This window comes from Podarcis cretensis (assembly GCF_951804945.1).
Source record: "Podarcis cretensis genome assembly, chromosome: 18".
Lineage (NCBI taxonomy): Eukaryota > Metazoa > Chordata > Lepidosauria > Squamata > Lacertidae > Podarcis > Podarcis cretensis.
This window is the reverse complement of record NC_137188.1, coordinates 6,315,751-6,419,785: the sequence shown is the minus strand read 5'-3', so window position 1 is coordinate 6,419,785 and position 104,035 is coordinate 6,315,751. Positions and strand designations below refer to the sequence as shown.

General features: G+C 48.6%; 4 protein-coding genes and 1 long non-coding RNA gene across 11 annotated transcripts; 2 read left to right on the top strand and 3 right to left on the bottom strand.

Moving 5' to 3' along the window:
- Window positions 1-3,428: 3,428 nt before the first annotated feature.
- On the bottom strand, window positions 3,429-11,227 carry NDUFA7 (NADH:ubiquinone oxidoreductase subunit A7). The gene is made up of 4 exons (XM_079961019.1): window positions 11,083-11,227; window positions 8,864-8,913; window positions 5,927-6,076; window positions 3,429-3,661 (listed from the first exon to the last, which is right to left on the bottom strand). The coding sequence occupies exons 1-4, from the start codon at window positions 11,131-11,133 to the stop codon at window positions 3,565-3,567; spliced, it is 348 nt and encodes a 115-aa protein (XP_079817145.1). The 5' UTR covers window positions 11,134-11,227; the 3' UTR covers window positions 3,429-3,564.
- Window positions 11,228-11,822: 595 nt separating this feature from the next.
- RPS28 (ribosomal protein S28) lies at window positions 11,823-19,765 on the top strand. The gene is made up of 3 exons (XM_079961074.1): window positions 11,823-11,979; window positions 17,312-17,445; window positions 19,662-19,765. The coding sequence occupies exons 1-2, from the start codon at window positions 11,893-11,895 to the stop codon at window positions 17,432-17,434; spliced, it is 210 nt and encodes a 69-aa protein (XP_079817200.1). The 5' UTR covers window positions 11,823-11,892; the 3' UTR covers window positions 17,435-17,445; window positions 19,662-19,765.
- LOC307207297 lies at window positions 12,353-17,305 on the bottom strand. Its single transcript, XR_013834618.1, has 3 exons — window positions 15,935-17,305; window positions 13,512-13,665; window positions 12,353-12,825 (listed from the first exon to the last, which is right to left on the bottom strand). It is a non-coding gene; the product is annotated as an uncharacterized lncRNA (long non-coding RNA).
- A 3,620-nt stretch (window positions 19,766-23,385) lies between the features above and the next one.
- KANK3 (KN motif and ankyrin repeat domains 3) lies at window positions 23,386-60,557 on the bottom strand. Of its 3 annotated transcripts, none has more exons than XM_079960485.1 (11): window positions 60,430-60,557; window positions 46,836-46,919; window positions 42,906-44,711; window positions 41,337-41,436; window positions 39,080-39,340; window positions 37,119-37,209; window positions 35,759-35,978; window positions 31,836-31,978; window positions 30,310-30,510; window positions 26,327-26,426; window positions 23,386-25,340 (listed from the first exon to the last, which is right to left on the bottom strand). In XM_079960485.1, the coding sequence occupies exons 2-11, from the start codon at window positions 46,870-46,872 to the stop codon at window positions 25,312-25,314; spliced, it is 2,988 nt and encodes a 995-aa protein (XP_079816611.1). In that variant the 5' UTR covers window positions 46,873-46,919; window positions 60,430-60,557; the 3' UTR covers window positions 23,386-25,311. The 3 variants fall into 3 exon arrangements, with proteins under 3 accessions (XP_079816611.1, XP_079816610.1, XP_079816612.1); XM_079960484.1 differs by lacking the exon at window positions 60,430-60,557 and adding an exon at window positions 47,652-47,691; XM_079960486.1 differs by lacking the exon at window positions 60,430-60,557 and adding an exon at window positions 47,548-47,572.
- A 10,267-nt stretch (window positions 60,558-70,824) lies between these two features.
- On the top strand, window positions 70,825-100,830 carry NCLN (nicalin). Of its 5 annotated transcripts, none has more exons than XM_079960700.1 (15): window positions 70,825-71,093; window positions 79,731-79,921; window positions 80,146-80,290; window positions 81,261-81,355; window positions 84,180-84,260; window positions 84,850-84,953; window positions 85,045-85,133; window positions 85,836-85,975; window positions 88,131-88,309; window positions 93,947-94,034; window positions 95,433-95,471; window positions 95,601-95,761; window positions 98,291-98,344; window positions 99,210-99,288; window positions 100,221-100,830. In XM_079960700.1, the coding sequence occupies exons 1-15, from the start codon at window positions 70,907-70,909 to the stop codon at window positions 100,278-100,280; spliced, it is 1,692 nt and encodes a 563-aa protein (XP_079816826.1). In that variant the 5' UTR covers window positions 70,825-70,906; the 3' UTR covers window positions 100,281-100,830. The 5 variants fall into 5 exon arrangements, with proteins under 5 accessions (XP_079816826.1, XP_079816824.1, XP_079816825.1 ...); XM_079960698.1 differs by having other exon boundaries at window positions 88,131-88,321; XM_079960699.1 differs by having other exon boundaries at window positions 70,827-71,093; window positions 95,598-95,761.
- Window positions 100,831-104,035: the final 3,205 nt, after the last annotated feature.

Genomic DNA, 104,035 nt, shown 5'->3' with positions numbered 1-104,035 from the left:
ATCCCCCCAGGGGCCCCTCTCTCTCCTGGGCTCACCTGGGGGCCCTGCCCCTGCCAGCCTCTCCGGCCTCTGAGGGCGTGCAGAGTGCATACCCCCCCAGGGGCCCCTCTCTCTCCTGGGCTCACCTGGGGGCCCTGCCCCTGCCAGCCTCTCCGGCCTCTGAGGGCGTGCAGAGTGCAGATCCCCCCAGGGGCCCCTCTCTCTCCTGGGCTCACCTGGGGTCCCCGTCCCTGCCAGCCTCTCCGGCCTCTGAGGGCGTGCAGAGTGCAGATCCCCCCAGGGGCCCCTCTCTCTCCTGGGCTCACCTGGGGGCCCTGCCCCTGCCAGCCTCTCCGGCCTCTGAGGGCGTGCAGAGTGCAGATCCCCCCAGGGGCCCCTCTCTCTCCTGGGCTCACCTGGGGACCCCGTCCCTGCCAGCCTCTCCGGCCTCTGAGGGCGTGCAGAGTGCAAATCCCCCAGGGGCCCCTCTCTCTCCCGGGCTCACCTGAGGGCCCCGTCCCTGCCAGCCTCCCCGGCCTCTGAGGGCGTGCAGAGTGCAGATCCCCGGTGCCCCTCTCTCTCCCGGGCTCACCTGGGGGCCGTGTCCCTGCCAGCCTCTCCGGCCTCTGAGGGCGTGCAGAGTGCAGATCCCCCCAGGGGCCCCTCTCTCTCTCTCCCGGGCTCACCTGGGGGCCCCGTCCCTGCCAGCCTCCCCGGCCTCTGAGGGCGTGCAGAGTGCAGATCCCCCAGGGGCCCCTCTCTCTCTCTCCCGGGCTCACCTGGGGGCCGTGTCCCTGCCAGCCTCTCCGGCCTCTGAGGGCGTGCAGAGTGCAGATCCCCCAGGGGCCCCTCTCTCTCTCTCCCGGGCTCACCTGGGGGCCCCGTCCCTGCCAGCCTCTCCGGCCTCTGAGGGCGTGCAGAGTGCAGATCCCCCCAGGGGCCCCTCTCTCTCCTGGGCTCACCTGGGGCCCTGCCCCTGCCAGCCTCTCCGGCCTCTGAGGGCGTGCAGAGTGCATATCCCCCCAGGGGCCCCTCTCTCTCCTGGGCTCACCTGGGGGCCCTGCCCCTGCCAGCCTCTCCGGCCTCTGAGGGCGTGCAGAGTGCAGATCCCCCCAGGGGCCCCTCTCTCTCCTGGGCTCACCTGGGGTCCCCGTCCCTGCCAGCCTCTCCGGCCTCTGAGGGCGTGCAGAGTGCAGATCCCCCCAGGGGCCCCTCTCTCTCCTGGGCTCACCTGGGGGCCCTGCCCCTGCCAGCCTCTCCGGCCTCTGAGGGCGTGCAGAGTGCAGATCCCCCAGGGGACCCTCTCTCTCTCTCCCGGGCTCACCTGGGGGCCCCGTCCCTGCCAGCCTCTCCGGCCTCTGAGGGCGTGCAGAGTGCAGATCCCCCCAGGGGCCCCTCTCTCTCTCTCCCGGGCTCACCTGGGGGCCCCGTCCCTGCCAGCCTCTCCGGCCTCTGAGGGCGTGCAGAGTGCAGATCCCCCCAGAGGCCCCTCTCTCTCTCTCCCGGGCCCACCTGGGGGCCCTGTCCCTGCCAGCCTCTCCGGCCTCTGAGGGCGTGCAGAGTGCAGATCCCCCCAGGGGCCCCTCTCTCTCCCGGGCTCACCTGGGGGCCCCGTCCCTGCCAGCCTCTCCGGCCTCTGAGGGCGTGCAGAGTGCAGCTGGCCGGGCTGGCTGCAGGCACTGGTGTCCCTGGCGGAGGAGGAGGGGAAGGGGCCACGTTCAGAAGGCCCTGCGACTCCTGCCAGCCTCCGCCGTGGGCGCCGTCCAGGCTGCTGAGCGGTGGCAGTTGCAGTCGAGTTCCCAGCATGCACTGCCAGCTCCCTCAGGCCAACGGTCGATTCCCAGCATGCCTCAAACTGTGGTTTTGGATTAATTTAAAATTTAACCGTTTTTTCCAGTGTATAACCCAATAAATCAATCCCAAGGTGTCTTTTGTTCGGTTTCACATATTAGCTTTATTGATGCTACCCCTTCTTCTCACAATCAAGGATCCCGTTTCCTATAATTGAAATTTACCCGTTTTCCAATGTATAACTGAATAAATAAATCTGAAGGTGTCTTTCGTTAGGTTTCACTTATTGGCTTTATTGATAAATTATCCTTTGTTAGATTTGATTTCATTTCCCTCACGTCCTTCCCAGCATGCTTTGCTGCCCATTCTTCCCACAAACAAGGACCCTGTTTCCTGTAATTTAAATTTACTTGTTTTCCAATGTATAACGAAACAAATTAATCCCAAATTGTCCTTTGTTAGGTTTCACTTATTAGCTTTATGGATAAATTATCCTTTATTAGTTCCATTTCATTTCCATCACATCCAGCATGCTTTGCTACCCCATCTTCTCACAAGTATCCTGTTTCCTATTTTATTTTTCACTAGACATATTTGGATTCTTCCATTTAGACTTGAAGGAGGGGCAGCATTTGGAAATCCCTGTGAATGATTATAACAACAAGAGATTCAGATTATGTTTATATGTCAAATCCTTCATAGGGGTGGCAGGTCCCGGTGAAACATAGCTTCATTTGGTGGTATTCACAACCGTTTTTTTGTATTCTCTTTGTATCAGGTCAGTTCTGTTGGAACATCCAATTCATTGTGTAGTCTCTTGAGAATGTATTTTATGCTATGAACCCCTTAAACTAGACGACTTGGTGCATTTTTTTTCTTTTTGGTTATTTTATATTTCTTACTGGAATGTTACTTTAACTTTAAAATTTATATATATAAAGCTCAACATCAAATAAAACAAAGATCATGGCCACTGGTCCCATCACCTCCTGGCAAATAGAAGGGGAAGAAATGAGGGCAGTGAGAGATTTTACTTTCTTGGGCTCCATGATCACAGCAGATGGTGACAGCAGTCATGAAATTAAAAGACGCCTGCTTCTTGGGAGAAAAGCAATGACAAACATCTTAAAAAGTAAGATGACAGCATCTTAAAAAGTAGATACATCACCTTGCCGACAAAGGTCCGTATAGTTAAAGCTATGGTTTTCCCAGTAGTGATGTATGGAAGTGAGAGCTGGACCATAAAGAAGGCTAATCGCCAAAGAATGGATGCTTTTAAATTCTGGTGCTGGAGGAGACTCTTGAGAGTCCCATGGACTGCAAGAAGATCAAACCTCTCCATTCGGAAGGAAATCAGCCCTGAGTGCTCACTGGAAGGACAGATCCTGAAGCTGAGGCTCCAAGACTTTGGCCACCTCATGAGAAGAGAAGACTCCCTGGAAAAGACCCTGATGCTGGGAAAGATGGAGGGCACAAGGAGAAGGGGGCGGCAGAGGACGAGATGGTGGGACAGTGTTCTCGAAGCTACCAGCATGAGTTTGACCAAACTGCGGGAGGCAGTGGAAGACAGGAGTGCCTGGCGTGCTCTGGTCCAGGGGGTCACGAAGAGTCGGACACGACTAAACAACAACAACAAAACCAATAGCAAGAGATTCAGATGACGTTAGGGATTGAGTTTAATCAGTCAGATACCAATCAGACCAATGTGAATGGTCAGAAATAACGTCCACACATGAAAATATTTCCACGGAGTTTTGCACCATTTCCTGCTCTCCTCCCCATCTGCCTGGCAGCTCACAAATAAGGCTCATCTTTCGACAGTTCCCATTTCTGTGGCGCAGCGCCAGGTTTCACTGGCTTTCTCTCCATTGGTGCAATAGAAGATTCTGAGCTGGAGGGGAAGAGAAACAGGAGATAGTTACCATTTCCAAATCCTCAAAGAATACAAGAATGTAGGGGGCACCCCTGAAAAATAAAACTATTTTTAAATTGATTTCATATTAGTTTTGAATACAGAATGTTAAATTTAATCAATAAGGCTGCAAGCTTTGGTGGAAAGAATAACAACAACAACAACAACAACAACAACAACAACAACAACAACAACAACAAATTTTATTTATACCCCGCCCTCCCTAATCAGAGCTGGGCTCAGGGCGGCTAACACCAGTAAAAATACAATAAAAACATAATAGGGAAAAAACCCGCATTTAAAATACAAGTTAAAATGCAATTTAAGCAGAGCAAATATTAGCACTCCTCGATCAAAGGAATACTGAGGCATTTGAGCCAAGTCCACTCAGAGGGCAGATACTGTATGGTGTAAAGATCTGAAGAAAAATATTAAAGGTTAGAGCTCTTTCCATTTGGAGTTTTCCAGTATGGGAGAGAGCAGGAAAACAAAGGGATGAGGATGACTAGAGATTCACCAAGTTATACATGAAGTGGAAAAAGACACATTTCTCTCTCTGTCATACTTACAGGTTCAGGGTGTTCGTATTAATTTAAAAGCCTCGGAATAATTTGGGTGCCAGATCCCTCAAGGAGCAAATCCCTTATACCCCCTGCCTGGTCACAGGTTGTCAGAGGAGTCACTCTGAATGGTTCCCCATGGCTCAGATCCACCAGGAGCTGTATGTTTAGTATTGTGGGTACAGTTTTATGGAATTTACTTCCAGTTGACAGGCCCTCCTAAATATCTGGTGCTTGCTACACACCTTTCCTTTATTACCACAGGCATTTTAGTTGATATTTTATTGTATAGTTTTAACTGGTTGTTTTTTTGTTTTGTTTTTGTATTAAAACCATACAGTAGAATCACAGAATTGTACGGTTGGAAGGATCCCCCAAAGGTCGTCCAATCTAACCCCCTGTAATGCAGGAATCGCACGTAAACAATTCCAAACCTCTGCTTAAAAAACTCCAAGGAAGGAGAGTCCCAAAATTAGTAACGCCCATTAATTTAAATGTTTCTCCTCTGTTACTAGGGATGCGGGTGGCGCTGTGGGTTAAACCACAGAGCCTAGGATTTGCCGATCAGAAGGTCGGCGGTTCGAATCCTCACGGCGGGGTGAGCTCCCGTTGCTGTCCCTGCTCCTGCCAACCTAGCAGTTCAAAAGCATGTCAAAGTGCAAGTAGATAAATAGGTACCGCTCCGGCGGGAAGGTAAACGGCGTTTCCATGCTCTGCTCTGGTTCGCCAGAAGCGGCTTAGTCCTGCTGGCCACATGACCCGGAAGTTGTACACCGGCTCCCTCGGCCAATAAAGCGAGATGAGCGCCACAACCCCAGAGTCGGTCACGACTGGACCTAATGGCCAGGGGTCCCTTTACCTTCACTTACTCTGTTACTGAATGTGGGAAAATTAAAACGTGGTCAAAAACCAACAATTCATGTCTTGCTAGACAGGCACATGATAGGAGCTGAAGTTTGCAGAGTTTTCAACCAAAATACTTCATTAAATTTGATATATCCCAAGCTGACCAGCCATTAAGATGAAGCTGTGCCAGTTGTCTACAGTTTTACCTTGGCTGCTCCAGTCCAGTAGGGCTCTTAAATAACAGCTGGACTTGGCCCCATATACCGTATTTTTCGCCCTATAGGACGCACTTTTCCCCCTCCAAAAATGAAGGGGAAATGTGTGTGCGTCCAATGGGGCGAATGCAGGCATTCGCTGAACCCTGGAGAGCGAGAGGGGTCGGTGCACACCGACCCCTCTCGCTCTCCAGGCTTCAGGAAGCTATCCGCAAGTCTTGCAATCCCAAAAGCTCGGGGGACAGCGGGGAGGCGCAGTGCCGCCACCCCGCTATTCCCGGACCTGGTCTGGAGGCTGGCGGGGGGGAGCGGGAGCAAGCTTGCTTCTCCCCCCCCGCCAGCCCCACAAACTCGGGGGACAGCATGGCAAGCCGCTGCCCCACGGAGGTTAGAGAGGCTGTCCCTGAAGGCAGAAGAGGGAGACGGAGCGCTCCGTCTCCCTCTTCTAGCTTGGGGATGGCTGCGCAAACCTGGGGGGGGAATAATTTTTTTCCCCTTTATTTCCCCCCAAAAAAAACTAGGTGTGTCCTATGGGCCGGTGCATCCTATAGGGCGAAAAATACAGTAGCTTCCAAGATTGCTAGGCTGAAGTGGGTGTAGACCAAAAGGAACACAAAACCTACCTGGCATGCTGCTGCCCTGGAGCCAACCTTTTCTGAGCTGATACAATGACAATGGGAGGGAAAGTCTCTCGGCGTCCGTCACGGGTGCAGTAGTAATTGTTTGCAAATTTATGGCTGGGGCCGACAGGGAGGCGTGGAGGTGGCTGAGTCCTAAAGAACAAGACGTTTAAGAAGGTCAAACAATGGGCAGATGCAGCTGATGGACTATATGCAACTGGCCGAGATGACTGGTAGAATTCGAGACCTGGGAGAAGAGAGGGTTGAAGAAGACTGGAAGAAATTCAAGATTTATTTACAAAAGTATTGTAATTTGGTCGAATGCTAAGAAGGATGCTAGATCATAAATAATTGCCTACCATTGAATTAGATTTGAATTTGACGATAAGTGAGACTGAGGAAAATATAAAACTTTTGGAGATTAGATTAAACTAATTGAATAAGATTTAAGAATATAAATAAGATGATAAATTGCTGGAAAAAAATTATAATGATGTAAGTGGGAGCGGGAGACGTGAGGGAGTCCAAAGAAGTTTTGAAAAATGTGTTATGATACATGTTATATTGTTTATTATTTTTGCATTTTGTATTTAAAAAAAATCTCAATAAATATTTATAAAAAAAAAAAAGAAGGTCAAACAATGGAAGGGGGAAATCTAAGAGGTTTGGTTCAGTTATCTGATCAGTCATTAGCAAACAACAGGATTGATCTCCCATAAATTGAAAGTTTCTAAAGGGCTGAGCTCAAATGACATTTTCCCCCGTAATATGGCATGATTTTATTTCTTAGACAGATATTGAGGCACATGACCACTCAACCGCCATCGGCATATGCAAATGTCTGGCTTGTTTTAAGACAATATAGAGCCTTTATTCACAGTAATAATGGAACTCACAGGTGGAGGGTGAGAATCCTCCCACCCAGCCTGGAAGCTCATTGGGTTGTTCACTCACTCTCTGCCTGGCCTACTTCACAGGGTTGCTGTGAGGATAGAATGAGGAGGAAAACTACCTACATGACTGTCAGGGAACTGCCATCGGAGCCAGAGGAGGAGAGAGGGCTCCAGAGGGATGCCGGAGAGGGTCCCTCGAGGGAGAGAGGCAGCCCATCTGCTGGGGAAGGAAATCAGCGTAACACCAGTGGAGAAGGGGGGCAGATGGGGGAATAGGGGAGGGGGCTCCAGGACTCCTCGCCGGAGACCAGCGGGGAGAGCACGGGTCCTCCGCTGCCCACACCCTCCCTGCGCAGAAGACTTCCACGCAGGGAGAGTAGGCAGAGACTTGGCGTCAAAGAACTTCTTTGCTGGAAGAAGTTCAAGAAACGCCCACTGACGGATTCTGCCAGGGATTGAGACAGCCACGGGCTAGTGGCTGTCCGGACAGAAAGGGTTCACCCAGGTACCCGATCCAAGCGTGGCGCTGACTTACGCACGAGCAACCACTTAGAACCCTTACAATGACCTTGAGCTCCTTGCAGGAAAGGTGGGATATAATGTACTAAATATTTTTTATCAATAAATTTACTCAGTATTCTAAATTTCTTCTCCATTATTTGATTTATATCCCACCCTTCCAAATGAAGTAGCCCTGGACAGCAGTAATAAAACATGTTAGTTAAAAAAAACAAAAAACAAGAAACCATTATCTAAGGGTTATTGGGAACAGTGTCTTTCAGCCTCAAATGTCCGGGCAAACAGAAGCGTTTTAGGATTTCATAAAATTGTAGAGTTGGAAAGGGACCACAAAGGTCATCTCGCTGTCCAGTCCTCTGCAATGGAAGAATCTTTTTTGCCCGCCGTTGGGCTCGAACCCATGACTTTGAGATGGAAAGTCTCGCGCTCTGCTGACTGAGCTGTCCCAGCTCCGACTTTCCCCTGAAAGTCAATCATGTGTGCAGTTCAAAACTTGTTTCATTGGGGGAGAGAGGCCTGAGCCTGAGATCTGAACCCAGGGCTTTCATAGAATCATAGAGTTGGAAGAGACCACAAGGGCCATCGAGTCCAAGTCCCTGCCAAGCAGGAAACACCATCAGAGCACTCCTGACATATGGTTGTCAAGCCTCTGCTTAAAGACCTCCAAAGAAGGAGACTCCACCACACTCCTTGGCAGCAAATTCCACTGTCGAACAGCTCTTACTGTCAGGAAGTTCTTCCTAATGTTTAGGTGGAATCTTCTTTCTTGTAGTTTGGATCCATTGCTCCGTGTCCGCTTCTCTGGAGCAGCAGAAAACAACCTTTCTCCCTCCTCTGTGACATCCTTTTATATATTTGAACATGGCTATCATATCACCCCTTCACCTCCTCTTCTCCAGGCTAAACATGTCCAGCTCCCTTAGCCGTTCCTCATAAGGCATCGTTTCCAGGCCTTTGACCATTTTGGTTGCCCTCCTCTGGACACGTTCCAGTTTGTCAGTGTCCTTCTTGAACTGTGGTGCCCAGAACTGGACACAGTACTCCAAGTGAGGTCTGACCAGAGCAGAATACAGTGGCACTATTACTTCCCTTGATCTAGATGCTATACTCCTATTGATGCAGCCCAGAATTGCATTGGCTTTTTTAGCTGCCGCGTCACACTGTTGGCTCATGTCAAGTTTGTGGTCAACCAAGATTCCTAGATCCTTTTCACATGTACTGCTCTCAAGCCAGGTGTCACCCATCTTGTATTTGTGCCTCTCATTTTTTTTGCCCAAGTGCAATACATTTCTCCCTGTTAAAATTCATCTTGTTTGTTTTTGCCCAGTTCTCTAATCTGTCAAGGTCATTTTGAAGTGTGATCCTGTCCTCTGGGGTGTTAGCCACCCCTCCCAGTTTGGTGTCATCTGCAAATTTGATCAGGATGCCCTTGAGTCCATCATCCAAGTCGTTGATAAAGATGTTGAATAAGACCACGGGAAAAGCAGCGAAGGAACCCCTCCCACACTTGACAACCCCCCCCCCTTACCTCTTGGCAATCTCTGTGTAACGAAGCTGAAGTTTTGCTTGGAGATCTCGCTGTTAAAAAGAGAGAGAGAAAGGCAAAAGAGGGGCAAGGCTCAAGTCAAGTGTGCCAGCTGGAGGGCAGGAAGCCTGTGTTTTCTTAAAAGCTAAACTGCAAGAAGAAGTGGCAAGAAGAATACCTGTCGCTTAGCATCAATCTGAAACCAGGTTAATACAGTGGTACCTCAGTTTTCAAACGTAATCCGTTCCGGAGGACCGTCTGACTTCCGAAAAGTGTTCAAAAATGGGAGCAATTACTTCTGGGTATTTGACTTTTGAAAACCGAAACATTTGGTTTCTGAGATGCTCACTGTAATGAGCAGAAATTATATTACTTGCCCCCAAAATGGAAAGAAGCATAAGTCCCAGTAAAGGAAGAATGGATATAAAAATTTACGAAATATGCAGAACTGGCGAAACTTACCGGAAGTATAAGAAATCAAGATAACAATTTTTGTAAATAAAAGAATGGAAATGGTTTATTGAATATTTACAGATGAATTATAAATACAGTAGATAAAAACATTGTCAGGATTATTGTAATAACCTGCAGTTTTATAAGAGTATATATTTAAAGAAGATGAATAAATGAGCAAAGTAAGTTAATTTGGATATGCAGGAGATATTAAAAACAAATTTAAGGAATGGCAGAAAGAGGGGGAAGGAAGTTGAGTTTTGAAATGTCAAAATGATTGTAAAATTAGCGAAATATATAAAATTAGTGAAATGTATAAACTTGAAAACTTGAAATGTATAAACTTGAAAATGATGAATGAATGAATGAATGAATGAATGTATTTCAATGGGCCTGCTTTAGGTTTCATTGCAAGCAAGGGGATGAATGAAAAGTCACAGCCACAACATGCATCTAAAGCATATTTAGAGTATGTGGCTTTGAATTGCAGTTAAAACAACTAAACTTAGTCCCATCTAAAGCACGTGATTCTCCCCCACCCATCCACTCCTGGGAACTGTAGTTTTGAGGGTGTTGGGAATTCTAGTTTTGTGGGGGATCCTATTGTTTTGCAGAAGAAGCCATATGCTTTAAATGGAACTAAGTTTGATGAATTGATTAGATTGGTATTTAACTGCCTTTTTAAAAAAAATGTAGGGGGGTCTCTTCATTTTAATCCAAGAGCAGGACTACAATGCCCATGAAAGAGGACGGGGCTAGGCTATCGGATAGGAATACGTGCAGTGGGGGAAACCTAAATCCACCTGGCAGAATTTCCTGCCACCGCTGCCACGGGGATCCTTTAGAGCATAGAATCATAGAATCCTAGAGTTGGAAGAGACCACAAGGGCCATCGAGTCCAACCCCCTGCCAAGCAGGAAACACCATCAGAGCATTCCTGACATATGGTTGTCAAGCCTCTGCTTAAAGACCTCCAAAGAAGGAGACTCCACCACACTCCTTGGCAGCAAATTCCACTGTCAAACAGCTCTTACTGTCAGGAAGTTCTTCCTAATGTTTAGGTGGAATCTTCTTTCTTGTAGTTTGGATCCATTGCTCCGTGTCCGCTTCTCTGGAGCAGCAGAAAACAACCTTTCTCCCTCCTCTATGTGACATCCTTTTATATATTTGAACATGGCTATCATATCACCCCTTAACCTCCTCTTCTCCAGGCTAAACATGCCCAGCTCCCTTAGCCGTTCCTCATAAGGCATCGTTTCCAGGCCTTTGACCATTTTGGTTGCCCTCCTCTGGACAGAGCAGTGTTTCCCAACCTTGTGCCTCCAGCTGTTTTTGGACTACAATTCCCATCATCCCTTGCCACTGGTCTTGCTAGTCAGGGATGATGGGAGTTGTAGTCCAAAAACAGCTGGAGGCTCAAGGTTGGGGAACACTGCTTTAGAGCAGGAGTTCTCAACTCGTGGGTCCCCAGATGTTGTTGGACTACAACTCCCATCATCCCTGACTAGCAAGACCAGTGGCAAGGGATGATGGGAGTTGGAGTTCAAGAACATCTGGGGACCCACAGGTTGAGAAAGGCTGCTTTAGAGCAGGCTTCCTCAAACTCGGCCCTCCAGATGTTTTGGGACTACAACTCCCATGATCCCTAGCTAGCAGGACCAGTGGTCAGGGATGATGGGAATTGTAGTCCCAAACATCTGGAGGGCCGGGGGTTGCCTACGCCTGCGTTAGAGTTTGCCTGCCGGTTCCCAGCCCGGTTCGGTTCTTACCCCGGCCGCAAAGTTGCGGATCTTCTGGATGAGGCGGGTGGCCGACGCCATTTTGGCCTGTGTTGTCAAGGGCACGGGAGCCGCGGGGCACGTCGGGAAAACGAGGATTCGGAAAGTCTCTTCGGGGCTACCGTAGTTATGTGTAGTGCCGCGTGGCACGCCGGGAGGAAGGGAGTCCTGTGCGGCAGGAAGAAGGTCGCGCAGTGCACCCTGGGAATGGTGAGGGAAATGCTGTGAGGAGAGGCCTGCTCTCTTTCTCCCTCCCTCTCTCTCCATTAAGTCTAAATGGAAGATTCCAAATCCGTCTAGAGAAAAATAAAGTTATAGGAAACAGGATACTATACTTTTTTGTGAGAAGGGTGTAGCAAAGCATGCTGGGAAGAAGGACGTGAGGGACTCGTGTGTGTGTGTGTGTGTTTGTGGAAATAAATGAAACGCAATAGAGCATAATTTATTAATAAAGCTAAGAAGTGAACTCTAACCAAAGACAACGTGTGATTTATTTATTGATAGATTGAGAAACGAGTAAATTTCACATTCAACAGAAACCCCTCAGCGCGGGGCATGCCGGGAATCGTCCGTTGACCAAACGGACCTCGCTGTGCATTCTGGGAAGCAGCCCCCCTTTTGGACTACAACTCCCGCCATAGCCGAACGCTGACTGCGCCGGCGGAGGCTGACGGGAGTTGAAGTTTTTACGTCACACCCTCTTCCCGGAGCTGGTAGGCGTGGCCTCTCCCCCCTCCGAGGGTATATAAAGGCCCGTCCCCGGCCACGTGACCTTTTCCGCCTGCCGCCTTCGCCTCCGCCATGGACACGAGCCGCGTGCAGCCCATCAAGCTGGCCCGAGTCACCAAAGTGCTGGGCCGGACAGGCTCGCAGGGGCAGTGCACCCAGGTAAGCCCGGGAGAGAGGTGGGGGGGGGGACAAGGCCTCCTCCCATCCTGCTCCTCCACTTCGGGGGGGGGATTTGCACTCTGCACGCCCTCAGAGGCTAACCACCCCCTTCCTCCTCATCTCGTCTTAGTGCCTGAGTCGGGGCCTCGGCGACCCCACCAGAGGGTTAGACTAGATGATCCTCGGGGGGCGGTTTGCACTCTGCACGCCCTCAGAGGCTAACCACCCCCTTCCTCCTCATCTCGGTGCCTGAGTCTGGGCTGCCTCAAGGCGAAGGAGGGGCCTCGGCGACGCCACAAGAGGGTTGGACTAGATGATCCTTCGGGGGGAGGGATTTGCACTCTGCACGCCCTCAGAGGCTAACCACCCCCTTCCTCCTCATCTCGGTGCCTGAGTCTGGGCTGCCTCAAGGCGAAGGAGGGGCCTCGGCGACGCCACAAGAGGGTTGGACTAGATGATCCTCGGGGGGAGGGATTTGCACTCTGCACGCCCTCAGAGGCTAACCACCCCCTTCCTCCTCCTCTCGTCTCGGTGCCTGAGTCTGGGCCTCTTCAAGGCCAAGGAGGGGCCTCGGCGACGCCACAAGAGGGTTGGACTAGATGATCCTCGGGGGGAGGGATTTGCACTCTGCACGCCCTCAGAGGCTAACCACCCCCTTCCTCCTCATCTCGGTGTCTGAATCTGGGCCTCTTCAAGGCGAAGGAGGGGCCTCGGCGACCCCACAAGAGGGTTGGACTAGATGATCCTCGGGGGGGATTTGCACTCTGCACGCCCTCAGAGGCTAACCACCCCCTTCCTCCTCGTCTCGGTGCCTGAGTCTGGGCCTCTTCAAGGCAAAGGAGGGGCCTGGGCGACCCCACAAGAGGGTTGGACTAGATGATCCTCAGGGGGGGGGGATTTGCACTCTGCACGCCCTCAGAGGCTAACCACCCCCTTCCTCCTCATCTCGTCTTAGTGCCTGAGTCGGGGCCTCGGCGACCCCACAAGAGGGTTGGACTAGATGATCCTCGGGGGGGGGTTGCACTCTGCACGCCCTCAGAGGCTAACCACCTCCTGCCTCCTCCTCACCATCAAATTTCGTGGGTCAGGGCATCAGAAAAGTTTGGTGGTTCGAGCTCACTCAGGGTTGGACTAGATGATCCTCGGGGGGAGGGATTTGCACTCTGCACGCCCTCAGAGGCTAACCACCCCCTTCCTCCTCATCTCGGTGCCCGAGTCTGGGCTGCCTCAAGGCCAAGGAGGGGCCTCGGCGACCCCACAAGAGGGTTGGACTAGATGATCCTCTGGGGGAGGGATTTGCACTCTGCATGCCCTCAGAGGCTAACCACCCCCTTCCTCCTCCTCGCCATCAAATTTCGTGGGTCAGGGCATCAGAAAAGTTTGGTGGTTCGAGCTCACTCAGGGTTGGACTAGATGATCCTCGGGGGGAGGGATTTGCACTCTGCACGCCCTCAGAGGCTAACCACCCCCTTCCTCCTCCTCTCGGTGCCTGAGTCTGGGCTGCCTCAAGGCCAAGGAGGGGCCTCGGCGACGCCACAAGAGGGTTGGACTAGATGATCCTGGGGGGGGATTTGCACTCTGCACGCCCTCAGAGGCTAACCACCCCCTTCTTCCTCCTCTCGTCTCGGTGCCTGACCCCGGGCCTCTTCAAGGTGTCGCCACCAGACACACAAACACACACACTACCTTGCCATCAAATTTCATGGGTCAGGGCATCAAAAAGTTTGGCGGTTAACCAGAAAAGTTTGGTGGTTTGAGCTCACTCAGGGGGTTGGACTAGATGATCCTTGGGGGGGGGGATTTGACTCTGCACGCCCTCAGAGGCTAACCACCCCCTTCTTCCTCCTCTCATCCCTGTGCCTGAGTCTGGGCCTCTTCAAGGCGAAGGAGGGGCCTCGGCGACTCCACAAGAGGGTTGGACTAGATGATCCTCGCGGGGGGGGGGATTTGCACTCTGCACGCCCTCAGAGGCTAACCACCCCCTTCCTCCTCCTCTCGGTGCCTGAGTCTGGGCCGCCTCAAGGCCAAGGAGGGGCCTCGGCGACCCCACAAGAGGGTTGGACTAGATGATCCTCGGGGGGAGGGATTTGCACTCTGCACGCCCTCAGAGGCTAACCACCCCCTTCCTCCTCCTCTCGTCTTAGTGCCTGAGTCGGGGCCTCGGCGACGCCACAAGAGGGTTGGACTAGATGATCCTTGGGGGGGGATTTGCACTCTGCACGCCCTCAGAGGCTAACCACCCCCTGCCTCCTCCTCACCATCAAATTTCGTGGGTCAGGGCATCAGAAAAGTTTGGTGGTTCGAGCTCACTCAGGGTTGGACTAGATGATCCTCGCGGGGGGGGGATTTGCACTCTGCACGCCCTCAGAGGCTAACCACCCCCTTCCTCCTCCTTGCCATCAAATTTCGTGGGTCAGGGCATCAGAAAAGTTTTGTGGTTCAAGCTCACTCAGGGGATTAGATTAGATGATCCTGGGGGGGGATTTGCACTCTGCACGCCCTCAGAGGCTAATCACCCCCTTCCTCCTCATCTCGTCTTAGTGCCTGAGTCGGGGCCTCGGCGACCCCACCAGAGGGTTAGACTAGATGATCCTTGGGGGGGATTTGCACTCTGCACGCCCTCAGAGGCTAACCACCCCCTTATTCCTCCTCTCGTCTCGGTGCCTGAATCTGGGCTTCTTCAAGGCGAAGGAGGGGCCTCGGCGACCCCACCAGAGGGTTGGACTAGATGATCCTCTGGGGGGGATTTGCACTCTGCACGCCCTCAGAGGCTAACCACCCCCTTCCTCGTCTTGGTGCCTGAGTCTGGGCCTCTTCAAGGCGAAGGAGGGGCCTCGGCGACGCCACAAGAGGGTTGGACTAGATGATCCTGGGGGGGGGAGGGATTTGCACTCTGCACGCCCTCAGAGGCTAACTACCCCCTTCCTCCTCCTCGCCATCAAATTTCGTGGGTCAGTGCATCAGAAAAGTTTGGTGGTTGGAGCTCACTCGGGGTTGAATTAGATGATCCTCGGGGGGGGGATTTGCACTCTGCACGCCCTCAGAGGCTAACCACCCCCTTCCTCCTCCTCTCGGTGCCTGAGTCTGGGCTGCCTCAAGGCCAAGGAGGGGCCTCGGCGACCCCACAAGAGGGTTGGACTAGATGATCCTCGGTGGGGGGGGTTGCACTCTGCACGCCCTCAGAGGCTAACCACCCCCTTCCTCCTCCTCTCGTCTCGGTGCCTGAATCTGGGCCTCTTCAAGGCAAAGGAGGGGCCTCGGCGACCCCACAAGAGGGTTGGACTAGATGATCCTCGGGGGGAGGGATTTGCACTCTGCACGCCCTCAGAGGCTAACCACCCCCTTCCTCCTCATCTCGTCTTAGTGCCTGAGTCGGGGCCTCGGCGACCCCACAAGAGGGTTGGACTAGATGATCCTCGGGGGGGTTGCACTCTGCACGCCCTCAGAGGCTAACCACCCCCTTCCTCCTCATCTCGTCTTAGTGCCTGAGTCGGGGCCTCGGCGACCCCACAAGAGGGTTGGACTAGATGATCCTCGGGGGGGGGTTGCACTCTGCACGCCCTCAGAGGCTAACCACCTCCTGCCTCCTCCTCACCATCAAATTTCGTGGGTCAGGGCATCAGAAAAGTTTGGCGGTTCGAGCTCACTCAGTGGATTAGATTAGATGATCCGGGGGGGGGGGGATTTGCACTCTGCACGCCCTCAGAGGCTAACCACCTCCTCCTCCTCTCGTCTCGGTGCCCGAGTCTGGACTTCTTCAAGGCGAAGGAGGGGCCTCGCGACCCCACAAGAGGGTTGGACTAGATGATCCTCGGCGGGGGATTTGCACTCTGCACGCCCTCAGAGGCTAACCACCCCCTTCCTCCTCCTCTCATCTCGGTGTCTGAGTTTGAGCTTCATCAAGGCGAAGGAGGGGCCTCGGCGACGCCACCAGACACACATACACAAACACTACCTCGCCATCAAATTTCGTGGGTCAGGGCATCAGAAAAGTTTGGTGGTTCGAACTCACTCAGGGGGTTGGACTAGATGATCCTCGGGGGGGATTTGCACTCTGCACGCCCTCAGAGGCTAACCACCCCCTTCTTCCTCCTCTCGTCTCGGTGCCTGACCCCGGGCCTCTTCAAGGTGTCGCCACCAGACACACAAACACACACACTACCTTGCCATCAAATTTCATGGGTCAGGGCATCAGAAAAGTTTGGCGGTTAACCAGAAAAGTTTGGTGGTTTGAGCTCACTCAGGGGGTTGGACTAGATGATCCTCGAGGGGGGGGATTTGACTCTGCACGCCCTCAGAGGCTAACCACCCCCTTCTTCCTCCTCTCATCTCTGTGCCTGAGTCTGGGCCTCTTCAAGGTGAAGGAGGGGCCTCGGCGACTCCACAAGAGGGTTGGACTAGATCCTCGGGGGTTCCCCTCCCACTCTGCAACTCTTGGGGTAGAAGTATTTTCATAAAAAAGTTTCCAGGAACGAAACCCTTGGAAGAGCCTTACTTGTTTTGCAAAGTTTAAATGCGGTTGCCGGGGGGGGGGCGCAGACCTCAAAGCACTCCCCTGTAAAGTCCAATCGAGAAAAAAGTTTGCAGCCCTACTCAAAATGCTAATAATAAAAAATTATTATTTCTACCCCGTCCATCTGGCTGGGTTTCCCCAGACACTCTGGAGGGCTCCCAACAGAGTATTAAAAACACGGTAAGACATCAAACATTAAAAACTTCCCTAAACCGATTAATGCCACCTTTACTTTTCTAGAAGTATCTGAGTAGGTTTGTAAACCTCCCTGTGACTACTTATTGTTATTATTATTATTTATTAAATGTGTGTATACTGCCCTGAGATCTTCATTTGTAGATCTCAGGGCAGTTCACAACCTAAAAATTCATTTAAAAATGAACAAAAGAAAGCCAATAACAACCCCCCCCTTCAAATGTGAGGAGTTGTTACTAAAATAGGTTGCCCTCACTTGCAGAATGGTTAGTGTGGTGCCCGCAATTACTAAACAGCTCCTAATACCTTGCTCCTTAGATGAAGTGCAGTGTATAAATTAAAATAAATAATGACAACTGAGCGGTGTAAAAATGCAATAAACTTAGCAACACTAGGATCTTTTTCAGGTGACATTCACGGCAGAGCTGGGTAGCTCTGTAATGAGGATGATGTCCTGCAATAGAAAGGAAAATGTATTCTGTGCATCCTCGGGGGAACTCTGCCATAAATATTTGAAGCCTTGCTTTCAAAACAGGTTCAGGTTTTGGTTGCCTGTTGTTGCAACCCAGCTCCTCTGCCTTGGTTCCATTTCATCTTGCTAATGCCTCACTGTCTCCTTCGTAGGTCCGTGTGGAATTCATGGATGACACCAGCCGTTCGATTATCCGCAACGTGAAAGGCCCAGTCCGGGAAGGGGATGTGCTCACGCTGTTGGAGTCTGAACGCGAGGCCCGGCGGTTGCGCTGAGCTGTAGCCAAGTGAGTCTTCTTCTAATTACCCATCCCCTCTCGAGCAGTGCGCAGTTCAGCCTTGCTCAACCCTGACATCTTCCAGGTTATTGTTTAATCTCCTTCCCCAGGTGTTTGAAAAAAGCAGCGCACGAAATACAATAAAAGCAGCTGAAGGCAATACTGGTGGGAGCGAAAGCAGCAGATACATATAAAATCCACGGGGAGGACAGGAGGAGAATGTTCTGTTGTGCAAGGAGAAATATATTATCTAATAATAATTTTTTATTTCTACCCCACCCATTTGGCTGGGTTTCCCCAGCCACTCTGAGTGACTTTCAACAGAACATTAAAAACAGAATAAAACTTCAAACATTAAAAACTTCCCTAAACAGGGCTGCCTTCAGATGTCTTCTAAAAGTCAGGTAGTTGTTTATTCCCTTGACATCTGGGCGGGCACCACCACCAAGAATGCCCTCTGCCTGGTTCCCTGTAACCTCACTTCTCGCAGTGAGGGAACTGCCAGAAGGCCCTCAGAGCTGGACCTCAGTGTTTGTGTTGATGCTTCTTTGACTACAACCCAGTGGTTGCATCCATCTGAGTTGCACTGGAATTAGACCCACTGAAATTAAGGAGTCTCTGAATAGGAGTAACATTGGATAGAATCCACTACAACACTCATGGCAGAGACCTATTCACCCAGCTGGGAAAAGCCCTTGGGAGCAAAAATGTCTTCAGTTGTTCTCCAGAGAACATAGAAGAAGAGTTTGGATTTGATATCCCGCCTTTCACTCCCTTTAAGGAGTCTCAAAGCGGCTAACAATCTCCTTTTCCTTCTTCCCCCACAACAAACACTCTGTGAGGTGAGTGGGGCTGAGAGACTTCAGAGAAGTGTGACTGGCCCAAGGTCACCCAGCAGCTGCAGGTGGAGGAGCGGGGAAGCGAACCTGGTTCACCAGATTACGAGGCTACCGCTCTTAACCACTACACCACACTGGCTCAACAGGAATGCTATTTCATAGAATGGGCCGCCAAATTAAAAGCCTTGCTCCGAGTTAACGTGGAGTGGGCCTCAGATCTTTGGAACTTGCAGGAAAAGGATGCTTTTTAAATCCCAACTCCCATACTTCGGTCCATTGAACCCATCACCAATTACAGGTGCTAACATTCTAGTTTCAGTCTGCTTTCCTGGCCAGGATTTTGGCAGGCCTCCCCTTTCTATCCACCTAGCCTTAATCAAAGCCTTTTTAAGAATCCTCCTGGGGCAACCTCATGCCTGCAGTTGTCTGATCAATATTTGGTGGTCCATGCTGAATGATTGAAACTGGGGTGTTGGTTCTCTTCACTTAGGATGAGTTTAAACAACCTAGCAACTGGCTTTGAATTACTGCAGTTCGCTAGAAAATATTCCCTGGGCGTAAGGAAAAACCTTTGCATTCAAACATGCTCAGAACCTCAGTTGCCCCCCAAATGGAAAACCTTGCAGGATACGCAACTTTTGCTTTGGAGTAAAAATATGAGGTGTTCAGTGTTTGTTGAAGAAATAACTTGGAAATTGTATCTTGTCAAGGGCTTGGAGGTCCCAATGCTGTTTGGTGGGATTTTATCTTATCTGCAGCAGATACAGACACAGGACTCCCTCTTCACAATACAGTGTGAAATTTGGTTTTCCTAATGGATTTGAAGGAATTCAGCAACATAATAATATACTGCCCATCACTGGAACATCACTGGATGGTTCACAATATAAAAATACAAAATGGGAACACAAAATACATAATAAAACAAGAACCGAAACAAACCAATAACACTCCCCCCCACAAGCACATTTAATAGGACGTAGAAGGTTCCTATTCTGTTGGATATACTGCTCTGCTTTTGTAATTCATTATTTTTATTACATTGTTTTGTTTGACTTTATATTTTATTGTCGATAAATTATTTCATTTTGCAATGCACACAACACTAAAAAAGGGAGGGGAACTTAAACAGAAAGTACAAAAACAAATAATGAACTTCTAACCACCTTTCAGAAAAAGGAAAAAAATGACTGACTTGACTTTAAATGTGCTCGGAATTCCAATTCCTGTTCACCCCTGCCACCAGTTGGGGGAGTCCAGCCCCACTTGCAGGTCCAGATTGTGCAGTGCTGATCATTCCCCTAAACTCTGTGGCACTCTGAAATTCAGCTGCCTGTCGATAGGGTTGAGGCATGCAACTAAATCCCAGTTTGTTTTCTTTTCTAGGTTGGTCAAAACTCCCATGTGATGTGTTCGTACAAGCCTGGTCGAAGAGTGATTAGCTACCCTCAGTCCTTCCAATAAACTTCCTTTGCCCTCCACCACTTAAACTTGTGTGCAGTGTTTTTAAATTACCATAGCAAAATATTTCATAATGGTCGAAATAGTTGTATGGTGTTATGGGTACATACGCAGCTCTTTCTCCCTGCCTGCCCCATTTAAGCCCAATCTCTATTCATTAGGTAAAGGTAAAAGGACCCCTGGCCATTAGGTCCAGTCATGACCGACTCTGGGGTTGCGGCGCTCATCTCGCTTTATTGGCCTAGGGAGCATTTGTCCCCAGACAGTTTCCAGGTCATGTTATTTAGTTAGGTAAAGGTAAAGGGACTCCTGACCCTTAAGTCGAGTCGCGGACAACTCTGGGGTTGCGGCGCTCATCTCGCTTTACTGGCCAAGGGAGCTGGCATACAGCTTCCGGGTCATGTGGCCAGCATGACTAAGCCGCTTCTGGCGAACCAGAGCAGTACACGGAAACGCCATTTACCTTCCCGCCGGAGCGGTACCTATTTATCTGCTTACACTTTGACGTGCTTTTGAACTGCTAGGTTGGCAGGAGCAGGGACCGAGCAACGGGAGCTCACCCCGTCGCGGGGATTCGAACCGCCGGCCTTCTGATCGGCAAGTCCTAGGTTCTGTGGTTTAACTCACAGCACCACCCGCATCCCTTATCCTTGTTCATTACTGCAGTTATATCTGAGGGGCAGGTGGGGCTTGTCCACTGGCAAGGTAGCCCATCTAGGAGAAGGAAAACTGATCCTAAATTGGCTGCCTTGTGGGATACTTTTTCGGGAGAAGAAAAGGCAGTGCACCCTATACTGGAGACGAGCGAGTCCCACAGATGGTTGGGTGGCCCCTTCTGGCAACTCCTGCATCGAAGCCAGCACCAAATGTCTTATCAGCAAGGCCACGAGGCGGGTCTTGTTGTCTTGGGACCTCCAGACATGCTGCCAAGGCTTGGGGGGGGGGTCACATCGGTTCTGCTCATACAGTGGTTTCACCCCCGGAAGCACACTCCATTATCTCAAGGTGGCGTAGGAGCTTGCAAGCTTTCTTCAGCCCTCCCCATTTTCTTTGCACCCCCCTCCCAGCTCTTAGGTCACCTCCACGCCATACATTTAAAGCATGCGGCTTCCCACAAAGAACCCTGAAAACTAGCGCCTCTTTGCAGAGCTACAATTCCCAGCACCCTTACAACACCACAGTTCCCAAAGTTTCTTGTGGGATGGATCAAATCTGTGCTTCTAGGTGCCATAAGAAAGCTGTAGAGATAGCACAGGACAGTGCGCACCCCGGAAATGATTTCTTTCAGCTTCTGCCTTCTGGAAGAAGGTACAGGATTATAAAGACTAGGACCAGCCGCCTGAGAAACAGTTTCTATCCAAATGCGGTTTTGGTTTTAAACGCAGTGTAAGGAGTCTCTATGGGAGTATATTATATTTAAAAATGGGGTATCAGAGTTTTTAGGGGCTAACCAGGTTGGGATAGCAGGCTTGTTGGTTTCTGAATGAATTATGTGGATTTTTTTCAATTTCATTCTGTATGGGACAATGACTAAGATTATTGTATCGTATTGATGGGACACTGATTATGGTGTGGCTGTGCCTGTATCCTCTGATTTATTCATGTATCTGCTGGTTACTGCAGCAGCTTGAATCCTCTTGGTGCCTGATGTATTATTCAAAGGTCCCAGTTTCAGGACTGGGGCAGACCTGTGTCTGAAGCCCTGCACAGCTATTCCCAATTGGTGTTTACACATAGAGGCATGGCTGAAGCTCTCCAGGCCAGTCTTATCTTTCCAAGGTCATGCTCCATTCCTAACCACTTTTGCCTGTCTAGAATGTACCATTGGAAACCTCTGCCCACCAAGGGACTTGTGGCCTCTGGAAGGTTGCCCATGAGGAAATGCAGTCCTCGGGATCAACAAGTTTCTCTGCCTCGTAGATGACATGGATATAGATTGGACAGTGGCCTGACTCTGTGCGGACACCACACATCTGAAGCCCATGTTTCCCCCACCCACCCCCCAAGAGTAATAATATTGGGAACTGTAGTTCCTATAAAAAGGTAAAGGTATCCCTGCCCGTACGGGCCAGTCTTGACAGACTCTGGGGTTGTGCGCCCATCTCACTTAAGAGGCCAGGGGCCAGCGCTGTCCGGAGACACTTCCAGGTCACGTGGCCAGCGTGACATCGCTGCTCTGGCGAGCCAGAGCCGCACACGGAAACACCGTTTACCTTCCCGCTGGTAAGCGGTCCCTATTTATCTACTTGCACCCGGAGGTGCTTTCGAACTGCTAGGTTGGCAGGCGCTGGGACCGAGCAGCGGGAGCGCACCCCGCTGCAGGGATTCGAACCGCCGACCTTTCGATCGGCAAGCCCTAGGCGCTGAGGCTTTAACCCACAGCGCCACCTGCGTCCTGTTCCTATACAGCATCTTAAAAAGCAGAGACATCACCTTGCCAACAAAGGTCCATATAGTTAAAGCTATGGTTTTCCCAGTAGTGATGTATGGAAGTGAGAGCTGGACCATAAAGAAGGCTGATCGCCAAAGAATTGATGCTTTTGAATTATGGTGCTGGAGGAGACTCTGGAGAGTCCCATGGACTGCAAGAAGATCAAACCTCTCCATTCTGAAGGAAATCAGCCCTGAGTGCTCACTGGGAAGAGAGATCCCGAAGCTGAGGCTCCAAGACTTTGGCCACCTCATGAGAAGAGAAGACTGCCTGGAAAAGACCCTGATGTTGGAAAAGATGGAGGGCACAAGGAGAAGGGGACGACAGAGGACGAGATGGTGGGACAGTGTTCTCGAAGCTACCAGCATGAGTTTGACCCAATTGCGGGAGGCAGTGGAAGACAGGAGTGCCTGGCGTGCTCTGGTCCAGCCAGTCACAAAGAGTCGGACACGACTAAACAACAACAAGTTCCTATAATTCCCAGCCCTACAGTTCACAGGAGTCTTTGGTAGAAGTCATCTGCATTAAATCGATGGGGTGTGTGCACAGATTCTCTGTACAACAGTTTTTGTGTGTGTTCTTAGACTGATGTCAAAGCATCGGGGCCTGGGAAGATTTTCCCAAGCTGCTCTGTTACTCAAATGCTGTAAAGTTCTGTTACTGATCCATTTTACTTCCCCAACGGGGAATGGGGCGGGAAGGGGTGCTTAGCTAGGAACTTCGTAAAGAGAGGCCAGTGCGCTTTTCGTATAAAGTCAGGCTGCATATTTGAAACCAGCGTTGCGGCATGTAATGGCGTTTCTGGGTTGAACGGCTATAGCTCAGATGTAAGAGCATCTGTTTTGCATGCAGAAGGCTTCAGGGTCCATCCCTGGCATCTCAGAGAGTTGGAAGGGGCTCCTAAGGGTCATCCAGTCCAACTCCCTGGAATGAAGGAATCTCAACTACATCATACATTACTCATGACTCTCCAACCTAAACATACTCAGTTCCCTCAATTGTTCCCCATAAGGCTTGGTTTCCAGACCCTTGATCGTGTTGATGGGGAAACAACTGGGGAGGCTGGTTGGTGCAATTCCCAGGGTGAAAAGCTTTAATAAAGACTTTATTAAACAGTAAAAGGGCTTAACTATTCCTGCACCATGCCATCAAAATTCTACAACTTTCCCCTCTTTTTTTTTTTTAACCCTGCCTGCTGGAATTTCAAAAGACAAGTGCTGTGGGTTAGTGGCTCTTTATTCTGGTGAATAACATTTGAAGGCATTAAAAAAAAAGGAGCTTTACATATGAAATGATGTGCTGGATCTTTGGAGTGGCTCTTTAAAAAGAAAAACCAGCAGTCTGGAGCATAAAAAGATTAGAGCCACCACTTCTGATTCAGAGAACCTCCATCCTTCACAGTGGAAACACGTCTGTTGCTAAAAGCAGGAAGGTATGCTGGATAAGAAAAGTGCCTTTGGGCAATGGATGTTTCGACCGCTCTAAAAATCCGTTGCTTTTGAGAAACAGGCATGATGGCAAGAAGGGTTCTTAAGCTAGCTTGGCCTTCGAAAGCTGGGTGTTCTTCCAATATTTTGCTCTGCAACTCGCATCATCCATAATCATGGGCCAGGCTGACGGAGTCAGAATAACAGCCAGAGGACACCGGGTTGGGGAATTGAAGTTGAATCTTCTATATATTTTGGAAAGTAGGTTGCCTGTCAGTCCTCTGTAGGGTTCCCTGCCTCTTGAGATACAGTGGTGCCCCGCAAGACGAACGCCTCGCAAGAAGGAAAACCCACTAGACGAAAGGGTTTTCCGTTTTGGAGGCGCTTCGCAAAACGAATTTCCCTATGGGCTTGCTTCGCAAGACGAAAATGTCTTGCGAGTTCCTGCAGGGTTTTTTTCCTTTCCCCCCCTTTTTCTAAGCCGCTTATCAGCTGATCCGCTAAGCCGCTAAAAGCCGATAAGCCGCTAAAAGCCGATAAGCCGCTAATAGCGCTAATCCACTAAGCCGTCAATGGGCTTGCTTCGCAAGACGAAGAAACTGCTAGACGAAGAGACTCGCGGAACGGATTAATTTCGTCTTGCGAGGCACCACTGTACTGTCACAAGCCTTAGCATGACAGATCCTGAGGTTTGAGCAGCAGCCGTCAAATGTTTGAATGCTGGGTGCCATTTTGATTCTAGGTGGCGGACTGAAATCTGACTTCAGCGCCACTTCAGCTAGTTCTTCTTTGTTTTTGCATAGCTTTGGCCACCTCATGAGCTGGGGACAGCAGCCTTTGTCAATGTTTGGACACCAGGCGCCATTTTAAACCAAGGTGGCGGACCAAAACGTGGCTTTGGTGTAACAGGTTCAAACTCACAAATGACACTAAAAAACACTATATTCTGGGGGTTCTTCACATTCCCAGGCAATGCCAGGTCCCATATATATCAATTATTTTGCAGGAAGCGGCATATAAACCCCCTTCCTCATAGAAAACGGGCAACAACAAAAAGTATGGATCGAACTGCCCCCCCTCCCACAGTCTAAAGTAATGAATGGTGAAACAGGTTGACCTTCTTCTTTGGCGATCCCTCGTAGCTGAGTAAGATTATCTTCCATAAACACAGTTTTAACAATGAATCCGTAAGTGACTGGGGAGGCCAATTCTGGATCCACACGTCCTTCCACAGTGGGGACATAGGTTTCCGGGCGGGAGTTGATCCCGGTGAGGGTTTGCCAAGCGTGCCTTCCTCTTAGAACGTTTCTCCTTTGCGTCCTGAGTTCGAGTGTCTCCAAAGCCCATGACACCTTTGGTAAAGGCTGCTCTCCAACTGGAGCGCTCGCAGGCCACTGTTTCCCAGTTGCCGGTGTTTATACTACATTTTTAAAGATTGCCTTGAGAAAGTCTTTGAACCTCTTTTGTTGACCACCAGCATTACGCTTTCCATTTTTAAGTTCCGGAGGACTAGGGTCCCACCCAGGGGAAGGACTGGCAGATTCTTCCTGGCAGTCATAGCGTTGTACAGCTTTGGATTCTTAACTCCTGCGGCCCCTTCCATGTGGAAAACCAAGGCTAGACAGCCTCAAAGCAAGACTGTTTAAAAAAAAAGTGATGGGAAGGGCAGTGTTTCTTTGGTTTTTTTGGGTCAGTGAATTACGCCAGAGGTAGCATGTCACTGCTGGGAATGTTCCTGTCCCTGTCCTGTTGAAATATAATCAAATCAGAAAAGGGGGGGACGGACGCACAGCAGTTAATGAAACAGTAATTAAAGGTAAAGGGACCCCTGACCATTAGGTCTAGTTGTGACTGACTCTGGGGTTGCAGCGCTCATCTCGCAGGAAATTGAAATATCAGACCCGGCGTGTGAAAAGGGCAGCATTCCAATAAACTCCGGCTCATAAAGGGAAGAGGAGAAATGGGAAAGGAGCTTACATGCTATTAGTCCCTCTAGAATTGGGGATCCTTAATCTGCCTTAAATTGGAAAGGAGATGGGAGGGTTCGTGGTTTCTCTGTCTGCTTGCAAGTAAAGGGAGGAGGGGGAAAGCGGGAGCCCAGGGGGGTTGTCAGGAGGGACAGAATTGCGGGGGAATGGGTGTCTGTGTTTACTCATTAATCAGACTATGATTAATCAGACTTATTTCAAGGCCTAATGGAGCTCAATCATTCGGACATAGCTACACAGTGGAGTTAGGTAAAGGTAAAGGGACCCCTGACCATTAGGTCCAGTCGTGGCCGACTCTGGGGTTGCGGCGCTCATCTCGCTTTATTGGCCGAGGGAGCCGGCGTACAGCTTCCGGGTTATGTGGCCAGCATGATTAAGCCGCTTCTGGCGAAGCAGAGCAGCGCACGGAAACGCCGTTTACCTTCCCGCTGGAGCAGTACCTATTTATCTACTTGCACTTTGACGTGCTTTCGAACTGCTAGGTTGGCAGGAGCAAGGACCGAGCGACGGGAGCTCACCCCGTCGTGGGGATTCAAACTGCCGACCTTCTGATCGGCAAGTCCTAGGCTCTGTGGTTTAACCAGCGTCCCTTGAAACAATAATTATTACTTACTAATTTACTTACTTACATGCCGCCCATCTGACTGGGTTGCAGTCAAAATCACAAGCTTTTAATTGTAAAACAGAAAATTTAATGAAATTATGAAGTCGGAGGGGGGGGGGAGGAGAACAGGGCTTACTCACCAGGTGAGCACGCTGCTGACTGGGCGAGACGGGTAGATATCAACGCCGCTATGTCACGATGGCCAGCCTCTAGAGCGATGGAAACAGCGTCGTTGCCTTCCTACAGACGGGAGGGGAGGCAAAACACACATAAAACAAGGGCTGGAAGATGCCCTGTTTAGCTACACAGAAACAGAGAACCACCTACAGGGCAATATGTGGCAGGTCTATTCTCCCCGCAACTGCCACTTGAGATGGCCGTCTCAGAGATAGGAAGCAGCCTGACTGGCAGAATCCGAGACCAAGGAGAAGAGTCGGTGGAAGAAGATTGGAAAAAATTTAAAGGTTATCTTCAAAAATATTGTAAAATTAAGGATTGCTAGAAAGATGTTGGCAAAAGAAAATTATGTGTGTTTTGGCAGAAATGACATAAAGGATTAAGTGAAAATGAATTGGTGAAAGAGAGAACGTAAAATTATAGTATATTAAGATAAATTATTAAGATAAAAACAAGGTTGGAAGGATTTGCTGAAATAATAATTTGAACTAGAATACAAAAATGGGAGGTGTGAGGAGGTCAAGGAAATAAGTAAAGGAAAGAAAGCTAGGTAAAGGTTCGATTTGTTCTTTTTTAATTGATTGTATTTTTTCTGGTTTTTTTATTTTTCTTTTTTCTCTTTTTTCTTTTTGTAACCTTTAAAATTTGAATAAATATTATTTTTTTAAAAAAAAACAGAGATAGGAAGCAGCAGAACCTCATTGCTTCAGATTCAGGGGTTGCCCAGCTCCACCAGGAATCCCCAGCCCCTGAACTGGGCCAGCTGGTCATGATGGGAACAACTCTTTAAGAAACGGGTGCCTGAGTTTTCCTCTTCCCTCCTTGGCCCTTTCCCCTTGCGTGCTGTGTGTGGGTTTTTTTTTTTCCTGAGGCGTCATTTTTAATTTGTTGCACGTAAACCTCTTTGGGCAGCATTTTGGGAGGCACAAAGGCTCCAAGCGTTTTTGCTAGGGATTTTAGGACGAGCCCCGCCAAGAAAAACAAAGAATTTATTTACGTGTGCAACAACGGCGGCAAGAGCCTTGTTAGCACAACGATGGAAGAATGAGGAAACCCCAGCGAAAGAACAATGGCAAGAAAAACCGATGAGTTATGCGGAGTTGGCAAAGTTGACATATAAATTACGTGAGAAGGACAATCGTGACTTCAAGGAAGAATGGGAACTTTTTACAAACTATCTTAAAAACAACAACAAAATGATTTGGACTCCATGGCAGGTTTTTTTTTTTTTTGTTTGTTTGTTTTATATATAAATATTTATTAAAATTTTTGGAAAACTCAAGATCTACCCACACTGGAAGAGTGGCAGATGCAGCTGATGGACTATATGCAACTGGCCGAGATGACTGGTAGCATTCGAGACCTGGGAGAAGGGAGGGTTGAAGAAGACTGGAAGAAATTCAAGATTTATTTACAAAAGTATTGTAACTTGGCAGAAGACTAAGAAGGATGCTAGATCATAAATAACTGCCTACCATTGAATTAGATTTGAATTTGACGATAAGTGAGATTGAGGAAAATATAAATTTTTTGGAGAATTATTAGATTAAATTAATTGAACGAGATTTAAGAATGTAAACAAGATGATAAATTGCTGGAAAAAGGTTATAATGATGTAAGTGGGAGTGGGAGACGTGAGGGAGTCCAAAGAAGTTTTGAAAAAATGTGTTATGATCCATGTTTCCATGGCAGGTTTTGAATAAACATCCACAAATTTATTCGTAGAATATATGACAGATAAGGCACTGATATGTACAATTTTTAACATGCAGAGAATAATATGTGCAAACAAATCAGAGAGGGGAGCTGAGGGAAGTCCTTAGGGGGTGGGGGGTGTAATTGCTTATGTTGACTGATAATTTATTTTGTTAAAATGGTTTAATAAAAAATATATTATTATTTTTTTTAAAAAAGAGCCAAAGAGGTAAAGTGAATATTAATGATGTGATTGCATATTATTAAATGGAAAACTAATAAAAATTATTTTTTAAAAAAAATATATTGGAAGGGACAATGATGACTAGGAGCTTGAAGCGGGGGGAAACCCAAAGTTCCCTGTGCAGAGCAACCCGGCTGCTTACTGAAATATACTCGGAGTCGAGAGTGGATTTCATGCTCTTTATTCAGCTCATAGTGGTGAGGAGGAATGGAAGTTCCCCCAGAATGTCAGCTTTATATACAATTGTTACACAATGGGCCCCACGTAATAGGCTAATTCCGGAATTCTCCTGTACGCCAATCAGGTTGCGGATTCACTTCCACCTGGAGCTGGATTGGGTGGCTCCTGTGGACCAATCAGACTGCTGCATTCTGGACCCTGTTGTTCTAGGACCAATCAGGCTGCTGCATTCTGGGTCCTATTGTTCTAGGACCAATCAGACTGCTGCATTCTGGGTCCTGTTGTTCTAGGACCAATCAGACTGCTGCATTCTGGACCCTGTTGTTCTAGGACCAATCAGACTGCTGCATTCTGGGTCCTGTTGTTCTAGGACCAATCAGACTGCTGCATTCTGGATCCTATTGTTCCAGGACCACTCAGACTGCTGCATTCTGGACCCTATTGTTCTAGGACCAATCAGGCTGCTGCATTCTGGGTCCTATTGTTCTAGGACCAATCAGGCTGCTGCATTCTGGGTCCTATTGTTCTAGGACCAATCAGGCTGCTGCATTCTGAATCCTATTGTTCTAGGACCAATCAGACTGCTGCATTCTGGGTCCTATTGTTCTAGGACCAATCAGGCTGCTGCATTCTGGGTCCTATTGTTCTAGGACCAATCAGACTGCTGCATTCTGGGTCCTATTGTTCTAGGACCAATCAGACTGCTGCATTCTGGACCCTATTCTAGGATCACTCAGACTACTGCATTCTGAATCCTATTGTTCTAGGGCCAATCAGACTGCTGCATTCTGGATCCCATTGTTCTAGGACCAATCAGGCTGCTGCATTCTGGGTCCTATTGTTCTAGGACCAATCAGGCTGCTGCATTCTGGGTCCTATTGTTCTAGGACCAATCAGGCTGCTGCATTCTGGGTCCTATTGTTCTAGGACCAATCAGACTGCTGCTCCTAGCCGGAATTAAGATTGCTGGAAGAAATATCAACAACCTCAGATATGCAGATGACACAACATTGATGGCAGAAAGTGAAGAGGAATTAAAGAACCTTTTAATGAGGGTGAAAGAGGAGAGCGCAAAATATGGTCTGAAGCTAAAAAAACGAAGATCATGGCCACTGGTCCCATCACCTCCTGGCAAATAGAAGGGGGAGACATGGAGACAGTGAGAGATTTTACTTTCTTGGGCTCCATGATCACTGCAGATGGGGACAGCAGTCATGAAATTAAAAGACGCCTGCTCCTTGGGAGAAAGGCAATGACAAACCTAGACAGCATCTTAAAAAGCAGAGACATCACCTTGCCGACAAAGGTCCGTATAGTTCAAGCTATGGTTTTCCTTGTAGTGATGTATGGAAGTGAGAGCTGGACCATAAAGAAGGCTGATCGCCAAAGAATGGATGCTTTTGAATTATGGTGTTGGAGGAGACTCTTGAGAGTCCCATGGACTGCAAGAAGATCCAACCTCTCCATTCTGAAGGAAATCAGCCCTGAGTGCTCACTGGAAGGACAGATCCTGAAGCTGAGGCTCCAATACTTTGGCCACCTCATGAGAAGAGAAGACTCCCTGGAAAAGACCCTGATGTTGGAAAAGATGGAGGGCACAAGGAGAAGGGGACGACAGAGGACGAGATGGTGGGACAGTGTTCTGGAAGCTACCAGCATGAGTTTGACCAAACTGGGGGAGGCAGTGGAAGACAGGAGGGCCTGGCGTGCTCTGGTCCAGGGGGTCACGAAGAGGCGGACACGACTAAACGACTAAACAACAAAAGTTCTAGGAGCAATCAGACTGCTGCCTTTTGGATCCTATTCAACTCAGTACATAACACTTACATTATCCACGATGGAAGCATCGCAGTCCGGCTGAGTCAGCAGCAGCCTGACGGTGCCTGCCCGCCCGTGTTCACAGGCGCACATGAGTGCAGTGGACCCCTCTTCATCTTGAAGGTTGATGTCCGCCCCACAGGACAGCAGGGCCTCCACCATCTCCTGCCTCCCGTGGCTGACGGCAAGCATCAGGGCTGTCTGGCCAGCCTGGAGCGACACAGACAAAAAAATGTTGAAAAGCACTTTCTTACCATTCTCAAATCTTCCGTTTCGTTAGCGCAAACGCAGGATTTTCCCGATGAGCAGCACAGGGTGTCTAGAGAGATTCCTCCTATCTTGTTTAATTTTATTCTCAACCCCAAAAGCACTTTCTTATTCTAGTAATAATTATTCACAGTATAAATACCGTATTTTTCGCTCCATAAGACGCACCTAGTTTTTAGAGGAGGAAAACAAGAAAAAAAATATTCTGAACAAAACAGTGGATGTATGATTTTTGTGGTTCATGCTGTGGCCACAGACATGATATGTGGTTTGACAGTGAGTTTGGGGTAGCCCAATGCAAAAATCCTGAGGATCCGCGTGGATCCAGGCTTTGTAACCACGTTTTTGCGCCATTGCGGCCCCATGAAACTGTGGATGCGTGGGTTTTTTTGGTGCAGGCTGTAGCCATGGGCATGCTATGTGATCTGATGGTGAATTTGGGGTGACCCAATGCAAAAATCCTGAGGATCCATGGGCTTTTACCTCCCCGCTCCCAGGCAGCCTCCTTTATCGCTAGCCTCCCTTATCTCCCTCCCGATCGCTTGCTGATCAGCTGCTCAGCAGCTTTGTTTCAACACCCACTTCCCTCTTTCTAAAAAAAAAAAAGCATGATCTGCTTTTCGCCCCTAGGCAATTTGGCTCCAGGGACCACACATTTGCTCCATAGATGCACAGACATTTCCCCTTATTTTTTAGGAAGGAAAAAGGTGCGTCTTATGGAGCGAAAAATACAGCAATTGCCACTGACATTTGGGCCTTTTTCCTCTCATCTTTTTCTTTTCTTTTTCCAATTTCCAATTTTGTTTTGACAAAGTAATAATCACAAATAGATAAGAATAAAAATGCGCACCCCACCCTCGAGACCGTTCCACTGTAATTATCCACCCTCCCAAAATTTCAACACTTCTGGCGATGGTTTCACCACTTTCTAACCGTACAAATTCTACAAACACCTTCCATATCTCCTCCAAATCATTTCTCCTGCGTATTCCCCATCTTAACCTTAATGGAACATGTTGATTTATGATTAATAGCTATATCGTACGCCTCTTTATACCATTCTTCCATTTTATATTCTGCTTGCCCTTTCCTAGCTACAATATGATGATAATAATGCATTACAATAATGAGGATCAATCATGCGCAGTATTCCAGTGCGCCTCTGAGCATGCGCCAACCGCCTAGGCTTCTCAGTTCCTTGCTGCCCAATAGCAGAGGGGCTGGTTGCTGCTCCCCACCCCACCCTCCCTGAAAACCCCCATACATACCTGACTAGCTTTCGCATTGACATTCCCCATGCTGAAAAGTCTCCGGACAACAGCCATTTCCTCTTCCTGCTCTACAGTTGCTAGTGCAGTTAACATCAGAGCTGTGTAGCCAGCTTTGTTCTGGTAGTTAACATTACAGATCCCTGGGGAGACAAGGAGAAAAAATGCAAGAAACTGATGCAAGTACTGTACTCATGGCTGTCTAAGTCCGGCTCGGGGACGGTCCGGGAATCAGAGATGCATTTTAAATAAAAGCAGACTTTCTTTCTTTCTTTCTTTCTTTTTTAATGCGTTTTTATTCAAATTATACAAATAAATATATCAATGTAGGTATTGAATACATAAATAAACATATCCATAACTATATCAGTGTACATAAATATATATACATAGAGTTCATTTACATAGGTTCTTATATCCCCTCCCCAAATTATATATAAAAAAAAGAATCAAAATATCACAATATTTTAGGCTCTACCTAGCCTTGGACTCCCCTCCACCCTTTTGGTAAGTGTCAAATAAATTCTACCGTCACGTAATTTATTTTTAATCTTAAATATTAGCCGCTCACTCTTAGAGTTGTTCCAGCCCCGCTAGTGCCCTCTACAAATTATTTCCAATATACTTCCAATATTTATTCCAATTTCCATGAAATTTCTGTTCATCTTGGTCTCTTATTCTACCTGTTAGTCTAGCAAGTTCGGCAGGACATTCACTTTCTATTCATGTAAAAACACCAGGCAGGCCCCACAAATAACCCAGAGATGCGTTTTAAATAAAAAGACACATTTTACTCATGTAAAAACATGCTGATTCCCGGACCGTCCGTGGGCCAGATTTAGAAGGGGATTAGGCCGCATTCGGCCCCTGGGCCTTAGGTTGCCTACCTCTAGGTAAAGGTAAAGGGACCCCTGACCATTAGGTCCAGTCGCAGCCGACTCTGGGGTTGCGATGCTCATCTTGCTTTATTGGCCGAGGGAGCCGGCGTCCAGCTTGCGGGTCATGTGGCCAGCATGACTAAGCCGCTTCTGGCGAACCAGAGCAGCGCACGGAAACGCTGTTTACCTTCCCGCTGGAGCGGTACCTATTTATCTACTTGCACTGGTGTGCTTTTGAACTGCGAGGTTGGCAGGAGCAGGGACTGAGCAACGGGAGCTCACCCTGTTGCAGGGATTCAAACCGCTGACCTTCGGATCAGCAAGTCCTAGGCTCTATGGTTTAACCCACAGAGCCACCCCTACCCCTGGTTTAGTCTAAATGTGATCCACCTGGAGAAGGAACTGGCAATCCACTCCAGTATTTTGCCAAGAAAACTCTATGGACATAAAAAAGGAGAAGCTTGAAGAAAATCCAACATGGCGAACGGCACTTAGTCAGCGTGAGTGTGAGCTCTCTGACTTATTTTTATCTTTTATCTTTCAAATTTGTTTTAATGATTGAGAAGCTTTGAGAAGAAAGTGAGAGTTTCCAAGGCATGCTCTGGTTCATGGGGTCACGGAGAGTCGAGTACGACTAAGGCGACTAAACAAAAACCCTAGTAAACTTTCACACCCATTCCTTGGGTTGGAGAACGGCGTTGCAGAATTTGGAGATGTGCAAATTCCAGAGTTATGGCTGTATTCTGGTTTGTGTATTGATTTAAGAAGTGTGAAGGCAAAGGCCTTTGGGGACATGATATGCAGTATGATGAAATTAAGAAAATTTTCAAAATGAGAGGCCAGAATGCTTCCTTCTGGGGACACTAAGCAGCGAAATGGACGGTGTTTATGTATGTGACTACAGCAGCAGGGATTCTCTCCGCTCAGAAATGGGAGAAGAAGAGAACTCACCCTAAAAGGAAGAAGGGTTGGTGAAAATCTTGGAACATGCAGAGATGGCAGAATTGATGGCACAGATAAAAAGATACAAATTCAGAATCTCTTAAAGAAGGCTGGAAACCCTTTCTAGTGTATATAAAAAGTTACTGTATTTTTTACCCTATAGGAAGCACTTTACCCCCCTATAGGACGCACTTTTCCCCCTCCAAAAATGAAGGGGAAATGTGTGTGCGTCCTATGGGGCGAATGCAGGCTTCAGGAAGCTATCCGCAAGCCTTGGGAGCCAGCAGAAGTTCCCGCCGGGCTCCAGTGGCGTAGCGTAGGGGGTGCAGGGGGGGCCAGCCGCACTGGGCGCAACATCTGGGGGTTAGGGGGCGCAAATCCACGGGTTAGGGGGCGCAAATCCATGGGTTAGGGGGCGCAAATTACTTGCCTTGCCCCGGGTGCTGACAACCCACGCTACGCCACTGCCAGGCTCCCACGGCTTTCGGAGAGCCGCCTGCATCCCGAAGCCTGGGGCGCACTGAGCTCAGCGCATCCCAGGATTCGGGCTTCGCGCAGCTCTGCACAAGCCGTGGGAGCCCAGCGTGACTTCGTGCTGGGCTCCCACGGCTTGCGGAGAGCTGCCTGCATCCCTGCGGATAGCATCCTGTTCTGGGGGCTGGGGTCGGGGGAAGCTCGGGCTTCCCCCGCCCCAGCCCCGTGCCTGGGGGGGGGGAATATATATTTTTTCTTTATCCCCTCCAAAAAAACTAGGTGCGGCCTATGGGCCGGTGCGCCCTATGGGGCGAAAAATACGGTATTTCCTATAAATGTGAAGACCCCAGTAGGGTTAGAAGTGTAAGAAAGCAGCAGAATAAATTAAGAAATACATTAAGGTAAAGGTAAAGGGACCCCTGACCATTAGGTCCAGTCGTGACCGACTCTGGGGTTGCGGCGCTCATCTCACTTTATTGGCCGAGGGAGCCGGCGTACAGCTTCCGGGTCATGTGGCCAGCAGGACTAAGCCACTTCTGGCGAACCAGAGCAGCGCACGGAAACGCCGTTTACCTTCCCGCCGGAGTGGTACCTATTTATCTGCTTGCACTTTGACGTGCTTTCGAACTGCTAGGTTGGCAGGAGCAGGGACTGAGCAACGGGAGCTCACCCCGTCATTGCGGGGATTCGAACTGCCGACCTTCTGATTTGCGAGTCCTAGGCTCTGTGGTTTAACCCACAGCGCCACCCACGTCCCAAGAAACACATTAGAGAGGATGAAATTAGATTAGATGGAGCAATTGCATGTAATTTGAATTGTGAACATCGATGGTGGGTGAGTGGGAAGTCACACTAGTTTTGCTGAATAACAAATGCAACTTTTTATAGGGAAACACACTCTCTCTCTCTCTCTCTCTCTATATATATATATATAATTCCAAAAAGGAGGTATGAATTAGACAAATTCTCCTTTAAACGCAAACGGAACAGGATTTCTCCTCCATTCCTGGCTGCAGGAGGCACTAACAGAGTCTACGTTGGCGACCCCTGACCCATAGCTGTCAAGTGTCCCTTATTTGAAGGGACAGTCCCTTATTCCAGCGCCATGTCCCGCTGCTGTCCCTTATTGATGATGTCCCTTAAATGTCCCTTAAATTTCAAAGGAAGCAGCTCCTCTCCCTCCCTCCCTGCCGGCCAGGGAGGAGGGAGGCTCCAACTGTGTTGCTCACCCAATAAGAAGTCTAAGAACAACTGAGGGTGGAGCTTGCATGCCTTGTGTGTGGCTAGTTACTGCAAGCTGAGGGGGTTTTTGAATGCTGGATGCCATTTTGTTGCACGTGCTGCTGCAAACTTTGCAGTGCAAAGCCAGGCCGGGGAGCCATCTTAAGTTGAGGCTGCATAGGCCTTGTGGTGCATGTGATTCAGATTCTATTGAGTTGAACCTCTGGTTACAAAGTTGGTTGGACAGTGTTCTCGAAGCTACCAGCATGAGTTTGACCAGACTGCAGGAGGACAGGAAGACTGGAGTGCCTGGAGCAGGTGAGGCTGCAGGTCCCTTATTTTGGCTGCTGGTCCCTTATTTTCAAATCTGTAAGTTGACAGCTATGCCCTGACCTTAGGGCCACTCACCTGTGTCCAGCAAAAGCTGGACGATGTCGAAGTTGGAATGTGAGACGCTGTAGTGAAGAGCAGTGTTGCCATTGCCGTCGGAGAGGTTGACGACGTGCGTCAGCAGCCCAGGGGAGATTTCGGCAAACGCCATCAGGTGTTGGGCCACCTCTCCGGCCAGAGAGGCCTTTTGGCTGGACAGGCGGAACCATTCCTGGAGGATGAGGCCAGTGCTGGAAAGCTGGAAGCCAAAACAGAGGAGCGGTTTCGATCCCTTTTCCCCAAAAAAATCCTCGCTGCAACCCTGCGAGGTAGACTAGGCCCAGCAAGACTTGCATTTGAGCAGGGATCTGGACCCCCATCTTGGCTGGACACTTGTGTGGGTTTCTGGAAGTGTGCACCGCTATAAGTGGCCCCGATCCTTTGAAAAATACAAGTGGAAAAGGCCCTCCCTTTCAATAACAGTATTATCATTATTATTATTATTACCCTGCCCATCTGGCTGGGTTTCCCCAGCCACATAACCCTTTGGAGCAGGTTTTAGTGGTGCATTTTTTGGGGAAGGGGGGAACTTTGATGCAGAGGTAAGAGACAGCCAGTTCTTATTCCACAGTCAGCTGACAGGCACTATTGGATATAACCCAGAATTTAATTGTTGCTGTATAAACCTAATTATGGGACGTGGGTGGCGCTGTGGGTTAAACCACAGAGCCTAGGACTTGCCGATCAGAAGGTCGGCGGTTCGAATCCCCGCAATGACGGGGTGAGCTCCCGTTGCTCTGTCCCTGCTCCTGCCAACCTAGCTGTTCGAAAGCACACCGGTGCAAGTATATAAATAGGTACTGCTCTGGCAGGAAGGTTTCTGTGGCTGCTCTGGTTCGCCAGAAGCAGTTTAGTCATGCTGGCCACATGACCCGGAAGCTGTACGCCGGTTCCCTTGGCCAATAAAGTGAGATGAACGCCGCAACCCCAGATTCGTCCACGACTGGACCTAATGGACAGGGGTCCCTTTACCTTTAAAACTAATTAAAATGACAATAAACAAATCATTCCACCTTTCCTCTCAGGGGCGTAAGGTGACATACCTAGCTTGTCCGCTCACCATTTTATCCTCGCAACGACCCTGTGAGGTCGGTGGAAAGATGCCGCAAATGGCACCCAAGGAGTTACCCAGTGAGCTTAATGGCGGAGTGAGGATTCAGACTCGGTTCCTAGCCCCCACACTCCGATTACTACACCACACTAGCTTATGGAAGCCTTACGAAGCTCCGTACACCACCTTTGGAGGGTGATTGTGTTATTTAATGCAAATAATAATAATAATAATATTAATATGTTAACGTTGATGCTCCCTCCGAGTGGTCAATCTGCCCCAACTCACCACCTCTTTGCTCTTCGGGGCGGCAACATCTCTGGCCAGGTGGCTCCTCACCAGGAGACAAGCGTCTCTCAGCCGGGGACTCAGCTCAAACCTGTCAAAGGAAACAGCTTTTGAGCTTTCATCAAGTTGGAAGGGACCCCCAGAGGTCATCCAGCGCAACCCCCTGCGATGCAGGAATCTCAGCTGAAGCATCCATGACAGATGACCACTCATCATCTGCTTTGAAAACCTTCAAGGGAGGTTGAAAACCTTCCGAGGGAGTCTTCTCACAACAGTCATGTTTTATAATCCCCTACGCGATCGAAGTAGCTCTCCTATAGGAATATTCGAAGCATAGGGATGTCAGGAGTTCAGCCTACACGTGAGTAGGACTCTGGCAGAGACACATGCCCGACTGGCATGTTCTCTCCCTCCTGGTCAATCGTTCAGGAGCTTCAAAAGCTTTCTTCAGCCCGAACACCACAGTGACCGATGCCAACCGACACAGGTACACTTAGGGATACGCAGAGTCTGCACCATTCGCGTAACAGACCTCAGAGACTCAGCATTTTGGCTAATCTACTTTATTTACAGGACGCAGGTGGCGCTGTGGGTTAAACCACAGAGCCTAGGACTTGCCGATCAGAAGGTTGGCGACTCGAATCCCTGCGACGGGGTGAGCTCCCGTTGCTCAGTACCTGCTCCTGTCAACCTAGCAGTTCGAAAGCACGTCAAAGTGCAAGGAGATAAATAGGTACCGTTCTGGTGGGAAGGTAAACGGCGTTTCCGTGCACTGCTCTGGTTCGCCAGAAGCAGCTTAGTCATGCTGGCCACATGACCCGGAAGCTGTATGCTGGCTCCCTCGGCCAATAAAGCGAGATGAGCGCCGCAACCCCAGAGTCAGCCATGACTGGACCTAATGGTCAGGGGTCCCTTTACCTTTACTTTATTCACATATAAACACACACGGAGCACTGCAACATGGCTCCTTCTCTCTCTAGCATCAGACAGCAAAGAGTAAAAGAACTGTAATGGTTCTAGGGGTTGCTTGTGCGTAAATCGGCGCCACACCTGGCTGGGTTGCCTGAGTGAACCCTTTCTGTCCGGACAGCCACCCATCCGTGGCTGTCTCAATCGCTGGCAGAATCCGTCAGTGGGCGTTTCTTCCAGCAAAGAAGCTCTTTGACACCTAGTCTCCGCCTACTCTCCCTGCACGGAAGCCTTCTGCGCAGGGAGGGTGTGGGCAGCAGAGGACCCGTGCTCTCCCTGCTGGTCTCCGGCGAGGAGTCATGGAGCCACCTCGCCAATTCCCCCATCTGCCCCCCTTCTCCACTGGTGTTACGCTGATTTCCTTCCCCAGCAGATGGGCTGCCTCTCTCCCTCGAGGGACCCTCTCCGGCATCCCTCTGGAGCCCTCCCTCCTCCTCTGGCTCCGATGGCAGTTCCCTGACAAGAACAAAGGACAATAGTCTCACTTCACAGAACACAGTAACACAAACATCCTGTCTCCGTCACTTCCCACTCTGTGGAATGAAAACATACACCGTCATGTGAAAGACAACAATCCCATGACTGCAATCACGGAGCAGGAATTCTAACAGGGGCGTCCCTGGATTAAGGGAGAATAAAACATGGTCAAGAGCATTTGTTGAAGGATCAGTGCCAGATTTTGGCTGGTGCGGGTGGTTCCCCCCACACAGGGCGGAAAAATTGAAGACCCATCATTGAGAATATACACAAGACCCCCATCTGCCCCTGATAGCGTGAATGAGAGGGGATTAAAAGAGGCATGAGGGAAAGAAAAAAAAGAGAATATTCTTATATATGGCAGCAAAATATTAATAGCTAGAAATTGGAAAAGTGAATAAGGTATTTCCGATCACCTTGTAGGGATTTGTGGGGCATAACCAGCACTTTTAACTGAGGCCCCGAAACAGATCGGTATCAAGTGGAGCTGTTGTGTCCTGGATTTTAGAACTTACTTCTCCTTCACTTCCGGGGGAGTCTCTCCCGAGATGTTTGAATCTTTGGCTTCCTCCAGATCGTGGCTCAGCCTTGCCTCCTCCTGGGCGGCCCCCGAAACGGGAGTCTCTGAATCGCTGCCGCTGCTGTCCACACGGGAAGGCAAGTTGTCGTCGTCGTCAGTGGTGCTGGGAGTGTCACTGCCGAAGCCAAGCGGGGAGCCCTTCCTTGGAGACCATTCCTCCTCCTCTTCCTCCTCCTCACTCGAGGTGCTCTCGTACCTGCCAGGACAGATTGTGGGGGATCAAAACGGGGGTCTTGAGGGATGCAACTTGTAGGCAAGGACATAGCCAGGTACTCCTGACCCCTCCGGACCCCACAATCATCCCTACAGCGCCCCTTAGCCATGGACAAATTAGCTCTTCTTTCTGCCTCTCCCCCAAACCAACCCCCTTCACCCATTCAATTCACCCTCTACTTAAAACCTTTTCATATGAGGCAATAATTGATATTTTTATTTATAGACATATTTATGGGCATATTGTAAAGCCGATTTTGCCTCCCCCCCCCGGCTTGCCCACCTTACCACCCCCTAGGTACTGCCCTGGCCTGTGGGCACATTTGAAAATATGTCATGAGCACCACACACAAAAAAAAAACCCCATTTCACAGAATAAAAGATGGCGATGCTCAGATATACCCGTGGCACACAAAAAAACCAGGCAAAAATTCCCACACCCCTTAATACAAAGCGCTGGTTAAAGAAAGCAGGTGACATTTGCAAAGCAACCCTCCTCAATTTGTGTTTTTTAATGGTAAAATCAAATGGCGAATGCCAATATGGGTATTTGAAGGCACTGTGGTGTCTGAGTCTTAAGGACTGACCCTTAAGAAGCAATCATCATAGAAGGAACACATCGGCCCTGAGTGTCTGATGGCTGTGGTTTTGCACTATGACAGTGTTCAGTCTACATTATGTAGTTTGTGGCTTTTAATTCAGATATGGTTTCTGAAGCATGTTGTTTCTAATGACGGAGACTTAGGGTTTTGACTTGTTGGGTATCACTGGGAAGTTGAGAGAGGTTTTTAAGGTTTGATGTTTTATCATGTTTTAAATATTCTGTTGGGAGCCAACCTGAGTGGCTGGGGAAGCCCAGTTAAATGGGCGGGGTAGAATTTTATTATTATTATTATTATTATTATTATTATTATTATTATTATTATTATTCTGGAACAGGTTGAGGATTCACCCAGTCTCTTTGTGAACCACTTTGAGGCTTTTTTAAAACCACCACCACCACCATCAAGCAGTGTTAAAACGCGGGTGGTGCTGTGGTCTAAACCACTTGGGCTTACCGATCAGAAGGTCGGAGGTTCGAATCCCCACGACTGGGTGAGCTCCCGTTGCTCAGTCCCTGCTCCTGCCAACCTTGCAGTTCGAAAGCACCTCAAAGTGCAAGTAGATAAATAGGTATCTCTCTGGCAGGAAGGTAAACAACATTTCCGTGCGCTGCTCTGGTTCGCCAGAAGTGACTTAGTCATGCTGGCCACATGACCCGGAAGCTGTATGCCGGCTCCCTTGGCCAGTAAAGCGAGATGAGCGCCGCAACCCCAGAGTTGTCCGCGACTCGACTTAAGGGTCAGGAGTCCCTTTACCTTTACCTAACTAAATAACATCTGTAGGGCTATATTTCCCAGTAGTGATGTATGGAAGTGAGAGCTGGACCATAAAGAAGGCTGATCGCCGAAGAATGGATGCTTTTGAATTCTGGTGCTGGAGGAGACTCTTGAGAGTCCCATGGACTGCAAGAAGATCAAACCTCTCCATTCTGAAGGAAATCAGCCCTGAGTGCTCACTGGAAGGACAGATTGTGAAGCTGAGGCTCCAGTACTTTGGCCACCTCATGAGAAGAGAAGACTCCCTGGAGAAGACCCTGATGTTGGGAAAGATGGAGGGCACAAGGAGAAGGGGGCGACAGAGGACGAGATGGTTGGATAGTGTTTTCGAGGTTACCAGCATGAGTCTGACCAAGCTGCGGGGGGCAGTGGAGGACAGGAGTGCCTGGCGTTCTCTGGTCCATGGGGTCACGAAGAGTCGGACACGACTAAACGACTAAACAACAACAACAGGGCTATAGATTCCCCACCTCTGCTATAATCCCACAGCCACCTCTCCAAGCTCCAAATAGTTGAAACTTCAGCATCAAAGACACCTGGGTCTCCCCTGACATCCCCCCCCCCCCCCCCGGAAAGAGATGAAGCAAAAAAGACTCGTACTCGCCATTCAGAAAGCCCACGAACTGGAGGCTTTTCCTCCCACAACTTGCCTCCGTCTTGGCAGGGCTACCTCGCTTCTTCATGATGGATTTGAGGGCTCCTGGGGGGGAAGAAGCAGAAGAAGGAACGTTCTTTAGGCACTTGCAGAAGCTCTGCCATTTTGAGCAGCTGGCGGTGGGGGGGGGGCTGTACCTATCTAGACCCCATTGTGGTTTTTAAGCTGCAGGGTGAAATCTAGCCATGGGCCCAGTGGGAGAACCTTGAGGATTCTTCCACAGTTATTGTATGGCTCAAGTCTTCCTGGTAAAAGATCTGCCCACGAGGATATACTTAAGGCTCCCTCATCATCAACATCATCATCATTTTAAATTTATACACAGTGGTGCCCCGCAAGACGAACGCCTCGCAAGACGGAAAACCCGCTAGGCGAAAGGGTTTTCCGTTTTGGAGGTGCTTCGCAAAACGAATTTCCTATGGGCTTGCTTCGCAAGACGAAAATGTCTTGCGAGTTCCTGCAGGTTTTTTTTCCTCCCCCCCCCCCTTTTCTAAGCCGCTAAGCCGCTTATCTGCTTATCCGATAAGCCGATAAGCCGCTAAAAGCCGCTAATAGTGCTAATAGCGCTAATCCGCTAAGCCGTCAATGGGCTTGCTTTGCAAGACGAAAAAACCGCTAGACGAAGAGACTCGCGGAATGGATTAATTTCGTCTTGCGATGCACCCCTGTACTGTCTTTCTATCTTACAATACTCAAGGCGGTTTACAAGTTGAAGAACCAAAAAAATGTACCTCTCAAAACAATCTAATGCACTACAAAAATGCGACAATAAAACAAAACTTTAAAATAAGCAACCTACATCAAAAAAGTAACATTCAACAATTATTAGAATAGTATAAAATAATAATAACATATAAAAGTTAAACAGAAATCCACTCAACAGTTGCAAGAAATACCGTATTTTTCACTCTATAAGACGCACCAGACCACAAGACGCACCCAGTTTTTGGAGGAGGAAAACAAGAAAAAAAATATTCTGAATCTCAGAAGCCAGAACAGCAAGAGGGATTGCTGCTCTCACTGCGCAGCGATCCCTCTTGCTGTTCTGGCTTCTGGGATAGCTGCGCAGCCTGCATTCGCTCCATTCGCACACACATTTCCCCTTACTTTTTAGGAGGGAAAAAGTGAGTCTTATAGAGAAAAAAATACGATAATTTCTAAACAACAAACACACCCCTCTTCCCTCTAGCTGTTCTTCCCAGGCAGGGACGAAATGCACTAGAATTAACTGAACCGCCCTGAAGCACATTGAAGTGCATGAGTGGTGCGGAATGGATCCTTTACTGGAAAACACAGGGAAACCTCCCCCCCCCCCACTCAAATCTCCAGATCTCCAGCTGCGGTCTCCCAGTGTGGAGGGAAGCACACTTTGCACATCCTCAGAGGTCCGAAATAAATAAATAAAACCCATACCAAGCTCCAGGTATGCCTGGATGCAAAAGCAGTGGAAATGGGAACATTCAGATTTCGGGCAGGTTGCCAATAGACTCGGGCTTTGACCGAAGGAGGCTCACCAGCGCCTGTGGGGTTTTTTCCAGAATCCGGTTGCACACACACATCCTCCTGGTTTCTCGTCACGGACTGAGGGAGCAAGTCCAGATCCACACCCAAACTCTCTGTTTGCAGGGATGCTTCAGTAACTCCACATTCCAGCAGCTTTCCGAGTTTTGCATCTTCCGGTACAGACGCGTCTGTAGCCGTACAGCGGTCTGGCTCTCCTGGAGCGGATCTGCCGTCCTCCCTCAGGGCTTTGCTTTCCGCCTCCGGAACAATCTGGGCAGCTTTCCCCCCACATTGCACAGGGGCAACATCTGGAGATTGCGGGCTGCAGCCAACTCTGACACTGGTCACTTGCGGACAGCACTGGACAGCTTTGTCTGCCATTTCGATGTGGGTGCCCACAGCTTGACACCGCATGGCTGGAGCAGCTTCCATGCTGGTCTCCACTGTCAACGGCCGGGCCATTGTCTCCTTGCTGGTCAAACGCTTTGGCAACCTTGAGCAAACTTCCACCCTCAGCTCCTCGAGCTCATCGCTGGCCTCCTGCAGGTGTCTCTCCAGCATGGAGATGACCTCTCGTTGATGTTGGACCGTCTGCTGAAGCAGCTGGATTTCCTTCTCGGCCTCCGACGAAACCCCGAGTAAGGACTCCATGACCCACACCTCTGCGTCCTTGGTGTCAGCTTCTCGGCCGGCCGCCACCTCTCGGCTCGGCTTCTGGCACCGGTAGTAGAAGACTACCTCATTCATGTCCACCTCCTCTCCGACGCCAACAGACCGGCACGTGGGCTCTCCAGTTTTGGAAGCGAGAGCTGCTCCTCTGCTCATTTTCCTGGCTCTTTCCGAACCAGACAGTTTCTCCGTCAGTCTCTTCAACTCGGTGATTTTACTTGTCCTCGCTTTCGAAGGCTCACCGTCGTTTTCAACCTCGGCACTGACCCGAGAGCCTTCCTTGCCCATGTCGGGAGCCCCTGCATTAGGAGACTTGGGAGGGAAGTTGAAGACACAAGTCTCGCCTCCGTCCATCTCCAGCTTCTCCCAGAGCCCGGCCAACAGCTGCTCCTTCTCCTCCTTCAACCTGCAAACCTCCTTTTCTAGAATGGGGATAGTCTTCACTTGCTCCTCCATCTCCTTCAGCTGCCTGAGAGCTGTGGCCATCTGCTCACGGACGTGCTGGAGGTGGGCAGGACCGATGGCTGTGGCTGGCGTGCTCCTTCCTGAATTGGAGGGGCTTAACTTGACGGAGCCTGCAAGGCTTTCCCCCGTCAGAGAGTGATCTTGAGGAGACACAATCCTGGGGGGGCTACCAGGCCCCCTGATGGCTGCAGAGGGTCCCCCTGCCCGCAGACCCAGCTGCTGTTCTTCCAACCGCTTGCTCGTCTCCTGCAAGGTTTCTTCCACGCGTGTGTTCCTCGTCAGCGATTTGGGAGGAGGAGGAGGAAGGAGGTGGATGATGGGAGATGGAGACGCGGGGAGCGAGGCCTGTTTGCTCACGGGCTCCTTGATGTCGGAGGAACTACCCCACAGCCTGTGGCGTGGGGAGAAGGCTGGTTTCCGATCCGCGCTGGTGGTCAACGAAAGAGACTCCGTTGAAGTCCAGCTGCTGGTTTGGCCCCGGGAAGAGTTTGGGGTCTGCTTGGCCCCCTTAGACTTGCGCTGTGGCAGAAGCTTCCGGAAGCTTTGGCCTTTCTCGATATCGTCGACGTACTTGAGAAAGTCGAGATCCAGCAGGAAGCCGTAGGGGGTCTCCAGCGAGTAGGACGCCTTGTCTCCACCCTCCTGCTCCTCCTGGTCACGGTACAAGAAAGGTCCCCCAAGATCTGAAAGCAAGATGGACACAAACATGTATCAAAAGAAGAGCCGTCAAGACAGTATGAACTCTTCAGCGCAACCCAACCTTTCCGGGTCCGTGTGCCCATTTGGAATTTCCTAAACATATTGTGGGCGCCAGAACAAGATGGCTGCCACAGGGGGAGGGGCTTGGCCAGTCGCAAATCAATTTGTTGTTTGTTCACTTTGAGTGCGTGTTGCTCAGTGCTTGACTAAGCCACTTCTGGCGAACCAGAGCAGCGTATGGAAACGCCGTTTACCTTCTCGCTGGAGTGGTACCTATTTATCTACTTGCACTGGCCTGCTTTCGAACTGCTAGGTTGGCAGGAGCTGGGACAGAGCGATGGGAGTTCACCCCGTAGTGGGGATTCGAACCACCAACCTTCCAATCAGCAAGCCCTAGGCTCTGTGGTTTAGACCATAGCGCCACCCACATCCCTACAACCCCTGACTTAGTGGGACACTTAGGAGTGCCTTGAAGGAGAATTGGGCTGTAAATGCCAACCCCAATTTTTTTCTATACCAATTTGCCATAGAGGGGAAATTGTAGGTTCCTGAAGTTTCATGTACAGGCTTCCTTCCTCTGGCCGGGGATGGAGTCTTACACACAAACACACACAGAGAAGGGACAAAGTCTTCCACCCCATTGTGTCCCAAAGAGGCTTCCTCCTCTTGGATGCAGAGACAGATATATAGAATCCTGGAATCACAGAATCGTCCTTTTCCAAAGTGAGAATGTGGTGCTGGCAATGCCAAGGTTGCAGGTTTGATCAATGCAGCTGCATTTTCCTGCATTTCAGTGGGTTGGGCTAGATCAGGGGTCAGCAACCTGCAGCCCATGGGCCACAAGCGGCCCACGGGGGTCGTTTAAACCAGGCATAGGCAAACCCCGGCCCTCCAGATGTTTGGGACTACAATTCCCATCATCCCTAGCTAACAGGACCAGTGGTCAGGGATGTTTGCCTATGCCTGGTTTAAACCGAGCCACTCGCTCAGCGAGTCCCTGCGCGCTGTGCTAAACTGGTGCAGCACGGAGCAGGGACTCGCTTCCGCGACACCAGAAATTGTGTCTGCACAGAGCAATCTCCACAGGAGTGAACCAGCCCAGGCGAGGTAAACCTTGCTGACCCCTGAGCTGGATGATCCTAAGGGTCCCTTCGAACTCCGTGATTTTATGAGATTGTGTGATGGCCTGGGATTCGGATTCGGATGCTGAACCTGAGGAATCCCAGTCTGCACAGGATCCCCCACCTCCAGAACCAGCTGAGCCGGGGCTGGGGCTTGAGCCTGAAGGGTCCTCACCTGTGCTGGGTCCTCAGGTGCAGGCACCAGCTGAGTCTGCTCTGGCTCCTGAGGTGATGGAGGACCCATTGCCTGCAGGTGCTCCACTCTCAGCCCCATCAGAGGAAGCTGAGGTGGCCTCTGGGTCCGGGAACCCTCCAGGCTCTCCTGGGATGCAGAGGCTCAGGGCAGAGAGGCAGAGGGAACTAAGTTCCCGCAGGAGGAGGGCTCGTCTCCAGGCCAGGAGAGGCGAGTCACCTGAGGATCGGGGCCGCTAAAAGCCAGCCAGCCTCAGTCCCAAGTTGCGGGAGCAACTTCATTGGTTGTTAGTTCCTGCCTGAACCCTGTCCTGCTATAATGTCGGAGCACCTGACCTCACCCGGCTACCTGCCCTGCACCCAGCTTCAACTTTTACGGACTGCCTCCATACTGCACCTTCGACCTAAGACTGGACTTGGACCTCGCCTCTCAGTTAGCCCACGGGACCAGCACAGACTGAGATTCTAACCATGATTTACGTGCAAAAGACCCCAGGCTCCACCATCAGGAAATCCAGGCTGGGCTAGGGAAAGATCTGTTCCAAACCCCCACAGAGATGCCGTCACTCTAGAATCTAGATGTTATACTGAGCTAGATGGATTAATGGTATGATTTGGCAGAAGGCAGCTATGTCCCACTAAATTCCACTCAAGAGTAGACCCATTGTAGTTAAAGGCCACGACGAACTTAGAACCATTTGTTTCAGAGGATCTGCTCTGGGAATGCCTTGCATGGCATGAGACCCAAGGTCCTCAACACAAGCAGAGTGAAATAAAGTGCAAATTTCTCATTACCTGGGAGATTTTGATTCAGGTGTGCAGGCTGGGCCATTTTCTTCTGCTGGGTCCTCCCAAAGTTTCTGAGAAGGCAATGGGAACCTAGAAAAGTTGGGGAGGAGTAACAATTGGGAGTTAAGATTCATATATTATTTTTCTGTGCACATCTGTGCAGCAGCCGCATAAAGATGCACCACCAAACGCTGTGGGAGTTATTGGAGTACACAAGCGTTGGGTTCCCCTGCATGGCCGGGAATGTCGTGCACCCTTACCTGCAAGTAAGCCCCATTGAATTGGTGGGGTTTACTTCTTAGGCTTGCCCCACCACAATATGTCTTAAAACAGGTAATGAGCCCTTGGCAGCCCCTGTTGACTTCTGAGATCCCAATAACTCTGCAACAAGGAGGGCTAGAAGCTTACTTTTTTTTTTTTGACAGCTGAAATGTTCAAGAAACTGAATCCAGAGCCCAATAAAACATTCTCATGTTTCCCCCCCCCGACCCACCCAACACACACACATTGTGCAGAATCACAGAGGATGCACCACCTAGTTTATAAACTCATCTCCAGCACCCAGAGGTCTCCCTTCCCACTTCCAACTGCTTTCGCCAGCAGCAGTTCTGAATCCCTTGTTTTGCTCTCAACAAATACGGCAAAGTCACAGGGTCAGGACTTCCCCCACTGCAGCTGTCCCCGAGCGACAACAAGCCTCTGAGCACGTGCAGACTACCTGCACCCCGGGAGAGAAGCGACAAGAGAGCCACCTGGGATTTAGAAGCACGCGTCTTCCAGGCCTCCAGGCGGATAAATTGAAAAATCCCTCCTTGTTAGGACTTGCCTGCTTGGGATCAGCACACATTCTTCCTTCCCTCCTCTGGCAGCATCTCTGCATTGGCTCGCGTCCTAGCGCAGCTTCATTCCTGCCCCAGGACCGTGCGGGTTTTCTCGACAGCAAACCCCCCAGTAACACCCGCAAGTCCAGCTCTGCAGCTTTTGCCTTGGCTGAATTGCTGGCTCATCCCAAACGGCTGCAGATGTTCAGTTTGTTGTTGCTTTTTTCCGCAAGCGTCTGAGAAGCAAATCAGTGTCCAGCTATTTTCATGTGGCCAAAGGGTGGAGTGTTTTTAGTTTAGTGCAGAGAACACAGACGGGAATTTATACGTGTGTGTATGTGTTTAAAGTACGCCTTGCATGCTTGCATGAATCAGGACAGCGGACGTGTTTGGGACGCCAGCACAAAAAGGAGATGGCATTCTCCAAAGCGGTCTCTGGGACCATTTCCTGCCACTTTGGAGCGCTTTCAGACGCTGGCTGCTGCTTCTGGGCAGCATCAATCAATCACACGTTCTAAAATTAGCTTCTCTTGTGGAGATGAAGGGCCCTTCGAAAACAGCACCGCCTGCCTCTTCCCCCGAAAAGCCAGGAATGAGGCCTATTCAAAATCCCCAGACCAGGGGAAACAGCAAAAGGAAAATACTAAGAGGGACAGGACAGAGACCCATCTCTCAGCTGGAGAACTTCCTTCGGGGGAGATACCTTTCTGCCTAAGCTGATATTCTCCAAGTGTCCCGATATTCCCGGGACAGTCCTGGAACTACAAGAGCCATCACAGATTCTGATATGATCCCTGAATGTCCCTGAATTTACCTTTCCCTCTGCGTCTTGGAGAACAATTGAAAGTTGGCGCTTGTCTGTGTAGGGGCGAAAATGGAGCCCTGTTTATCCTGAAGATAAAATCCCTGACCAAATGAAGGGAATGGTGAAGCTGTCATATGAAGACCTTCCTATAATTCTAAAGGGAAAAGTCACCCATCCACCTTAAATTATTTCATCGCAGTGCTTCTGTTTCTCAGGAAATGCATGGAGTGTTTATTCCTTTATTGTAAATGGAGCCTTACAGTGTCTACTCAGAAGTAAGTCCCACTGTTTTCAATGAAGCTGACTCCCAGGTAACTGGGTCAAGACAGGACAGCCTCACACCGCAATCCTATGCATTTTTACTCAGAACTAAGTCCTACTGAGTTCAATAGGATTTGGTACACAGGTGGCGCTGTGGGTTAAACCACAGAGCCCAGGACTTGCCGATCAGAAGGTCGGCAGTTTGAATCCCCACAATGGGGTGAGCTCCCATTGCTCGGTCCCAGCTCCTGTCAACCTAGCAGTTCGAAAGCACCTCAAAGTGCAAGTAGATAAATAGGTACCACTCCGGCGGGAAGGTAAACGGCATTTCCGTGCGCTGCTCTGGCTCGCCAGAAGCGGCTTAGTCATGCTAGCCACAGGACCCGGAAGCTGTACGCCGGCTCCCTCGGCCAATAAAGCGAGATGAGCGCCGCAACCCCAGAGTCGGCCACAACTGGACCTAATGGTCAGGGGTCCCTTTACCTTTACCTATGTCCCTGATCATTCTCAGAGTTTCCATAATAATAATATTACCGCCCCACCTTTTTTTCCATGACAGGGACTCAAGGCAGCTTGCAGTTACCATTTTTATTTCATTCCATTTATCTGCGGAAGGTGTTGCCCATGGCGGAAAAGTTGCAATTTGTTCAAGGTGACCGATGTTGATGTGTTGATGTGCGTGGGAGAAGCTTTCTGATGTGCAAAAGGATGTCCCTATTTTCATCGGAGAAATGTCGGAGGGTGCGCAAGTTCCATTGAAGGCAAATGGGAATGGCAGTATCCCAAGAGGAAAAGTCACACGGCCCCCTCCCCATTTATGTGACAATAGCCACTGGCAGGTATTTTGACCCAGCCATTTTTAGCTGTATACCTTGTGCCCTGCTGACCTTATTTACAGGGAAATGGAGCCTTATCTGCTTTCTGGTACCCCTAGCCTCTGGGTTCGGCGGCATTTTGAGGGCCAGATGCTTTCATTAATTAACCTGTCAATTAAATTCCTACGCGGGTGGAACAGGAGGCAGTGACACCGACCGGCCTAAAGGTAAAGGTAAAGGGATCCCTGACCATTAGGTCCAGTTGTGACCGACTCTGGGGTTGCGGCGCTCATCTCGATTTATTGGCCAAGGGAGCCGGCGTACATCTTCCGGGTCATGTGGCCAGCATGACTAAGCCACTTCTGGCGAACCAGAGCAGCGCATGGAAACTCCGTTTACCTTCCCGCCAGAGAGGTACCTCTGTCTAAGAGGATTAGACAGATTCATGGGGGCTATCGAGGGCCACCAGCCACAACTATGATCTGCCACCATGGTGGAACAAGACCGTTTTCTGGTGCTCCAGAGGGCAGGACCTAAACTGGTGGGTCCAAGTTACAAGACAGGAGTTTCCAACTCAACATTAGGAAGAGCTTTCTGATGTTAAGAGCTGTTCAACAGTGGAATGGTCTTCTTCAGAAGGTGGTGGACTCTTCTTCCTAAACTGGTGGGTCCAAGTTACAAGACAGGAGTTTCCAACTCAACATTAGGAAGAGCTTTCAGCAGGGGGCCAGTCCACCGTCCCTCAGACCTTGTGGGGGGCCAGATTATATTTTGGGGGAAAAATATGAACGAATTCCTATGCCCCACAATAACCCAGAGATGCATTTTAAATAAAAGCACACATTCTGCTCATGTAAAAAACACGCTGATTCCCGGACCGTCCGCGGGCCAGATTGAGAAGGCGATTGGGCCGGATCCGGCCCCTGGGCCTTAGGTTGCCTACCCCTGGACTAGATGGAACCCCTTCCAACAATTCTATGATTCTAAACTCCTGCCCCACAACATCACCGGCATGCCCCGAATTGGGCAAAACGGCTCATTTGGCATTGTACTGGTTTTGGAATTCTCCCTATTGTAATAATAATAATAATAATAATAATAATAATAATAATAATTTATTATTTATACCCCGCCCATCTGGGGGGTATAAAAACAACAACATCATTGAGTTGGGTTGTCAGTTCAAAATGGTTTTAGAAACACGGAGACCCTGGGAAGCATTCAAAGTGGCAGAGCTCTCTGGGAATGACCGGAAGTCGCAGGGAGCAGATTCTGGGACTGGATCTGGGCCAGGAAGTGATCTCATTGTCTGTCGGCGCTGCAAGCATTGAGCCCAGATGGAGCAGGACCTCTCCCCCTCCAAAAAAACAGTGCGGGTGGGAAAATAACTGTCCCCAGTGCTGTGAGCCAAAAGAAATGGGTGGGAAGAAGCCAGCCAAGAGGCAGACCCAGTTTATCAGGTCAAAAGCGGGTTACTTTCTAGATAACTCGTGGGCCAATGAAAACACAAGCCGGGTCCAGGTCCCACGTCGCCCAGAGAGCCCCACACAAAGCAATAGATTTCACTGAGCATCACTGGATACAGATCACAGGCTTTGAAGTGGCTTGGGGTATCATCCAAAGTATGGCAGTGTGGATGTTGGATTGAAAATAAGTGGTATTAGCAACAAAGTTAAAAAGAGTATGCAAAAGTGAATTGATAATGGGTGAAAACATAGAGTTTTAATATGTTAAGATATAGAGTTAAGATAATTGAAAGAGGGTAAGGATTTGCTGATTTGATTATATTAATGGGAATACAAAAACGGGAGGTGTGAGGAGGTCAAAGAAACAAGCTAATGAGTTTAAGGTTACAAAAAAAAGTGGATTTCTTTTAACTTTCTTTTGTTTATTTTTTGTATTTTGTATTTTTTTCTCTTTTTCTGTTTTATTATGTATTTTTGTATGTATGATCTTGTAAAATCTTAGTAAATATTCTTAAAAAACAACAACAAAGTATGGCAGTGTGTATGTTGTGGAGAGGGGGGCGGGGAATGAAGATTGTCAGATTGGTTGGCCAGCTACAGGAGATCATGGGGCTATAACTTTAGGATCTTAAGCAGACAGATATATTCACCCATTGCCCTTTTGCAACCCAGTTCATGTTTCCAGCACAAGTACGCCATTTCCTATGGAAGCTTGTATCTCCAGGGAGCAGCTCATGTCTTGCACCAGTTTTGAAACTGTTTTGCTTGTCCGAACCAGAGTGGCATAGTGGTTAGAGTGACCGACTGCACACAATTCCGAGCACAATTCAAAGTGTTGGTGCTGACCTTTAAAGCCCTAAATGGCCCTGTAGACCTGAAGGAGCGTCTCCACCCCCATCGTTCTGCCCAGACGCTGAGGTCCAGCTCCGAGGGCCTGGTGGCGGTTCCCTCGCTGTGAGAAGAGAAGTTACAGAGAACCAGGCAGAGGGCCTTCTCGGTAGTGGCACCCGCCCTGTGGAACACCCTCCCATCAGATGTCAAGGAAATAAACAACTATCTGACTTTTAAAAGGCATCTGAAGGCAACCCTGTTTAGGGATGTTTTTAATGTTGGATGTTTTATCATGTTTTTAATATTCTGTTGGGAGCCGCCCAGAGTTGCTGAGGAAACGCAGCGGGGTATAAATAAGTTGTTGTTGTTGTTGTTGTTGTTGTTGTTGTTGTTGTTGTTACTGGGACAGACCAGGTGTGACCTTAGGGGCTAGTCGCTGCCTCTCTGCCTAAAGATACGTCACAGGGTTTTTGTGGGAATTAAACAAAGAGGTGGAAAAATCATGTACAATACAGTGGTACCTTGGGTTACATACGCTTCAGGTTACAGACTCTGCTAACCCAGAAATAGTGCTTCAGGTTAAGAACTTTGCTTTAGGATGAGAACAGAAATCGGGCTCCGGCGGCGCGGCAGCAGCTAAAGTGGTGCTTCAGGTTAAGAACAGTTTCAGGTTAAGTACGGACCTCTGGAACGAATTAAGTACTTAACCCCAGGTACCACTGTATTGATCACTGATCACTGCAGATGGTGACAGCAGTCATGAAATTAAAAGACGCCTGCTCCTTGGGAGAAAGGCGATGGCAAACCTAGACAGCGTCTTTAAAAGCAGAGACATCACCTTGCCAACAAAGGTCCGTATAGTTAAAGCTCTGGTTTTCCCAGTAGTGATGTATGGAAGTGAGAGCTGGACCATCAAGAAGGCTGATTGCCGAAGAATGGATGCTTTTGAATTCTGGTGCTGGAGGAGACTCTTGAGGGTCCCATGGACTGCAAGAAGATCAAACCTGTCCATTCTTAAGGAAATCAGCCCTGAGTGCTCACTGGAAGGACAGATCCTGAAGCTGAGGCTCCAATACTTTGGCCACCTCATGAGAAGAGAAGACTCCCTGGAAAAGACCCTGATGTTGGGAAAGATGGAGGGCACAAAGAGAAGGGGACGACAGAGGACAAGATGGTTGGACAGTGTTCTCGAAGCTACAAACATGAGTTTGACCAAACTGCGGGAGGCAGTGGAAGACAGGAGTGCCTGGCGTGCTCTGGTCCATGGGGTCATGAAGAGTCGGACACGACTAAATGACTAAACAACAACAACCACTGTATTGGGCTGCTTGGAGAAAACTGATGGGGTCTAAAATGTCAGGAATAAAAACAAACGGGGGGAAATAAGGAGCGCGGCTGCCGTGAAACCCCGCAGCCAGGATGGGCTTCCCAGAAGAGGGAGGAGGAGTGGGGGACATGGAAAATAAATCCCATGAAAGGAAGTGGGACAGGGGTGGGAAGAATCCCAGCTTCCGTAAGAGAAGGGAAATTACAGAGGGCCTCCATCCGTTGTGGGAAGAAAACCATTGTCTTGCTCGGCACGACTGCCAAGATCAGCGGCCGGGCGACATCACAGGCTTCCTGGAGAGCAAACAGACTAACCACAGGCTGGGCCAAGCTCGTAATCCTTACTGAAAAGCACGGATGCGAGCAGAACGCTGCCACATATATTTGCTTTTCCCCCCATTTTGCAGGTCCCTGTCTTCCCACCTTTAAGGGTGCAGTGCAGGTGTGTGGAGGGGGGAGCCTTAGACCCTCCAGGTGATGGGTAGGCAAACTAAGGCACGGGGGCCAGATTCGGACCAACCGCCTTCTAAATCCGGCCCATGGACGGTCCAGGAATCAGCGTGTTTTTACATGAGCAGAATGTGTGCTTTTATTTAAAATGCATCTCTGGGATATTTGTGGGGCATAGGAATTCGTTCATTCCCCCACCACCACCCAAAAAAAAAAAAAAAATGAGTGAAAGAGGGTAAGGATTTGCTGATTTGATTATGTAAATGGGAATACAAAAAGGGGAGGTGCGAGGAGGTCAAAGAAACTAGCTAATGAGTTTAAAGTTATAAAAAATGGACTTGTTTTTAACTTCTTCTTTTTCTCTATTTTTCTCGTTTTCTGTATTTTGTATTTTTGTTTTTCTTTTTTTCTTTTTTCTTTTTTCTTTATTATGTATTTTTGTATTTATGACTTTGTAAAATCTTAACGAGGGACGCAGGTGGCGCTGTGGGTTAAAGCCTCAGCGCCTAGGGCTTGCCGATCGAAAGGTCGGCGGTTCGAATCCCTGCGGCGGGGTGCGCTCCCGCTGCTCGGTCCCAGCGCCTGCCAACCTAGCAGTTCGAAAGCACCTCCGGTGCAAGTAGATAAATAGGGACCGCTTACCAGCGGGAAGGTAAACGGCGTTTCCGTGTGCGGCTCTGGCTCGCCAGAGCAGCGATGTCATGCTGGCCACGTGACCCGGAAGTGTCTCCGGACAGCGCTGGCCCCTGGCCTCTTAAGTGAGATGGGCGCACAACCCCAGAGTCTGTCAAGACTGGCCCGTACGGGCAGGGGTACCTTTACCTTTATATATAGCCGGCCCCCCACAAGGTTTGAGTGACAGTGGACCGGCCCCCTGCTGAAAAAGTTTGCTGACCCCTGGTCTAGGTCCTTGCTAAACTACATCTCACAACAGCCCCAGCCAGCATGGCCAATGGCCAGGGAGGATTGAAACTCTGAGTTTTAGCGTGGCAGCAGCTACACCTCGGAATTCCCTGCCAGTTGAGATGGGCCATGGATTCATCATTTGAGATTCCTGCATTGCACGGGTTGCACTTAGATGACTCTCGGAGATCTAACTCTGCAATTCTACAGTTCTCTGACATCAGAGTACACATGCCATTGTTGCACACTTTCCGGGGTCTGCTGAAAACATTTTTGTTTGTTTAGGCAAATCTGCCCTGACGCACAGAAGTTCCATGCCTTACAAACTTCTAGCTTATGGTTGGTTTTAATTAGTTTTGAATTTTTTTTAAGACACCAGTTTTTAACTGTCTTTAATTGATAAGTTTAATGGGGTGTTGTTGTTGTTTTTGGTAAACGGCTTTAAATAAAATAAAGGTAAAGGTAAAGGGACCCCTGACCATTAGGTCCAGTCGTGACCGACTCTGGGGTTGCAGCGCTCATCTCACTTTATTGGCCGAGGGAGCCGGCGTACAGCTTCCGGGTCATGTGGCCAGCAGGACTAAGCCCCTTCTGGCGAACCAGAGCAGCGCACGGAAACGCCGTTTACCTTCCCGCCGGAGCAGTACCTATTTATCTACTTGCACTTTGACGTGCTTTCGAACTGCTAGGTTGGCAGGAGCAGGGACCGAGAAACGGGAGCTCACCCTGTCGCGGGGATTCGAACCACCGATCTTCTGATCGGCAAGCCCTAGGCTCTGTGGTTTAACCCACAGCTTTATTTATACTAAAATTGTTAAGTGTTGTCTTACAACAAATTGGGAGCTTCTGCAAAGCAAAATTGCAAATTGCAAAGTGTGATCCTGTCCTCTGGGGTGTTAACCACCCCTTCCCAGTTTGGTGTCATCTGCAAATTTGATCAGGATGCCCTTGAGTCCATCATCCAAGTGGTTGATAAAGATGTTGAATAAGACCGGGCCCAAGACAGAACCCTGTGGCACCCCACTAGTCACTCTTCTCCAGGATGAAGAGGAACCATTGATGAGCACCCTTTCGGTTCGGTCAGTCAGCCAGTTACAAATCCACTGAGTGGTAGCATAGTCAAGTCCACATTTTTATTGGTCAAGGGAGCTGGCATACAGCTTCCGGGCCATGTGGCCAGCATGACTAAGCTGCTTCTGGCGAACCAGAGCAGCGCACGGAAACGCTGTTTACCTTCCCGCTGGAGTGGTACCTATTTATCTACTTGCACTTTGACGTGCTTTCGAACTGCTAGGTTGGCAGGAGCAGGGACCGAGAAACGGGAGCTCACCCTGTCGCGGGGATTCGAACCACCGATCTTCTGATCGGCAAGCCCTAGGCTCTGTGGTTTAACCCACAGCTTTATTTATACTAAAAGTGTTGTCTTACAACAAATTGGGAGCTTTTGCAAAGCAAAATTGCAAATTCAAATGTATCCCTATTGTGTTTTATGACTTCCTTGATATTGTATGTGGGCTGGAACTGGTCTGCTACTGAAATAATAAAATTCACCAATTGTGCTCATTAGAAGCTGCAAAGGAAGCTCACTCCAGAGATGTCCTTCACCTCAGCTTTTCATAGAATCATAGACTTGTAGAGTTGAAAGGGACCCTAAGGGTCTTCTAGTGACTAGCCAACCCCCTGCATTGCAGGAATCTTTTATCCAAGGTAAGGCTCAGACGTGGGTGGCGCTGTGGGTTAAACCACTGAGCCTAGGACTTGCCGATCAGAAGGTCGGCGGTTCGAATCCCCGCGATGGGGTGAGCTCCCGTTGCTCGGTCCCTGCTCCTGCCAACCTAGCAGTTCGAAAGCACGTCAAAGTGCAAGTAGATAAATAGGTACCACTCCAGCGGGAAGGTAAACGGCGTTTCCGTGCGCTGCTCTGGTTCGCCAGAAGCAGCTTAGTCATGCTGGCCACATGGCCCGGAAGCTGTATGCCAGCTCCCTTGACCAATAAAAATGTGGACTTGACTATGCTACCACTCAGTGGATTTGTAACTGGCTGACTGACCGAACCCAAAGGGTGCTCATCAATGGTTCCTCTTCATCCTGGAGAAGAGTGACTAGTGGGGTGCCACAGGGTTCTGTCTTGGGCCCGGTCTTATTCAACATCTTTATCAACCACTTGGATGATGGACTCAAGGGCATCCTGATCAAATTTGCAGATGACACCAAACTGGGAGGGGTGGCTAACACCCCAGAGGACAGGATCACACTTCAAAACGACCTTGACAGATTAGAGAACTGGGCCAAAACAAACAAGATGAATTTTAACAGGGAGAAATGTAAAGTATTGCACTTGGGCAAAAAAAATGAGAGGCACAAATACAAGATGGGTGACACCTGGCTTGAGAGCAGTACATGTGAAAAGGATCTAGGAGTCTTGGTTGACCACAAACTTGACATGAGCCAACAGTGTGACGCGGCAGCTAAAAAAGCCAATGCAATTCTGGGCTGCATCAATAGGAGTACAGCATCTAGATCAAGGGAAGTAATAGTGCCACTGTCTTCTGCTCTGGTCAGACCTCACCTGGAGTACTGTGTCCAGTTCTGGGCACCACAGTTCAAGAAGGTCACTGACAAACTGGAACGTGTCCAGAGGAGGGCAACCAAAATGGTCAAAGGCCTGGAAATGATGCCTTATGAGGAACGGCTAAGGGAGCTGGGCATGTTTAGCCTGGAGAAGAGGAGGTTAAGGGGTGATATGATAGCCATGTTCAAATATATAAAAGGATGTCACATAGAGGAGGGAGAAAGGTTGTTTTCTGCTGCTCCAGAGAAGCGGACACGGAGCAATGGCTCCAAACTACAAGAAAGAAGATTCCACCTAAACATTAGGAAGAACTTCCTGACAGTAAGAGCTGTTTGACAGTGGAATTTGCTGCCAAGGAGTGTGGTGGAGTCTCCTTCTTTGGAGGTCTTTAAGCAGAGGCTTGACAACCATATGTCAGGAGTGCTCTGATGGTGTTTCCTGCTTGGCAGGGGGTTGGACTCGATGGCCCTTGTGGTCTCTTCCAACTCTATGATTCTATGATTCTATGAATAAAGCGAGATGAGGGCCACAACCCCAGAGTCGGCCACGACTGGACCTAATGGTCAGGGGTCCCTTTCCCTTTACCTTTACTAGGGCTCAGACCCACAACCCCCCATCTCCTCTCAGTCTCCTCTTCTCCAGGCTAAACATACCCAGCTCCTTCAACCATTCCTCATAAGGCTGCGTTTCCAGACCTTTCGATCATCTTGTTCACCCTCCTTCGCACAACTTCCAACTTGCCAATATCCTTCTTAAATTGTGGCACCCAGAACTGGACACAGGACTCCAGGTGTGGTCTGACCACACCTTGATCTGTGCACTCGTTTTAGGTAGCCTAGAATAGCCTTAGCCTTTTTTGCTGCTACATCACACAGCTATTCAGGAATGATAAGATGTTAAAATCTCCCTGCTGAGAGGAGGAGCTGTTTGAAAATGGAACAGACTCCATTGGAAGGTGGTGAGATCTCCTTCACTGGACAATTCTAAACAGAGGTTGAGAAGCTGTCTGTCGGGGATTTTTTGTAGATGTGACTCCTGCATTGTAGGGGGTGGACTGGATGACACCTGGGGTCCCTTCCAACGCTACCATCCCACGATTACCGTCATTTCTAAATATTAAACTGCTTTATCTCTGCACAATTGTCATCGGAAGGTCTGACGCCAATGCGTTCTAACGTGGGAAGCATCACAGAGAATGTGAGGAAGTTATACGTTGAAAGAAAATTTTATGAAAATGATGTACTGGTGGTACAGTCATACCTCGGGTTACAGACACTTCAGGTTTAATTTTTTTCAGGTTGCGGACCGCCGAAACCCAGAAGTACCGGAACGGGTTACTTCCGGGTTTCGGTTGTCACGCATGTGCAGAAGCGCTAAATCGCACTTTGCGCATGCTCAGAAGTGCCGAATTGCAACCTGCGAGTGCGCAGACACAGGTTGCAAACACCGTGGGTTGTGAACGTGTATCCTGCACCGATCATGTTCACAACCCGAGTGTCCACTGTATTTAACTCCTAGCAAATTAGCAAAAATGCATAAAACATGCTCAAATGTATGCTGGAAATGTAAGGAAAAAGAAGGCACCTTTTATCATATGTGGTGGAATTGTAAAATAGTAAGAGGATTTGGAGAAATGATATATAATGAGTTGGACATTTTTTTTAAAAAACAACCTTTGTTATGAAACCTGAAGCCTTCCTTTTAGGAATTCTAGGTGCCGAAATGCCAAGGGAGCAGAAAATACTATTTATGTATGCGACCACGGCTGTGAGGATGTTATTGGCCCAGAGATGGAAAGAAGATAAAGTTCCCACTAGAGAAGAATGGCGAATGAAGTCGATGGACTATGCTGAAATGGCTAAAATGACTGAAAGAATCAGAAATCAAGAAGGATGACCAAAATTTTAACAAGGAATGGGGAAAATTTATAACTTACCTTAAAGACCATTGTAAACAGTTAAAATCATTATAGGATTGGAATAGCACTTGTCATTTAAGAGTGAATTCTGGACACAGTGGAGATGTAAAAGATTTGCACCATCATAAAAGATGCAGGAGGAAATGATTAACAATAGGACCTGGATGGAAGTCCAGGAGATTCATTGGAAATTTGTTTGTTTGTTTTTTATGTTGGGTATATCTCTGTAAAAATTTAAAACCCAAATAAATAAATTTCTTTTTTAAAAAGAGACAATGTGAGAAATTGACACCCCTCCCAGCTCCCACCCAGAGATGACAATCTCAGCTTTTATCTTTGGACAAGTTGTCCTGGCTCCCTGCAACACTTTCCCCTGAGCGGTAAAACTCTTGATTTATCAGCCTTGGGGTCCAAGGCAGACAGGAAACCGGCTTCCTCTTCTAGTGAGCAGTCAGGAACCAGCGTGAAAAGCTGCCAAGGCAATTAAACCATCTGGTGCCAGAGAGAAAGAAGGAAAAACGGAATAATTTAAAGCTCTCTCACACACTCCCGTGTGACCCACAGCTTGACTCTTTTACCTGAGTTCACAGCTGGCTGAATATTAATAGAATCATGGAGTTGGAAGGGACCCCCAATGGTCATCTAGTCTGACCCCCAGAAATGTTGGGCTAACCATCAGGTGCTCTTCCGAGACTCCAGCCACTCAACGCAGCTATCCTGGTTTGGTCCTGTTCCCACAATAACTTGAGTCCAAAAACCTCTCTTCAACTCAGAAGTGAAAAGGTGGTTGGAGTGGTGATTCTAAAACTCCACTTGCAAAAATACCAGGGTGATTGGTGGTAGCACCAGAATCCCACCTCAGAGTCCTACTAATTTAAGACGGCAGTCCAGTCATAGACGCTGAGAATCAAGTCTCAGGATGTGAGATTCCTGCGTTGCGAGGAATCCATTCACTACAGATGAGCTTACTCCCAAAGTAAGTGTGGACAGAGTTTCATCTACCCAGCACTGTTCTATACCCAGAATCAAAACCCTCGACGTTCAATGCGCTTACGGAGGCTCACAGCCAGATCCTAATGCAGCCCCGTCTCCAAAAAGTTCCAAGTTCCACCGAGCTCATCCTTGCTCAGAGGAGACCCGCTGGAATTGACAGGCCGGGAAGCAAGCCGTGTCTGTCGTTGAACCCGCTGTGCGCACGGCAAACTCAGTGGCTTTACTCCCAAGTCAACCTACAGAGCGCAACAGCTTTAAGGCTGGGAAATCGCCTTTTGTCCAGCGGGAGCAAGATCCATTGGAGACAGTGGGATGGGCTTCCGAGTAGACCAGCACTGGCTGACCCGGGGCCAGGATCCCAGGACCAGGTGAGCCCAGAAGACCCATCCGCGCCCCAGTTGCGCCAGTGCGCCTTTCCCCCTTCCGCGTTCCGCCTTACCTGCCGCCTCCGGCTCAGCGCATCGCAGCGTTGCGCAGCTGCTCCGGGAGCCACCCGGGACGAAAGACGCGCAGGAGGCAGCGGCTGGGCTGCGAGAACATCTGGCCAATTAACAATGGAGGGCGGAGACTGCCTGGCCCAAAGGGGGCTTTTTGGAGAAAGGTGGAGGCTTTCAGCCTAAGACACTGGCTCTCTCCCCCCCCCCTCCCCTCTGGGCCACACTTTCAGAATAAAAATTGGCTCTCACTGCACCGAGTTTGTTTTTTTATGGATACATTGGAAAACAAACAGAAATAACTCCGTGCACTGCTTGATTTAAAACATGGAACACTCCTTCTTTATGTGATCATGAGATATCCAGAAAGCTTAAAACAATGCAGGAATCATTCCCAAATTTTTTTTCTTGCATATGTACCTTAAGTATGTATGCAAACTCAGCGAGAGGTGTCTGCTTGCTTTTGCGCGGTAATCTCATTTGGAGACTGAATCTGATTTGAGACAAGCAAACTCTCATCTCCTCCCCAAGACAAAGGAGCCTTTATCTTTTCCTATCTTGATAGTATGCTATGCTACACCATACTGAAATGTTTAAATCAGTGATAGCCAAACTTGGCCCTCCAGCTGTTTTGGGACGACAACTCCCACCATCCCTAGCTAACAGGACCAGTGGTCAGGGATGATGGGAATTCAGGGCTGGATTTAGATGAAGATAGGCCCTAGGCCAGGGATGCAGGTGGCTCTGTGGGTTACACCACAGAGCCTAGGACTTGCTGATCGGAAGGTTGGCGGATTGAATCCCCGCGACGGGGTGAGCTCCCGTTGTTCATTCCCAGCTCCTGCCAACCTAGCAGTTCAAAAGCACGTCAAAGTGCAAGTAGATAAATAGGTACAGCTCCGGCAGGAAAGTAAACGGTGTTTCCATGCACTGCTCTGGTTCGCCAGAAGCAGCTTAGTCTTGCTGGCCACATGACCCGGAAGCTGTACGCTGGCTCCCTCGGCCAATAAAGCGAGATGAGTGCCGCAACCCCAGAGTTGGTCACGTTTACCTTCCCGCCGGAGCGGTACCTATTTATCTACTTGCACTTTTTTTGGGTGCTTTCAAACCACTAGGTTGGCAGGAGCTGGGACCGAGCAACGGGAGCTCACCCCATTGCGAGGATTCGAACCGCCGACCTCCTGATCGGCAAGCCCAAGAGGCTCAGTGGTTTAGACCGCAGCGCCACCCGCGTCCAAACTGTATAGGAAGGAAGCAGGAAATAGCTGATGATTCCCACCCCAAAGGCTGCTTCAGGTCTGGGCAAATCATAAAAGGTAAAGGGACCCCTGACCATTCGGTCCAGTCGTGGCCGACTCTGGGGTTGCGGTGCTCCTCTTGCTTTACTGGCCGAGGGAGCCAGCATACAGCTTCCGGGTCATGTGGCCAGCATGATTAAGGCACTTCTGGCGAACCAGAGCAGCGCACGGAAACACCGTTTACCTTCCTGCCACAGCGGTACCTATTTATCTACTTGCACTTTGACGTGCTTTCAAACTGCTAGGTTGGCAGGAGCAGAGACCGAGCAACGGGAGCTCACCCCATCGTGGGGATTCGAACTGCCGACCTTCCAATCGGCAAGTCCTAGGCTCTGTGGTTTAACCCACAGTGCCACCCGCGTCCCTGGGCGAATCATACACCCAAGCAAACAATGTTTTTCAGGTATGCATTGCTGAGATGATATTTCCGCTTCCTGAATGGGTACAGTTGCTTTTTTATGGATGTGCTCAGCAGGTACCTGTTGCAATTATTATTGTTATGGCTCTGTGTGTGGTTGTGCTTCCCTAAATCCAATGCTTTAGAGATCTGGATGGAGATCTGACCTCCCCAGATCTGGTTCTCCAAGGTTTCAGAAAGGGGTCTTCCCCAGGCCCACATAGATTCCTGGTGGTGAACTTGGGACTGGAGCTATGGACTTTCCCCATCTCTTCTACGTTGCTTTGAGTCTTCATCCAGGCTCTAAAAGCTTTTGCGCTTTATGTGCAACGCTGGGAACGGCACTGCCTTTGGGGCACAGAAAACGTGATTATCTCACCAGCCCCGCCACAACGCCCCTTTGACATTTCAGACGGAGAGGGAAATAGCCGAGTTGGTTCGCCGCAAAGAGCAGCCCTTGTCTTTCAGAACCGGGAAGTTCTGCCAGGGGAACATAGGACCGGCAGGAGGAAGCATCCGTTTTTAGAGCCATCTGAGAGCAGGACACCACACATTATCAAAGGGCCTTTCATGCACATATGCATTGAAAGGGCTGGGATTTTGGGAAAACAATTCTCCTATTCAATCCAATCTCCCCACCCCCTGCTCCCCATGTTATGATCAACAGCCTTCAACTTTCCATTCCGTTCCCCCCTTTTTTTCTCTTCCCAATTTTTTTATTGATTTTCCACATTTATCACAAAAAAGACATAGCACAACACACAAGAAAGAAAAACACTACAATACACAAAGCTAAATATAAAGAAAATTTGTATCTTTAAATGCCTAATTCTCATTACACTGACAACTGACTTCCTCGAATCCCCTCTAACTGAATTTCATTATATCACCTGTGTAACAGTTCTCCAAATTCATATTTCTAATAATATTAACTCCTTTCATTTACTAACCTCTTCTGCTTTATTAATATTCTTTTTTTAAATAAGTTTTTATTGTTAAAATAATTCATCATTAATACACATATATTACAAATATGCAAGCATACAAACGTACATTTCATACAATCCTTAAAAGTGTTCAAACATACTTACACTCAATCCCACTAATAATAATAATAATAATAATAAAATTTATTTATATCCCGCCCTCCCCAGCCGAAGCCGGGCTCAGGGCGGCTAACAACACTAAAACAGTGCAACATTATAAAAACATTATAAAAGTTAATTAAAATCAAAATTGATGGCAACCATAAACTAAAGTTTTGTAAAGATTGCCAAAGGAGGGAGTCAGGCTGCGCCCTGACCAAAGGCCTGGTGTAACAGCTCTGTCTTGCAGATCCTGCGGAAAGATGTCAAGTCCTGCAGGGCCCTTGTCTCTTGTGACAGAGTGTTCCACCAGGTCGGAGCCACAGCCGAAAAGGCCCTGGCTCTGGTTGAGGCCAGCCTAACCTCCCTGTGGCCTGGGACCTTCAATATGTTTTTATTTGAAGACCATAAGTTCCTCTGTGGGGCATACCAGGAGAGGCGGTCCCGTAGGTACGAGGGTCCTGGCCGTATAGGGCTTTGAAGGTTAAAACTAGCACCTTAAACCTGATCCTATACTCCACCAGGAGCCAGTGCAGCTGGTATAGCACCGGATGAATGTGATCTCGCAGCGAGGACCCCATAAGGAGTCTCGCTGCGGCATTCTGCACCCGCTGGAGTTTCTGGGTCAGTCTCAAGGGCAGCCCCACGTAGAGCGAGTTACAATAATCCAGTCTGGAGGTGACCATCGCGTGGATCACAGTGGCTAGGTCAGGGCGAGAGAGATAAGGAGCCAACTGCTTAGCTTGGCGGAGATGAAAAAATGCCGCCTTTGTTATAGCTGCAATCTGCGCCTCCATGGAAAGGGAGGTGTCGAAGATTACACCCAAACTCTTTTTCCCATCACCATTCACCACCCCTCACCCCACCTTCCAATCTACTCAATTGCAATTTCTTTCCACTTCTATTTCTTTCTTTATTAATATTCTAATCCTTAATATTTACTACCACATATTCTTATTCTACCCATAAGCGTATTTATTACCTCCAAGAATTTTCTATTTATCTTATATCACAATATTTAGCTAAATATTCTTTAAATTTCTTCCAATCCTCCTGTGTCTCCTCCTCTTTCTGGTCGTGGATTCTTCCAGTCAGGTCGGCCAGCTCCAAAAAGTTCATCTGCCATTCTTCTATTGTTGGCATTCCGTTCCCCTTTTGACCATCTACTGACCAGGGGAGCCAGATATAGGAGTGGAAGGGGCTTCAGACCCCTCAATATTTCTGGGCAGGGGCTGAGCACACACACCCCAATATTGAGGAGCCCCCCCCATACTCCACCCCCTCTGGCGAGCACCAGCCCATCATGGGACAGGGGGGAGGAAGGCATGGCTATTTTCACCCTACTGACCACCCGCCAGTATAGATCTTTTAACATGTCATTATGAGTCTGTGGGTGCTAGACACCTTACAGATGAAACTCAGAAAATTAGAATATCGTGGGAAAGTTCATTTATTTCAGTAATTCAACTTAAAAGGTGAAACTAAATATTTGAGATAGACTCATGACATGCAAAGCGAGATATGTCAAGCCTTTGTTATAATTGTGAGGTTCATGGCTTACAGCTGATGAAAACCCCAAATTAACAACCTCAGAAAATTAGAATATTAAATGAAATCAGCAAAACAAGGATTGCAAATAGAGCAGAATTGGACCTCTGAGAAGTAGAAGCAGGCATATGTACTCAGTACTTGGTTTGGGCCCCTTTTGCATCAATTACTGCCTCAATGCGGCGTGGCATGGATGCTATCAGCCTTGTGGCACTGCTGAGGTGTTATGGAAAACCAGGATGCTTCAATAGCAGCCTTCAGCTCTTCTGCATTCCTCGGTCTCATGTCTCTCATCTTTCTCTTGGCAATGCCCCATAGATTCTCTATGGGGTTCAGGTCAGGTGAGTTTGCTGGCCAATCAAGCACAGTAATCCCATGGGCATTGAACCAGGTTTGGGTACTTTAGGCAGTGTGGGCAGGTGCCTAAGTCCTGCTTGAAAATGAAGTCAGCATCCCCATAAAGCTCGTCTGCGGAAGGAAGCATGAAGTGCTCCAAAATCTCCTGGTAGACCCTGGACTTCATGAAGCACAGTGGACCAACACCACCTGATGACATGGCCCCCCAAATCTCTTTTCTGATGTGAGCAGCTTTTGCATCTCATTTGGAAACCAAGGACCCAGAGTCTGGAGGAAGAATGGGGAGCCACACAATGCCAGATGCTTGAAGTCCATCATGAGGTTTCCAGTCTGTGTTGATTTGGGGAGCCATGTCATCAGCTGCTGTTGGTCCACAAGTCTATCTCATATACAGTGGTGCCTCGCAAGACGAAAAGAATCCGTTCCGCGAGTCTCTTCGTCTAGCGGTCTTTTCGTCTTGCGAAGCAACCCTATTAGCGGCTTAGCGGATTAGTGCTATTAGCGGCTATTAGCGGCAAAGCAGCTATTAGCGGCTTAGAAAAAGGGGGGGGGAGCGAAAAAAAATCGCAAGACTCGCAAGACGTTTTCGTCTTGCGAAGCAAGTCCATTGGGAAATTCGTCTTGCGAAGCGCCTCGAAAACGGAAAACCCTTTCGTCTAGCGGGTTTTTCGTCTTGCGAGGCATTCGTCTTGCGGGGCACCACTGTATTAGTTTCACCTTTTAAGTTGGATTACTGAAATAAATGAACTTTTTCACGATATTCTAATTTTCTGAGTTTCACCTGTAAATTCCTGGGTCTAATAGGTGTGAGACTTTAATTAATCGATGCTTGGAGTGTTAAAACCAGGAAATAGCTGGACCCTGTGTATTAGGCTCAGAGACCAGGGGCTGCCTCAAGGACTCCCAAAGAGAGGGGGGGAGAGGAGGCTGAGGGAGCACTCCACAAGGGAGGGTGTTCAAAAAGGGGTGAGGGGTTACTGGCTCTGCAGTCAGTGGCTGACATAACTGGGCTCCTGAGCCACACAGGGGTGCCAAAGTAGTTGGTCAAGGGAGCCATGGACTCAAAAGATTGAAAACCTTTGCTTTACGAGGCAAGTTCCGAGAAGCCAAGTTACAGGGAGCCAGGCAGAGGGCCTTCTCGGTGGTGGCTCCCGCCCTGTGGAACGCCCTCCCACCAGATGTCAAGGAAATAAACAACTATCTGACTTTTAGAAGACATCTGAAGGCAGCCCTGTTTAGGGAAGCTTTTAATGTTTGATGTATTACAGTATTTTAATATTTTTTGGAAGCCGCCCAGAGTGGCTGGGGAAACCCAGCCAGATGGGCGGGATATAAATAAATTATTATTATTATTATTATTAATAATAATAATTTTGTGGCTGAAAGTCTGGACTCCCACCAGGTTTTCTTCTCCCACCCCACCTCCTTTAAAATACAAGTAGTTTTGAGTCACTAGTTGTTCTCGTCTTTGTAGTTTAAATCAGTCAAGTGGCCAAAAGTGGCCAATTTTATTTCGTTTTGCTGCAGAAAGCCCATCCACCAGGTTTCCTTCTTTTTTCACATTAGAACAGTTAAAGAGGTCAGTTTTCCGCCTCTTTGCAGCTTAAAACACTTAAATGGCCAGTTCAGATTCATTTTGTGGTCGAAACTCTGGACTTCTGCCAGGTTTCCTTAAAAAACAACACCCTTTTAAACAGTTCTGGTTACCCGTTTTCCTTTTCCTTGAGTCTTTAACCATAGCTGTCAACGTTTCCCTTTTTTAAAGGGAAATTCCCTTATTCCGAATAGGATTCCTCGCAAGAAAAGGGAAAAGTTGACAGCTATAGCTTTAACCGTTAAATAGATCAGAATCAGGACTTTCCAAGAGTTAGCTGCTGACTTGTATCTTAGCAAGCACGCCCATGAGGTGTAGAAACACATTTTCCGTGTGAATTTCAGGGGTCCTGCATTTTGCCTTAAAAACAAAAATAAAGCTATTCTATAAAGTAAAGGTAAAGGGACCCATGACCATTAGGTCCAGTCGTGGCCGACTCTGAGGTTGAGGCGCTCATCTCGCTCTAAAGGGGTACAGCTTCCGGGTCATGTGGCCAGCAGGACTAAGCCGCTTCTGGCAAAACAGAGCAGCGTACGGAAACGCCGTTTACCTTCCCGCCAGAGCGGTACCTATTTATCTACTTGCACTTTGATGTGCATTCAAACTGCTAGGTTGGCAGGAGCAGGGACCGAGCAACGGGAGCTCACCCTGTCGCGGGGATTCGAACTGCCAACCTTCTGATCGGCAAGTCCTAGGCTCTGTGGTTTAACCCACAGCGCCACCCGCGTCCCAAGCTATTCTATAAAGGTAAAGGTAAAGGTACCCCTGCCCGTACGGGCCAGTCTTGACAGACTCTGGGGTTGTGCGCCCATCTCACTTAAGAGGCCAGGGGCCAGCGCTGTCCAGAGACACTTCCGGGTCACGTGGCCAGCGTGACATCGCTGCTCTGGCCAGAGCCAGAGCCAGAGCCGCACACGGAAACGCCGTTTACCTTCCCGCTGGTAAGCGGTCCCTATTTATCTACTTGCACCCGGAGGTGCTTTCGAACTGCTAGGTTGGCAGGCGCTGGGACCGAGCAGCGGGAGCGCACCCCGCCGCAGGGATTCGAACCGCCGACCTTTTGATCGGCAAGTCCTAGGCGCTGAGGCTTTAACCCACAGCGCCACCTGCGTCCCTAAGCTATTCTATAAATGTAAGTAAATAACAAAGGTCCGTATAGTTAAAGCTATGGTTTTCCCAGTAGTGATGTATGGAAGTGAGAGCTGGACCATAAAGAAGGCTGATCGCCGAAGAATGGATGCTTTTGAATTCTGGTGCTGGAGGAGACTCCTGAGAGTCCCATGGACTGCAAGAAGATCAAACCTCTCCATTCTGAAGGAAATCAGCCCTGAGTGCTCACTGGAAGGACAGATCCTGAAGCTGAGACTCCAAGACTTTGGCCATGAGAAGAGAAGACTCCCTGGAAAAGACCCTGATGTTGGGAAAGATGGAGGGCACAAGGAGAAGGGGGCGACAGAGGACGAGATGGTGGGACAGTGTTCTCTAAGCTACCAGCATGAGTTTGACCAAACTGCGGGAGGCAGTGGAAGACAGGAGGGCCCGGCGTGCTCTGGTCCAGGGGGTCAAGAGGTGGCGGACATGACTAAACGACTAAACAACAGCAACATTTATACATTTTATATACTGTATGAATTAAAAGGTAAAGGTAAAGGTACCCCTGCCCGTACGGGCCAGTCTTGACAGACTCTGGGGTTGTGCGCCCATCTCACTTAAGAGGCCAGGGGCCAGCGCTGTCCGGAGACACTTCCGGGTCACGTGGCCAGCGTGACATCGCTGCTCTGGCGAGCCAGAGCCGCACACGGAAACGCCGTTTACCTTCCCGCTGGTAAGCGGTCCCTATTTATCTACTTGCACCCGGAGGTGCTTTCGAACTGCTAGGTTGGCAGGCGCTGGGACCGAGCAGCGGGAGCGCACCCCGCCACAGGGATTCGAACCGCCGACCTTTCGATCGGCAAGCCCTAGGCGCTGAGGCTTTAACCCACAGCGCCACCTGCGTCCCTTCATACATTTTATATACTGTATGAAATAATCTACAATAAATTAAATGCAATAATCTGCAATAAATTAAATGCAACATTGATAAAACAGAGAGGGACCTTAGCTGCATTTTAAATATATCTTTTATAAATGACACCAGTTACTTCGATGCCACCAAGATGCAGAATGCCCTACACACGTGCGCCCTCTAAAGGAATACTCCATTGCTTCACGTGCCTTCAGCTCCGCGCATGCGCTGTGAGTTCCATAAATCAGCATGGTAAGAGCGAAGCCGCGCTCTCATTTCCCAGCATGCCTTGCTGTGCCCTCCCCTGTCGGTCGTTGCGGGCGGCTGGGTACTTCAAGCCCCAGCATGCCATGCGCTGGAGAACCCCCGCTGAGGAAGTTCGCATAGGGGACTCCACTTCCCGGCGTGCCTTGCGCGCCGCCCTCTCCGTTATTTATGACCGAAAGCGCCGAGGAAGGAGGCCTCTGACTTGCCGTCTGAGGGAAAAGCACCATGGAAACGCACAGATTAAACAACACAGATCGAGAAATCACTGAGGAACGGTCCCGGTGGCCATTTCCCGGCGTGCCTTGCGCGCGCGGTCGGTTGGGATACGCAGTCCACCGTTTCCCAGCATGCCTTGCGGTTTGGGCGAAAGAGCTTAGTTCACCACAGGGCGCCTTAACTCCGTTTCCCAGCGTGCCTTGCGGTTCCGGCCTTAGGACAGCCGAGTAAACTGAGGAGGAGGAGGCGGCGGCCTCCATTTCCCAGCGTGCCTTGCGGTTCCGGCCTTAGGACAGCCGAGTAAACTGTGAGGAGGAGGAGGAGGCGGCGGCCTCCATTTCCCAGCGTGCCTTGCGGTTCCGGAGTTAACTGTGAGGAAGCGGCGGCCTCCATTTCCCAGCGTGCCTTGCGGCTCTAGCCTATTAAAAGCCGAGTCGACTGTCAGGGAAGGAGGCAGGCCCTCGCTTCTTTGAACTCATTTCCCAGCGGTCCTGGCCTGAATTAGCCCCATGAGGGAACGCAGGGAGCCACGCCGCCTCAACTCCTATTTCCCGGCGCTCCTTGCGGCGGTGGCGGCGGACTCAATTTCCCAGCGTGCCTTGCGGTTCCGGCCTTAGCACAGCCGAGAAAACTGTGAGGAAGCGGCGGCCTCCATTTCCCAGCGTGCCTTGCGGCCCTAGCCTATTAAAAGCCGAGTCGCCTATCAGGCGCCTTATCTCCTATTTCCCGGCGCTCCTTGCGGCGGCGGCGGCGGCCTCCATTTCCCAGCGTGCCTTGCGGCCCTAGCCTATTAAAAGCCGAGTCGCTTATCAGGCGCCTTAACTCCTATTTCCCGGCGCTCCTTGCGGCGGCGGCGGCGGCCTCCATTTCCCTGCGTGCCTTGCGGCCCTAGCCTATTAAAAGCCGAGTCGCCTATCAGGCGCCTTAACTCCTATTTCCCGGCGCTCCTTGCGGCGGCGGCCTCCATTTCCCAGCGTGCCTTGCAGCCCTAGCCTATTAAAAGCCGAATCGCCTATCAGGCGCCTTATCTCCTATTTCCCGGCGCTCCTTGCGGCGGCGGCGGACTCCATTTCCCAGCGTGCCTCGCGCGCGCGCTGTTTCTGAGGCGATGTCCTGAGGCGAAGAAGCGCCTCCTTCTCCTTCTTCGGGTTGTGAACATGCCGAGTTTACTGTGAGGAAGCGGCGGCCTCCATTTCCCGGCGTGCCTTGCGGCCCTAGCCTATTAAAAGCCGAGTCGCCTATCAGGCGCCTTAACTCCTATTTCCCGGCGCTCCTTGCGGCGGCGGCGGCGGCGGCCTCCATTTCCCAGTGTGCCTTGCGGCCCTAGCCTATTAAAAGCCGAGTCGCCTATCAGGCGCCTTAACTCCTATTTCCCGGCGCTCCTTGCGGCGGCGGCGGCGGACTCCATTTCCCAGCGTGCCTTGCAGCCCTAGCCTATTAAAAGCCGAGTCGCCTATCAGGCGCCTTAACTCCTATTTCCCGGCGCTCCTTTCGGCGGCGGCGGCCTCCATTTCCCAGCGTGCCTATTAAAAGCCGAGTCGCCTATCAGGCGCCTTATCTCCTATTTCCCGGCGCTCCTTGCGGCGGCGGCGGCGGACTCCATTTCCCAGCGTGCCTCGCGCGCGCGCGCTGTTTCTGAGGCGATGTGCTGAGGCGAAGAAGCGCCTCCTTCCTTCCTTCTCGCCTCACGGTCGCTCTCGCCGCCGCTCGCCGTCATGCTGGAGGAGGCCGGCGAGGAGGTTCTGGGCTCGGTGCTGCTGAAGGCCTCGTGCCTGCCGCTCAGCTTCCTGCTGGTGGTGCCGGCCGTCCTGCTGCTGCTGCTGGGCCCGCCTCCGGCCTCGGCCGCCCACGAGTTCACCGTCTACCGCATGCAGCAGTACGAGCTCGGGGGGCAGCCCTACGGTCAGTCAGCCAAAGGGGGTTCGGGCGGGGCTCGGGGGGGCCTCTCATGAGGCGCTTAAATCACCCCCGACACTCCCTTTTTTTAATGATATTTATTAAAATTTCCAATATGAACATACAAATATTGCAAATTGTATGATTGTTAAGAAAGATGTAAGATTAGCAAAAACATGGCTTCAACAAACTAGTTATAAAGAATATAAATTTAAATTCAACTGGAAGATGAAAAGATAAGTAATATTTGATGATTAAGCTTCAATAAGTGTATGTTAAATTCCAAAATTTGAGATGTTAAATATTGGAAAATTATATCATGAACTAAATTAAGTTAATAACTTGCTGGTAAAATTTATGTTTAGAAAGCAGGAACAAGAGATGTGAGGAAGTTGAGAATGAAATGCAGATAATGAATGAAATGCGGATAAAGTTGAGAATGAAATGCGGATAATGGAAAATATTATGTTATTATGTATGTTTTTTATTGGTTATACAAAATTTAATAAATATTATTATAAAAAAAAACATACAAATACAAACAACAACAATAAAACAAAACAAAAAACAACAGGTATAATTTCAAACCTTATTTTCTCAACCTGTTTTCCCCGACTTCCTCATACCTCCCCGTTTTGTATTCTAATTTCGTTATCCAATCAGCAAATCCATTCCCTTATTTCCCCAAAGTTTTTTTTTTTACTAATTCCATTCCTTTTCTTAATCAAGATCTCTGAAAACCACACTATTTTTAAACCCCTGTCAATCTAGCAACCCCAACCCCCCCCAATATCCCTGCTACACAGGCACAGAGTTTCCAATGTTGTAAATAAAAAATGTGCCCTTTTTTCCCCTTATGGGGTACCCAAGAGCCCATATAGAGTCCTTACATAGGTTCCCTATTGGTAGGAGAAAATAACAGAGAATATTGAGAAGCAAAGCAGCTAGTCAGCCTGATCTTTATTAAAGCTGTTGCAACAGGGTGCTCCCCTCACTCGCAGGAAAGGAAGAGGACCCCCAAAAATGCTGTGCAAGGGCTCATAAAGACTTTTGAAATTCCCATTCTCTAGATCAAGACCACCCCCAGAAACATTATGCATGCATCACAGAAGGGGTGTAACCTAAGACCACCCCTCAGATACATCCCACCTACATCACAGAAATTTAAATGTTGTTTTTCTCCTGTCACAGTTTATCTCCTGTCTGGCAGGTTACTTGATTGGGTTGCCTGAGGAGCCTGGCCATTCTTTTGTAGTGGCAAAAATACTTACCGGTATTTCTTGGTTTTAAAACCATGGAGAGACCTGGTCTGAACAAAGACATTGGATTCTTATCTCATTATACATGACAAAGCCATTTTTCACCTTCTCACCCCTTGCTTTTTCCTGTAAGACCTATTGCAGTCGTTAAGAGTCGTCAACAGGCTCATCACAGCTATCTGCCAATCATCCAATCCCACCACCCTTCTGAGTAATACCCCTCCCCACCTTCTCACTATATAGAAGGCTCTGGTGACTTCTGTTTCAGTGTATCAGAAGAAGTGTGCATGCACACAAAAGCTCATACCAAGAACTAACTTAGTTGGTCTTTAAGGTGCTACTGGAAGGAATTTTTTTTCTTTTATTTTGTTCAGAGAATATTGAGAAGCAAAGCAGCTAGTAAGCCTGATCTTTATTGATCTGTTGCAACAGGGTGCTCCCCTCCCACGCAGGAGAGGAAGAGGACCCCCAAAATTGCTGTGCAAGGGCTTATAAAGACTTTTGAAATTCCCATTCTCTAGATCAAGACCACCCCCCAGAAACATTATGCCTGCATCACAGAAGGGGTGTAACCTAAGACCACCCCTCAGATACATCCCACCTACATCACAGAAATTTAAATGTTGTTTTTCTCCTGTCACAGTTTATCTCCCGTCTAGCAGGTTACTTGATTGGGTTGCCTGAGGAGCCTGGCCATTCTTTTGTAGTGGTAAAATACTTACCGTATTTTTCGCTCTATAAGACGCACCAGACTACAAGACACACCTAGTTTTTGGAGGAGGAAAACAAGAAAAAAAATATTCTGAATCTCAGAAGCCAGAACAGCAAGAGGGATCGATGCGCAGCGAAAGCAGCAGTCCCTCTTGCTGTTCTGGCTTCTGGGATAGCTGCGCAGCCTGCATTCGCTCCATAAGACGCACACACATTTCCCCATACTTTTTAGGAGGGAAAAAGTGAGTCTTATAGAGCAAAAAATACGGTATTTCTTGGGCCAGGTCACAGGCTCACACCTTATTCAAACAGACATATCCTTGAGACAGGATTTGTGAGGAAAGAGACAATGGGGAGGCTTTTCCAGTTTAACCTTGCAGAGAAAGGATTTGCTCAAAATGGTTCCAGGTCGGTCTTCCTGTGTTGATCTATGTATGTGCGGTTATGAACATTGCCATATATCTAAGACCATAAAATTCCTATCACACCAAGGAACTGTAGTTTTCTCCTCACACTCACAGAACAACAGTTCCCAGGATCCTTGGGGGGGGGGGGAATCCACGGGCTGACAGCCCCCTTAACGTCAGTGGTTCCTCATTAGCTAAGATTCCCCCCCACACACACACCTTGTTTTTCATAAAGCCAAGCCATGCCCCCCCTACTTTTGAACATTTTGATTATTCTTATTCTTATTTATACTCCGCCCATCTGGCTGAGTTTCCCCAGCCACTCTGGTTGGCTCCCAATCAAGTGTTAAAAACAGTACAGCATTAAATATTAAAACCTTCCCTAAACAGGGAGGGGCAATGCAGGTGGTCTGACTTAGTATAAGACAGCTCCCTGCATTTGTGTATTGTATTTAAATAATGTAGGTGGATCAGTTTTAACAGTGTGTGTGTAGCAATATACAATGATGAAACTGTGCAGTGTGTTCTGATTTCCTGATAAGGGAGTTCTCCTGCTTAAAGGTTTCTAGCCAGCCGTACTCTCCTGCAGCAGAACTCTGCCACCAGCCCTCATTTTCCTCTTTCAACTGACAAGTCAACATTTATTTTTGTTTTGTAAAATTCATGCACCGCTTGTTTGTAAAAAAACCCCCAACCAACCCTCAAATCAGTTTACGAAAAGGGTAAAAGAATAAAATTAAGAAGAAATTGCAATCATACTTTCAAAATATGCAAAAAGTTCTAATACCAAAACAGATTAAAATCAATCAACTTAGAATTGTAGAGTTGGACTAGTCCAACCCCCTGTAATCCAGGCATCTTTGCCCAACATGGGGCTTGAACACACAACCCTGAGATTAAGAGTTTCATACTTTACCAGTTGATCTATCCCTGGGTGCCTCCCTTAGTTTTCCTTCTTCTAAAGACCTTTTGTGTTTCGGCAAAACTTGTTCTCCACAGCATGCAAACACCTCCCTCTTGTGTTTCTGTGGCTACATTTTGGTTGCAGTCCTCTCAAGTCACCACCCAAATTCTCTGTTCTGTGTAGTGAGTCGAAAGATGTAATTCATATTTATAAGACCCTGTAATGTTACAATTTATTAGGAACAGGACTTGGCCTTATACAAGAGCTGTCCAGCAATGCAGGCCAGAGTCATTCCCAGCCCTGCCTGTAGATGCAAGGTGGTGTAAGAATATAGCAGTGCTTCGTATGGGCATTTATTTTTGCAAGCGTTGTAATAAAGAATATAATACTAATCCTGTAAAGTCTCCCATATGTAAATTTAGAGATTTATGTATGCATAAAGGTAAAGGTAAAGGTACCCCTGCCCGTACGGGCCAGTCTTGACAGACTCTGGGGTTGTGCGCCCATCTCACTTAAGAGGCCAGGGGCCAGCGCTGTCCGGAGACACTTCCGGGTCACGTGGCCAGCGTGACATCGCTGCTCTGGCCAGAGCCAGAGCCGCACACGGAAACGCTGTTTACCTTCCCGCTGGTAAGCGGTCCCTATTTATCTACTTGCACCCGGAGGTGCTTTCGAACTGCTAGGTTGGCAGGCGCTGGGACCGAGCAGCGGGAGCGCACCCCGCCGCAGGGATTCGAACCGCCGACCTTTCGATCGGCAAGCCCTAGGCGCTGAGGCTTTAACCCACAGCGCCACCTGCGTCCCTCAATTTTGTACCACTCTGAATTGTACCACTCTGCATTAGGGAAGTTTAAGAAAAACCCGCAGTTGAAACTTGCAGTTTAAAAAAAGCTGCACCCCAATTCTGTGCAAGTCTATTCAGAAGTAAAGCGCAGAGATAAGCAAGAACAGGATTTCAGCCTTAGATGATTAGTCACCTGAGTTCTAAATGATTAATTGACTAAGGCTGCAATCCAAAACCACTCTTGCGAAAGAGTAAGGCCTCATTGAACTAAGTGGGCTTGCTTCTGTGCAATCAAGCCTAGGGTTGTGTTGAAAATTTGGGTGTGAAGAAATCCTTCTGAAGGAAGGGCAAGTATTTTTCCTTGCTCTTGGGTGACACATGCATATGTTGTAGCAGGTGCTGTCTTCAAATAGGCATTCTGTCCTGTGTGTGAGAGGCAGACAAGACGACATGCCTTTTCTAAGAATGCCTGCTTTTTTTTTTTTTTTGGTAAGCATGAAAACAAGAAATACCTTTAAATATAGGAAAGCAGCAGTCTGCTCAGCTAATTGGGCGGTGCAGGGAACACACAAGTGTGGCATTTAGATGTTGTTGAGCTGCGACTCACATCATCCCAGATTCATTGTTCATGCTGGTTGGGGCTGATTGGAATTGTAGTGCTAAGATTTTATGGAAACGTCTCTGCCGCACTTCCACTTCATAGGGCTGTGTACAGGTCGGTGAGCACACTATGTGCGTGAGAGCTAGAATAATAGTAATATATATTGCTTGGTATGGGAGCAGAGTAAGATCAGCTGTCCTTTTAACTTGTCCCGCCCACTCCAAATTTCTGTCCTGTGGCTTTATAGACATCTTTGGGCACAGTAGGGCAGCAGTGCTTCCCTTCATAAGTTCAGCTCCTGCCCGACTGGCCAGGAGAAACTAGAGCCTCCCTTTGAACTCCTCACTATTAAAGACACACTTTTCCTGTAAAAGGCAGCAATTGGTATTTTTTGCACCCACTTTTACAGGCTAAGCAGCTGCTCTGGTCAAAACGTACTTCCACGCAGCAGGTGGAGCCTCCAGGCTCACGTGTTATTTCCCCTCTCCAGCGCTTCCAGTCACTCACTTCTCACAGTGCGTGACCGACTCCTTACTGGGGCTGCTGTAAATCAAGACAGGTTCCTAGCCATCTTGGTTGCTTTATTTAGCTAAGACCACCAGTCTTGGAAGCAAGTGCCCGGTTTCATGCAGCTGCTCTGTGAGGATCTGCAAGGGAGGGAGAGCCTTTGGAGAGGGACGATGACAGGCAGGGTTTTAACACTCATGGGTGTGCGATGCTGCTTCATATTGAGTCATGCTACCAGTCCATTTATCTCAGTGATCTCTGGCCTATAGCTTAGAACAGGGCTCTGGACAGAGGTGTGTTCCTTTTAATGGGAGGTGTCAGGATTCAACCTGGGACCCTATGCATGAAAAAGCACGTGTTTTATCACTGGCTGACACCCCCTTCCTGTTTGAGGGTTGTCAAGGAGACAGCTGGAGATTTTTGGGTTGGTTGGTGTTTTTTTTGTTTTTTTTTTACAATTACCGTATTTTTCGCTCTATAAGACGCACCAGACCACAAGACGCACCTAGTTTTTGGAGGAGGAAAACAAGAAAAATAATAATCTGAATCTCAGAAGCCAGAACAGCAAGAGGGATTGCTGCGCAGTGAAAGCAGCAATCCCTCTTGCTGTTCTGGCTTCTGGGATAGCTGCGCAGCCTGCATTCGCACACACATCTCCCCTTACTTTTTAGGAGGGAAAAAGTGAGTCTTATAGAGCAAAAAATACGGTATATTGTCAAACTGCTGTGCAAATAAGTTGCAATAGGATTAAAAGGGTTCACTGTGATGGCACTAGGGAACCAACTGTACATTTCCACAACCACTCACAACAGGTACGCTGAGTGGCAATGAGCAGACACCAAAAATGAGCTATAATCTGGGGAAAATTTTGGAGGGAAGATTTCAACGACAGCTGCAGAGCCCTCAGTGGTACCTAGATATTTTGCCTTGTTTCTCATTCTTGAAAACATGTCTCACAAAGTTAGCATCCTACACATATTTTTGTACTGCACAGCCTGGATTAAGTAACTGGTGAGCTGTAATGGAATCGTCCACTACTCTTCCAATCTAAAGACAATATTCCTGCTCCCTACAGGTGAAAGGTGGATACCTATTTGCTTCTCCCCACCCCCAAACAAAAAGAGTCCTGCTGAATCAGGCCAGAGACCCCTCTAGTCAAGCATTCTCTTCTCCCGTTTATCAGTCAGATGTCAATCAAGCACTTAACTGCTTGTGAAACCTAGCAATTAGCTTTCAAAGGCATATGCTGCCTCTTAATTCTGAAAGTAATATATAGCCATCAAGTAACTATTGATAGATTTATCCTGCATGAATTTTATGATCCCCTTTTTAAAGCCATCTAAGTTGGTAGCCATTGTGGTTGTGAATTCCATAGTTGTTTCTTCTTCTTCTTATTTGGCAATACCTCATAGCCGAGTAAGATTGTGTTTCATAAGCACGGTCTTAACAGTGAATCTGTAAGTGACTGTGGAGGCCAATTCTGGATCCTCACATCCTTCCACAGTGGGGACATAGGTTTCTTGGTGGGAGTTGGTCATGGTGAGGGTTTGCCAAACGTGCCTTCCTCTTAGTACGTTTCTCCCTTTTGTTCTGATTTCGAGCGTCTTCAAAGCCCATGACACCTTTGGTAAAGGCTGCTCTCCAGTTGGAGCACTTGCAGGCCAGTGTTTCCCAGTTGTTGGTGTTTATACTACATTTTTTTAGATTTACCTTGAGAGAGTCTTTAAATCTTTTTTGTTGACCACCAGCATTACGCTTTCCATTTTTAAGTTCGGAATAGAGTAGTCGCTTTGGAAGACATTAATCAGGCATCTGGACAACATAACCAGTCCAACAAACTTGATGTTGAAGAATCATTGGTTCCACACTGGTGATCTTTGCTTCTTCTAGTACACTGGCGTTAGTTCGCCTTTCTTCCCAAGTGATTTGTAAAATTGAATGGAATTTTACCATTGATTAAATGTTTCAAGGAGTTGGAGATGTCATTTATAAATGGTCCATGTTTCACAAGCATACAGTAAGGTTGGTAGCCACAGTTTATGCCCTGTGTGACAAAGGTTTTCCTTTTGTCTGTCCTGAACCTTCCATGCTTCAGCTTCATTGCATGTCCCCAAGTTATCGTATTCAGAATCTACTTCCTCCACACAACGCATAACCTCTTATCATGTTCTTCGCCCACTTACCTGCCTTTTTTCTAAGCTAATAAGTCCCAGATGTTGTAACCTTTCCTCACGGGAGAGTTGCTCCAGTCCCTTGATCATTTTGGTTCCCCTTTTCTGGATCTCTTCCAGCTCTGTAGTAACCTTTCCAAGGTGAGGCAACCAGAACTGTACAGCAGTATTGCAAGTGTGGTCTCACTGTAGATTTGTATAATGGCATTATCTTAGTAGTCATTTTATTTCCAGTCCCTTTCTTAATGATCCCTAACATGGAATTCACCTTTTTCACAGCTGCCGCACACTGGGTCGACATTTTCATCGAGCTATCCACCATGGCCCCAAGATGTCTTTCCTGGTCAGTCACCACCAGGTCAGACCCTGTTAGCGTATATGTGAAGTTAGGAATTTTTGCCCCAATGTGCGTCATTTTACACTTGCTTACATTGAATTGCATTTGCCATTTTGCTGCCTTTCTGCGTGGTTTGGAGAGAACTTTTTGAAACTGCTGCTGCTGCTGCTACTATAACTTTTTGTTTTTACCACCCTGTGTGATTTGATGTAACAGACCCAAAAGCGAAACATTAAAATAAGCAAGTATGCAGATTGCAATAAAGAAAGGCAGTGCAGTTATTAAAGTAGTTTAAAATAAAATCGTACAGATAAAATTGCTTTGACATCAAAATGCACCCCAGTCACAGCGGGTGGAGAAGCTGTGCATTAAATTGTAGCTCTACACAAGAGTTGTGGCTTACATGCTGTCGCGGCTCACTTCCTTTCCAAATCATGTCACATGGTGAGTTTGGGAGTTGACAGTTCATGGCGTGAGCCCCAACAACAAAGGCATGTGGCATTCCCACTGCGTGGTTTCTACTAAGCTTTTTCAACTCTGCTCTCTTGGCAAGATCTACACCTGCCAACGTTGGCAAAGCATCTTCAGAACTGATCACTGAGCGTTCCTGATGGTACCAGCCCTTCATAGTCAATACTACACAACCTGAGAATTGGCCTTAAAGGGTTGGGGAGGTGTTGTTATTGATTTATTTAAAGACCTTTTTAAAAACAAAATCCCATTCTCCAGCCAGTGAAGACTCTCAGAGCAGCTTAGTAATCACTCCAGTCCCCTAAAAAGGCACAGTCTCTGTCCACAAACTTAAAATTCCAAAGAAGACACGAGAGAAAAGGAACAGATTAGGAGGGAGGAGGAAACGGGCAATTAAGCATTCACATTCTCTTTTTAGGGGAGGCCTCATATCTGTGGATCTAAAGTACCTTCATGGCGACGTACTAGGCCCCTTTCTCTGCTTTTGACAGGCACTCGGAACGCTGTGCTAAATACAGAGGCTCGCACAGTCGAGGCGGATGTCTTGAGCCGCCGCTGCGTGATGATGCGGCTGATGGACTTCTCCTATGAACAGTACCAGAAGGCGCTTCGCCAATCGGCCGGTGCGGTGGTGATCATCCTGCCACAGAACATGTATTCGGTGCCTCAGGATGTCATCCGGGTAAGCATCCCTTTGAGGCCCCTGCCTTACATTCATAATTGTGCTTCAGCGTGCTGAAACCGCCTCCCCTGCTTAATTCCAGAAATCCTTATGTCACCTGTAATCAAGCCGATATTATGGCTTCTACCTGGACCCCGAGATCATCCCCTGAGGACCTTCTTTGTGTGCCTCCTCCAAGTGAGGTCCTCTGCAAGTCACTGAGTCTTTTATCTGCTCCTCCCCAGCAATTCATGGAGATTGAGCCAGAAATGCTGGCGATGGAAACCATTGTGCCGGTCTACTTTGCTGAGGAAGATGACGATCTCCTCTCAATCTACGAGCAAACGCAGGCGGCTTCTGCGTCGCAAGGCTCGGCTTCAGCTGCTGAAGGTAGGCCTCTTTCAAAAAAAATAGCTGGGATTAGCTTCAGGGGTTGCCTCCCTTTAAGACCATCTTCCAAGGGCCTTTTCAGAGGTGGCACCTCGTATTTGGAACAGCAACTCCAAATAGATCCAACAGGCTTTGCTACTGGTATAAGAGAGGGATCATTAAAAAAAACTTGGCAGGTGTTGGGAAAGATCCAGCTCTAGAATACTATACCCCCTTATCTGGGATTAAACACCATGGGACTCAGTAGGATTTGTTTTTTATTAGACAGGCATAGGATTACATGGTTACACCATGAAGAAGCCTGAGGCAATGGGTTGTTTCCAGCTAAGTTTTACTCAGAACAGACCCATTGAAATTCATAATAATTATTAATAATAATGTTATTATTTATACCCTGCCCATCTGGCTGCGATTCCCCAGACACTCTGGGCGGCTCCCAACAGAATATAAAAAACACAATCAAACATTAAAAACTTCCCCAAACAGGGCTGTCTTCAGATGTCTTCTAAAAGTCAGATAGTTGTTTATCTCCTTGACATCTGGTGGGAGGGCGTTCCACAGGGCGGGCGTGACTACCAAGAAGACCCTCTGCCTGGTTCCCTGTAACCTCACAGTGAGGGAACTGACAGAAGGCCCTCGGAGCTGGACCTCAGGGGGAGGAGACGCGCCTTCAGGTCTACAGGGCAGAGTCCGTTTAGGGCTTTAAAGGTCAGCACCAACACTTTGAATTGTGCTCAGAAATGTACACATGAACCCAATTCCTGTTATATTTTGAATATTTATGTTAAATATAAAGAGGCAAACCTTGACCGTGGATAGAAAAGACTGTTCAGAATATATAAAGCGTGCCGGCTCAAATACATGTGTGTCTTCTATACGGGGAGCAATTTGCAAGGTTTCTGATACTGTTGTGAATGAAGGCAAAGTGTAGCTGTGTACTCTTATCTTCATGCACCTGTTTTCTTCCTAGTACTTTTACACACAGCAACTGCCAACGGCTTCCAGATGGTGACCAGTGGGGCTCAGAGCAAAGCAGTCAGTGACTGGCTCATCACCAGTGTGGAGGTGAGTTTGGGAGCGCTTCCTGTCATACTGACTTTTCAAGGGTGGATTACCATAATGCACTGTGCAGGGCTTCTTTTGCCCTTGACCCAGAAACTGTAGTTAGGGCAGAGTGCTGCAGCACAGTTGCTGACAGGAGTGAGAGACCCTATCAGCTTGTAACACTTCTGCTCAGAGGGCTGAACCGCCCTGTGATCTTTCGTTGAAGGTCAGTGTACAAATTTAATAAACCAGCAAGCAAGCCAACCAAAACCAAGTCTGCACTGGTTGCCATATTCCTGCCATGCCAACTTCAAGGTGCTAATGTCAGTTTGCATTTCTTGGTGCAGAAGGTAAATTGATCTAAGGTGTAGAGATCTTGTCTATTCTAATTGATTCAAGAGGGATCTGGAAGCTTCTCTGCGTGATACAAACTGAAGTTTCTAGCTAACAAGCAGGCTTCTGATCTGCCTAGAAACAAGCAAAAGGTTCCTGGTGTTCGGTTTATACCTTCAGAGAAGCTGAACAGCTGGTTTAAACTGGTCCTGTTATCTCTTTCACCCAAGGTCATGCTGACTATAATAATAGGCCAGAAGGAGCCTGAGTTTCACATTCTGTCCTTCTTTCCTTCTGGTGTGGTGCTCTGTACATAGTATGCTTAAGTGCTTAGTTTTAGTCTTATTATGAGTTATTGTAACTTTAGGTTAAGTCTGCTGCAACTGGATTTCTTATGGATGGGGCCAGTCCTGAATTCATTGGATTTGTGACCTTTATGCTCATTTGCCTTCAGTAGCAGTAAAGCTCTGCTGGATGAAATGTTGATTGCCTCTGGTCTATTTTGTATGGGAATCCTACAACGTGCTAAGTTTATTTTGCTCTGCTAACTATACGTTGGAATCTGCTCTGGATCAATATGAGCAGAATTCTTAACATTTACTTCTGGTACACAGTAACTGCCTGGGCCCAGTTTACCTGCAAGTTTGCCTTAACCATGTATGTGCCCACTCAACTGCGTCGACCTGCAGAGCTGGCACTGTTAAAGGTGCCACAGTAAGTGCTCATTCTGCCCTTGTAAGAAATCATTTATTTAGTATGGTGGCACCTGCACTTTGGAACTCCTTGCCCATTGACCTCACCTTTGCTGTACACTTTTATGTGTCTGCTTAAAACATTTATTTTTCTTTTTAGGCAAGTCTGTCCAGATACACGAATGTTGACGTGCTTTAATCTTTTTGCTGTTGATTTTAGTTATTTTTTTATTTTTATTTTACTTTTTAAAATTGATAATCTTTAATATTTATTGTAAGCTGCTTAGAGTTGTTTTTTTAAAAAAAACAAAACAAAACACCACAGTGAAAATGGTGCGCGCTTTTTGTTAAATAAAATGGGCACAAATGTAACTTTGCAAACTCAGGAAGAGCTGGGGCATATTTGCTAGGGCCAAGGAGGCACTTGTTTTGGGCTACCAAGCCAAGAGTACAGGTTCCCAGAGTCTAGTCTTAACTACTTTTCCCAAGCCTGACTCTTAACCCTGCTTTAAAAAAAAATCATTTTACTAAAATTATTTTTCAGTCAGTGTGCATCATGCTTCTGCTGATTAGAAGCAGACAGGCCTCTTTCTGGAGGAGTTTAAAGTCTAAATTTTGACATAGGGGTGACAAGGAAATGCAAGGGAAGCGGATGCAGTAAATAAGGCAGAGAAAGACTATCCAATCCTTGCATGTTATTACTGGTGTGTTTGTTTTCGCCAAGCATTCTTAGAGAATTACAGTGGTGCCTCGCAAGACGAAATTAATCGGTTCCACGAGTCTCTTCGTCTAGCGGTTTTTTCGTCTTGCGAAGCAAGCCCATTGACGGCTTAGTGGATTAGCGCTATTAGCGGCTTAGTGGATCAGCTGATAAGCGGCTTAGAAAAAGGGAGGGGGAGGAAAAAAAACCCGCAGGAACTCGCAAGACATTTTCGTCTTGCGAAGCAAGCCCATAGGGAAATTGGTTTTGCGAAGCGCCTCCAAAACGGAAAACCCTTTCGTCTAGTGGATTTTCCGTCTTGCAAGGCGTTCGTCTTGCGGGGCACCACTGTAATAAGATCCATTGTTTGCCATTTGTCTTACGTATTGTACACTGCCATGATATTATTATGGGGCTTCCCCCCGAAAAACTCTTCCGAATTATTAGTAAAATGAATGCATCTGCATGGGCCTGGTTACAGGCTGGCAGGTTGTGACAGGGCACAAAGTGGTATGGGCAGCAGTGCCAAAAGCTTTGCCGAAAAGGTGTGAGGAGAGATTTGAAAGGAGGAGGGAGGCAGTTCGGAGTTTAAGAGGTGATACGTGAGTCTTTGGGTGGAGCTGGAGACCTTTGGACGGTCCAGGCTTGTGGAGCTCCAGGAGCAAAGGTCATGAGCAATAGGCATAGGTAACAAGGACTGGGAAGGAACCCAAAACCCAAAACCAAACCAAGGAGCCTACGCTGGATAAGGGAGCAGACGAGAAGTCGGTGTAGGGATTTTGGAAGTGTTCAGAAATGATTTACAGCAGAGATTCTGAAGGTGTTTAGAAAGTGATTTACAATAGCAATAATACTGTAAGAGCTGTTTCACAATGGAACAGACTTCCTTGGAAGGTGACGGACTTCATTGGAGGTTTTTAAGCAGAGGTTGGATGGTCATGGATGCTTTAGCTGAGATTCCTACATTGCAGGGTTTGGACTAGATGACCCTCATGATACCTTCCAACTCTACAATTCCCTAGATTTCATGAGGAGGCAGAGGTAATGTGTGGTGTCTTGCATTGACACAGCGGCAGAAATGGCCTTGATGTAATGATTCTTCCCCTGCTCCGCTTGCTAGGGTCGGCTGACCGGTCTGGGAGGAGAGGACTTGCCTACTATTGTAGTAGTCGCTCACTACGACTCTTTTGGAGTGGCACCGGTAAGTTTCTGTCGGCTGTTGCCCCATGCTTGCTTTGGCCTTTCTGTATAATGCAGCATGGCTCACTTACGCAAGCCACCTACGTTGTTATACACTAACAGCTCCTTTAAATTTGGGCAGACCTTATGCATCAACTGACTATAGAATGATCTGATCCACTGGGTCTTCTGCTTTGTTTGTTTGTTGAACTTTATGAGTTAACTTCTGTTGAAATTTACAATTTGATACTGTGAAATGTATATCTTATTTATCTAAGAACACAGCCGGTTACGTCTCATGTGTTTTTGAGGAGGGAGCTCACAAGCAGGGCTGGAAGGCAAGCTGCCCTCCCACCTTGGCTGTCCTCAGCACCCGGCTGGCCTTCCCTTTTGTGGATCACAGCCGTTCTGTTTTTAAAAACAAGCTGCAGATGTTGGTGGCTGTTGCGCCATTCAGTGGCAAAAAAATTCCAGCTTCCTGCTGGCAGCAATGTGTGGCAATGGCTTGGCTTGCTCTACAAGGATCTGGCTTGCTTCCTGTCCCCGCTTTGCTAGTGTGTCCCCAAACCCAGAGTTGCCCTTAATATTGGATATCCTTTCCTCCCCTCCAGTGGCTCTCCCATGGCGCCGACTCCAACGGCAGTGGGGTCGCCATGCTTCTGGAACTGGCCAGGCTGTTCTCTCGCCTCTACACTTACAAACGGACACATGCTGGGTAAGTCGAATTTCTCTTCTGGGAGGCCTTTTGCCCAAAGCGGGTGTGCAATGGCCAGAATGTAAGCCTGACCCTTCTCTCTGCCTTCCAGGTATAATCTGCTGTTCTTTGCATCTGGAGGTGGCAAGTTTAACTATCAAGGGACCAAGCGGTGGCTGGAAGACAACTTGGATCACACAGGTGCTGCAGGCTTATTGTTATATTCCCCATAAACCTGGAGGTTCTACGGCCAGGTGCAGGACCTGGCTTATGAGTTGGCCAGGAGGGGAGAGGAGGCATCAGGGGGATGACTGGGAAGCCATGGGCCTAACTTTCTCACTTTTAGAAATGGGAGCGTGTAGCTCTCAATAAATAGCTTGCGACTATCCCTGGTCTTAAGGGACGCCGGTGGCGCTGTGGGTTAAACCACAGAGCCTAGGACTTGCTGATCAGAAGGTCAGCGGTTTGAATCCCCGAAATGGGGTGAGCTCCCGTTGCTCGGTCCCTGCTCCTGCCAACCTAGCAGTTTGAAAGCACGTCAAAGTGCAAGTAGATAAATAGGTACCACTCCGGCAGGAAGGTAAACGGTGTTTCCTTGCGCTGCTCTGCTTCACCAGAAGCGGCTTAGTCATGCTGGCCACATGACCTGGAAGCTGTCTGCGGACAAACGCCGGCTCCCTCGGCCCATAGAGCGAGATGGGCGCCGCAACCCCAGAGTCGGTCACGACTGGACCTAATGGTCAGGGGTCCCTTTACCTTTTATCCCTGGTGTTAGCTGACAATCTGTGGTTTTTCATGTTGCATTAAGAGCATGCAAAGGGTGTCTCTTTCACCTCCTTCCCCGCCCCATAACTCTTTGTAGGATGATGGCCATTTCATATCCCTGACTGTCCCTTATTTCAGATTCCAGTTTGCTGCAGGACAACGTGGCCTTCGTACTCTGTCTGGACACTCTGGGAAGAGGGAACAGTCTCCACCTACACGTCTCGAAGCCTCCAAAAGAGGGGACCCTTCAGCATGCTTTTCTGAAGGAGCTGGAGCTGGTAAACAAAGGGGGTCAGGCTGGCTTGTGTTGGGCAAGATGGGTGGGCAGCAGCAGTTGAACACTCAGTGTGCCTCCCTGGCAGCGCATCCCACTGTGCTCCGGCTAACGTGGATGCCTCTTCCCCCTTTTCTGGAGGAAATAAGGCAGCTGTCCTTACTACAGAATTACTGTTTCTGGGGGACACAGGTGTGGAGGACTCCCCAGTCCTGTAGGGGTAACTGCCCACCTAAAGGACCAGGTGCACAGCCTGGGAGTCATGGAGGCACAGGTCAGTTCTGTGTCCAGGGCAGCTGTCTACCAGCTGCATTGGGTACACCGGCTGATACCCTACCTGCCTGTGCCCTGTCTCACCAGAGTGGTCCATGTTCTGGTTATCCGCCACTTGGACTACTGCAGTGCACGCTACCTATGAAGGTGACTTGGCAACTACAGGGTTTCAGGCAGGGGACAGTTGCCATCCCTACCTGAAGATGTGGAGGACTGAACCTGAAAGCTGAATGTGAAGCGGGTGCTCTGCCGCTGAGGCACGGTTCTTTCCTTTAAAAATTGAAGTAAGATCCCTCATGTGTAGGGATATCGCCTGCACGCGTGACCCTGGGGTGCATAGCATACTCCCCCCCCCCCAGACAAGCCACAGGTGTCTGAACATCATTCCCTCTGTCTGACCTTTTGTGGTCTCAGCAGCCTGCGGTGTCCTGTCTGTAACCTTTGTCCCCGAGACCTTTTGTCTCCTTCGTCATACACTGTGGAAGGGGAAAATGACGCGGTGGAAACAGGTGCCAAAATAACTTTGTGCCACCCCACGATCTCGGGACCGGAAGATGTGTAAAGGTCACAGCCCAAAATGTATCTGCCTGGTTTGCATATTTGTCTCAATAAAAGGAGGCTCCACAGGGCTAGCCAGCAGCTTGCATGCAGCTCACCTGTGCGCAGCTCACCTGATGACCAACCTCCCGTCTTGTGCCTTCACTTCACTCATGACTGTTTTAAAATAGTCCATCTAGCTCAGCATCGTCCATACTGAGTGGCAGTGTCTCTCCAGGGTGTCAGGCAGGGAGCCTCTCCCGGTCCTAGCTGGAGATGAAAAGCAGACCCTCTCCCACTGAGCCCTGTTTTAGGGATGTTTTTAATGACTGGTGTTTGAATGTATGTTTAATCTTTGTTGGAAGCCGCCCAGAGCGGCTGGGAAAACTCAACCAGCTGGGTGGGGTATAAATAAATTATTATTATTATTATTATTATTATTATTATTATTATTATTATTATTATTTTAAATAATTTTTATTAACTGGCCAATCACATCAAATTAAATCACATCATATAAATTCCGAATTACAAAGCCAAATTTTTAAATTTTGTTGGGGGAACCCATACTTCAAGATCCAAAGGGGAATTCAGATCATCTTCTTATTACTGCGTTAATGTCCAAATCAGTCCCAATCAGTCCAAACAAAGTTCATAATTCTATCCAGTCTTATCTTGGTGTTGCCACATCATATCTTGTTCGTATAATTTCTCTTTTTCCTTTACGATCTCTTCTGTTAGTCTCCTTAAGCCGGTAGCAAGTGTAATAATCCTGTGTGGATTTCCCGTTCCTCCACTAAGTCCAGATGGTTTCCATATATCTCCTTCGTAGATAACATCACTTTATCCATCGTAAATTTTGGCATTTGTCGCTCTTAAGTCCCACCGAGGAGTTGATTCACGATATGTAAACAACTCTATTTCTCTCTTTCTCCTCCCAGACCCAAGAGCTCCCACAATGCCTCACAAAATGGCGAACGGCATTTTTTCCTGACTGCGTCACTCCAAAACTCTTAGCTTTCAAGCTTCATCTTGAAACATTGCTTTGGATCGAAAGTTTATCTCCACACAGCCTTAAATCCACAGCTTAAGTCCTTAATTTCTGACTCATTAGGGGAGGGGGATTCTTGTTAAATCACATATATTATTATTATTATTATTATTATTACTACTACTACTACTATTACTACTCTTTCCCTTTCTTGAAGGATTGGGGTTGCGCAGCATGGCAAAGGCGCAGACCCTGTTTTAAGAAAAGCAGGGTTGCGAGCGAGTTGCTAACTGTGCCCCGGAGGCGAGTTGCTTGCGGCGCCGCCTCACCCCTCTCTTTCTGGTGACTTCTCTCCCAGGTGGTTGCCAGCCAGTTCCCAGAGGTGAGGTTCTCCATGGTGCACAAGAAAATCAACCTCGCAGAAGACATGCTGGCCTGGGAGCACGAGCGCTTTGCCATCCGACGCCTCCCAGCCTTCACCGTCTCCCACCTCGAGAGCCACCGAGACGGCCTGCGCAAGAGCATCATGGACGTGAGGTCAGCTGCTGGGTGAGGAGGCTGCAATAGGGGCTGGCAGGGGATGGCGGTAGCTTTCAAATGCTGGTCTGCTTGCATGTATGAGCTGAGGATCATTATCAGAAAACGAACCTTGAACTCATTAGGGAACGTGAAGCTGCCTCTCACTGAGTCAAACCATTTGGGCCCATTAACTCACCACTGCCCACGCTGGCTGGCAGTAGCTCTCCAGGGGTTCAGACTGGAGCCCTTTCCCAGCAAGGATGTGGGTGGCACTGTGATCTAAACCGCTGAGCCTCTTGGGCTTGCCAATCAGAAGGCCGGCTGTTCTAATCCCCGTAACGGAGTAAGCTCCCGTTGCTCTGTTCCTGCTCCTGCCAACCTAGCAGTTCGAAATCACACCAGTGCAAGTAAATAAGTAGGTACCGCTCCGGCGGGAAGGTAAACAGCGTTTCCATGCGCTCTGGTTTCTGTCACAGCCTCCCGTTGCGCCAGAAGCGGTTTAGTCCTGCTGGCCACATGACCTGGAAAGCTGTCTGTGGACAAACTCCGGCTCCCTCGGCCTGAAAGCAAGATGAGCGCCGCAACCCCATAGTCACCTTTGACTGGGCCTAACCGTCCATGGGTCCTTTACCTTTTTACCTTTCCCCCCAGCCCTACCTGGAGATTCAGGGTTTGAACCTGGATCCTTTTGCTGGCACAGCAGGTACTCTGTCATTAAGCTTACAGCCATTCCATAGGGCATAGACTTGGAGGGCTGCCACTTGGCTCAGGAGCTGAACATGTGAGATTGCATTCCTTCCTTCTGGGTATTGTCGGCCAGAAGGTGTTAAAGAAGGACCGAACATTTTTTATGTATGCAACAATGGCAGCAAGGATACTCATCGCTAAGAATTGGAAAACTCAAGATCTACCCACACTGGAAGAGTGGCAGATGCAGCTGATGGACTATATGCAACTGGCCGAGATGACTGGTAGAATCCGAGACCTGGGAGAAGAGAGGGTTGAGGAGGACTGGAGGAAATTCAAGATTTATTTACAAAAATATTGTAATTTGGTTGAATGTTAAGAAGGATGCTAGATCATAAATAACTGCCCACCACTGAATTAGATCTGATTTTGACGATAAGTGAGATTAAGGAAAATATAAATTTTTTGGAGAATTGCTAGATTTTATTTAAATGAGCGGAGATAAGATTGTAAACAAGTGGGTAATTTGCTGGGAAAATTTTTTTTGCAACGATGTAAGTGGGAGCGGGAGATGTGAGGGAGTCCAAAGAAGTGACGAAATTATGTTATGACATAAGTAATGTTGTTTATCATTTGCGCATTTGTGTTCAAAAAACCTTAATAAATATGTATTAAAAAAAAAAGAGATTGCATTTAGCAGTGGAGACCTAATATTACCTGTTGGCAGACAAAAGTTATGCAGGGGGAAGTGTAGCCATTTTCCCTTTCTTAAACCACATAAGCTGTTGCCATGTCTTCTAAACACGAATCCCACGAGTTCTGGCTGGGAGGCAAAGAGCCTGCATGTCTGAATGCTCTATGATCTGGCAGGGCAGGCTTCGGCTCTTCTATCGTTTCTCTTTCTGTCTCTGTCTCCCTCCCCGCCTCACTGCAACGTAGCAGTGGGTGGGTGTAGAGGCATTTTGTACGAAAAGCTTTGTATGTTTTTCCGGAACCGGAATTCCTTGTGCAAGTCCAGTAGCATGCCCTGCGTTGTGTGTGAAAAGTGTGCCAGTGGTGACTTCCAGTTTGGCCCTCAGTCTTGGTATGAAGTAGGAGTGACGAAGCCATGCTGGCCCTCTGGATGTTGTTGGGACTCAACCCGCTGTCAGCACCAGCACCCAAAAGGGATGATGGGATGTTGTAGTCCGGCAACACCTGCAGGGTGATAAGATCCTTTCCCCCTGTTAACACCAGTTTGGGGTGGCAAACGCCCTGCATGTAATTATCAGTTCTTACTGGTGTAAAAAAGCAAAGTGGCTGTCCAACGAGGCCTTACAAATAGCGGCGGAGAGAAGGCAAGCAAAATGCGAGGGAGATAGTGAAAGATACAGGAAATTGAATGCAGATTTCAAAAAAATAGCAAGGAGAGACAAGAAGGCCTTCTTAAACGAGCAATGCAAAGAAATAGAGGAAAACAATAGAATGGGGAAAACCAGAGATCTGTTCAAGAAAATTGAAGATATGAAAGGAACATTTCGTACAAAGATTACCATAATAAAAGACAAAAGTGGAAAGGACCTAATAGAAGCAGAAGACATCAAGAAGAGGTGGCAAGAATACACAGAGGAACTATACCAGAAAGAAATGGATGTCTCGTATACCCCAGGTAGTGTGGTTGCTGACCTTGAGCCAGACATCCTGGAGAGTGAAGTTAAATGGGCCTTAGAAAGCACTGCTAATAACAAGGCCAGTGGAAGTGATGATATTCCAGCTGAACTATTTAAAATTTTAAAAGATGATGCTGTTAAGGTGCTGCACTCAATATGCCAGCAAATTTGGAAAACTCAGCAGTGGCCAGAGGATTGGAGAAGATCAGTCTACATCCCAATCCCCAAGAAGGGCAGTGTCAAAGAATGCTCTAACTACCGCACAATTGCACTCATTTCACACGCTAGCAAGGTTATGCTTAAAATTCTACAAGCCAGGCTTAAGCAGTATGTGGACTGAGAACTCCCAGAAGTGCAAGCTGGATTTCGAAGGCGCAGAGGAACCAGAGACCAAATTGCAAACATTCGCTGGACTATGGAGAAAGCTAGAGAGTTCCAGAAAGACATCTACTTCTGCTTCATTGACTATGCAAAAGCCTTTGACTGTGTCGACCTCAGCAAACTATGGCAAGTTCTTAAAGAAATGGGAGTGCCTGATCACCTCATCTGTCTCCTGAGAAATCTCTATGTGGAACAAGAAGCTACAGTTAGAACTGGATATGGAACAACTGACTGGTTCAAAATTGGGAAAGGAGTACGACAAGGCTGCATTTTGTCTCCCTGCTTATTTAACTTATATGCAGAATTCATCATGCGAAAGGCTGGGCTGGATGAATCCCTAGCCGGAATTAAGATTGCCGGAAGAAATATCAACAACCTCAGATATGCAGATGATACAACCTTGATGGCAGAAAGTGAGGAGGAATTAAAGAACCTTTTATTGAGGGTGAAAGAGGAGAGCGCAAAATATGGTCTGAAGCTCAACATCAAAAAAACGAAGATCATGGCCACTGGGCCCATCACCTCCTGGCAAATAGAAGGGGAAGAAATGGAGGCAGTGAGATTTTACTTTCTTGGGCTCCATGATCACTGCAGATGGTGACAGCAGTCACGAAATTAAGAGACGCCTGCTCCTTGGGAGAAAGGCGATGGCAAACCTAGACAGCATCTTAAAAAGCAGAGACATCACCTTGCCAACAAAGGTCCGTACAGTTAAAGCCATGGTTTTCCCAGTAGTGATGTATGGAAGTGAGAGCTGGACCATCAAGAAGGCTGATCGCTGAAGAATTGATGCTTTTGAATTCTGGTGCTGGAGGAGACTCTTGAGAGTCCCATGGACTGCAAGAAGATCAAACGCATCCATTCTGAAGGAAATCAGTCCTGAGTGCTCACTTGAAGGACAGATCCTGAAGCTGAGGCTCCAGTACTTTGGCCACCTCATGAGAAGAGAAGACTCCCTGGAAAAGACCCTGATGTTGGGAAAGATGGAGGGTGCAAGGAGAAGGGGACGACAGAGGACGAGATGGTGGGACAGTGTTCTTGAAGCCACAAACATGAGTCTGACCCAACTGCGGGAGGCAGTGGAAGACAGGAGTGCCTGGCGTGCTCTGGTCCATGGGATCACAAAGAGTCGGACACGACTAAACAACAACAACTGGTGTCCTAGCTTTCCTACTGTGCATAGTTAACACATAGCACATAGTTAAACAGCAGATAGGGAGGGCCACCAACTTGGATGGCTTTAAAAAAGAATTAGACCATGGTTGGAGGCAATGATGCTTCTGAATGCTCTTGTGTTTGGGTCCTGCTTGCAGATTTCCTGTTGGGGCATCTGGTTGGCCACTGCGAAAACAGGCTGCTGGATTAAATGGGCCATTTACCACATCCATCAGGGCTATACTTGCATTCATATATATACAGTGGTACCTCAGGTTACATACGCTTCAGGTTACAGACTCCGCTAGCCCAGAAATTGTACCTCGGGTTAAGAACTTTGCTTCAGGATAAGAACAGAAATCGTGCTCCGGCGCCATAGCAGCAGGAGGCACCATTAGCTAAAGTGGTACCTCAGCTTAAGAACAGTTTCAGGTTAAGAACTGACCTCCGGAACGAATTAAGTACTTAACCCGAGGTACCACTGTATATGAGGACGCAGGTGGCGCTGTGGGTTAAAGCCTCAGCGCCTAGGACTTGCCGATCGAAAGGTCGGCGGTTCGAATCCCTGCGGCGGGGTGCGCTCCCGCTGCTCGGTCCCAGCGCCTGCCAACCTAGCAGTTCGAAAGCACCCCCGGGTGCAAGTAGATAAATAGGGACCGCTTACCAGCGGGAAGGTAAACGGCGTTTCCGTGTGCGGCTCTGGCTCGCCAGAGCAGCGATGTCACGCTGGCCACGTGACCCGGAAGTGTCTCCGGACAGCGCTGGCCCCCGGCCTCTTGAGTGAGATGGGTGCACAACCCCAGAGTCTGTCAAGACTGGCCCGTACGGGCAGGGGTACCTTTACCTTTACCTTTACCTTACCACTGTATATATATATATATAGAGAGAGAGAGAGAGAGAAATTTTAACAACCAGATTATCAATATGTAAAGGTAAAGGGACCCCTGACCATTAGGTCCGGTCGTGGCCGACTCTGGGGTTGCCGTGCTCATCTTGCTTTATTGGCCGAGGGAGCCGGCGTACAGCTTCTGGGTCATGTGGCCAGCATGATTAAGCCGCTTCTGGCGAACCAGAGCAGCGCACAGAAACACCGTTTACCTTCCCGCCAGAGCGGTACCTATTTATCTACTTGCACTTTGACGTGCTTTCGAACTGCTAGGTTGGCAGGAGCAGGGACCGAGCAACGGGAGCTCACCCCGTCGTGGGGATTCGAACCTCCGACCTTCTGATCGGCAAGCCCTAAGCTCTGTGGTTTAACCCACAGTGCCACCCACGTCCCTCAATCAATATATAGCATTCTTAATGTGGAGGAGCGTTTTTTAAAAATGCAGCATTCGCACCCTTCCCAGCCACCTGGTTATCTGAAATGGTTCCTTGCCGAAAGGGGAAAGGGTTGGAAAGGGAGGAGGAAAACAAGCACAGCCAGCCATCAGATCTTGAAAGTTACCACTGCAGTTGGGAGTATCTCCCCCCGGAATTCTACCCCAAGGCTTCAACATCTCCAGATTCGCTTGCTGTTAAGGTGGGGGGTGGGATAACCAGCTGTATGAACTGTGTCGTATGGGCCTTGCTCCCTTTTTTGAGGGAAAACATTGGTTTGCATGCTCCCTTCCACCTTTATGAGGACCATGGGCTGGTTGTCCCTTTTTAAAGACCTCGGGCTCAGGTGGGACTGCTGGCGGAAGACTGCATGAAACTTGGTAGGCGGTCGTTCAAATGCCTGCTCTCCCTCCCTCCCAGGAAAAGATGTTCTTGACACCGCTGTTGCCTTTCCCCTTTGCAGGGCACGGGTCGACCCCAAAATTCTAACCCGCAACACCCGCATTGTTGTGGAGGCTTTGACGCGGGTTATCTACAACCTAACAGAAAAGGTGAGGGTTTTTCTCTACATCTGCTCTCCCCCAGGCAGTTTTTGCCAGCCACAGCAGAGGAAGAGGCTCGGTGTGGCCCCATCACATTTCCTCATTTGACTCTCCCCCTCCCAGATCTGTTAGCAGCCAATCCACCGATTGCAGCCGAGGGGCAGCAGGACCCACTCTGTCAACTGTTAGCTGTTAGCTGCCACTTGACTGGGCTGGAAAGAAGGGGCAACGGGGCCATTCTGAAAGACCAGCTCCATTTGGTTCCTTTCCTCCCCTAAACCACCCCTGTTCTTGGTGGTTATTATCAGATACACTAACATCGCACTCAGGTGCTAAGTTACGAGGAGCATGTTGCCAAAACAAGGCTCTTGAGAAACAAGGAGGGAATATTAGCATGCTCCATGGGGAGCAAAATAAATTTTATGCTCGCAGGGAGGGGGGAGCCCTAATGAGGGACCAGAAAAACCCAACCCAAGACAGCACAACATGGATTAAGTGTGCTCAGCAGCCACTGAACTGACCGTTGAGGGCTGCGAGGTTGTTCAGAAAGGCTATTCTGGAAGAAGCCATGCCTGCCTGGCTTGAAACCCAGGGTCAGGCGTGCCTCACATGATCTTGCACTTATAGCATGAGCAGTGACGTGTGCTTTCCCAGAAAATTTTGAATTGGGTGATTTGCCCTGGAATTTTTTGTTCTGTTTTCCCAGGGAGTGGTCTAATTTAGCACACTTGTTTGACTTGTATTTAGCGATCAAGGCCAAAAACCTTGACGCTGCCAGGTTTGCCTAACACTATTTGCGGCTGGTAGGGACGCGGGTGGCGCTGTGGGCTGAACCACAGAGCCTAGGGCTGTGGTTTCGAATCCCCGCAATGGGGTGAGCTCCCGTTGCTCGGTCCCTGCTCCTGCCCACCTAGCAGTTCGGAAGCACAAAAAGTGCAAGTAGATAAATAGGTACCACTCTGGTGGGAAGGTAAACGGCATTTCCGTGCGCTGCTCTGGTTCGCCAGAAGCAGCTTAGTCCTGCTGGCCACATGACCCGGAAGCTACGCCAGCTCCCTCGGCCCATAAAGCGAGATGAGCACCGCAACCCCAGAGTCAGTCAAGACTGGACCTAATGGTCAGGGGTCCCTTTACCTTTACCTTTATTTGCGGTTGGTATTCATTCATTGCTGCTAACAAAATTAGGAAACGGGCATCTTGCTCCCACATCACATAACTTTAAGAATTGGTGCCTGAGCGTGCTTGTTTTTCTCTTCCCTCCCCGTCCTTCTCCCCTTTTGGGTTGTGTCTCTTGCACTGAAAGCCCATCAGCAGGGGCTGCCTTCAAAAACCAAAAAGATAGCAGGATGCCTAAAATTCCAAGTGTGCTTTATAGATGAAAACTTTCCACTGTATCTGTTCCTCTAGGGAGTACCTGTTGACCTCCAGGTCTTCACAGAACAGATGGTAAGCATGCCTAGCTAGTGGGGTCTCTTCCCCACAGAGCAAGGGGAAGCTTGAGGGTGGTGTGGGTTTTAACCTGCAGAGCAGACCGACTGCCTGTCTCCCTTCCCCACCCCCTTGCTTCTGCAGCAGATCCAGCAGGAACAGATGGAGTCTGTGATGGACTGGCTCACCAGTCAGCCGAGGGCCGCTCAGCTGGTCGACAAAGACAGCACTTTCATCAACACTCTGGAATATTACATGAGCCGCTACCTGAAAGACGTCAAGCAGCATCACGTGAAGGCAGACAAACGGTAAGAGCAGGGCTGCCCTTTCCTCTTTTTCCTGTTCTGCTCTGGTGCTCTTAACTTCCCTCAATATCCACACACACACAGCCTTGTTGATATGGTTAGAGACAGGCTGACACAGAGAGGTGACCTAGTAAAAAAGCATCTCCGGGAAAGACTGGGTGGTCCTGGTTCAGGGCCCAGCTGGTTTCTTATTTATTGATGGCATTTATACTCTGCTCTTTAGCCAGAAAAGCTTTGAGAGTGGCTTACAAAAACCAGTACAGTGGTGCCCCGCAAGACGAATGCCTCGCAAGACGAAAAACCCGCTAGACGAAAGGGTTTTCCATTTTGGAGGCGCTTCGCAAGACGAATTTCCCTATGGGCTTGCTTCGCAAGACGAAAGCATCTTGTGAATCTTGCGATTTTTTCCGCTCCCCCCCCTTTTCTTAGCCGCTTTGCCGCTAATAGCCGCTAAGCCGCTAATAGCGCTAAGCCGCTAATAGGGTTGCTTCTCAAGACGAAAAAACCGCTAGACGAAGAGACTCGCGGAACGGATTCTTTTCGTCTTGCGAGGCACCACTGTATTCGTCACTCCCTTAGAAAAGCATGGCATGGACATGTAACAAGGTAAAAGAGTAATGGGAAATGATTTATAATGAATTGAAATGAATGTTTGAAATTACCAAGGGCATCTAGGCCAACCCCTTCAATGCAGGAGTCATAGCTAGTGAATTCTTGGCAGATGGCCATCCAACCTGTGCTTAAAATCTTCCCATGAAGGAAAGGCCACCACCATCTTCCGAGCTTTTCTGTTCCACTGTCCAACAGCTCTTAACCCTCGGAAAGTTATTCCTAATATTAAGCTGGAATCCCCTTTCATTGTGTTTGAACCCACTGGTTCAGGTTCTCCCCTCTGGAGTAGCAGGAAACAAAGCTTGCTCTCCTACAAGGTGTGTGACTGAACCAACATCTGTGCATCTAGCACTACCAAGAGGTGTAGGAGCTTTGGGGTAACAGAGTACAGTGGTACCTCGGGTTACAGACGCTTCAGGTTACAGACTCTGCTAACCCAGAAATAGTACCTCGGTTTAAGAACTTTGCTTCAGAATGAGAACAGAAATTGCGCAACGGTGGCGCAGCAGCAGAGGGAGGCCCCATTAGCTAAAGTGGTACCTCAGGTTAAGAACAGTTTCTCTTTTTTTATTTTTTAAAAATAATATTTATTAAAGTTTCAAAAAAAGTTACAGAAATGAGAAAGAAAAAAAACAAAAAACAAAAAATACAGAAAAATAAAAAACAATTGAAAACATTTCAATCTTTCCATGTCTTGTCTTTCATTTACTTGTTTCCCTGACCTCCTCACACCTCCCTTTTTTGTATTCTAATTCAATTAGCAATTTCAGCAAATCCTTTCCATCTTTACTTTTATCTTAATAATTCATCTTAATACGTTGTGACTTTACATTCTCACCTATTCATAATCCGATTTTACTTATTTCTATAGCATTACTGCTAAACCACAAAACTTCATTCCAGCATCCTTCTAACATTCCAGGTTAAGAACAGTTTCAGGGTAAGAATGGACCTCCGGAACGAATTAAGTACTTAACTCGAGGTACCACTGTAATCTAACTAAGCTGCCTGAGGGAAGAGCTGTGCGGCTAGAGCTGCCTTGCTCCCCATTGCCAGCTCTGCTGGATCTGACCCGAGAGGAAAAGTGTTCCTGGGGAGGAACAGGCAACCAGCCCCACCAAGCTCCCATCCTCCTCCTGTGAGGATTCCAACTGCCCTCAAGACTCAGACGGTGCGACAGAATCTGCTGTGGCGTCCCAGACTGGTCACCCTGGGTCTCGTCTGTGGAGGACGAATGCTTCCAGGGGTGTGTGGGGGGGAGCTCATTATCAGGGGCAGGAGACCCAGAACTGCCACGGACATCGGTGGGGAGCTGCTGCTCTTAACCGTGGTAGAAGAAGAGGAACTTTAATAACTCTGGCTTCAGACTGCTCTTTCCTCCTCCCTTCTGTTCTTTTCTCCTTGTGTGCCATGCCTTTTAAATACAATTTTTATTAAATTTTCAGTTTTACAATTTCAGATAAACATTTTACATGCTTAAGATATCAATGACTTCCCTTCTCTTTCCATGGTTCATTCTGCATATCATAAATTCCTGCATATTTTACAAAAACTATACCGATCGGTTTTCCGTTACTACATCCATCAAAACTTATTTATACTGTTGAATTTATCTTAACGCTGCCGGCGTTTGCAGCCACTGCTAGAGCACGATTTCTGTTCTCATCCTGAAGCAAAGTTCTTAACCTGAAGCACTATTTCTGGGTTAGTGGAGTCTGTAACCTGAAGCGTATGTAACCTGAAGCGTATGTAACCCGAGGTACCACTGTATTAGTATTTATGATGAGCTAGATCAGACTCTCTACATAAGGCACCCCCGTGTATTTCTACAGCTTCTGTGTTGTGACTTTCAAAGGCACAACTGTTTTAAAAACATTAACAAGTTAATTCGGCGCCCCTCTTTTTCCAAACCCCATGCAGGGACCCCGAGTTTGTTTTCTACGACCAGTTGAAGCAAGTAATGAATGCTTATAGGTAAGTGCAGGCAACCTTGTCTTGTATTTCTTTGCCCTGAGATCAGAGGCCCCCTCAAGGGCCTGTGTTTCTAGGGCTTGGCCTGTGTGGGGTGGGGAGGAAGAAATCTTAATATCAACCTGTTACCCCACAGAAAGAATTGGGAAATGTTCTGTGCAGATTCCTCTTGGGCTCTTGCCCAGGAATGTGGTCTGCCTTTTCTCCCACCTTGCTGGCATTGCCCTGCTTTGAATGCACAGGCTCTGAGGATCTGCCAGCCAAGGAGGAAACTTCAAGAGATTCCTCCTTCCTGCCCAGCCATTATTCTCCTCTCTCTCTTACACACTCTTAACTCTGTGTTTCCAACCTATCAAGGCAGCCTTCTCAAACTTGGGACTCGCCAGATGTTATGGCCTGCGATGGCATCATCCCCAGCCAGCAGGTTGCAGAAGGTGTTAAATAGGGGTTAAATCCAGCAGACGGGGCTGGGTGCCCCCTCCCATGCACCACCTGTTTCCCACCCAACAAAGAGGGGCCAGAACCAATCCTTCTCAGACTGTTGGTGTACCTGACCCTGAGCACATTTCGTAGGAGAACGTGTGGGGAGGGGCAGACACTGCAAATTGGACACTCTTTTTTCCAGAGAGAGAAGAGGGGAGGGCACCCTGGGAGAGGAGCTGGTACGGGCCTTTCTGAGTAGCACCCACCTGAACTCAGCTCTGGCAGAGTAGAAAACATTCCCCTCTTCAAAGGGTGACTTTGTATTCCTGTTACTCATTCACTTTGTAATCCACCGATTTCTGTGGAAGTAGCGCAGGAGGGCGTGAAGTGTGCGCTTTAAGGGACTCCGTAATGTGCGCACGTCTAAACTTGGCTTGTTTTCCAGGGTCAAACCTGCCATCTTTGATCTCCTCCTGGCTCTCTGCATTGCCGCCTATCTCGGGGTAGCCTATGTTGCTGTCCAGGTGAGTGTGCAACAGACCGTGGTGGCCTCTCTCAAACAAATTTCAGGAGGAAATCAAGGCAGTTACTTTCTCTTTTCCCCAGGGCTTGTCTGAGTTGGGGCAAAGTCTATTCAGAAGCTTCTTTTGCCACATTTTTGAGTTTTGCCTCCACCTCTTAATAGGTGCTGGCTTCCATGCCTTTTCATGATGGAGGCTATCTGTTAGCAGTTCATTAAGCCAGGTTAATGTGCACAGAGTCCTTTTTAACCTTTCCAGTCCTCACATTTGCAAGGGAACTTGAATACTTGCAGACAGAAAGGAAAACTATTCAGGGGCTACATTTTTTGTCCTTCCTGTTAATTTCATTTCATTTCATGCACAGAACAAATTTTGGGTTGTGTGCACGGTGTAAATAGGAGTGAGACTTAACCGAGGAGAATTTTAAACTCTGAACAGATTATTCTCCCCTGACTCTTCTATATCAAATGGCTTTTTAAAAACTCCCCTCCATTTTCGATTTGCCGGGCATTGTTTTGCTTTGGGGTGGGGTGCCAGAGAAAGAAAAAACAAGTGTAGATTCCCATTGGCCTTATGGAACCACTTTCACAGTGCTCCAGATCCTGGCATACAAATCAGGTTTTTGAGACAATGGGTGTGATCCACCCGAAGCCGTCTCCCTAACTTGATATGGGTGGGTGGTCTGGCCAAGGGTGGGGAATTGAGCTATAGCAAAGAAAGCCTTGCAGCTCCCATAGGACGTTTCATTGTGGCGCAACAGACATGCTCCTCTGTTGCAGATGTGGCTGCAGCCTGCCAGATTCGAAAACACTTCTCCCACCCCCTCTGCCCGTTTCAGCATTCATCTTGAAGATACAGAGCCACCCACTCACTGTCTGTTTCTCTTTCTCTCTCTCTCTCTGCTTGTGTGCCCCCCTTCCCTGCCCCCCCCCCAGCACTTCAGTCTGCTTTACAGGTTGGTGCAGAGACTGTCCCTGAAATCCAAGCAACAGTGAAAGGGTTCCAGAGGCACCACCATATGGAAATGAGCCCGTCCGGACCAGCGCTGCGTTGGATGCTACTGCTGCTCGTTCCCTCGTTCCATTTCGCGACACTGGAGCAGGAGGCAGAAGCCGGGACAGAAAACGCCCTTCCACTCCCTTGCGTTTCGCGGGCCTGCATTGCTCTCCCCTCCCACTCCCCCACCCCCTTCCTCGGGACAGAGCCCCAGGCGTTCTCTCTCTCTCTCACACACACACACCATTGCTTCCAAACTGAACAATGGGTGTCTTCTTCTTTTTTGTCTTCTCTTTCCTTACTCCCGCCTTCCCTTGGAAATCTTCCTCTGACATTTCCATAAGTGCAAAGCTGCTGTACGAGAAGCAGGCAACACATGTGCCATAGGTTTTAAGCTTTGGGGGTGGAAGCCTTGGGCTGGTGGGATGGGCGGGGGCCTGCCTGTCAGATGGAGAACTTGAAGGGGGTGCTTTGGGGGGTCAGTTTGTGTTTTGTTTCGTTTTTTAAAAAAAGATGTGCACATGTAAATTAAAAGAGAACTACTGCGAAGTTTCCTCCTGAGCTTTCTTGTCTCTGATATCTCAGCTTTCTGACATCTAGGGTGTTGTTTGTTAAGTGGGGTTTGCAACATGGATGTGGCAGCTGGGTGGGTGGGGAGTAAGGGTGGTTAATACCTAGTTTTGGTGGGGAGGGTGATGAAAACGCGGGTGCTGAGAAGGGGAAGCTCTTTAGGAGAGCGGCCAGAGCTGTAATGTTCAATATTTACTCAGCTCTGCCTATTCTTCCTTCTCTGGGCACCTGGGGAAGGCTTTCCTAGCCCACCTGGTCCAGACTCAAAACCCACCTCTGACTCACAACCTGCAATATAGGTAAAGGGACCCCTGACCATTAGGTCCAGTCGTGGCCGACTCTGGGGTTGCGGCGCTCATCTCGCTTTATTGGCCGAGGGAGCCGGCGTACAGCTTCTGGGTCATGTGGCCAGCAGGATTAAGCTGCTTCTGGCGAACCAGAGCAGCGCACGGAAACGCTGCTTACCTTCTCGCTGGAGCAGTACCTATTTATCTACTTGCACTTTGACGTGCTTTTGAACTGCTAGGTTGGCAGGAGCAGGGACCGAGCAACGGGAGCTCACCCCGTTGCGGGGATTCGAACCGCCGACCTTCTGATCGGCAAGTCCTAGGCTCTGTGGTTTAACCCACGGCCCTGCAACATAGAATCTGCAACGTAGAATTGGAAGGGATCCTGAGGATCATCCAGTCCAACTCCCTGTGATGCAGGAATATGCAGCTGTCTCATACAGGGATCAAACCTGCAACCGTGGCATTATCAGCAGCACTCTAACCAAATCCAGGCTGAGGCCCACTTTTCCACATGCTCACTTTTGACTTCTACTTAATAGCTGCTTCTTCTTTGGCAATCACTCATAGCCAAATGGCGTTTATTGACCTGACCAAGGTCTTTGACACTGTAAATGGTACGGCTCTGTCAACTGTCCTGAAAATTGGACAAATTTGTGAACATCCTTCGGCTCCTCCGCAATAATACGACGGCAACAATCGTGGGTAACAAGGGCTTTAAAAGTGAGCCATTCACGCTGGGATCAGGTGTTAACACATCCCTGTTTATCACCCCGACTTAACAGCATCAATAAGGCACATTACTAATTTTAGGGTGACAATGCGCAGTGTTGCCTTAGCTTTACTACTAATGGAAAACCAGCGAGGAACTTCCCCCTGACTCAACCTTGTTTTGAGCCAGACCTGCTGTTGCTGCCAGGGCTCCCAGAGGCTGCCAAGATGGCAACCACTAGACCACCCAGGTACAGAGGTCTTCATCTTAATCGCCAGCATGTTTCCATTCCGAGAGAAGTCTAGAAACCCATAGAAGCAGACTAGAAAGTGAACACGCATTTTCCTCACCGTAATTGATTTCCATGGGAGCCCTGGTGTATAACCAACAAAACATATTATAGCATAGAATACAAAATAAGCTATAGATAGTGGGGAAGCTCAGTTCCGTCGGGAGCTTTGTTCAAAGAGGCACGTTCCTGTCATTTCTGTGAAAACTCCGTTGAAAAAGATAGCTTATTTCTAAGTTGGGAGACAGTTCAGAAGGCTTGGTGTTCTTTTTGCATCAAATCCATAAAATGGCATTTCCTCTACTCCACAAGCGCACATAGAAATTTGTCTTCCGTGTCTCCTGTGTTCACGCAACATTCATAAACGGCCAGCCACATTTAATACTTAGAAAACCTTGCACCAGCATTCCTGGAATAAAGAGAACAGGTCTGTCGAAGGTTGCCAGCCTATTGCAAATCCCCTTCCCATTAGCAAATTGGATGTAGAACAGTGTATATAAACTTCTGCCCTTTAAATAAGGGGTTTATTTTGCATCAAATTTTGTTAATGGACAGGAAAGTATTTTAAATGGTGGGCTGGGTGTGTTTTTTGTTTCATTTTTTTGAGTCGCTAAAACAAGCAAGACAGCAAAGCTTTCCTGGTGTCCAGAATTACCCTTGTGTTGATGCTGAGTGGTGTGTAGTGGAAGGGGAATAATTTATAAATTGTACAAGGGACCCCCAAGGGTCATCTAGTCCAACCCCCTGCAATGCCGGAGTCCTGCCCACAGCCATCAAACCACCAGCCTTCTGGTTAACAGCTGGATGCACTGACCCATTGCTCCATTTTTGGTTGACTATGCCCTGAGCTCAGCGGCAGCAGGACACATGCTTGGCATGCAGAACGCCCCAGGTTCTGTCCTCAGTGTCTCCAGGTAGGGCTAAGGACTGCCCCATACCTGAAACCTTTGGAGACCTGTTACCTGTCAGTGGAGAGGTAACCTTGAGCCAGACAGATCAAAGGCCTGCCTCAGGGTAAATTGATCAAAATGATGAGGACTAGACACTTGCGTTCTTTTTAAGAGGAGGGCCATGCCTGCTTGGCATACGGAAAGTGCCAGTTTCAATCTCCTATAAAGGTAAAGGGACCCCTGACCATTAGGTCCAGTCGTGACCGACTGGTGTTGTGGCGCTCATCTCGCTTTACTGGCCAAGGGAGCCGGCTTACAGCTTCCGGGTCATGTGGCCAGCAGGACTAAGCCGCTTCTGGCGAACCAGAGCAGCGCACGGAAATGCCGTTTACCTTCCTGCCAGAGCGGTACCTATTTATCTACTTGCACTTTGTGCTTTCAAACTGCTAGGTTGGCAGGAGCAGGGACCGAGCAACGGGAGCTCACCCCGTTGCGGGGATTCGAACCGCCCACCTTCTGATCGGCAAGCCCAAGAGGCTCAGTGGTTTAGACCACAGCACCACCTGCGTCCCATTCAGTCTCCTATAGTCAATGGCAATTTAGGAGGGGTTGTCGATCCCCGAAGTCCAGATGCAAGGGAGGCCAGGATGCCTATCCCCCTTTAACAGATGTGCAGAGAGGACTGGAGGCAGTTCCAGCCAAGCTGCATCTTGCCATGAAGGCTTTCTTCTTGTTGGTGTTTAGTCGTGTCCAACTCTTCATGACCCCCTGGACCAGAGTACGCCAAGCACTCCTGTCTTCCACTGCCTCCCGCAGTTGGGTCAGACTCATGTTTGTAGCTTCGAGAACACTGTCCCACCATCTCGTCCTCTGTTGTCCCCTTCTCCTTGGGCCCTCCATCTTTCCCAACATCAGGGTCTTTTCCAGGGAGTCTTCTCTTCTCATGAGGTGGCCCAAGTCTTGGCGCCTCAGCTTCAGGATCTGTCCTTCCAGTGAGCACTCAGGG

Excerpts from the sequence above, each read along its gene's own strand:
- NDUFA7 (XM_079961019.1), bottom strand. The coding sequence starts at position 11,133 with ATGGCGTCGGCCACCCGCCTCATCCAGAAGATCCGCAACTTTGCGGCC. Across the intron at positions 8,914-11,082 it reads TCCGCAACTTTGCGGCCGGG|CGAGATCTCCAAGCAAAACT; the intron begins GTAAGAACCGAA and ends TCTTTTTAACAG. Across the intron at positions 6,077-8,863 it reads TACACAGAGATTGCCAAGAG|GACTCAGCCACCTCCACGCC; the intron begins GTAAGGGGGGGG and ends CTTGTTCTTTAG.
- RPS28 (XM_079961074.1), top strand. The coding sequence starts at position 11,893 with ATGGACACGAGCCGCGTGCAGCCCATCAAGCTGGCCCGAGTCACCAAA. Across the intron at positions 11,980-17,311 it reads CGCAGGGGCAGTGCACCCAG|GTCCGTGTGGAATTCATGGA; the intron begins GTAAGCCCGGGA and ends TCTCCTTCGTAG.
- KANK3 (XM_079960484.1), bottom strand. The coding sequence starts at position 47,676 with ATGTGTGCTGATCCCAAGCAGGCAA. Across the intron at positions 46,920-47,651 it reads TGCTGATCCCAAGCAGGCAA|GTTCCCATTGCCTTCTCAGA; the intron begins GTCCTAACAAGG and ends CAACTTTTCTAG. Across the intron at positions 25,341-26,326 it reads GTCAGCAGCGTGCTCACCTG|GACAGGGACAGGAACATTCC; the intron begins GTGAGTAAGCCC and ends ATATTTCAACAG.
- NCLN (XM_079960697.1), top strand. The coding sequence starts at position 70,907 with ATGCTGGAGGAGGCCGGCGAGGAGGTTCTGGGCTCGGTGCTGCTGAAG. Across the intron at positions 81,356-84,179 it reads GGCTCATCACCAGTGTGGAG|GGTCGGCTGACCGGTCTGGG; the intron begins GTGAGTTTGGGA and ends TCCGCTTGCTAG. Across the intron at positions 84,261-84,849 it reads ACTCTTTTGGAGTGGCACCG|TGGCTCTCCCATGGCGCCGA; the intron begins GTAAGTTTCTGT and ends CCTCCCCTCCAG.